We start from the raw sequence: 121,726 nt of genomic DNA, 5'->3' as shown, positions 1-121,726 counted from the left end.
GACAAACAGTATGTAGCCCAAGTCTCTTCTACACTTTGGTAAATAGGAATTTTAAATTTCATAGTTATAACACCCGTGTAGCTGAATGTACGTCACGATAACGACTGGTTCACACCTTGTTTTAATATATTTTGAAACTTTTGAGGTTGAAGCAAGTTTATAATTCTAACACTGTACTTTCCTCTAGTTTACTAAGTTTCCTGATATTTTTGCCCCCCCCAGTACAGCGATAAGTCTACGGATTTACAACACTAAAATTAAGGGTTCGATTCCCCTGGGGTCTCAGCAGATAGCCTGATGTGGCTTTGCTATAAGCAAAACACACACACACACCTGCTACGTTTTTGGCTGTTTCATTAAACGTCCATTTGTTTTGTTTTGTTTTTGAATTTCGCGCAAAGCTACACGAGAGCTATCTGCGCTAGCCGTCCCTAATTTAGCAGTGTAAGACTAGAGGAAAAACTGCTAGTCATCACCATCCACCGCCGATTCTTGGGCTACTCTTTTACCAACGAATAATGGGATTGACCGTCACATTATAGCGTTTCCACGGCTGAAAGGGCGAGCATGTTTGGTGGGACGGAGATTCGAACCCGCGACCTTCAGATTACGAGCTTTAAACGTCGATTCTAAATTTCTAATATGGAGCCGTATTTCTAGTTTATTAAATGGTCTATTAATAAGTCTAATATCGTATTCTTATTCTAGCTTATTAAACGTGCTGTTAAAAATACAAGTAACATACGGTTCTTGTGGTTTATTAGGTTTATGCAGTTATAACGCGAAGAACTTTAAGATTCCTCTAAGTGTCTAGTTGTAAAGTAATGAGCGACTCTTCTAAAAAATATCCAACAGTTTTTTTTTACTTGTGTAGTAATTGTTGTTTCGTTTAGTTAGTGTCAAGTCACTATACTGTTTGTCTAGCTGATTAAAAGTGTCTTGTTACCAAGTTTATTTTAGTTCGTTAATGTCTAATATTATTACTATAAATCTAGTTTACTAAGTGTCCAGCTTGAAGTCTATAACGATACTGTCCATCTTGTTTAGTTATGTACAATTACTAAATCTGTTCCTGTAGTCTTCTTCTGTTTCTTTACAAAACTCAGAGACTGTTTGTTCAGCAGGTATTTATCACATAGTTTCCTCTGCTAAATTCAGTACTTTTACTGGTATTCTTGACATGTACACAGTTACAAACTTTATTTATACACTATAATTTTAGTAAACATTGTTTCAGTTATCAAATCTGTACACTGTATTGTTTATTTAGCTTTCCATCTGTCTAATTTTCATTTCATGTTCAGTTTTGATTATTACGTTAGATGTTTGTGCATACTGTTTTTTGTTGTTATTTGAAAATTGAGATGAAGTTACCTTTGAATACAAAACAAGTTCAATAGGAAACTAATATCTTTTGATTAAAAAACGTAGCAAAAACTCTAAACGGACAAAATAATATTTTATCGTTTAATACTGATATCAAAGTTTCTGTGTTGTTGCATAAACATAAAATTATTCAACGTTGTTGTACTGTTCTAAAAAGATTGCAATGAAAAGTAAAAATTGTTATATAAAAGATATAATTTAGTAGTGTTACTGTGATGGTGTTGGTAAAATTCATTACAAATTATGATACAACTTTGGTAGGTCGATCGTAAAGGGTGGGTGGGTGATAAGACCATTTGGTTTGAGAGCTGTACTCGAAAATTTTGGGTCACAGGATCGGAACCTGTCACCAAACATCTTTGTCCTTTTTACTTTGTGGTCCATAAGACATGGTGTTCTGTTTCTCAGGAATTAGTGATAAGTCGTGTTGAGTAACTTCTTCTTGTAGATCATTTCAAAGTTATATAAGGCTGGTTAGCGCTCCTCGAATAGATTTGTGCGAGATTCAAAAAAATAAACAAATTGCGAAATTATACTAACATTTTGCAGTTTTACACTTGTTGCAATCTGAAGTCATTTTTCGAGGAGAAAAGGGTAATTTAGATTTAATTCGATATTTTTGGTGTTTATGAGATCGGTCAAACTAACCAACTTTTCATAGAGTTATTGGTAGAGAACATTTTTTGTTGTTTTAAGTTAAGCACAAAGCTGTACATTGAGCTACTTGCACTCTAACCGCCAGGGTATCGAAACCCTGTTCCTAGCATTGTAAATCCGTAGACATACCACGGTGCCAAGTTAAAGAAAATAACAAATAAAATATAAAGTTTTATTGTAAAAAGTTTGAAGTGTACTTAGGAGGTTTTAGAGATTATGCATATGAAACTTGAGATTTTAGAGATGAAGAAAAGTTCTTTACATCTCAACATGAAAATTGGACTAGTAAAAACAAAAAAAGACTATCATATCACTATCATATTTATAGATACTGTCCCAGTATCAGACTTATTTATATACACAATAATTTCTTTTAAAAAGACATAATTTAATATTTAATTATTTATCTGAAACCTAAAGATAATAAAGTCAGAAATGAATTATGCTTTAGAGCCATGGAAGAGAGAGAGGACAAATAAAAATGCATTTGGTGGTTAAAGATTTGATCCGTAAGTATCAATGCACACGTCTAGATATTAAGTTCTGCACGTTGTCTTGCATTAATGAGAAGTTTTTTCTGATTCGCCTTTTCAATACAAGTCATGAATTTCAGTATGTATTATTAATCCTTTTCCTCTGACAACGGATGGCCTATTGTTGTAAGTTCTCTAAATTGTTGGGATCTTATAATGTTTACTGTATTGTTGCTCATATTTTCCAATTGTATAGTTGTTCATGTATCTCTTAGACATGACATAATATATATACACACAAGTGACCTAGTAATATAAGACATTGTGTTGTTGTTCGTGTTTCTCTTAGGTATGACATAATATATATACATATATATATATCACGGATGACCTAGTGTTGTAAGACATTGTGTTATTGTTCGTGTGTTTCTTAGGTATGACATAATACATATACATATATATATCACGGATGATCTAGTATTGTAAGACATTGTTGTGTTATTGTTCGTGTGTCTCTTAGGTATGACATAATATATATACATATATATATCACGGATGACCTAGTGTTGTAAGACATTGTGTTATTGTTCGTGTTTCTCTTAGGTATGACATAATATATATACATATATATATATCACGGATGACCTAGTATTGTAAGATACTGTGTTATTGTTCGTGTTTCTCTTAGGTATGACATAATATATATACATATATATATAACGGATGACCTAGTATTGTAAGATACTGTGTTATTGTTCGTGTTTCTCTTAGGTATGACATAATATATATACATATATATATAACGGATGACCTAGTTTTATAAGTTTACAGATATTCAGTTGTTTGCATAACTAGGCAGGTTTATTTATATGGAAGAAAAAGAATAAGCAACAAACTTTATTTCTTCCTCAATAAGAGGTGACAGTAACTTTGTAAAAAAAAAAATTGCGCCACTTGTATAAAAATGCTCATCTATAAGACAGGCAAAATCTTGCCGTTGCTCACTGGTACTAAGTACCGAAAGGTGTTTCAGCTGCTTTGTCGTTTTTCTTTTTCCGAAACAGATCCACTTTACCGAACTGAGTACCATATTTATTTTTTGATAATTTCACCCCTGACCTGCAGTCACCATTATTCTAGGTGTAGATGTACAGGAGAACGCTTGATGTATTAATGACACCTGTATTTCATTGACGAATGTATTTGTTTTTTATCTATGACAAACTGAAGGTCGTAACTACGGTAACTGCACCATTGTTGTCACGTGATGATATTATCCTAAGTAGGTAATAATAATGGCTGACTGTTTATTTTGAAGCAATTGCTGCTTCATACGTCATAATAAATACAATATATGAAATGTAAAGGTATATCGGGTTCTGTTTGGTTTTTTTTTCTCTCTAATCGGAAACACTTTCAGGAACATTTTTCTTTCGGAGATAACATTCCTTGTGCGGAGACTTTTCTCAGAAATCGGGAGCATAGAGGCACCCTAACGTAGAAATGTCTCTGCGTGTCCAGTTAGAATTATACCGAAATCACATTGAAATAATTCCTTTTCATACGAAATTCTCTGACTTTTATTCATATGTTGATTATTTAATTTATAATTTAGAGTTTAAATACTGGGATACATATTGTCTTCGAAAAGACAAATTGACTTTTAGTTAACTCACTTATATAATTGCGCTGGGATGATAGGCTCTTCACAATGAAAGGCTATGTATAGGCTTGTGGTTTGCGTTTCGGGCTGCTTACGGTGGGTCCGGAGCTTGAGACTTGACGCTGTTGAAAACACTCCGCAGTTTCAGTTGTTAGTACGTTATAAAAATTACAGTCGATTTTGTTATTCATTCAAAGTCGTGGACAAGGACCTAGTGAGACCGAGTGTTGTTATGAAAATACTCTTGGGATTTTTAAGTTATCCAACAGTCCCTTAAAGTTGAATATTCCGTTCTACTTTTAAATGGATTTTTTTATTGAATGTTTAAAAGCCCTAGTTGAACATTAGAGTCTAAGCTGTAAACCTGAAGGTTTATAATGCTAATAACTGTGAAGGGCATAGTGAAGATAGTTCATTGGGTGGCTTTGTACTTAATAAACAAACAAATAAACAAAAAAGCCCCATTGGTAATGGTATAACGCCCCAAGATACACATATATACATATTGGCAAATATTTACAAAAAGCAGCCTTCATAATCAGTAATATATTCTAAAACTTCCAAATGTAAAAGTTCCCTGCTGGTACAGCTGTAAGTCTACGGATTTAAAACGCAAAAATCAGCGGTTCGATTCCCATCGATATAAGAAAAAGCACACACTCTCCAATTATTATTGATCCCTAATCACATTACTCATGTACTTTTGTAAGCTTAAGCAATAATTAAATATAAGTGTGTATGTGTGAACATTGTCCTTAGATATTTCTATATTTAAGTACACATATATATGCACATGCATTTTGTCATTGAAGGCTCCTACTTAGTCACAATAATCGATAATAAAAAAATATGTATTTAACACGTTATTTTGCAATTACAAAAATCTCTTTGAAATTCAAATTTGTGTGCAAGACAATGAATCAAGGTATAAATCTCCAAGAGTAGTGTAGAAGGATCAGATGTAAATAGGAATATTCTCCCATGTGTCACCCAAGTAATTACAGCAGTCAATTCCAAACCTGTAAGCCAAAGTTAAACAGGTCCGGTGTCAGTTTGGGATATGCTACAGTTAACTATTGTTCTACAGAGAGTATTAACCCATATGTTTAGACAATATGCCTACGATGTGGGAATCAGATATAGACGAAAAAAATGTGTAACCTGTACCAAAGCAACCATATAACATCTTTGACAGATTATTGTAATCGTTATCAGTAAACCTTATATAAAAATATAAATCACCTTGTCGTCTTAACAGCTTTATAAACACTGTTTTATAACATTCTTATCTTTACTTTACCTGAACCTAAAACTTAATGTTCGTGTAGGAAGCGTGAGTTACGTAAAAAGACAGATTTTAGTCAGTTACTCGTAATTCATGAGCATCTTAATGTCGGGCCTAACCGAGTGATTGATGTGCCCGGGCTGTGAATAGTATTAGGTAACAAGAAAAACTCATTGTCAGTGACGGTAATTACATTAATTAATTTTATTTATATTAATTACGACGAAACATTGTAAAATTAGTATTTTATTATTTCAAAATCTCCAGTAATTAATTTTCTGCTTTAAGAAAATGTAGTGTAATTAATAATAATCTACTATTAAAGAGAAAAAACAATGAAAATAATTTCTAATATGATTTATAAATTAAACCAAGAATAATTATATCAAGGTTTATATTATTCACTTAAATATAAACATTAGAGTATCAATATTATGATACTCCTTTAACATTAAGCTAAAATAATTATATTAATTTATATTAATACCTGAAGAACAGAGATACTGTATCAATATCATGATACTACTTTAACATGAAATCAAGAATAATTATATTAAGGTTTATATTAATCACTGAAGGACAAATATACTGTATCAGTATCATGATACTACTTTAACATTAAACCAAGAATAATTATATTAAGTTTATATTAATCACTGAAGGACAGGTATACTGTATCAGTATCATGATACTACTTTAACATTAAACCAAGAATAATTATATTAAGTTTATATTAATCACTGAAGGACAGGTATACTGTATCAGTATCATGATACTACTTTAACATTAAACCAAGAATAATTATATTAAGTTTATATTAATCACTGAAGGACAGGTATACTGTATCAGTATCATGATACTACTTTAACATTAAACCAAGAATAATTATATTAAGCTTATATTAATCACTGAAGAACAGAGATACTATATCAATATCATGATACAACTTTAACATTAAACCAAGAATAATTATATTAAGGTTTATATTAATCACTGAAGAACAGAGATACTATATCAATATCATGATACTACTTTAACATTAAACCAAGAATAATTATATTAAGGTTTATATTAATCACTGAAGAACAGATATACTGTATCAGTATCATGATACTACTTTAACATTAAACCAAGAGTAATTATATTAAGTTTATATTAATCACTGAAGGACAGAGATACTGTATCAGTATCATGATACTACTTTAACATTAAACCAAGAATAATTATATTAAGTTTATATTAATCACTAAAGGACAGGTATACTGTATCAGTATCATGATACTACTTTAACATTAAACCAAGAATAATTATATTAAGTTTATATTAATCACTGAAGAACAGAGATACTATATCAATATCATGATACAACTTTAACATTAAACCAAGAATAATTATATTAAGGTTTATATTAATCACTGAAGAACAGAGATACTATATCAATATCATCATACTACTTTAACATTAAACCAAGAATAATTATATTAAGTTTATATTAATCACTGAAGGACAGAGATACTGTATCAATATCATGATACTAATTTAAATTGGCGTCACTTTCACAATTTTCTTCGTACTTTAACATACTATACCTGAGTTCCTTTTTGTTGTTAAATACAAAGTTAAACAATGAGCTATTTGAGATGTGTCCACTACTGGTAATGAAACCCAATATTTAGCGTTATAAGTTTTCTGCCTTGATTACTATGCAATTGGAGGTATCTTAAACTTTCATCACGAGCCAAGTGGACAGATATTTGAATCTGTGTTGTAATAGTGCAACGAAACGTTTTAAGTGAAAAATAATAATTTTCATAAATGAATTGGTATTAGTACTTTATATCACACGAATTAATATAGAGTTTTTATATGCGTAGTGAGTTCTGAATTCTGTCTCGCACAAATAACAATTTAATAAACGTTTGGAAGTCAGTTTTCGCTTGCTGTCGCTTAAATATACCCGAAAAGTCTATGGATCATGAGAGAAGACAAAATAGTGTGGCAAATTTCAAAACAAACTACATCTTGGGTGACAGAAGATAACACAGTGAGTTACAAACTGAGGAAAAGATGAAATATTGAAACAAACTATATATAGGATAGCAGAGAAGATGTCACAGTGAGTTACAAACTAAGAAAAAATGAAATATTGAAACAAACTATACCTATGGTAGCAGAGAAGATGACACAATGAGTTACAAACATAAAAGAAGGTGAAATATTGTGTCAATATCCCAGTTAAATCTAGGATGGTAGAAAATGACACAGTAAGTTTCAAACCGAAAACAAGATGACTTGGCATGACACAAATTGGAAATAAATCATATATTGGAAAGAAGAAGGTAACACACTGAGTAACTAAACTGTGTTACACTTTCATCATTTTATAACCCACTAAACCAACTTCTGTTACTCAAGATTTATCTTCATACGGATTGTGCTACAATGTTTCACCTTTTCTTCGTTTTGTAACCCACTAAGCCAGCTTCTCTTACCATAGATTTAGTTTTATACGGATTGTGCCACACTGTCTCATTTTATTTTTGGTTTGTAATGCACGTGTCATCTTTCTCCCGAGATTTAACGTTTTCGAGCTTGTGCTAAGCTGAGTTATCGTCTCCTGAAATTCACGGGTGCTTACTGCTCCTTATAACAACGGAAAGCTAGGATACGAATCCATCAATGAAATTCCTCTCGTAATTCACTCTAGGGATTAATTTTTTCTTGTTTGGTTGTGCTATTATAGAAACTGTAAAATCAGAAAACATTCGAGTTTCAACAATAGTTGCACTTAATTTTTATATTATTTGACACGAGACCTAGCAAAGCTGACGGGATAAGTAATGTTATAAACAGGTAGTATGTGCCTTCGATAATTGGTGGTAGGTAATGTTCTGTTTATAAATTTGCATAATTGATAAAAAGAAAGATAAAAATCTAACCCACGAGGCCCCCGTATAGTAACAGCGGTAAGTCTACGGATTTACAACGCTAAAATCAGGAGTTCGATTTCCCTCGGTGGGCTCAGCAGATAGTCCGATGTGGCTTTGCTATAAGAAAAATACACACCAACCCACGAGATGCTCCACGTGTATAACGCACTGGTTTAAAATCTTGACTTAGACAGAGATATAAATTTGCCTGTTTTTTGGTTTGTAGTTGAGCACAAAGCTGCACAATGAGCTGTCTAAGCTGCGCCCGATAATGGTATCGAAACCCAGTTTTTAGCCTTATAAGTTCGCATACTTACTGTTTCACTACCGGAAGGCCAGTAGAAATTAAAACAACAGAAGTATGCATGCTTTGATAAGGTTTGTTTAAGACTAGGTTTCCCTTTTACAGTATAGATATCAACTGTTAAATTGAAAATTTGAGTAAAATATGGAAAATATGGAAACAATACAGTTTACTCGCAGGTCTCTGGCCAGCGTTTAAAATAAAGACAACATTGAAACACTTGTTTTCATGTACTGAAAGAGGATATAGAAGTCTTCAGATACGAAGAGAGGAAACAAATGTATGCTTCGTACGGTGTTTAACTACGTATCATGTACTTAAAGTAATAATATTTGAGTTAGATTTTGGGTTTCCGGGTATTTTTTGATCGCGATTACCCCGTTCAAATTTTCTAACCGTGGCGGCCTCTAGTTTTTACTATTTTAATTGCCGTTCCTGAAATAAAATATGTTTTTATTCAATATAAAATGTAATTTTTTTTTGGTAAGTATACAGGTTTGTCTAACACCAGTTAGTAACTGGTAGTACGACAGGACATTATTATTTGTTAATTATACAGTAGTTGTTTTCTACCAGCCCACTATACGTCAATAATGTAATTTCTTTATAGTAAACAAATTCTTCTTGTTGTTTTTTGTTTATTCTGCCAGCCGAACACACGTTAGTGATGTAATTACTTTATAGTAAACAATTTCTCCTTGTTGTTTATGTTTATTCTACCAGCCCACAACACGTCAATAATGTAATTATTTTATAGTAAAATTTTGTCCTTTATGTTTTTGTTTATTCCAACCCACTACACGTTAATGATGTAATTACTTTATAGCAAACAGTTTGTCCTTTATGTTTTTCTTTATTCTGCCAACCCACCACATGTTAGTGACGTAATTACTTTATAGTAAACAGTTTCTCATTGTTATTTTAGTTTATTCTACCAGCCTACACGTTAATAATGTAATTACTTTATAGTAAACAGTTTCTCATTGTCTATTTTGTTTATTCTACCAACCCACCACACGTTAGTGATGTAATTACATTATAGTAAACAGTTTCTTCTTGTTGTTTTTGTTTATTCTACCAGCCCACCACACGTTAATGATATAATTACTTTATAGTAAACAGTTTCTCCTTGTTGTTTTTGTTTATTTTACCAGCCCACCACACGTCAATAATGTAATTACTTTATAGTAAACAATTCCTCTTCTTGTTTTTTGTTTATTCTGTCAGCCCACCACACGTTAGTGATGTAATTACTTTATAGTAAATAATTCTTCTTCTTGTTTTTTGTTTATTCTGTCAGCCCACCACACGTTAGTAATGTAATTACTTTATTGTAAACAATTCTTCTTCTTGTTTTTTGTTTATTCTGTCAGCCCACCACACGTTAGTGATGTAATTACTTTATAGTAAGCAGTTTCTCACTGTTGTTTTTGTTTATTCTACCAGCCCACTGCACGTCAATAATGTAATTACTTTATAGTAAACAGTTTCTTCTTGTTGTTTTTTGTTTATTCTGCCAGCCCACCACACATTAATGATGTAATTACTTTATAGTAAACAGTTTCTTCTTGTTGATTTTGTTTATTCTACCAGCCCACCACACGTCAATAATTTAATTACTTTATAGTAAACAGTTTCTCATTGTTGATTTTGTTTATTATACTAGCCCACCACGCGTGAATAATGTAATTACTTTACAATAAACAGTTTCTCATTGTTGATTTTGTTTATTCTACTAGCCCACCACACGTGAATAATGTAATTACTTTAGAGTAAACAGTTTCTCATTGTTGATTTTGTTTATTCTACTAGCCCACCACACGTGAATAATGTAATTACTTTAGAGTAAACAGTTTCTCATTGTTGATTTTGTTTATTCTACTAGCCAACCACACGTGAATAATGTAATTACTTTAGAGTAAACAGTTTCTCATTGTTGATTTTGTTTATTCTACTAGCCCACCACACGTGAATAGTGTAATTACTTTACAGTAAACAGTTTCTCATTGTTGATTTTGTTTATTCTACTAGCCCACCACACGTGAATAATGTAATTACTTTAGAGTAAACAGTTTCTCATTGTTGATTTTGTTTATTCTACTAGCCCACCACACGTGAATAATGTAATTACTTTTCAGTAAACAGTTTCTCATTGTTGATTTTGTTTATTCTACTAGCCCACCACACGTGAATAATGTAATTACTTTACAGTAAACAGTTTCTCATTGTTGATTTTGTTTATTCTACTAGCCCACCACACGTGAATAATGTAATTACTTTACAGTAAACAGTTTCTCATTGTTGATTTTGTTTATTCTACTAGCCCACCACACGTGAATAATGTAATTACTTTATAGTAAACAGTTTTGTTGTTTTTCAAGGTTTCCTTGATTACATCAAAGCTACTGAGGCTATCTGCTGTTGTTTGCTGACTACAAGAATGGGGTTGCAGAACCCACCGCTAAATCTTCAGCTACTTCTTATTAACTAATAGTGGAATCAATCACAAAATTATAAACCGCTGAAGGGATCAGCATGTTGAGTGCCAGGTTTCGATCATACAACCCATAGATTACGAATCGAGCGTCTTATCCACAAGGTCACACCAGACCCTCTAAGATTGCAACAAGTTGATCTGTCACGGGACAATGAATTCGAAGTCATAAAACTGGAACTTAGCATTTCTGTTAAATTTTGCATATTGTTAACAACAAAACTTCATGGGAGGGAATTGACAGAAAACTTCGTTTAATGCTAGAAAACTTGTAACTAGAGGGGGTTTCGTTTCCTTTTGGATTCAATGTAAAACTGCAAAAAAAGTTTATATTTGTCACAGAAAGATGATGAAAAGAATGAAAAGTTCGGGAAGGAAAAGCTGCTAAACAAAGCGAGTTGTCCTGCTATAAAATATGACGTAACATTTTGGTGATACAAAATCGGGCGTCGTAGAACGTTTCGTAATTGTATTTCAACGATGGTCTACACCTTTCGAAACAGCTGCTCTTCATTTACAGATATCGCAAGCATTTCTCGTTCAAGTGTTTGCAGCGCACGTGATATAAAATTCATTAAATGATTGTAAGCAAATAACTTGAATGTTAGAATATATGATTCAAAATGGCGGCATATCTAACTCCATGCATTTCTTATAAATTGTATAATAGCAGCTCCAGAGATTATTGCATTGAATCTATTGTATTCACTATCGTTTCAGTATCACTTCAGGGTCCTGTCCTCGTATGAGTTTCAAACGTTTCCTCACTTAAGTTATCTAAGTCATTATGTAAACATCCACCCATTGTAGGTACGTGCTTTTGGAAACTTCTTTACACTATCTTAAACATCAACGCTCAGAGAAATTGTATGATGTTTCTTTTTTAGTTCAAATATTACGAAAAACATTTTATCCATGATAACACCAAATACGATAAACATTCAGGCTTATGCGTTTATAGTTAATTAATTTATTTTGTACATCGTTTATAATTTTTAATGAACTGAGTGTGATTTCTAGTAATCTTGCAAATGTAAACAACCATCTGTAGTTTGCTCATACTATGGCTGGCTGTCGCCGTCCGCAATTTTAAACTACTACTGAGATTGTTTAATAAAACAAGAGGAAATTTAACATAAACAAAAACAAAAAAGAGTTTAATATTTCAGAAGCCCGGCATGGCCAGGTGGTTAAGGGGGTACACGGATACCTGTTATGTGGTTTGTTTCAGAAGCCCGGCATGGCCAGGTGGTTAAGGGGGTACACGGATACCTGTTATGTGGTTTGTTAAGATAAAACATATTCTTTTCTACAATTGAGTTTTCTTTTTTATCACAAGTGTTCCACTGTTTTCTTTGTTTTATTAATGTTTTTGGTGTATTGTGATTTAGATACTTACCGTTAATTATTACTTTTATATTTTCTAACACATTTTATACCTTTTGTTGTAATTTTTAGCAAGATGGTATCTTGCAATGTTTTCTCTCCATATGCTAATTATTTAACTCGTGTCTCATTTGATGTACTTTTGTTTATACCCCCTCTTTAAGGTGGGATGAATATAAAGAAAAAAAAAACTCGACTTGTAATCCGAGGGTCAAGGGTTCGAATCCTCGTCACACTAAACTTGCCCACCCTTTCAGCCGTGGGGTGTTATAATGTGACGGGTTTGTTTGTTTTGAATTTTGCTCAAAGCTACACAAGAGCTATCTGCGTTAGCCGTCCCTAATTTAGCAGTGTAAGACTAAATGGAAGGCAGCTAGTCATCACCACCCACTGCCAACTCTTGAGCTACTATTTTACCAACGAATAATGGGATTTACCGTCACATTATAACGCTTTCACGGCTGAAAAGGCGAACATGTTTGGTACGACGGTGATTCGAACCCGCGACCCTCAGATTACGAGTCGAACACCTTAACCCACCTGCTAAATTAGGGACGGCTAGTGCAGATAGCGCTCGTGTAGCTTTGAGCGAACTTCAAGAAAAAACAACAATATTTCAGGAGTTTTTTAATAATAATTGTTAATCGGGTACATTCAGGTTTCTCATCATTTAAAGAAAACTAAATTTTGAAACATATTAAGTGATTTTAACTGTGTAACTACGTGCTTATTTTCATTAGAGGCCCCAGTGACACAGTGGTATGTCTGAGGGTTCACCACCCTGAAAATCGGGTTTCTGTATCTGTGGTGGGCAGAGCACAGATAGCCCATTGTGTATCTTTGTGCTTAATTATAAACAAACAAACAAGTTTTCATTGGATATATTATATTATATATAAACCAGCTAGTTTCAGAAGACTGCAATTTTTGAGAATTGTTGGTGTTCTTTGCAATTCCTCACAATTATATGTATTATATCAGTTTGGTAATCACAACTTTTGACAGTTGGTTGTATTTTATCAGTATTTCACAGTTTTTGCGAAATGGTTGTATTTTATCAGTTTGGTAATCACAACTTTTCATAGCTTCTGGCAGTTGGTTTATTTTGTCAATCTTTATATTGTTTCTGAAAAATAGTTGTGTTTGTGTTCCAGTTTTTGCGAAATGGTTGTATTTTGTTGGTTTCAGAATCACAACTTTTATGGTTTCTGAGAATTGGCTGTGTGTGTTTTGCTTATGAAAGTTTCTGATAATAGGTTACATTTTGTCAGTTTCGGAACACAACTTTTAAAAAACACGAACAATTAGTTATGTTTTTATTTTAACAGTTTGTGAACTTGGGTCGCAGTTGATGATTCTCTGCTTCTTTTTCTTTATTTTCAAAGAGAAATAGCTGACCATGTGACCTATGCCTTTACTGGTATTTCTCCACTATTTTAAACCCACAGGATTACACGTGTTTTTATGTTAAGTCTAGTTCAGAAACTATAACCTTATGAGGAAACTAGAATTATTTGAATGGAGATATTCTTTGGAAATGTTCGTTTCCTTCGCCAAGAATTACTCATCAGATGGGGTAGCGTGAAACATAACTCGTGACTCATAAACAATCCAACTCTCCCAGTATCACAGTCCACATGGTATCTCAAGTACTCGTCAGAGTTTATAATGTTTGGTTTGGGGCTATTGAATGTAAAGATAAGATTGGACTCAGGGAATACTTTATTTGCAGGATCTTTACGGATTAATAGTTTTAACGCTCTTATGAACGAACTTATTTATATCTAGGTGACGGATTGGTTTTCTCGAAATCATTTCGACGACTGGAGTTATCTGTTCTAATCCAAAGGTCTGAGAACCAGCTAAATCATGCTTGTCGTAATTTGGTCAAAGCTGAAAAAAATATTCCATATTCGAAAGACACTATTCGCCTTTCTCATACCACTTTTATTGATACCAGTTCCAGCCAAGATCGGAACTCCGGTAAGATTGATTTTTTCTTTAGTTGTTAAACTCAAAGTTACGCAATGAGCTATTTGGGCTCTGCCTACCGCAGGAATTGAGCTCCAAGTTTTAACATTATAATCTCTTATGCCTACTGCTGAGCTACGACTAGTGGTGCTCCAGTAAGCTTACTTCATTTTGCTCAAAGTTAAAATAAAGAAAAGAGGTTTATAGGTAAATAATCGATTTGTTTAAAATTTTTGAAAACATATATATAATTCCTACTTTTTTTTTATTTCAGGAAGAAATGTATATTTTACGACTAACAAGAACCAGATAATAAGAAATCTTTGTTTTACTATGAATTTTATTTTTTAGAATATTGGTTCTAGAAGGACTATGTGCTGTACATGACCTGTAAAAGCCACGTAATTGTTTTTATTACTGGGATTATTTTTCAGTTCTACAATAATGGTTTCACAATGACTATATATATATATTTACATGAAATCCTTTAAAAACTGCTTACACATGTTTTTATTGCTGTGAATTTCTTTTTTTTTCAAATGTTGCTATAATAGTTCTCTAATGACTTTAAAAACTTATGTTATGAGATATCTCAATGATTTTCGAATGAGTGTTGTTTGTGTATAACCTTCAGGAACGTAAGTATTATTTCAATGGTTTTTCGATGACTAATATTTGCGTATGGCCTTCAAGAAATTACATGATGGCCCTGCATGGCCAGGTGGATAAAGCACTCGATTCGTAATTCGAGAGTCGCGGGTACGAATCCCTGTCGCACCAAAAATCTTCGCCCTTTCAGCCGTGGGGGCGTTATAATGTGACGGTCAATCCCATTATTCGTTGGTAAAAGAGTAGCCCAAGAGTTGGCGGTGGGCGGTGATGACTAGCTACCTTCCCTCTAGTCTTAGACTGCTAAATTAGGGACGGCTAGCGCAGATAGCCCTCGAGTAGCTTTGCGCGAAATCCAAAACAAACCAACCAAACACATTATAAGCGCTCCCTTTTTGTCATAATATATTGCCTGATGAAGTAGTAAATTTGCTTCAAGCCATAATTTACTGTGATATTAACAGAAAGATTTATGTTTAAGATTTATAGGAAAGAATAAGAGTCAGTTGTTAAGGAATGGAATAGCTTTAATATTGATTCTTATGTTTCTATTGTGAAGCCTAGTAACATTACTGTCAATATGATTGTTTCTTACGTCTCTATAATGGAGTCTAATAACATTAACGTGAATATGGTTGGTTCCTACGTTTCTATTAATTTCATCGAAAAGGAGCCTCCTCAAGGGGTCACTGATTTAATCAGTCGCACCACTATCCAGCAGTGCATTGTCTGTCTGTCAGTTAGTAGACATTAAAATGGTATCACATAAGATACGCTTAACGTTAAAATTTGTACTGTCGTTACGCCAGTAAAATATGAGCATGCCATGATTCATGAGAAGAAATTACACATTCTGTAGGCTACAACACACCATGACATATGAACTTCAAAATCAAGAAATACAGACATTTGTTGCTCTTGATTTTGGTTTTATTTACTCTTGAAACATAAAACTGTCAGGGATCCTGTACATCTAGTTATTAATCAGTATATTATTTTTAAAAAATACACCATTACAATTCTGAATTTATCTTTAATGTTATAGAGAACGGAAATTTAAGTCGTTAATTTTTAAAAAAATTTCTTTCGGGTGTTTTTCATTCATATTAAAAACAAATGTTATGTAAAACACTTTCATCAACTATCGTATCTTATCGAAAACAAAAAGATATAGTTACGCCTGGTACAACAGACGTATTCATCAATGAAATCACTCACAATAATAAACCCTGAAGTTTGTGTTTCTTTGTTTATAGAGCTCTCTCTACCTTTACTTTATTTCCATTAAGAAAAAAATAAAGCTCTTGACACTGAGAGAAGAAAAAAAAGATTTAAAGATACTATAAGTCAAGTTTATCAGCTTTCTTTATATTGTTATAGATAATAAAAAGGTCTAAGACATTCAAGATTCAATTGTTGTACACTTAACCTTGGAACAATGGTTTCTTATCTCTAAGTGTCCGAATTATTTGAAATCATTTCTGTCGAAGTTTTGTTCTTTCCAAATCACCTAAAGATACGATTGTTTGTTTGTTTTGGAATTTCGCACAAAGCTACTCGAGGGCTATCTGTGCTACCCGTCCCTAATTTAGTAGTGTAAGACTAGAGGGAAGGCAGCTAGTCATCACCACCCACCGCCAACTCTTGGGCTACTCTTTTACCAAAGAATAATGGGATTGACCGTCACATTATAACGCCCCCACGGCTGAAAGGGCGAGCATGTTTGGCGCGACCGGGATGCGAACCCACGACCCTCAGATTACGAGTCGCACGCCTTAACACGCTTGGCCATGCCGGGCCCGTAAAGATACGAGTCTTTCTATGAACCTGCCATATTGTACCAGCAATTCAAGTATGTGAACCCAATCACTGTTTTTAACCCTCATACACACGGTGGGGGTCAAAAATGGGCCCACTTGTGTTTAAGTTGTTATAGAAATATCAAAGGTGTGACTTTCGGGCCTAAAAATGTACCTAATTTAATCTATACTAATAACATACTATACTAATACGTTTAACATGTATTTTATGCAAATGGGGTATTACACTCCTTGCCTAATGTCGAAATTCACGTTTTCTACTTGGGAGTCATTTTTGACCCCCCGTTTAAAAAACTCAATTACATTTCTGGTAAACAATCAAATAATATATTGATATGAAATTTTGTGTTCTAGAACATTCTAGAACACTCTATAAATGTTCTGGAGCATTCTAGAATATTCTTATCTACGTTGCATAGAGAGCCCTCAATCGATGATGAATCAGGAAAACCTGAAATAATATCATACTATAACTCCACCAAAGGAGGAGTCGATACACTAGACCAAATAGTTAGATTCTTTTCCACAAAAAGAAAGACCAGAAGGTGGCCAATGGCACTATTTTATAACATTCTTGATGCTGCCGCATACAATGCTTACCTTCTCTATCGCCAGCGCCATCCAGAATTCGCATCAAAGTACCAAAAAAGAGCAAGACGTGAATTTCTGAAGTTGCTTACTGATGAATTACTGCCTGAAGAAGATACAAATGAAGTGATCCCTCCAAAAAGACAAAGTTGCTGAAGAGAACGTTAGGAAATGGTGTCAAATATGCGCACGTGATTCAAGGAAAAAAACTTCTTCAAAGTGTATCAAATGTAGTAAAATGGCTTGCAATGACCATAAAGTTACCCAGAGTGTATGCATAAATTGTATAGAATAAATATTTTGTCCAAATTTATACTTTGCTTATATGAAAATAATTTTTTTTTAATATTTTTGGTGGGGGTCAAATATGACGCCCAGTGTGGGCAACGTAATTTTTTTGAGTGTGTGTACTAGGGTTAACCGAATGAATAATTTGAATAAAAGTCGTAAAAAATGCTTAAAATAATAAATATTTGCACTCTCGAAGCTATCCGTGACACATTGTAACATATAAATGCATCCATAATCTCTCTCGATGTCATTAACGAGACCAAATACCAATTGTACCCGTTTTAAAGAAGTGTATTAATTATTAATGTATTGTACAACCTCAAACATAACCAGGTTGGCTTGTATAAAATTTATTAACAGTAGTATTAATGGCGTCATTACTAACATTGTTTGTAGGAAGCAAAGTGTGCCTACGTTCTCTTATTAATGGTGTGTTTTTGGCTCATGGAAATTATGCCTCTTGCCGTCACTGCCTTGATACCTGTGGTTTTTCTTCCTTTGTTTGGCATCCTCAGCACAGACGAAACCTGCACAATTTATATGAAGGTAAGTGTAATTCTTACAGTGTACGATTAATTACTCTTTCAATAAGCTGTTATGAGAAAGGTCGTTTCAAATTAAATGGTGAATACTTCCTCTGTCTTCGTGACGACGAGAAACCCACTTGAAGTAAAAATATATTCTAAAGACGGCGGGTATGGGTGTTAAAATAAATTACAGAGCAACGTTTCGACTTTCTTAGTCTGAAGATGACCTAAGAAGATCAAAGCGTTGTTCTGTACTTTATTTTAATTGAAGCGCTAATACGCATACCAGTCGTATTTAGAATATATTTTTACTTCTTCTGTTGCAAATGCTTTTCAGGCGACATTTGATTACTACAGACTGATGCAGCCTGAAATTCTATTGAGATGACGAACCATATAAAATCACACTGCACTGAACTGACTTAATTGCTTGACCGATGTTCATTCATGAAACCCAAAATAAAAAGATGATTTGTTTGGTTAGAATACATGGTGGTTTTCTGAATTTATGTCACGTTTTATGATGAAACTGAGGCGGCAGTTTATTTTGCATATTAGGGTTATGTTCACATTCACATCTGGAATATTTTTGTTTTTTCTAATAAAGAGAAATGTCCAGTTATTGGAGCCAACATACATTATTTATATAAAAAATATTAAACCCAGGAATCCTATAAATAAAGTAACAATAAAAATTGATTGTGTTTTCTTGCGTAGAGAACGACGTTATTGTTACGATTTTCATAAATATTTTTAACCCTCGTAAAGTCTTTTTTGTTTTGTTCTAACTTGTAGATACGTTTGTTTGTTTAGTTTATCTGTTTAAGTTAAATCACGTTAGACACTGTTTGTGTTCACCACAGGGAATCGGGTCACGACTTTTGGCGTTGCAAGTCCGTAAACTTACCGCTGTCCATCAAAAGGACTTGTAGGTGGTCTGGCTCTACAGATTAAATATCAGTCTGGAAAATTAAACCTATTTTCCAACTTATAAAATGCAAGATAAGATCTTGTAAATAAAAACCATTAATCTGTTAAACCCTTTCAAAAAACATGACAATAAGCGGGTCCTTTGAATTCTATCCAAATGACGTTAAGAAAACCTAAACCAAATATCCTAAAATGTAATATTGAAGAAAGTGATTCCTTCCTCACGAATCCCCCAATGGCACAGCAGTATGTCTGTGGACTTGCACTGCTAGAAACCGGATTTTGATACTCGTGGTGAACGAAGCACAGATAGCCCAATGTGTGGCTTTGTGCTTAATAACAAACAACAACTCTTTACAAGAGCAAGAACACTAAGCCTTTTATAATGGAATGTACATCAATTACTACAAGTGACCCAAAGAACTATGTACACAAATAACTACAAGTGACCCAAAGAACTATGTACACAAATAACTACAAGTGACCCCGAGAACTACGAGTAAGTACATAAATAACTACAAGTTACCCCAAGGACTATGTAAATAAATAACTAAAAGTGATCCCAAAAACTAGGTACATAAATAACTACAAGTGACCCCAGCGACTAATTGAATGCTAATTTTTTTGTACAGGAGATAAATATGATATTTCTGGGCAGTCTGATAGCGGCCACAGCGGTGGAGTATTGTAACCTTCATAACCGACTCGCTCTGAGAATCTTGTTGTTTATTGGAACATCACCTCGCTGGTAAGTAGAAGAATCATTCTGATCTTTCCTGGTGAGGAAGCACATGAAGATTTTTTTCTGTTAGTGTTGTTCAAAGTGAATGAATATTAGATCTTAAAAGTAAAAAGTGGTGTGTTTACTTTAAGACAAAGACAGACAGTCCTTTTCAATCCAAATGACCAGGTAAAGCGTTTTGTGCAACCTGATGGGTTGTACAAATGACCTCCGTATTGAGTTTCATGCTCACTATCATATTGTTTGTTTTTTTCTCAAGCCAATATTAGGTTTCATGTAGATTATCCTAACTTGTTTTTATCTCAGATTAATGTTCGGTTTTGTGCTGTCTACTGTTGCTTTTGTTTTAGGTTAACGTTGGGTTTCATGCTGACATCCATGATTTTCTTCTTAAGCTAGTATTAGGTTTCATACAGATTGTCCCTAACTTTTTCTCAGATTAATGTCTAGTTTCTTGCCGTTTACTTTAGGTTAATGTTAGGTTTCATGCTGACAACCATGTTTTTATCCATGTGGATCAGTAACACCGCTGCCACGGCTCTCATGGTCCCTATACTAAATGCGGTTCTATATGAGATGCAGAAATCCACAGATCCTGTTGAAGAAAAGGATAAAGACGGTAATAGTTTCACTAATAGAGCCTTTTTTTTCTGCTTTGGTTTTTCGTTTTAACTGCTAGAGATACTGGGAAATGTGAGTAAATAAAGCGAACAATAACATACATTACAGTTGTTTTCACTCATATTTTCTTTTTGTATGTGTGACATTACGTATTATCAATGATTTATATATCCATGGAGTTTTTACTTTATTTTTAAAAACGTGGCCTTGGCAGATTTTGGTTTGTGTTTTCTGCGTGGAGGTAGATTGTTTTTCGGTTTGTGCTGTCGCGTCGATGGTTATCTTCGCTGGCAGGAACTGGCGTTGTTAATTCAACCCCATTTAAGTTTTGATAACTAAAAATCTAAAATCCGTTAAGGTGTAGTAAAGATATATCTTTATTATTTCGTCTCCAGGAAATTTCAGAAGAATGATAGATCACACGCACTATTTTCCCTTTTTTTCAACAGAGACAGTATCTTTGAAACACTCGAAGTTTATGTGATAAAAACACAAAGTTACATTGACTAGGAAATCTCCAACTGATATTGTAATAATGTTCGGAATACAGGCAAAATTAGTCTTACGTGTAAACGCTCCAATTCCAATCCGCCGTTAAAAAAAATAGGTTTAAGCAGCGCCATCAGCTTCGTTGTCCAATATTTCTTTTTTTCTTACTAATATTTATCTACTTACCCTTTTCGACATATCTTCCAGTAGTTCAGGTTCGATCCTTGCATTGAGCATAGCGCAGATAGCTCTTTGTGCAACTTTGTACTGTAAAGAAACAAACAAATTCCTGCATTCTTAGAAAATAAAGAAAATTTCACATTAGATTCACTGCCAGAAGATCACACCACAATCACTCGATGACAAACTTCACATTATATTCACTGCCAGAAGACCACACCACAATCACTCGATGACAAACTTCACATTAGATTCACTGCCAGAAGATCACACCACAATCACTCGATGACAAACTTCACATTATATTCACTGCCAGAAAACCACACCACAATCACTCGATGACAAACTTCACATTAGATTCACTGCCAGAAGATCACACCACAATCACTCGATGACAAACTTCACATTAGATTCACTGCCAGAAGATCACACCACAATCACTCGATGACAAACTTCACATTACATTCACTGCCAGAAGATCACACCACAATCACTCGATGACAAACTTCACATTAGATTCACTGCCAGAAGATCACACCACAATCACTCGATGACAAACTTCACACTAGATTCACTGCCAGAAGATCACACCACAATCACTCGACAAACTTCACATTAGATTCACTGCCAGAAGATCACACCATAATCACTCGATGACAAACTAGAAAAAAATTAAATATCAGAAGCTTGATGTAATGATTTTCAGAACAAAATTGTTTTATCTATGGTAGTTTAACTACTGGGTTGTTTGCCAAGGAAAATAATGGACAGTAAGAATCAAAAAGCTATGTTGGTTTAAATACTGGGTTGTTAACCATGGAAAATAATAGATAGTAAGGATCCAAACATGTTAATTTTTTTGTTTTTTGTTATTGTTTTTTATTTCGCGCAAAGCTACTCGAGAGCTATCTGCGCTAGCCGTCCCTAATTTAGAAGTGTAAGACTAGAGGGAAGGTAGCTTGTCATCATCACCCACCGCCAACTCTTGGGCTACTCTTTTATCAACGAATAGTGAGATTGACCGTCACATTATAACGCCTCCACGGCTGAAAAGGCGAGCATGTTTGGTGCGACGGGGATTCGAACCCGCGACCATAAGATTACGAGTCGAACGCCTTAATACACTTGTCTATGTCGGGCCTCAGCATGTTAAATGCTGGGTTGTTTAGTAAAGAAACGAAGGATAGTAACCAAGTCTGAACAATTACCAAATATATATGAATCCGTACGCTTGCTTTCCATCTTATGCGATACAGGTCAACAAAACATAACAAAACTGTATTAATATTTCATAAGCTAAAATTATCTATTATATTTTTTATATATAATGTATTATTTTAAGTTACTTCTACACGAAATAACCATTTTTATTGATATTTTATTCTGTTAGTAAGCGTGATTTCTGTGGAAAAGCTGAGAGTTCGTAAGTTTTCTATGGCATCAGTGATTACCGATCCTATTGAAGAGGATTCAAGGTAAAGTCCCAGGATTGAGAACCTTTGTTTTATTTATTATTAACAAGATTTGAGTGAAAATAAAAAAGAGTATATAACACAAAAACCTGTCTAAGGCGGAATCGCACGGGACCGAGTAAAATTTCCGGCTTATACAGTGAACATGTATTTCCTTAATTATATATAATTTTTTAGCGGAGCATTATATTTGTTTGACTCAAGGGAAGTAACACGTTTGTGAATAACGTTATTATACTGTTTATGTTACATCTATGAGAATAAGAACAAAAATAGACATTCAAAATATACACAAGTATACAAAACATTAAATTTTTTTGAAGAAAGTGTCCGATTTTAACTGTTTCATTTTTTTAATGGGCTTTCTCATGCGGTTAAAAGAGAACGCTAATTCTACGGCCTTTTCATGAAGTTCATTTTCCCCCTTCATTTTTACATACAAGTTGATAGAGTAAATATAACTTAACACTGGCGATGTATTTATATTTGAATTTATATTTCCTCACTATCTTTCCCATTTTGTTCATCTTCTGAATCTCATCTCTCACATTGTTATCATCTTGCGATTCTATTATATATTTTATTGGTTTTATTTGTTTGTTTTTGAATTTCGCACAAAGCTACTCGAGGGCTATCTGTGCTACCCGTCCCTACTTTAGCAGTGTAAGACTAGAGGGAAGGCAGCTAGTCATCACCACCCACCGCCAACTCTTGGGCTACTCTTTTACCAACGAATAGTGGGATTGACCGTCACATTATAACGCTCCCACGGCTAAAAGGGCGAGCATGTTTGACGCGACGGAGATGCGAACCCGCGACCCTCAGATTACGAGTCGCACGCCTTAACACGCTTGGCCATGCCGGGCTTTATATATTTAAATCAGTTTCATCAGTTTCTGTTAAAACATTCTTGTCAACGTTCACTTGTCTGCATCAATGTTTTCAATCAGAGTTTGGATTTCACTCGAATCGTCACAACAAACAACTTTAAAAAATGAGGGTATTAAGTAAATATTCCCTATATTTTAAAATTAGAGAATATGGGAATTCATTTAAAGAGTAGAATTTTACAATTAAAAGACAAATTTATTTCTACAAATCATGAATCTAATTTAACTACAAAAATAATGTCGACATAAAAATGAACACAATATATTTAACCAATACTTACTGTAACAAAATGTCCAAGAATTTATTAATATTTAAACAAATTATCAATTAAACAATAATTTATTAATATTTCATCAACAAATATTTTTCCCATCTTACTCAGGTTCTAATCCTACTTGTTGATAGATGAGGTAGGTGAAAGATAGTTTTCCGTCCTTGCAACGCAGGTTCCGCCATATAGAGGTCCTTTTATAAGAGAATCTTAAGATAATGCTACAAAATTTTGATATTTCCGGTTTGTACAGGTTTCGGTCCTCTGCAGTTTCTGGCTTAGACAGGTTTACTGTAATATGTTGACCACATAATTACTGTTGATGAGGCCTTCTGTCCACTACCAAGGCTCTTCAAATTGGTTGAGATACCACACACATAGGAATAGTTGAAACAAACATAATATGCCTGCGTTTGTCTGCCCAAAACTTTTGACGCAAATTTCTTGACGAAACGCTACAAATCTCATATTGCTAGAAAGTCTATTGTCTTAGGAGGCCGGATTGCATATTGACCTTAAATTCACTTTACCTGTTTTTACTTAGTCAACCATTTTAATGCAAAGACTATACTACTCGATGGCACAATGTCATTGTCATCACGTGACAACTGACTTCGATTTCAGGTCGTTTTTTTATTTGGAAAAAAATCTGACACAAACTACACTTAGCGCGTGTGTAATTTCCTTTAAACAAGAACATTACACTAAATACGGTTGTTATGGGCTTTCTCGACTCATATAAGTCTAAAATACGCATGCGTAATACATTCAAAACGTTATACCTATTACTTTGTAAACAAGCATTCAGACGTTTCTGTATAATCAACTAAGTTTACCTTCATTACAACTTTATTTTTACTTTACTTTGCGATACTTTAGCTTCGGTTCGTTTCATAGACTTTTGTAAACACCTTTTAGTTTGTTTTTGTGTTTTTTACTACACGTTCTATTTTTCGTTTTTATGAGTGTATTTATTTTAACTAGCAAAACCATATCGTGCGTTGAACGCTCAGAATTGTTTCATACTCAGTACACTATTGTAAAAGCAATTACTGTGCTTTATTGTTTACTTCACGTGTAGTTTTATTCATTAGAGTTTGTTTGTATGATCGTGTTTTGTTTTGTTTTTCAAACATACCAATATTTATCAATGTTAGTATTAATGCCTTAAACCAAACTTAGCTTAAATGATGTGTGTGTAAAAATAATAGAATAAGGGAAATTCAAACGAACGGCGTGAAAACTATCACATGTTTTGTGCTCGCGGCTGGTTTAAATTATCAAATGTTTCGAATAACGCCTATTTCCGGATGAATCAGATTGAGTTCGCTAAATGTAATTTTTATCAATTTCACAGCACATCAAGGCTAAGAATATATCAATATCATCATGATACTATTTATTTATTTCAACGACTTCTATTATTAATTATTACTTTCCTGCATTAACCTGCTTATTATATAAATATAATTATTGGACGAACTGGAGAACCAACAATCTAAGGTTCTCTAGTCTTCAGATGGAAACATTAGTCTGTTCTTTGACCTTTGTATTCCTGATGTTGGGATAGTGTGAGGCTCGGCATGGCCAGGTGGATAAGGCACTCGACTCGTAATCCGAGGTCGCGGGTTCGAATCCCTGTCACACCAAACATACTCGCCCTTTCAGCAGTGGGGGCGTTATAATGTGATTGTCAATCCAACTATCAGGGACAGCTAGTGCAAATAGCTCTTGTGTAGCTTTGCGCGAAATTCAAAACAAACAAACAATTGTTAGCGTGTTTAGAGCTATGATTAGTTAAGTTGTAAGTCGTGTAGATTTTAGTTTTAATAAATTATTTGCTTAAATTCACATGAATGTAGGAGCAAAGAAGAAAAAAACTTGCGAAAAGCTCTTTTTATGGGTATTTGTTACTCTGCTAACATTGGCGGGACTGGCACCTTGACAGGAACAACACCAAACCTCATTCTAAAAGGCCAAATGGATAAGTAAGTTATTCTATTTTCCATTTTGTATTTTGAAACATTAAATACGACACGAAATAAATATTACATTTCTTTTATTTTTTCCGTTTTCCTTTGTTTATTTGTTGCTTTCTTTGAAAAATTGGTAGCATTTTTATATCAATATATCTTGTTAGTTGCGACCTCGCTCCCCACTGGCACAGCGATATGTCTGTAGGTTCACACCACTATAAACCAGCTTTTGATACCCGTGGTGTGCAAAACGCCTACTGTGCAGCTTTGTGCTTGATTCTAAACAGACAAACCGTTCCGACCTGATATTTAAGGATCCTAAAAAGGAAACAAGAAATAACTGTTCAATCTAACCTTATAAACCATAAACGTTTGATTCGTTTCTTGTTAAGTACAAGGCTTCACCATGGGCTGGCCATCTGTGGTTTATCTATTCAGACTATCGACAACTTGTTTTTTCAGTATCATAGGCCTTCAGGCAGAATACTCTCAGAATCTCTGGAATCTATCATTAAAAAAGAGACATGATACATTTTAAGTTATTCCAGCCTTGAAATATAAAGCTGGGACTGTATCTCTGATTCATATATATATATATTTCAAACAGATCTAACCAATCATATTTTGCCTTTTCACAGTGACTTCAATGATTACTCCCGTCTAACATTTGCCTCATGGATGTTGTTCAACATACCAGGTACCATACTTTGTGTCATCTTAGCGTGGGCGTGGCTCCAGATTCTGTTCATGCGTCAGTGGTATGTTCCATAAGTACTTTTGTTTATACTAAAAACAACATATGCAAGTGTTAAAGCTGTATTTAAGGGTCGTTGACAAGCTTTGTCATTTCAATGAACGTATAAATTGTGTCCTGGTTGGGGACAAAGTAGAAGTTCCTATATGCTTTTAAAAAGATGACGGAAGGGCGTCATTTGCTATCAATAAACTGTTATACAATTTTCGGTAAATATTTCAGTATTCTGTTTAAAACGAATGACGTCTAATAAAATATCTTTAAAAAAACTCGTCATTCTGTGTATATGCTTTCAGAAAAGATTTATTTGTCTGTTTGCTGTTACTTTGTTTGTTTATGTGTTTTGAAGTTAAACACACAGCAATACAAAAAGCTATCTGTGCTCTGCACACTGTGGGTATCGAAACCTGGATTTTAACGTTGTAAATCCGCAGATATATTGCTGTACCACAGGGGGGGCGATTTCGATAGCCTCGGCAGCACAGAGCATAGATAGCTTTTTGTATTTCTGTGTGTTCAACTTCAAAACACATAAACAAACAAAATAAAAGGTATCGAAATCTAATTTTTAGCAATTTAATTCCTCGGACTTACCACCGATCCACCAAAGGATCTTTCGGAAAAAGGATTATACTCAAGAAAAAAGTTACATTTTGTAAGTTTATGAAAATTATGAGCGACCCTTGATAAGCAATTTAACATTGACGCGTACTCTATGAATACATTGACGTACATCTTTGTCTCGCGAAGTGAACATTTCAGAACTGAAAACTTTCATTGTTTCAAATTTTTATATTTTAATATACTCTTCAAAACAAGAAACGCAAAAGTGATATTTTTGTTATTTTAAAGAGAAATATATGTAATAACGTTACAAGCTCAGAGTATGTGATGTTACACGTGTTAAGGCACTGATTGTCAGACCAAAATGACAATAAAAGTTGTGCACTTTGAAAACGGAGGAAAAGATCGGATTTTTCGCCAAAACGCATCCGTGTCCAATAAATTTGTTTGAGAGATCTGCATATTCTGCAAGTGCAACATGTGCAAAATGTCTATAAAAGTGATGGGTTCTCGTTTCCATAACTCAGTGTTAAGCAACCGACACGCAATACAGTTACGCCAAGACTGACTGAATCACAACGTACAACGCCATCTCGATCAGATGTTGCCAGAGCTGTGAATGTCTACCCAAGCACCATCACAAGGCTACGGAATCGTCACCAACAACATGGATCAACTCGCGACCGTCCACGATCTGGCAGATCTCGTGTGACCACGCCCGTACAAGATTGCAACATCCGGTTAAGTCACCTTCGGGATAGGACCACCACTGAAATGTCTACTGCCTCAACCATACCAGGGCTGCGTAGGATTTCCGATCAGACCGTACGCAACCGTCAACGAGATTCTTAGGCCCCATGTGCAACCCATCATGGTGAACGTCAACGACGTTTTTCAACATGACAACGCCCGTCCTCACACAGCCCGACTCACCATTGTCTTCTTGAGACACCACAACGTCAACGTTCTTCCATGGCCCTCCAGATCACCAGATTTAAACCCCATCGAACATCTTTGGGACGAGTTGGACCGACGTCTGCGACGGCGACAACCTCAACCGCAGACTCTACCTCAGCTTGCAGCAGCTTTGCAGGCTGAGTGGACAGCCATTCCACAGGATGTGATTGGTCATCTCATCGCTTCCATGGGCAGGAGATGCCGAGCAATTATTGATGCTCACGGGGGGCATACTCGTTATTGACGTTGAGTGACGTTAAACTTCACCTAGTGAGCGTGGAATTCGCCTTTGCAGACTTTGGATGTTCAGCAGTAAATGTGCAAAGTTTCACAAATGTCATACAGAACTACCCGGAATAAACTTGTTAACAATTTGTCTCATATTTTGCCTTTTGCGTTTCTTTTTTTGAAGAGTATATTTCTGTTTCTTGGATAAAATTATAAGCTGCTGACGTGTCACAAAATCATGCTTTATTATAATTATAAATATAAATTAAGTTAGGTAGATATATCAAAAAGTATTTTCTGGTAAGCGACCAGTAATTTGTTTAATATAATCCACGTCGTCACCAACAGAGGAAGAAGCCAGTCCAGCCATCTTGAAACGAAAATGAAATAAATCATAAAGATATACTAACGTAGTGAAGACAGCATCTAGAAAGGAATGTAGTTTTAAAATCTGTTATGTGTTTTTCATTCGAATTACTCCGAACTGAAGGTGTAGGCTTATTTGAGTTATTAAATTAATGTTATCTTTCATTTGCATGGAGATGTTATCGGAAAGATATACATGAATAACTTGATAGATTTTAAAACATAACAATTTTCTTCCATCAAGCAAAAATATCCTGACATTTATTTGTGAAACTAAACCATATTGACTAGCGGCATTTTACATATCGCATCATTCCATAAATTCTCCACAAAACTGCCGAAGTGAGCTCCGAGATGGCGCACACCACACGTGACTAACAAATCCAAATTCAAAGTATAGGATTCATACACCATTTTGTATAAAACTGACATTACGATGACGTTTTTATTTTGCTTTGGTGTTTGATAAACATGGTGTTTACATGAGAGCAAAACAAACTAAAAAGAAACCTCTTAACGCTTTGTTTATTAGTGGAAAAGATGAGAAAAGTAGCAGTGATTCGGTAAAGAAACTCATAGAAGGCAACTACAGAGATCTCGGATCGATCACGTAAGTTGGCGTATTTCTAACAGACATTTGGTTGCATTTTGTATTAGTTTTAAAATAAGACAGATAGACATAATTGTTCTCTTAACTATGATGCAGGTTTTGTGAGCTTATATTTATGCTGCATCAAACTTTACGATTTATTATTTGATGTTTGTTCCCTACAGTTTCCACGAGGCTGCTGTTCTAGTTCTTTTTATTGTACTAATCATACTATGGTTCTGTCGTGACCCAGGTTTCATGCCAGGTTGGGGCGTAGCACTCAGCGGTGAAGAGAACAAGTAAGTTATACAGAAGCGTTTTTTTTTTTATCTCTCAATTAGAATTTTATAGCAAGTTCATGCAAACAATAATAATCTTGACGTATGTTTTAATAAGTAATATTGTGAGTCATAAAACACATGAATACTATGACTCACTTAACATGTGATATAATTCTACCTTCGAGTATTGAAGTACTCTGAACTTTTAAATTAGGTAATTATCATATGAGCCACTTAACATGTGATATAATTATGCCTACATGTACAGACCTACAAGTATTGAAATACTCTGAACTTTTAAACTAGGTAATTCTGCCTACATGTACAAACCTACAAGTACTGAAATGCTTTAAACTTTTAAACTTAATAATTATTGCATTCTCAGTTAAATACATTTATTCGTTTTCCGGGACCGTCGCTCCACCATACGAGTGACAGTCAAATCCCAATATTCGGACAGGCAATAGTCGACAGTGAGTGTTACTTACCTCCTTTCTAATACATCAAGTAAAATTTAAGAACGGTTATGTGCATATAACCCTGCAAAGATTTGGGCAAATTATAAAATTGGCAACAATGAATTACGTATCATTAGACGATAAATATATAGTTTAGAGAAATACCCATTCTTAGTTCACCTTCAGTACACCAGGAGGTGTGTTGAATGTTTGGTTAATTTTATGTTTGAAATTCATGTTTTGTTTTGTTTTGTTTTTAATATTTTGTGAAAGTATTCACTATTGAAATTATTACACTTTTTCCGTCTACTTCAACTGGTGGAGGAGAAATAGTTTAGCTGTAGTTGGTCGTCGTTATTAGGTTCATTTCACTACAATACCTATTTATTATTCGTCTTATTTTCTTTCTATCTTTCTCACTCTCTTTCTGAAAATCCCTCCCAGTGTTCTAGAAGTATATCTACGGATTAACAACGGATTTATTGCAGCTTTGGGTTTAAACAAAACTAAACAGATGTCAAAGCCCCACCTTATTATCACACAGAATAACATTTTCGTTGTTAACAGCGCGTTGATAACATTGTTAAATATTCATCATAAAACAATAATTGCAATCCCGTATTATGGTTGGTGTTCGCAAACATTCCAATGATTTATATGACTTATACGGTGACTTCAGCTAATTACTGCCCAGAAAGTTTTCATTTATCAAATAATTTTTAAGACAGTGATTTTAAAGTCCGCAAATCATATGCGTCAAACTTTTTATGAGACTATTCAATTTATTTGAAGTTATCATTTGGAATAATGTGGAGCAGTGCTGTCACCTAGTGAACACTACCTTAGTGTATCCATCTGTTTTCACTGTCTTAACTGAATTAAAGCGCAGAAAAAGTACTCGAAACACAACAGCTTAAAACACAATAATTTCCGTTTATACTTCATCGATTTCGGTCACACGCGAATTTCTGGAGGTAAATGTATAATTTTAATCTGGACTTTTTACTTATTTTTTAATGGATTAAAATTTATTGTGTTATATATGTGTGTAAGTCCAGTACGACTTTAGTTGAAGAACGAAACAGTTGAAGAATTAATTCAAGAAAACAAGTTTTAAAAAAAGATTAAATTGATCTTTTTTGAATAAAAAACGTGTAGCACATGTTTATTGCTTGTTTTGAGTCGCGAACAATGGACCCTCAGAATGACAGCTCGATTACCCTTATCATTAGCCCACCCTCGATTTTCAGAGAGTGGATGCTTTTGCTCAACACAAAGTGAGGAATATGCCGTGTGTACCTTGAAGGGATCGAACCGTAATATTCTGGACAGCAGAGAGCAAGGGGACTTAGCGATGTCATCACTGTGATTCAGAGTTTATATTTTCGTACAAGTACTACTAAAATATATATATATATATAAAAAGATTATACATCTTGTATGTCTTAAGAACTACGAATAAAGATTTTTCTCACAGTCCTATTCCGAAGATCTGACTTAAAACTTTTACACTTCTAGATATATTAATATTGTTGTTATAGTGTTTAAATGTTTAAATCTCAGTCAAACGTGGACTACGATATTCATCTTGGATAAATTAATGTGTTTGGATAACTTAAAGCCGGGCGTAACGGCCTTGTACTTCCCACTTAGACACCTAAAACAAAGTACAGATAATCGTGTTGTTCGTTTCAAAAAGAAACCTATAAAACTATTGTTGTGTTATATTCTGGATTATTCTGTTTTTGTCTAAAATGGTCATAAATGCCTCAGATTACTAATTTTACGCCACCCAGTGGCATATCAAAATGTTTGAGGACTTACAAAGCTAGAAATCGGGTTTCGGTACCCGTGGTGGGCAGAGAATAGATAGCCTATTACAGCGGAGCGCCATTAAGCCGCGAACCAGTAAACCGCGATCTCGCTTAAGCCGCTGTAGCAAGTCTTGTGAGCGATGTGAGCGAGGATTATCGCGGGTCACCGCTAATTTAAGAACGTGTAAAAAACACGGCTTACGAATTTAATCCTGGCTTTATAACTTCAAGGGGATATTTAAAAAGGATTTGCTTTAATTTGGGAAATAAATAAAATATATTACAATAGAAATCAACCGTTAATCTACCTTATCCGCTCTCTATGTCAGCTTTATGGAGGCCGCCATTGTTACCGAACCACACCTCTCCATACATTAAAGTTAATCCGCGGTAAATCCGTGAAAAAAGTGATCAATAATTAAAGTATTATTTTTAATTCGATAATCCAATATAATGATCACGCAATGGCCTGGATGAGGCTCCTCGGCGGAGCTGTTGGCGACTTCGGCTTTTCAGTCACAAAGGTTTAAGCCGCGGACCACTTAAGCCGCGGTTAAGCAGGTTGAACCCCCAAATACCGCGGCTTAACGGCGCTCCACTGTATGTAGCTTTGTGATTAATTCAAACTATACTAATTTGACGTGTTTGAAATTGAATAAAACGTATATTTATGTGGTGCTCCCTTTTAGGGCATATCTCAAAGATGCCATCCCTGCTATTGCTATTGTACTCCTACTTTTCGTAATACCAGCTAGGCCTAGAGAACTTGAGACGAGTCCTCCTCTGCTGGAATGGAAAATAGCTCAACAGAACGTGCCTTGGGGGGTAATCCTTCTTCTTGGAGGAGGGTTCGCATTAGCCGAAGGAACAACGGTGAGTAACCTTTTCTAATCAAAAAGAGAAATCTATGTTGAAAGTAGCACGTGCCATCCCGTACAAAATTAAGCTTATAAAGAAATGAATATATATATATATATCGACAAACTTGCAATAGTTCATTGTCACACAAACTGTGTCAAGTTGGAATAATAACACGCGGTACTTCTACTTACTGATTTTTTTTTTTTTTCAGAGATCTGGACTATCGTTTTGGCTTGGTGAGCAACTCACCGTGCTAAAAGCCTTGTCAGCAGAAGTCGTTATTCTGATTGTTTGTTTGTTTGCCTTAACTTTAACAGAGGTCGCTAGCAACACGGCCACTGCCACAATCATGATGCCCGTTTTGAGCAACCTGGTAAGGTCGATATGCTATTATCAATTATTAATCAGAATGTTCTGTCCTTGTTTGTTTTATTGTTCTTTTTTTTATAATTCGTAGTACATATCGGAGGAATTTAGGAATTTTGACAATAACATTTAGAAAAACGACCTTTACCTTACAGATAATAATAATAAGAAGAAACGGAATATTTAAATGGTGTGTTAGAAAAACTTGGTCTAGACTAGATTTCTTACTAGTTTTTTATCATTGGGAGAATAAGTAACACCAGTATCACCATGATTTATCTCAGTTTGTTACAATACCAAACACGACTCAAACTCCTTCAAACAAGTATTACCATGACATAACAAAGCGGCTAAATGTGACGTCACGGGCCCGGCATAGCCAGGTGGTTAGGGAGCTCGACTCGTACTCCGAGGGTCGCGGGTTAGATTCCCCGTCGCATGAAACATGCTCGCCCTTTCAGCCGTGGGCGTGTAATAATGTGGTGGTCAATCCCACTATTCGTTGGTAAAAAGGAAGCCCAAGAGTTGGCGGTAAGCGGTGATGACTAGCTGCCTTCCCTTTAGTCTTACATGGCTAAAGTAGGGATGGCTTTGCGCGAAATTCAAAAACAAACAAACAATGTGACGTCATATACAACAAATGCCACATGTTATAATTCTGCAATTTAGTTGAATACAACAAATGCCACACGATATAATTCTGTAATTTAGTTGAATAATATTGTTTTATGGTGTTTATGCTTTCCAGACATTGAACACAAAAACTGCACAACAGATTCCGCATAAAATTTCTGGTTATTTACCCACCCAGCTGGATATTTCTGGTTATTTGCGTACCCAACTGAGTTTCTGACTTACTTATAGTATAGTTAGTGTCAAGTTACAAAGTGTTATAAATTATATAATATGAGCGCTTTCAATTGGTCCACCTTCCGAAACCAATATGATTAAAGGTTTTGTTTATATTTTGTATCAAGACTTCTTGAACTTGTGTGTTTTTTCTAAGATCGCGAATGCCAAATTGTCACCACTAATTTGTCTTATAGAACATTAAGTAATATTTCAACAACTGAAAAATAGTACAATATAGCTTGTTCGTACATACAACTTGTAGTGTTCGTATAATGTAAAGTAAGAGTGGCTCTGTACGAAACTTACTGTTATTTGTTTTAAAAGTTCAATAGTTAATGTTGCACTCTAAGACAAGCATGTTAGTATTTTAACGTTAAATAACAAATAATTAATATTCATACAATCTTCTTAAACCTCAAGGCAGACGCTGTGGGGATTCATCCAATCAAAATCATGATGCCAGTCGCTATGTGTTGTTCATATGCATTTATACTGCCTGTTGCTACCGCCCCGAATGCCATTGTCTTCGAAGCTGCACCACTGACACAGAGAGAAATGGTACGAAATCCGTTGATCCTCCCTGAAAAATTTACAATTTCTTTATTTCACCTTCAGAGTCTCCGTGGTAGAGAGTATATTTTCAAACTTAAGTTATGGCAAACTTTTTAAAATATTCTGTTTAAATATTATTTCATTCTTACAAATAAAACCGTCAAACTTTCATATGCGAGCTTTTCTATCTGATGACACTTATTCTTATTTAAGATATTTATTTTAAAATATATCATTCAGAAAAGAAAACGTGTATTTCCATACCCAAAATAACCCAATGTTCCTCGTTGATGAATATCCCACTTCAAAAATACATTTTACGAGCCCCAAGTGGCCGCTTTTAGTTTTAAATATTTATGTGTATTTCGTGGTTCTATTTAGCTTAATAATTATTTCTAAGTATATACTAATGTCATTTTGGAACTCAGAATTACATTAATTTATTTTATCATATTTTCTATAGAACTAAGAAGGATTTAAATGAGATTTCACACTCAAAATTTAGTCGTCAAGTAATCGCGAAAATTGCTATTTAAACAAAGAGTATTCTTCAAAAACACATTTTCCACGACGATGTTTGTTATTATATTTGAAAATCAACTTGGTATTAAATGTTACTAAAAAAAACTTTACTTTTACTTTTTTCAGGCTCTTCCGGGTTTTGTTATGAAACTTTTATGTTTATCTATCAGCATGTTAATGATTCACACTATTGGGAACCCTATATTCGAGATGGACGTCCCTATTAACACAAATTCAACACTGGACTACGAAATAGTTCTGCGTTAGTCAGTGTGTTGAGCGTAAACCTGTTATTGTAAAGTAGTAGATGATAATTATTTGTTGTTATTTTCTAAATAATTAATAATAACACATAAAAAACATCATGGCGATAAATGTGCATAATAAATTACAACTCACAGAAACCAAAGTTCATAATTTACAGAAATTATTCCAAAAAGTGTTCATTTTTTTGCTAAAACTTAGGTTTCGTTAAATCCAATCAAGGTTATTTTTCTGTTCTTTTCAACAGGTTATATTTGTTTCTAAAAAGAAAATAATTTTATTTCATTGTATATAAACCTTCGTAAAATTATACTTATATATCATTTTTCAATGTCATGTGTGAATATTTTTGCTCATATTGTATTTGATTTTTTTAATAATAAAGACCTATGATTAACGTTTCAAAAAACCTACCGTTCATTAAGATTCGTTATTTCTTATATGAATACCCACATGTAGATGTTTTCTAAAATTTAGAACGTGTATGAATTTAGCTTTCTGAAAAACGAATTTGTTCAAGTTATAAATTTATCTTTAAATATATATACACATATATAACATTAATTAATTACTAAAGGCCTGGCATGGCCAAGCGCGTAAGGCGTGCGACTCGTAATCCGAGGGTCGCGGGTTCGTGCCCGCGTCGCGCTAAACACGCTCGCCTTCCCAGCCGTGGGGGCGTATAATGTGACGGTCAATCCCATTATTCGTTGGTAAAAGAGTAGCCCAAGAATTGGCGGTGGGTGGTGATGACTGCTAAATTAGGGACGGCTAGCACAGATAGCCCTCGAGTAGCTTTGTGCGAAATTCCAAAACAAACAATTAATAAAACATCTTTACTTTCAAATAACATTCGATTAATTTAAAATGTTTTTGTTTTGTTTTTTATCTCTGAATTAAACAAAGAGATTTAAAATAAGGCTTATGTTTTTTCTTGGAGCAAAGCCACATCATGCTATCTGCTAAGTCCACCGAGGGAAATCGAACCCTTGATTTTAGCTTTGTAAAAACGTAGACTTACCGCTGAATCAGCGAGGGACAAGAAGGCTTATGTGAAATCCATCCAAGAAAAAATAATGAGAACATTTCAATAAAAAAAAAACAACAACTCTTACTTCAACTTGTTCCCCACTCATACAGTTCAAGAGCTCTATTCCCCACGGTGGATTCAGTAGATAGTCCGTTGTGGCTTTGCTATATAAAAAAAAACACACACATAGTTTGACTTTTATTTTCTTTAGCAAAGTAGCATTAAAAATATAACGGTGATTAAAATAAAGAATTATCCATATTGTAATGTCGTCCTTATTGTCAGAAATGACTAGATAACAGCCAATGTAGGCTAAAGAAATGCGTTGTTATCAAATTGATTTATCTTACTTTCCCAAACTCTTCACTTTGTCACGAGCATCGTGTATTTATATTTCTTGCTTTAAGTTACATCTTAGCGAAGAAGAAACGTTGATTAAATGCTTAAACTTACAGATTATCATTACTCAATATGGTGTAAAAATGTTTGTGGAAAGAAAACAGTTTTTAGTTTTTCGGTTGTTTTAATAACAATGTAAGATATTAGGCTATATACAAAAAGTGCTAAAACTACCAAATTCGTAGTTTAGTTACGACAGTATAGAAAAAACTGTTTAATTGTTTGTCATACTTTCCTGATTTAGATATCACATAACAAAAATGACGAAAGTAATTCTTGTTTAAGTAAGTTGGTTATATTAAAAGGGCAAGTCCCGTGGCAATCATAACCTGCATATAGCGTTTCATAAGTAGAGCGACGCCAACGAAAACAGTTTTTCCGATACAAGATATCCATATACTCTGATTATAAAGGCAGTTTCAGAACTGAGGTAGAGGATTTACAATATAGAGATATCTCTTGTTCTTAATTGCACTGGAAAACAAAGGAATACTGATCAAATTTGGGCTCCAAGACTATCCTGAAAGAGACCTACAATAAAGTATATCTTAGTCTTAAAAAAGATAGATTGAAGTTTTGTGAAAATACAAAAACACGAAGGTCAGTGCAAAAGTCATGCAGGGAACATAACATAACAAAATTAAGGAGTATCTCTGTCTGTAAAAGCAGTACAAGTTGTTTCCAGAACATTGTTTTAAACAGTCGCATATTTCAAGTGGCTGGAGAATGAAATGAGTATCCTTGCTATTCCATATGATGAAATACAGGTTAAAACACTAGATTAGTTCTTATAGTTTTCTGGGATGTGGTTGTACTATTGGAACGATCGCAGGGAAATCGTTCTTCTTGTTCAATAGATAATACATAGAAAGCATGAAAGGAGGAAGAGTGTGGTTTAAATGTGACAATCTTACCATTAAAAACTCCGGCAATTGTAGTAACTCATTGCAAAAAGGAACAAGAAGCACCTAAATGTTGTAACTGTGAACAAACCCACACAACAAATTACAAAAGATACGAAAAATACAAACAAATAAAACAACGTATATATCAAATAAGAACAACAACGATAGAACAGGAACAACCTAACACAAGTACGCAACAAACAACAGAAGTTAGCAAAACATCTAAAACAACGTATGCACAAATGTTAAAAGGAAACAAAACACAACAACTGCAAGAACAAAGTAATATTACACAAGAAAATAACACTTCAATACAAACACAAAAATCACAAGAAAACAACACCACACTCCTAGAAACAAACGTAACACAAATGATAAAACAAGCCTATTGATTAACATAATCACAAAATTTATAATAGAATACACAAAACCAAATCAAACAACCAACTGTATTGATTTGATAATCAACACCCTGAAAAACACATTATACCTCACATACCATACATAATAACAACACTCACGGGACACCTGCTGACAACATAAAGTTCACAGTGGCATATATCAACATCCAAGAAATACGAAATCAAAGACCTTATACAAGCAACTAACCCCCACATTGTAATAGTAAACGAAACTTTAATATACAACAACAATAAATTAAAGATACCAAATTACGTAACAATAAGGAAAGTGAGAATAAACAAAAACGATGAAAATAGAGGTATAATGATGCTATATAAAACAGATTTATCAGTCACAGAAATCAGTTTGAGCAGTAACAACGAACATCTTACTGCGGATATTCTGCAAACAAACAAAACAAAAGTGACAATAGCAGGAATATACTGTTCACCACATAAGCAAATAGACATAGCATTACTCAACAACATCTTTTCCCACAACCATAACATTATTGCCATTGGGGATCTCAACAGTAAAAATATTAACTTTGGATGCACCTATACAAACAATAAAATATCTTACAATTTATAGATGACAATAATATAGCCCTACTAAATGATAACACATACACAGCGTATGCCACTAACACCAGTGACATACAAGACCTGTGTCTTAACACATACAATATGAGCCAAAAGCTAATAAAATTTCTGGTAGGAAAAGATATTGATAGCGACTACTTACCAATATCTTGTGTCTTCGATCTCGCCCCCCATAAAAATACAACCTACAGAAAATAAAAATTCGATTATAATAAAACAAACTGGCAATACTATCAAAATGGATTAGTCAATCAATTACCTAATAACGTTATAGAAGAAGTAAAAACCATATTGAATTGGATAACTACTGTCAAACAATAACGGAGTGCCTTCAGAAAGTGACCAATAAAACAATACCGAAACAAAACCATAAAACAACAAATAACACATGGAAACCAAACACTCAAATAACAAACCTAATCAAAAAACGAAAACAATTAAGAAGACAATTCATGATAACAAGAGATAGAGAAACCAAAACACAAATAAATAACATAAAATCACATTAAATCACAAATAAAACAATAAAAACAAGATAAATGGGATAATTTCTGCTCAAAATTAAATGATAAAGCTGACCCGAGAAAATTCTGGACACGCCTTAGACGACTCACCAACAATAATTCAGCCGTAAAGAAATATCCTACACTTGAACACAATAATACAATAGTATACACAAATAAAGAAAAAGCCGAAGCTTTCAAAGACCAACTACAGAATACATTTAAAACACATGCTAATCCAGATATGAATACTTATTTTTATAACACAGTCACAAATTATAGAACAATTTAAATCAATTTCCCAACAAGTATATCTGAGACAAACACAAGACACACAACAAACTACGAAGACACGAACCTAACGAAAGAAATATCCATACATGAACTTCTTGAAGCAATAAAAAACACAAAAAACAAATATCCGGGTGAAGATTAGATACAAGCCATCCTCTTAAAAAAGGGCACTCCGAAATTGTTTGACCATTTTGACCATAGCACTTTTTAACTTATCACTATCCTCAGAACACATACCAGTCTCTTCGAAGCTTGCTAATATATTAATGTTCCATTAGGAAGGAAAGCCAGCAAATAAACCCAATAACTACTGACCAATCAACCTGACCAGTTGTGTAGGTAAAATTCTTGAGAGAATAATCAGTAACAGACTCTCCACATAACATCAAGATTACCAGAAGAACAGAATGGATTCAGAAAATTTAGACAAACAACCGACCAGCTAGTCAGACTAACTGAAGAGATAACAGATAACTTTAACAGGAAAACAATGCACTGTCGCCTGCTTTCTTGACATTGAGAAATGAGACTACCGCGTGGAATTATTAGCTGGTTATCTAACTTTTTGGAAAATAGAAAATGTAGAGGGAACCTTTTCTGAGTACTTTACTCCAGAAGCTGGTGTCCCTTTGGGAGGGTGGTCAGCTCTATACTCTTCATCATGTATGTAAACAATTTGCTATTGAAGGATCTTAATCATGGATTCTCCTCACAGCTCGTTAATAATGTGGCAGTTTGGAAAAGTGCCACAACACCAACAATAGCAGCTATAAACATACAATCTTAACTAAATAGAATAAGCAAGTACTGTCAAAAATATAGAATAAAAATAAATACATCAAAAACACAACTTGTCGTTTTTATAAAATTGACAAAATACAAAAAACTACAACCTGAAATATATATGAATGGAACACTACTTCAAACTGCCACATCGGCAAAATTTTTAGGTCTAGCTTATGGCTTAAAATTAACATGGATTAACCATGTAAATTAAATTAAAAATAAAGTCTGGCGAAGAACCAACTATACAAGGAGTCTAACTGGCAAGAATTTTGGAGCATCAATACACAACATACTAAAAATTTACAAAACATACATTAGACCAGTAATCGACTATGCAGCTCCAGCTTGGATTACTGTAAGTGACAAAACAATTAAAACCAAGCTACAAACAATCCAAAACACACTCCTCACAACAGTATGCAGAGTTCCCAGAGCAACATCATCTCAATTCATACACAAATACTCACACATACCAACTATACCAGATAGACTTCTACATAGTACAATAACGTATTTTGATAAAAATTGGATGAAAATTGAATTATTATGCGAACTAGACAGGTACCTCATACGTGGTGAAGATAGTCCTAAACACCTCTCCACGACCAACATATATTTTAAACATAAAAATAAATAAATGAAAATAATAATAAAATAAAATAAAATAATAGTAAATATATATATATATATAGAGAGAGAGAGAGAGGGGGGGGAAGGCCATCATCAAACTAGATAGGGCAAAAGAATATCTGTAAATGTATACCAGTACATAGACATTGCCCTGGAAAGGGTCTGAGCAATTCAGCCCACTCTGACACAAAAGCGGTAACTAACACCAAGTAACACTGCATGACTATACAAGTAAAGGAAGGACAAAGAGGTCAAAAAGCACCTGATTCTCCTGGGTATACATATGATACCCAAAATCCAAGAGAGAAAGAGAGAGACCTCCAGTGGCACAGCGGTATGTCTACGGACATACAACGTTTAATTCCGGGTTTCAATACCCGTGGTAACCATAGCACAGATAACCCGTTGTGTAGCTTTGTGCTTAATTACAAACAAACAAATTAGTGCGAAACATTTATACTGATGAAACATAAAATATTTTTTTGTTTCGTTTTTAGAGTTAGTTACAGAAAATAACTAAAACATGTAAATATCCCCTATGTTAGTCATGTAAATAATTTTCCCACTTTCGATTATTTTTATAACGAAAATAAAACAGCAATGGATTATTAGACAGATTTTATTTAATGTCTTTTCTGAACAATATTAAGAGTAAGTAACGCATGAATCTATTTAAATATTGGAAAATAAAATGCTCTGTCCGTATACTAACTCACATTTCTACTTCCAGGCTCGCCTTTACTCAATCCATCCCAAAACCTGCTAATTAATATTAAATAGAAAAATAAAATAAAAAGATTAAAGGCTGTGATAGTTTTTTAAAACAGCTAAAAAGAGTTTAAAACTAAATGAAATATAATAGTAATTTTAGTGCACGGTTGTAAACTGGTTTCTTATGAAAGCCTTGGCGTATTACATTATCAATGATACTGGGAACGAGAATAAGTATCTTAGTGACGTCAAGAAATAGATGTGGGTTTCATTGTAACATGGCGGAAGGGTGGAGGAAGTTTTTGTTCTAGTGTTACTGTTTATTTTCAACAATTAATTCGATTTTTTGTATATTGGTGAGAGTTTCTATTGCAAATTTTTACAGTAAAGTTTTTAGGTTTTACGAAGTTGCATTTTTTAAATTTAAAACCATATAAAGAGAATATAAAAGTTACGATTTTGTCGTATTAATACTAGTAGTACCATTAAATGTATTACTAATACTAGAATCACTATCAATAATAGTCTGATGTTTTAACGTATTATACTAGTAGAAGAATATAGAAATTAAATTTATTGTTCAATGAACAGTATGTACCACTATCAGCCAAATATATTTAAATAGCATGGTAATTATACTTTTAGTTATTTAGTATAAGTTATTGACTTAATTAATAATAATGATATTTAGGTAACGCATACGTATGAATTTCCTACTGTTAATTTACAAAACAACAATTGGTAAAAAAAACTAACACAACAAAGGCACCAAACTTATGATTCCTTAAAAAAAAGAATGATACAGCTACAACTTAAACTGTTAACTAATTAATTAATAGTATTATCGATAATAATTAATTAGTTAAATAAAACATAAGTTAGACCAAAACAAGACAAATTTTTTGCAGAAAAACACAAAGTATCAGTTTTTTTAAGGATTACATCTTCTACATTGTGGTATGTTTCATGGCAAAATGTTTATTTTATTTGCTAAGTTTACAAGTTACTAAAGCTATAACAGGGTGGTAGCTTCTATTTTATTTAGTCTAACTATATTATGAGGTCTTATATGTATCTGTTGACATGTATTTATAAAGTTTATAGTTTTAAAACTACTATCTGGTATGGTTAAGCTACAAGTTTGGGGAAGAAACCCTTTTTCAAATGGATAAAATGCTAGCATGAAGTTTGAAATTGAGAAAATCATATAGATATCTACAGAATTAATAACCTATCTACAGGGTGGTCCATAAGTCCCGACCCATCCATATATCTTATGTATCCAGTGTATTTGTGTGCTGTCCCTCATTCTCGCTGCAGAATATTATGTGATGCCATGTTCTGTGAGACATTTTCAAGTGTAAATGGGCTTACATTGGCCATATTTCTCTGAAAAAAAACAACAAATTTATAATGCATGTGTAATTGAATACAACATAACATGTAGATGGGTAGGGACTTACGGGCCACTCAATACTATGCAGATATTGATCTAAATGACAGCTCTCTTAATCTTAAAATATATTTAAAACTTATTTCAGGTTTTCAGTGCTTAATGCCATATAGCCCAAAAGTAATCACTTTCATATGTTTTAATATACTGCTTGCTGAAAGCTTGTTTGTACTTATTCCATGGCTTGTGTTCACACTTTTAACTGATATTTTCACTGGTTCATTAAGTATAGAAATTCTAAAGAAGTTTGAATTATAGTTACAGTGACTTTGTTTCTATTCATACTGGAGGGCAAAGAAATCTAAAGATGTTTTCTCTCTCTTTCTCTTTTTTTTTTTTTTTGTTGGCATTAGATACTGACACAAACACATATGGTAGATTAATTGTTGATCTGAAAATTTTATTAACTTGCTGTAAGATTAAAGTATAGAAGTATTACATACTGAATTGTTTTTCTAAAGAATTATAGTTTCATCAGCAAGTTTGGAAATATTGTCATAATAGTTATCCAAACTACAAAAAAATGGTCCTGTGAAATATTAGTATATATATATAATACATTGTGCTGTGGCATGATTAAGGGAGATGTCAGAAGTATAAACCTTTTGGGAAATGTACAGTGCTTAACCAAGTATGAGAGAAAATAATTTCATCTTTAAACAAAAGTAAATGAAATAAGGTGCTATAGAAATAAGTTGTTGAAAACAATATGTAAATATTTTTTTTAAATATATGCAATAAACAACTCTAAACTGTGTAACAATAGCAACTTTTTTGTATCTATAGCATTTACAACTTTGTTATAAGAATTTACTGGTGTGCCTAACAAGGTTTGATTAACGAGTATAAGATGTTTTGAAAAGTAACCTGTATTCCTAAAATTAAGCTCATGAGATAAGAATTTTGTGGTCAAAAAACATTTTAACATTATGCTTAACCACCTAATAAAAAATGTGCTCTGATCTTTATATTTAAGTGAAAATAAGTATATTTAATTAGCAATATTTTTTACAAAATTGATTTATTTTAGTTTTTATATGAGTGGATAACTTTCTGTTATCAGAAGTTTGTATTACATGTATTAAACTTGGCTAATAAAGTAACTTTGTAATGTATGGTTGAAAGTACATGCTTGATAAAACAAATGTGGGAAAGACTTGAAACTGCTGAAGAAGGATTAAAATGTTGATTTTATAAGAAAATCTTGCAAATTAATTGTAAGATCTAACAAATGTTAATATTAGGCTTCAATACAAATCACCAAGTAGGCTATTCTTACACTGTAGTTGTATCTGTAGAATATCACTTCTTCAGTGTTCAATGAAATAAGTAAGTTGCCAATGTCATAGCATGCATTATCCTAGAGATTTCATTCCATTATTGTTACTATGTGTCACTTTCTTTTTGCTGGGATGTTTTTAAATAAACTATTGTTACCTGACTAGGAAAAAAAAAGTTAATACACATTTACTGATAAAATTAATATAAAAGTATAAAATTAATTTACAAAGAATTTATTAGTAAGGAAGTTAACATTTAAAATAGAATATTGTGCCAAGTATTTTTATATAATGTTTGTCCAGTTTATATTTAGATTTATGTTCAAATGAATAAGTTTTTTGTCAATAAGAAAACTATTGATCTTGATTTTAGCTTTCCGAACGTGATGGATTATTCTCATTCCGCATCTCTGTTCTCTCCCATGGAAGCTAACAATGAATTGGTTCCATTAAATGATCTGGCACACCAAACACAAGGTTCTGTCTTAATGACCAGTAGGAGCTCGGCAAACTCTCTCTTGGCACCGTGGGGATCTGATGAGTCAACATCAAGTAGCTCAGGACATGACTATTCTCATTCCATTTTTCCCTTTCAAGGTCCGAAAACAAGGGACTGTAGTGGTGCTACACACTTGTTGCCTTCTGAAGGAGTAAAACAGGAGATAGCTGAAGAGCCGTTAGTTAGTGTTGACTCTAATGTGGATGGTGAATGGTGCGATACTGCAGCATTATTGGCAGAATCGGAAAATTTTGAAAATTTTGACAGCCGACAGCGAAAGAGAGTACTTAGTGAAGGGGATAATGAAGATAATAAGGGACGTCCACGAAAAGCTCAACAACCACCGGTAACTTCACTCGAAAGTAGGAATAATTCTGCTGCTCATAAAATTAATAATTGTAATTATGATGGAGCTAGTGGTACCTCTGGCCATTCAGAAGGTGGAATCCAGGGTTCAAGCATGTGCTCAGTGCAAGATATAGAAGACTTTGAAAGAAACACATCTAATTCTAATGTTGAAAACCACCCAGTATCTGAAACACCCGAAGTAATAATGGATACTTCCTCTGAGAGTGATAGTGATATTGATATTGTAAGTCTTCGTACCTCTGTTTTAAGGAATACTAGATCTTCAAACTGTAATGTTAAAACATCAGGGGCTCAGTACCATGACCACAGTTACACTGGTGCAAGAGACAGACTTCACTCATTAAATGCATCTTTGTGGAATGGTAACTCGGGTAAGTTAATTTCTGTGCACAACATTACATGTTACAGTTGTTTGTATGTACTTGTTTCTAATTTAACAGATCCCTAAGTGAAGATTTTTTCCAAGCAGTGATGTTTCAGGTCAAAAACTAGTTTTATAAATTTGATGTGAGCTCTGTATGCAAGTGTTTAGTTGAACAATGTATATCTCTAAACAGTAAATTATTTTAAAATTCTTCACTAGGTTTAAAAATTAACTAAGTAAAAAAGTTCTGCTTTCAAAAAGATGTACTACCCAATTAGTTTATTTAAATAGAACTGATAATAATCACAATTTACGTATTTAAACTAGTTCATATCATAACACTTGTTGCTCACAAAACTATCTAGACAACTTGTATGTCATATCCCAGCTGGTCTTCATTGGCACTAACATGGCAGACATGATGTGATTGTCATATTATTATTGTTTGTATTCATAACATTTTGGAATTACTAATAGGAATACATAAAACAAATATATAATAAAAAAAATTGTTTCTTTTAAAAAATACAGCATTGTGACTTAGTAAACAATGCGAGATAAAGAACTTTTTTTTTGAAGTAAAATGAAAAATATATATATATTTGAAATAACCAAAAATAACTCATTAATTACTATACTAATACAACAGACTTCCACTAATTTATCAAACTTAGTAACTAAGCTACATTTGGGTCTAAAAAATATGAAATTTCGAGCAGACTGAAGACTCACCTTATCAACTTGAAGATCTGTTTTGAAAGAACAAGATTACATATAACTATTTGAAAATGGCTGAGAAAGCTACTGGAAGGACATTCCTAGCTTTTGATTGATTATTTACATGTCACAGACAGAAGTGTATATAAGGGAGCATTTCCAAATATAGAAAGATGTAAGAGGGTCACTTGTTTGATTCAGTACAAGAGCAGTATTTCAGCAAATGGAAAAGACAGGAGGTTATAAATTTACATTATAGCTTATTGGTACCAGTAATTTGATTTATTAATTCTTACCAAACTACTATACTATACTATACTATGTTTAGGTGTGATTTTTGGTGTTTAAATTATGAAATTAAATGATCTATAATATTCAAATTTGAATTATATTCCACAGTTTGATACCAAATGTACTGACATAAATTCATAAAATAGTAATTCAATAACATTTTGAATGCTATTCAACAAATGTGATGACACAGCCTTTGACTAGTGACCTATGTAGACTGTTAGACCTACTAGCTTATAAATGCTTCACCTGATTTTAAGGAACCTGAACTAGGTTTGCCAACCTTACAATTTTGTTTTTCTGATACACATAACTTCATAATAGTGTAATTTAATCAACAATTTTTGTATTTATATTCTGTTGCCAATCAACATGAGTAATAACACTAAGTTGGGTATTAATTTGTAGCAGACAAGAAATACATTTGAAATGCTATTTCCAGAAACCTCTGATTTGAAATCCATAATGATGGATCAATACAGATAAAAAAGAGAGACATGTAGCAAAGTTAGATTTTCTGTCACACTACTATAAATCTTAAAACAAAGTACAGTTCAAGACAAGAAAATGCTAAAATACAGTATTATTTAATCATACAAGTATATCAATACACACACACCTTATCACTTATATGCCTAGATGCCTAGACTTTTTTTTTAACATGTGATGTACAACTTGACTTATATGTCATGTTAAACAAACCATTACAAATAAACTTTTTTCCTACTTCAATTATTTATCACATATTGGCCCAAATGCAACAAAGTTTAAGTTATGAAGTATAACTTGCATCTCAGCTATAGCAGGTAAATCAATTCAGAAAATATTGATTTTACAGTACTTCTACAGACCAAGCTTTCCAAGTTCACAATTTTGATTTTACAAATATACAGACACAAGAAGCAGCCTATTTTTACCCACACTGTTAAAATATGTTTTGTTACTTAAGGTTTATGGGCAGTATTAAAATGCAACCTTTTATTACTACCTGTAAATTTACAAATAGTTGGTAATCCTGACTTGAACACAAGTTGTTTTTAAACAGGAAATCAAACAATCAATTATAATTACCAAATTATTTTCTAATTTTTCCATATATTAGTATTTTTTACCTTGAACAATTCATGTTTTAGTTAGCTTTAAGATGACTATTTGTTAATGTTTGTATTGCATATTTCATCAAAATAGAAATCTCATACTTTTCTAAATGAAGACAAATAATAAAACTTAATTTAATATTTTGAAGTAACTAGCCAATTTTATTTCACCTTATGAAAAAAATGCCTTTAAATCACAGATTTTCTTTTCAATTTTACATCTGGTGAAAAAAGAAATATTTAAATTATCATATTTGCTGGTGTATAAGGTGATCCCATGTACAGGATGGCCTTTATTGTCAAGCAAGTCTGGGATGGTACTTTTGTAGAGAAAATTCTTGGAAGTTAATTTTAAACTGTGCTCACCTACACTCTGTGGTAACCAATACATCCACAAGTAATTTTCATACTCTTCAAATGCTACAGACGGTTCAGTGTGGCCTAACATTAATCATAGGCACATGGTAAACAACTTTACAGTGTTTTCATTACACCTGATCTCCTGTTCCACTACAAAAAGATACAAAACATTGAGATATAGTGGTGTACTATAAAAACACTGTTTACAGATATAGTGTACATTACAGAAAGTAACTTTGATATAATATTAGCAATATTTTATTATGACAGATGAGATCAACACATTTCAAATATCTTGATTAACTGTAACTAGGATGTGGGATACATAACTGCAGTTATGAAGAATCAAGACAACCGATACAATTACAGATTCCTTATTGTAATGCAGTAGATGGCAAAATGTAAATGCTCTTACTCAAAAAAGTAAACAAAAGTAAAAGGAACAACATGGTTTTGGTTAAATAGGCTATTGACCAGAGTTATTAATGGAACTATCTCTGAAGCCATGTATGAGTAAAATAAGGCATTGTTTTCAAAACAAAAAAAAAGATAATTTTGTACACTGACAAACATGTTATCTGTATATATATATATATTATTCATTATTTAGTTCTTTATTTTTGGTTCTTGCACTTTATTTATCAAAAATCTTTAATACTGTTAATCCTAAATATTTCATTAAATAGTATTATCACACTTTTGTGTATACATATATTTAACACACCAATCAACATTAAACATAACATTATATTGAACTAGACAAGTGATTGTTGGACCACATGTATTTATTTATATTTATTATTCTTAGTTTCTTCATGCATGCAACTGAGGTATAATGAAAAGTTCTATTATTTACTGTCATATTTCTTTTAATCTGTCATGTGTTCCAAGTTTTTTTATCCAAATTATTTGTCAATAGATTCCAGTCTCCTAAAATTTATTGTTTCATGTGATTGATATATTGGAAGAAATGCAATAGGTTCTGGGGAAAAAAAAATTTGTTCACTGCATACAGCATCAAAAACATTATGTAGCACAGTGAATACCAAATTTGAATTGGCTTTGTTAATTAATATTATGAAAATGGACAAAGAAACATGAAAGCATGTATTCACAGTTTGTATTTGGTAAAATTTTCAGTTTTGCATTCAAGAATTGATGACTAAACTTTTTTTAACATGTAGAAAATATAACATTAAAAAATTTAAAATAATCAAATTCAAAACTACTCTTTGAATATTGTTAAAAGGCATTCTTTCTAGTTCTATGTGACTGTATCCTAAGCTGTAACAGTGGAATACAAATTGACAATACAAATTGGAATATATATATATATATATATATATATACACGTGTGTGTGTGTGTGTGTGAAACCTATAAAAATTTCTTCTCCCATCCACCATGTATGAAATTTTGTAAGGCTTGGCAACATATGACAAGCAGCAAACAAGTACAAGGCATCATAACTAGAAGATATAGTTGTTTATTTTACTTCTTTAGTTACTTTTTTTATGTTTTAAGAAAAATAAATTTAATAATTTATTTGTATATAGAAATAATGTGTATAAATATTCAATGTATAATAACTGAAATGTGACAATATTTTATGAAATGTGAGTTCACCAAAATGTAGCAAAAACAAGGTCAGTTATATTTTGGATGTGGTAACATTAGTATGTGTGATACATCATTTAAACTGTATTTTTTGCAAGGTATGACAGAAAGGTCACTGTAATAAAAATAAATATATATATATATAAGGTATAATGCTATGAGAGTTAACCTATTTAATCTAAACATTTGTTTTCTCATGTTATAATTTGTAGGCATTCTAAAATGAAAAAGACATAATAAAAATTAGGAAATAAATATAAATTATGATTACAAAATCAATTAAGTCAATTGATGCCACATGGAGATTCATTAGTGAAAATAATGTTTTATAACTAACTTGGCATTATAAAGATTTCTCACAAAATTTGAAATTTTTCTGATGTATTGAAAAGTATATTTGATCTTAAAATGAAAATTAATTTGCAGGTTGGATAGGCAACATGCAAAAAAGAAAAATGGCATGAGAAAAACATTGCTCAACAAACCTTAAGACTTAATTTTAAAAATCTAATGTTTTGCTTATGAAAGCATTGTAAAGTATACTGATAATCTTCCAAATTTTGTAAATGTGTTTACTGATTTTAAAGTTAAAACATAAACTATAACAAGCTCAAAATGATTGAGATCAGTTCCATTCTGAAAGAATTAAGAGGAATGTGGAGAAAAAAATGATTTAGTTTACATGATTTCTATTCCATTATTATCTCCAGTGGATATCTACTTTGGCACAGTGTTTATATATAACCACATTGCCAAAATTCCTGCTCTGCCAGGACTTGATGACGTGTGTCTAGTTGAATGACCAACGTGCTAGTTGTCTTAGCAATCAGTCAAGTTTAAGCCAATTTCTTACTACCTCAGTTGCTTGGTATTTAGCTTGAGTACATTATATGACTCAAATGAGGATATCAAAATAGCATGGAACCAGCAAGTGAAATAATCATACAAGTTGTAATTACAGTAACCTTTTGTACTCAGAACCTTACAACATGAATGACTGAACTGCATGTATCATGAGTGTATTAATACTCAAAAGTAATTGTTTTCTGGTACCTTAACTTTTATTACAAAAACTGCAGTGTAGCACCATCCAGTAATTGACTGCTTTGCCAGCATTAATTTCTAACAGTTTTCATTAGTTACAAAATAATGGAACAGATACTGATATCATATTTCTGTTATCATTTTCGAGTAATTTTAGCATTATAGAGCAATTATAATTGTCTACACTTTAGGCTTTTCCTTTCAGAAAGTAGACTATTTATCTTCTCTTGAACAACAGCACATTTTAATACAAGTTGTTCTCCCCCTCCCTCCCAACTACTTTTGTATTTAACATGTTTACCACTAAATGTGTGTGGAGTAAAATGTAACATGAAATGAGCATTCAGTGATATCAATTTGTTATCAATACTTAAAGGTCTTAATAAATGGAAATTTCAAAGAAAACTTTATTAAGATTGTATATTTCTTCCCACAATAAAAACTAATCCCAAATGCTTTAGACTTCTGCATTTATCTCAATAAGAAAACTGTGTTTGATTAGCTACATTGAGTGCCAGATTTAGTTGTAGTTTAGCTATAAGTACAGTTGCAACAAAGTGTTCATGCCCCTGCGTCGTGAGTAGTGTTTTCCTCATAACTTAAAAAGTATCATGACTAGGATAATGAAAGTGTAATGTATTATAAATATTATACTAACATACATCTGCATAAATTTTTACTTAAATTGAATGATAAATAAACTGTTTATAAACAAATAACCAAACATAGAAGGGGCAGAAAGTGTTCATGCATCTATTTTAATGATCAGTTGTGTAGCCTTTCAGGTGAATTACTTGGTGCAATCTCTCCTCATAGCCCTCCATGATTGTTTGACAGTACTCGATTGGTATTTTCTTCCATTCTTCTTCACAGAAGGCCTCCAACTCTTGCACATTTTTTGGATGACACAGTTGAACCCTGGTCTTCAACTCATGCCAAACGTTTTCAATTGGGTTGAGATTGGGTGGCTGCGATGGCCACTCAAGAACACTTATATGGTTCCTCTGCAACCAGGATTGCACATATTTTAATGTGTGCTTAGGGTCATTGTCGTGCTGGAAGATCTAACAACACCCAAGCCGCAAGTTCCAAGCATCATTCTTGATATAAGTGCTTAATATATCAATGTACTCCTCTTTTTTCATGATTCCATTGATGCGGTGAAGGTTGCTTACACCAGAAGAGCTGAAGGAACCCCATAGCATGATCGAGCCACCTCCGTGTTTAACTGTAGGGATGGTGTTCTTTGGAAGATTTCATTTCCCCTTCTTATGGAAAATATTGTGAACATCATTGTGGCCGAAAAGCTCAATTTTAGTCTCGTCTGACCAAAGAATACTCTTCCAGTAGGTAAAGGGTTTATCTGCATGCTTTCTTGCATACCTCAATCGTGTTTCTAAATGAACAGGCTTTAAATATGGAGTTCTACAAGGATGGCATGCTTTGAACCCAAAATAGCGTAACATGTTCATAACTGTAGAGGTGCTTACTTCAACCCTAGTTCCCTTACCAAGTTCTGTATGTCATTACGTGTTAAACGAGGGTTCCTACTAACTTCTCTCTAGAATTTTGGTGGGCCGTTCGGAACGAGGGAGGTTAGCAGTTGATCCTGTAAGCTTAAACTTAACAATTATTCTTTGAATAGTAGATTTCGGCACATTAAATTGTGTAGGAATACCGGAAAGAGATACACAAGACTTGTATTTTACAACAATTTGGTTTATTCAATCACTGGACAGTTGTTTCTTGTTCGTCATGATGACCAAGCAGATAATGACGGAGACGGTGCTAAATTACTGGAAGTAAATTTTTTGCTGGCTAAATTCCAACAATTATGAACCCAGTTTTGGAATGATATAATGTAGTTTATTCGCCAAACTAAACAAAAGTATTATGGGAATATCAGTTTTTTCCCACGTTCTGAAATGTACGAACACTTTCTGCTTCTCCTATTTTTGGTTATTTGTTTATAAGCAGCTTATTTGTCATTTAATTTACATAAAAATTTATGTAGATGTGTGTTAGTATAGTATTTATAATATATTATACATCTATTAGCCTAATCATGATACTTTTTAAGTTATGAGCAAAAAACTACTAGGGATGCAGGGGTATGAACACTTTCTGTTGTAACTGTATATAGTTTACTTTGATAGTAAGCATTGTGTAGATTAACAGTGGAAATATTAGGGAGACAAATCTGACAAACATAAAAATTGGTTTTATCAATATTGGTTGCTGAAGTTGGACAAAGTAAGTTTCAAAGTACCATTATTTTTTATGGATTAAGTTTGAGGTAAAAGTCAACATGTGAACTTTTGCTTAGAAAAATCATAGCAGTTTAGAAGTTTCTTTTAGTAGAAAGCTGTTTGAATGTGTATATTAAGGGTTTCAACTTAACCTAACCCAATGTTCTTTTTTTTTCCTCTCTTGCTGATATTTTGTTCTGTTATTAAAAAATAAAGAGCAAAGTTGGTTGTGAGATTGCATTGAATCATTTTTGTAAATAAACAACTTCCTTTGGCAACAAAGAAGTGAATTGTGATTTTTGAGTGTTTTGATTAACAGACCTGATGTAATTATCTTCTTTCAAGAAATACTTATTTTTGTCTTCAGCAAGAAGTACAGAAGTTGATGATGAGGCTTTATTGTTGAATTCTTGCAGGTGAATCTACAGGACTGAGAGACAGATCTGTAAGAAGAGAGAATATCCAAAAGTCAGGACACATAGATAATGATTGGCCAATGGCACCTGATTTACAGCTTGACTGTTTGTCATCAGATGAAGATGATGACAGTGTGGAAGTAGTTACTATCGAATCTCCAAGGTATGCACTTGTAGTGTCACACTGCAGTTCCCAATATGTACTTGTAGTAGTGTCATGCTGCAGTTCCCAGTTACCCACTTTTGCTTTAAAAGGCAATTTGGAATGAATAAAAGACAACAACTTGAAAATAGTACACATAGTAAAAAAAAAAAATTAAAGCAAAAAAAATTCAGTTTTATTCCACATAAATAGAACCTTGTAACTTTATTACATAAACACCCTTCATAGAACTAGAAACTCAATAGCCCAAACTCTCTTTGAAGGTGTTTGTTTTACCTTCTGAAGTTGCTTCCATTATAAAGTTCTTTGTTTCATGATTTATGTTTTGATACAGCAAAGATTCTTTACCTTGGTTGATGATTCATTTGTAACACCAAAATAATGTGTACTTAAAATAAATCAATTATGATTTGTTAAAAATGATAGTGGAGTGCTGTTAATCATGCTTTGTAAGTAATACACAGTTTCTTAACATGTGATGTAATCATGGCATTCATGATGTCAAATAAAAGTAAAATTTCACAGATCCAATACAGTTTTATATTTTCAATATAATGTTTAAAGTTTTATGTTTAGTTTCTAGATTTAATTAATAACTTGCTAAGATATTTTGTTTTTTACATTTTTGGTTTGTAGATTCTTAGTGGTTGACACCTTACCTCAACTTTTTAGGAATGAAAAAAGTTTAATGGTAAAAGTTATGATGTAAATAAGTACATATATAACACAAATGTTGTTTGAAGAAGCTAAGAATGCATATAGTTTTTTGTGTGAAATATAAAATGAAGTGACAGTGAACAAGTGACTGAAAATTTCCATACATTCTTTACAGATTTCAGAGCACGTGTCACTTACCCATAATTCTTCACTCCATGTGGTTTGTTATACACAGCACAGTTTTGTGTAAACTCCAATTTTCCAACATAATTTGGATTTTCTTTTTGACAGTCATTCTGTTAACTTTGCTAAAATGAATGTATAGTTCAAAATAAATTCTGGTGCAACTATTTCCACCGTTATCAAAAGTTCTGTAGCTTATTTGTATAACTTGAACTGTTGTGGGTAGCATGGAGAGTGACCATAAAATTACTTTGTGTGCCCTGATTGTTCAGTATTTTTGAGTCATTGATTGCTGATATGTTCTTGCTAAGTTTCAACACATGGGTTTTGAACCTGCATAACACTTTTTTCTCTTGTTTAAGAGTAAGTTTGATCTTTTCCTTCAGCCACCTCACCACAGTGAGACACGTATCAAATCTGAGATTCAATTTCCCACAATGGACACAACAGATTGCTTAGTGTGACTTTGTTCTAAAACAAGCAAGCAAACAAATATTTTCTCAGGCTTTCTAGCTGTCAGTGATTTCAGAGAGCATGTTTGTCTGTTAGTCATAATTCTGAAAACCTGCTGTTTCTTTTTTTTTTTTTCCAGGTATGTTCTACTTTAAATATTGAACCAATTTCTGTTGCACTCACAGGTTCTTATGTCAATACTGGAATCCGTTATTCTTCCATCTGCCCCTTGGTGTGGATTCCTGTATGTGGTGAGGGGACCTCCCAGAGAAGGTTCTGTTCTTACAGTTTACCTCCTCTGGGATCTAAACATCCACCTGCGTGTTTGCCGTTCATGGTAACCCGTGAAGGGGAGGAGAGAATTCTGGTGGTTGAGGGGTCCAACTCAAGCACAACACTTTGGCCTTGAATTCCTGTAAATGGGCAGTCTTTGGGTAGCCCCCCTAGGATCAGTCGGCTAGTCCATTTGGGCCAGGGTCAACATGAGTACCAACGGGTGTTGTGGACATTGTGTCTGACACTGGTGTTTGGGTATAGTGCTCATGAAATCCTGGCATCACTGCAGTGCCCTTAAAGCACTGTAGTGTGTCCCCTTGTAGGGCTCCATGGTAGGTGGGGTCAGTGGGCACCGAAAAATTTTCTATTTGTTATGGATACTCTTAAAATAAAAAAAAATAACACAACTTGAAACCATAAAGAAAAACCTGACTACAGGAAAATGACCACACATTGATGAATTTGTACAGCCTAACTCACCACTTGAATCTGTCCTGCGATTCCTAATTTTGCATTCCTTAAGTGACAAACTTCTAGAGAAGATGTCCCCATTTTTTATTCAGAAGGGCTTGTTGGCTCCCTTAAATCAGTAAAAAAGCTAGATTCAGGAGACATCTTAGTGGAAACATCTTCATCACAGCATTCCAACCTCCTGACATCAAAGGCCTCGGGGTACATACCCATTGAAGTTACTCCTCATTCCACTTTGAATACTTCCAGAAGAGTCATAGTTGAAAGAGATTTAAGGACTGTCCCCGAATTGGAGATCCTCACAGGTCTCACCAACCAAGGTGTCACAGCAGTATGCCGAATCTTCACTGAAAAAGATGGAATTCTGGAACCAACAAATGTTCTGATACTAACATTTGCTGTACCCCCCTCCTCCCACCACAATAAAAGCAGGATGTCTGAATTGTAAGGTGCAACCTTATATTCCAAATCCTGTATGATGTTTTCATTGTCAATAATTTAGTCATTCAAAACAATCTTGCTGTAGTTCCTTGACTTGTGTCCATTATAGTGGTAAAGACCATAATGCCACCGAATGCCAACTCAAACCACATTGTATAAACTGTAATGGTACGCATCCTTCTTATTTTACCTCTTTTCCTAAATGGGTAGAACAAAAAGAAGTACAACATCTCAAGACAGTTAACAACCTCAATTACACAGAGGCTCGAAAGTTATTATTACCTTTTCCGACCAGAACTTGTGCTGCTGTAGCCCGTTCTACTACTACAGTAAGAGTCCAAACAGACCTTACCCTATCCTCTACACAATTTTCACCAGCAAGTATTAATGAAACACTCCCCAAAATCAACACAGTTCACGAATCAGTGTCTCCTTCCATCTCTGTCCTGACCACACCTTCCAGTCATTGCTGAACTTCACCTTCTTCAAGTCGAGATGTTTCCATGGAATCTCCCTCTCCTGATACCCCAAAAATTAAACATACAACTCGTCTGCACCCTCAGTCATTAGTACGTCTACCGATAAATTCAGTCCCGACTATTCGAGCCAGAGCAGGATCCATAGAGGGTGATAGACACACATCCAATAAAGAAAAAAAATGCAATCATAAGCAGAAGGACTCTCTACCATCTTTTCTGAAATAATTACACATAGCCACACTAATCCAATGGAACTGTCGGAGTTTCCAATCAAATGTGATTGACATCGAAGATCTGTTTGACATTTATCATCCTATATGTCTTTCTTTGCAGGAAACATTTCTACAACCTACAAATACAGTTCCTATCTGCCACTATTCATTATACCAGAAGGACAGACTATGTGTAGGACGGGGACATGGGGGAGTTGTGTTGCTGATTGATCAGTATGTGCCCACCTGGTCCCTGTTATTAACCAAACCCTTGGAGGCTGTAGCCGTCTGTCTTTCTTTGGGTTGTACCATCACTATTTGCTCTCTACACCTTACACCTGAAATGCATTACAATCAATCAGACCTTGATACCCTCATTGAGCAACTGCCTACCCCCTTTTAATCTTGGGAGATTTCAATGGGCATAATCCCCTCTGGAGTGGCTCCCATATTGATATGAGAGGGCGTGCCATAGAGCATATGCTCCTGAACCACAACCTAGCTCTTTTAACTACTGGCTCTTACACATTTTCATGCACCTTGTCAGTCATTTACAGCTATAGATCTTTCTGTCTGTTCCCCTTCTCTACTCACTCGCATTTCCTGGGAGGTTGACATTAATCCATGAGGTAGTGATAATTTTCCCATCATCTTATGAGAGATTGGCCATGACCAGTACAACCTGACCCATGTACCTCAGTGGAAGTTGGTCCAAGCCAACTGGCATTCTTTCACTACTCCCTCGGAACTTGATCCTGCCATCTTTTATAAATCATCCATAGATGATTGTATTGTGGCAGTAACCAACAGTTATACAAGCTGCTACTCGATGCATCCCTAAAACCTCCACATGTTCCCTACAACATCCCCATCCTTGGTGGAATTCTATGACACGGAAAACTCAGAAGTGTGCTTGGGATAAATATTGAAGATACCCCATGCTCTGAAACCACATTGCATTTCAGTAAGCTCATGGACATGCTCGACAAGTTAGACGTCAAAGCCAGAAGAAATCTTAGATTGAATACACCTCCAGCATTTCTTCAACCACCAGCACAAAAGTTATATGTGATAAGGTCCAGAGGGTGAGTGGAAGTTATACTTCTGCCCCTCTCTATCTTAATGTCTGATGGCCATGAAGTTGCAGATGCACAGAGCATTGCCATTATTCTTGGGGACTTTGTCTCTCATGTATCTAGCTCTTCAAACTTATCCCCTTCCTTTTTAGCCATTAAAACACAGGCAGAGCATCTGCCTCTTTCCTTTTCAACTGACCATTCCCATGACTACAATCGTCCTCTTACACCGATGGAACTCAAACTTGCTATTCATCGGTCTGGCAATACATCAGTTGGACCTGATAATATACATTATGAGATGTTATGCCACCTCTCCCAGTACTCTCTTACTATTCTCGTAGTTGTCTTTAATCAGATATGGCAGGAAAATGTCTATCCATATGGTTGGCAACAAGCTATCGTTCTCCCTGTTCTGAATACCTGGGAAGGATCCAACAATTCCTTTGAATTACTATCCGATTGCTTTGACAAGTTGTTTCAGTAAGATCTTAGAGAGGATAATCAATGCCTGCCTCATTTGGTTTCTTGAATCAAACAACCTCCTCTCACCTATGCAGTGTGGGTTCTGAAGACAACACTCTATGATACACAACTTAATTCGCCTTGAAACATCAATCAGAGAAGCCTTTTTAAGGTGACAACATCTTGTTACTGTTTTTTTATTTAGAAAACGCTTATGATACAACATGGAGATATGGCATCTTACGAGACCTTCACTTGTATGGATTGCGTGGAAACTTACCCCTTTTCATCCAGCAATTCTTAATGAAGTGCCGATTCCAAGTCCGTGTGGACTCAACACTTTCTCATTTTTTTCCTACAGGAACTTGGAGTCTCTCAGAGCTATATTCTGAGTGTCACACTTTTCATTATAAAGTTTTATGCCATCAGTGAACAGCTACCTCCTACAGTTGCAAACGGTCTTTTTGTTGATGACTTTCATATCTCATGTCAGTCATCAAACATGAGGTTTATTAAAAGGCAGCTACAAACTGCAATCAGTCATATACTGAAGTAGACCATGGCAAATGGTTTTAAACTTTCACTCTCTAAAACTGTTTGTATACACTTCTGCCACAAACACGGAATCCACCCAGATCCAGAACTCCGTCTTGATGATGTTGTACCTGTCGTCCCTGAGGCAAAGTTCTTAGGTGTTATATTTGATTGTAAATTAAATTTTATATCACACATCAAGTAACTTTGTATCAAATGTCTAAAAGCATTGAACATTCACCATGTCCTCTCTTCTACTTCTTGGGGAGCAGATCAATACTCCATGCTCAAACTTTATTGTGCCCTCGTCCAATCCAAACTTGACTATGGGTCTGTGGTTTATGGTTCTTCCAGAACCTCAGCACAAACAATGTTGGATACTGTCCATCACCAGGGGCTTTGGCTTTGCATTGGAGCTTTTCGTACTTCTCCCGTGCAAAGTCTGTATGTGGATATATATTTGCCGTTTGCAACTGTCTCTAATATATGCTTCCAAACTTCGATTTTTACCACAGCATCCTATCTGGAGTTGTGTTTTCCAACCTCAATGGACCACACTTTTTAATAACAGAAAATCTGCCATTGTTCCTTTTAGTCTCCGTATTCAGGCACAATTAGAAGATTTTGATTTATCCTTGAATAACATTGCTGTTTCTTCAAATCAGCCTATTCCACCATGGCAAATACTGTCCCCAACTGTAACCAATCTTTGAGTCATCTGAGGAAAGCAGATACACCCAATTGGAAATATTTCTCTTTCTTTGCTGAACATCTTTCATATGATTCATCCATTCCTATATATACAGATGATTCCAAATTGGGTGGCTCAGCCATTGTTTGTAACAGTTTGATTGTGGCCGACAGACTCCTCCTACAGTTTGTTTTCACTGCCGAATTGTATGCGATCTCTCTTGCCCTAAATCATATTGAAATAATGCAATATACAAATTGTACAATATATACAGACTCACTCAGCTGTCTATTGGCCCTGGAATCATCCCATGATAGTCACCACCCTCTTCTCATCAGTATCAAAAACAAACTAGCTCATCTGTCTCTGTCCAATTGTTTTGGATACCAGGTCATGTTGGTATTTGTGGGAATGAGCTGGCCGACAGATCAGCAAAGTCTGTCTGTTCTGGATCTATCACCCCAGTACCCAATCCATACATGGACTATGGTCCAGTTATCAAATCCAGACTGTACAGTTCCAGATGGAACTGCTGCACCAATGTGTGGTCTATGTGGCACTCAGATCACAATCATCCACATTTTATTATCATGCCATTGTTACAACCTAGAATGACAACATCATTTTAAAGATATTTGTAAGGCAGGTTTTCCCTTGACTTTGGCCCATGTTATAGGTAATACTGGCCATTTCACTCATTTTTTTTGCCATTGGTCTTTTACACATTTCAATTTTTATTTTGACTCGAACCCAGGACTGGAAAGGACAACTTCAGGTGACTGTCAGCAAGGGTGTACTTCTTGCTTCAGTCTTCCTGGCAGTTCCTAATTTTACATATTTTACTTTTTTATCTTAATTGCCTTATACCTATACTGTACCACATCTTGTCTGGCGAAGATAGCCTTGTAGCTTTGTGCCAATAAACATTGAATTCCTACCTACGTATCTTCCATCTGTATTCAGATTGATACAGATCCTTTAGGAAACTAACTCTACAATAATAGACTTCATATTCTTTTTGAACTTCCTGAACTTTAATTTAGTTATTGGGAAATGGGTCTTCCCACTGTAAGTTTTCTTCCTTGCAAAGAGTTTTTGTTTTGTATTTTGCACCATTGTTAGCTACTCTCATTTTCCTGATTATTTTAGTAAAGATACTAGTTTGCAGTCTTCTTTACCTGGAGGTCATCTCTTTTTATGACTCTTTTTATTGCTGTGACACTTTAGTCCATCAGACTAGGTTATAAGGTTACATGCTTTATTTTCCTCTTTACAGATCCATCCATACTAAAAGTGGGCAAGTGTGGCTGATCCATGTTATTTATCATGATATTTACAAACACATTCAACACAAATTGTGACTTTTATACCTCGTCAAATTTAACATTTGACTGTGTCCTTCATATTTCTTGTTTGTACTACATTGTGAATATCAGTCCACAGATCTAGTTGTATACACATTAAGAATGGCCTTATTTGCTTGATCTGTCTTGTTTTTTACCATATTCCTGAACAGCTTCAGTGTGAGTTTCAGATTATATCTTATCAAATAAGCCATTTGGCTGTGTTTTTTTTTTCTTTCTTCCTGACCTCAGCATTGTTTAGAGGATGCCTTAGACTGGTATGTGAACAAATCTGTAAAGTTTTCTTCAGTTTTACCTTCATCATATTGCTGTTTCAACTTCTGGATTCTGTTTACTGCTTGTGATTATTCTCTAGACTCTATGGAATTTATAACAGGTGAGTTATTGTTTACTTTATACAACAACCATTGCTAACCATTCCCAAGGAGTTATGCCTGATTTTTATTCAAAAAAATAAAAAAATAAAATGTGAAAAAACAACATGCAGTTTTTTCTTTTATATGGATTCATCCAATCTAAACTCTTGTATTTTCTTACCCACCCCCTCCCAGTTTGTCCGAGACATAACTGCACCCTCTGCACTGAGAGCTTTAAGAAAGGATGTTGCCCTCTGGAAGTGGACAGAATGTTTTATTTAGTGGCTGCTGATACCTTTGTGAGTTGAGTACCTTTCCTACCTTCATGTGCATCTTCCTAGGTGGCATTAAAGATACCTGAAGTAAGACACCAATTGATCCACAGATGTCTTGGCTTTAACCAGGATAGAAGATCATGTGTGTTCCTTTTTTATTACCATTGTCTTTTTTAATGTTCCCATTATATTGTTGAGCTAATGTTTCTAATGATCATCAATTATATTAGCCTGTTTCGTGACTCATTGGAAATTTTAGATGTCAATCAAGAGTGGTTACAGTCCAGAGAGTATGTCCACTCATATCATGTTAGTGTGCTGCTCCCCCAAGAACCTTCTACTACAGGATTAGGACATAATATATCTCCCATTTCTTCACACCACCCCCTCTACCCTTTTGTTGGTTCCACAAGTTGAGTATCCCATTAATGGTCTCATTGACCTGTTTACTTGGGGTAAAGAGGTTCCCTAGTAAGAAAAATGCCATGCTTATAATTGGCTTTTAGGTCCATTCTTTTTCTAAGGCTGATTGCTCCACCCATTCTCCCTCAAATCTAGTTCTTTGAATATTTTTCTGATTGTGGAATCCACTAGAACTGTGCTTCACTATCTTTATTGTAGTCTTAGTATCTACCTGCCCTGTAACTTTAGTGTTGTTGGTTTCTCTGTGCAACTCTCCATGATTCCCATCTCCTGTTCTGAGTGGATATTCTGGTTTTCAGTATTTCATGTCCCACTGATGGGACTGTAGTAAGTTTGAGAACTTGCAGTTCTAAAATCCAGTAATTAATTTTCCAGGGCAGACACAACATGTAGCCCAGTGCTACTTTACTATAAAACAAATAGTATCTTGTAGGTCAGGTGACCTGATTTGAATTTGAATTTTGTAACATTAAAATGATACACATTCTCATTGACCTCCTCACAACCAGGTTTTCATCATAACAGCAACTTTCATTGAAATTTAAATTATGGCAGAACTCTAAAGCCAAAGTAATATTCCCCTAATGCTTGTGCAATAAGTCATGTTGTAGGAGGAAGAGTGAAGAATTATTGGTAAGAAAATCATGTTTTTGCAGAGTGTAAAGGAAATTTTGGATCCCATACTTTTTTTTGGCAACATGAGTGAAAAGTTACCGGGCTAAGAAATTCAATATTTCCAGAGCTAGGCAACTTTAAAATTCATTCTATTTCTAAAGCATTTGTAATTACATTAAAAATTAACCCTCGTGAAATTGATCTGTTACTTTAAACTTAGTATTTGTCAGTCCATGGAAATTGATTTCTCACATTCTACTGAACTTGCTAGTGGCTCAGGAAAGGGGAGCAGTAGATCAGTTATAGAAAGAGGAAATACACTGTCAGCAAATGGGGCCAGTTGCAGCAAAGATCATAGTCGAATTGACTCGGATAGGACTGCCATTGTTGTCGACCTCACTCATTCAGACGATGAAGCTGTTTCTCCTGTTGCTTCCACCCCTGCTGTATCTATGACAGCTCCTGTAACTACTGTTCTTTCCAGGTGAGTATTTTTCCTCAATTTTTCAGTTTTAGATTATTCACTGATTTAAAAGAAATTCTGTTAGTGTGTTTGATAACATTATCTAAAGGGGGATTCAAGAAGGATATGAAAGCTTGTGAAACAGAAGTAAATGCTTTACAGTGTCTAATCCAAGGTCTTGGGCTAAGTGCCTGTAGTTGTCACCCTTTTGATATGGTTGAAAATGGTTGTTCATTTTAACTGTTTCAAGATACTTAAAGTTTTTGTTGTCACTTTTGTGTTTTGGTAACATTTGTGTAATTTAATTATTTTAACTCACTTTGTAATACATTATTCTGTCTTAATATTAATAGAGGTTACAGAGATTCATTGTAATTTAAATATAGGAAATAACAGCATGAATACCCTACTGTGAGCATTTACCCTGCTAGTGATAGGCCTATAGCCCCAGAAAATCCTGTAGCGTACTCTTGCATAGGAATTGTAAAGCACAGCATCTGACAAAGACAGCTATTTGTAATTGAGAAGCTATAAGGAAAAAGATCTTTCAAACCAACAGAAAAAGTTTATTAAATGCACTGTTATTAGCATAATTGTTCAATACATTTTTGTTCAAATATTCCTGATTAGAAACACCATTCTTAATGTGCTGATAAAAGGAAAACCTACTAGTTTTAAGACCATTGAAAATTTATCACTTTCTGAGCCATTACCAACTTTAAAATGTGTTGCTAAAGTCAACAGCATCTTTGGTTTTAAATCCATCATCCAAACTTTTAATGGCAATTTATGTTTGTGGGTCAGGAGATCACTACTGTCCGCAGTTTCTGAAATGGATGGGAAATATCATGGAGTGGGTCAGCTTTAGCTAGTTTTGACTTGTTCTACGTATAATTGTTAAGAGATACTTGATTTCTTGTCATGTTACGATGACATGATAGACAGTGCTACACTACTTGCATTAATAGAGCTGTGTAGAGAAACATGATAAGGTACCATTTTATACCTTGTGCTGTGTCTAGCTCTGATTTAAGCCAAATAATCTTATAAATATGACTGGACCAGTCTGAGCTCTGATCTAAATCTAGTTGAGTCTAGTTTTCAAGAGGAAATAGCAGACTATTTCCCCAGTGTTATTGTTAAGTTTTAGCAATACAGTCAGGGCTATTATTAACACCAAATTTGTCTACTAAAGTGAAAGCCATTAGTGAAATATGAGACTTCTTCTTTTAAGAGGTTCTTTATCAATACTTGACAATATACTTGGTTATAATTGCTTTTCCTTTATTTTTGCTAAATTTAAATCTTTGTTAAGCTATGCATCAACATTGATAAAATAGTATATATATTATTTAGCTTCTAGTTTGTTTTTATTAGTTGCTGATTCCTCAAAATCTCTTACTTTGATTAGAGTATTGTTGAGTGGATAGCTTTAATTAACTTATCTCCTTTTGTAAGCCATGATATCTGAATGTTTTTAAGACTGTTTAGTAATTTACAAATGTTTACAATGATTACTGTGGAAACTAAATATTTGTAGTTTTATCAGAACTTTGAAATTTCATGAATCCTTTTTTTAGGTCTGTCTAAAATTTCAAATTTTCAAATAAGATATTCAAATACACCAAGTTTTAACTGTTTTTGTAACTACATCTTATTTTAAATTAATACTTTGGCACAAAGTTGTGGATCATTACATTACCTGATCTAATGGCTGTTAAGAAAATTCATACAGGTTAGGAACTTAGCATGTGCCTGTTTTCTTTATTTGTTCTTTTAAGAAGTATAGTATACACAGATTTTCTCAATGTTACATTTCCTCAGTGAACCAACACATTCCTATTGTCAAGTGTTCAGTCGCCAGGGGCAGAATCAGCGTTCTGTTCATCCCCACAGCAACTACCACACTCCTCATTACCCACCTCATCCTGTACCTATTGTACAGTTCCCAACTTGTAGATTTCACACAAGTCAGCAACCTATAGGTTGTCATGAAACCACAGACTCTTGCATAGGAAATCAGGTGAGTTTCTGAGTTAGAGGTTTTGTAATTTGAAAGCTGTAATAGTCTTAGACTTTTTTTTTACTGTGCTGGTGCATTATCATTTAAATTTACTCTTATTCAGTTTGCATAGTTTGTATTATAGCTTATATTATTTACTTAATCTAAAATAGTTGTTTTTTGGTTTTATTGTTATTTTATTATACAGTGTTATCATATGGTGTTAAATCATTCAAGAGTAGTTCACTACTTTTATTTCTGTATCTTATTTCATTGAAAAGATTTTCAATGTGTGTGTATATATAAAATATATATCCTCTGTGTTTACATAGGTATTCATTGCAAAGGATATATATACATGTGTATATTTTAAATGGAACTCTCTATAATTGATGTATCTTTAAATAGACGTCTGGTGGGGCTGGAGATTCTTGTCGATCGTTCAGTAACTGTTTTGGACAGTCGCATCCTGTTAATGCTGCTTCTTGTCCTCACAATCATGTCTATCCAAGTAAGATAGAATTAATTTACAATTTGTAAGTTAAAAGAGTGTGTGTTATACGAATGAGGACTGTACTCCAGAAACAAAATTGTTCTGTTGCACCCTATCTTGAATTGGGTTTAAATTTGATACTGTTTTAAATAAAACATATTAACTAGGCATTTTAAACATAGCATTTACTGTCTTGAAAATGTGTGGTAATTAGCTTCTTGTACATTAATCTTTCTTGTATTAGAAAACTTAGCTCATAGTATCTGTCTGAAATCACGTAAATTATATTTTTATCATTATTCAAGAACTTAGTCAAAAACGTACCTCAATTTCATGTTAACTGTTTGAAATTCATCTGTGGCCTTACAGCTTAGTACTGAAACAATCTGTGCATCTTATAAGTTGTTTCTTCAAGATATTATTTGTTAGAAACATGTAAATATGAATTGAACATATAAAACAGAATGTGAAATAATGAACTAGTGAAAACTGTGTCTACATCTTTAGAGGTACTAACGTCTGATATGGTAATGGAAAAATATGTATTAGGTGCACGCTGTCACAGCTGATACGCTTAGAAAATGTTTCACCTGCAAAATAATGAAGTAGTGATATTGTTATATTGTGACAATTAATATTAGATATTTATTATAAACTAAAATAATCTTACTGATCTCTGAATAGCACACACAGACAATTTAACATTTCATGTTGGCTGGTTGTGTGTAAAATGCAATGTCTGTAAGAAACCCAAGTATATTTTTGTTGTTGTTGTTTATGTGTACATTTATATTTGTTTAGATGTCACCTAAATTCATTATTACTCAAACTTAGACTGACATTTTTTTAGCTTTTTGATACTACATTTTTTGGCTAAGTGGGAAAGGTACTTATCTAGACAGAACCTTCAATCAGCTGTAGCACCCATAAAATACACATTACTATTATGGTACTAATATCTGTAGATCCATTAGGCAGAGGGACCTAAGTAAGATGAGAAATGTTTTTTGGTAGGGTCTTGTACTAAAAAAGTATGGACTAATGTCATAAGTATGACATTATGAGAATTCTTCTGAGATCAGAAGTGTATAAAGCACTGTATTTTTCAGATCAGTGCTTTGTTTGCAGTTCTTGTAAATGTTCTTCTTAAATGTATTTGCTATTATTTTGTGGCACTACTGTTTTGTGCATGTTATTTATGAAATGTACAGTGATACATTGTGCAAAGTCAAATTTGCTTTTTTTCCCTTTGTTATAAAATGTAGTTGAATGAGAAGCATTCTTTAAGGACACATGTAGTATAATGTGATAAAATTTATTTGTTTTTTCAGGTGCTCCAAGTCCACATTTAGCATACATGCCACCAGGAGTCCACACTCCACACCCCCCTGTCAATCCAAATCAACATCCTCCTTTTCCCCATTTTTATAATCCCCCTCCAACCACTGGGCTTCAAGACCTTCCACCCCGCCATCACCACCCTGGATTAGCGCACATGAATCCAACTCACCAACGTCTTTGGCAGGTAATGATGTGTAGTTTCATTTAGGAATTGTGATAATTAAAAAGAGATGGGAAAAAAAATTAAACTGTAGCTTTTCAGAAATCTGAGAAATTATTTTGTTAGGTGAAATAGATTCGGTATTTGAATGGTTGTAAATTGATCATAGAAAATGTGTTGTGTTTGGGTTGGGAAATGATCAAGTTTTGATAAACACTGACTTGAAATCAAGTTAGTGTTATTAATTATCAGTGGTTCTAATTCTTAAGAATACATTTTGTTTTTTAACAACAGGCTCAACAACGTATGCAAGAGATGCAAAGACGACGACTCTATCAGCACACCTTAGGCTTGTACATGCACAGGTCTGAACAATACATATGTATGGTATTTGTAAGATATTATATGAAATCTTTAGTCCTAGAAACTTGAATTTCAACAAATTTAGCATAAAATGGTACTTACAAGAATGTGATTGGTTTTCTCTAATAAATTTAAACTTGGCCTGTATGCATTATGAACTGGTATATTTTATTTAAAATATTTTTTCTCATCTTCTCACGAACCTTTGTTAACATTTCACTGCAAATATTAAATATGCTCTGAGCACCAACATTAGTTCTTTTTTATTTTTGTTCTTTCAAACCCATTGAAAAGGGTTTGTTGTGATGCTAATAGTCAAATGCTGTGCATATGGAATTACATAATCACTTACTCTGCATTATAAAATATTTTAATAAATTTTTCCCATGTGTTCTGTAAAACAGAACTTACTATTAAGCACATCAACAGCAGATGATACAACTACCTAAAGACACATAAAATATTTGTTTTAAAAATAAAATACATAACATTTTTCCAAACAAGCAATAGGTTATTTCAGCTGTGGCCTTAATATTTAAAAAAAAAGAGGGGTGGGGGGGGAGACATTCAATTTTTGTTGTTGAAAACTATTTATGGTAAGTGCTTCCTAGTCCCTTAAAATAAGGGATGGCTATACCTAAACCTTTGGTGTGTCTGCCATTGACATGCAGTCAAATGCTTCAGACGATATATAGGTTGAAAGTTTCTAATTAATGATATCCACAAAGTATACTTACTTGAGTTAACTCTTAACTTTAACTACCCAGGAATAAAGACAATTTGGATATTTTTCATAGCACACATCTACACTTAGGTTCTTCATGTCTTAAAATTAAAAATAGGACAGAATATGTCCCTACATCATTTTTGTGGGAAGAAAGACTGGTAGAATTATGACCAAATTTTGAGAATTCAGCTTGAGTTCCTAGTGCTTTGTTTCTGAAATTGTAATAAATCATAAGATGTAATACTAATTGGTTAATGTAACAGTTTAGAAGTTAACATCTCAAGCTGGTTAACAAAAAGAGTAAAAAGCTCATCAAGCCATTTTGTTGAGTGTATAAATTATGCACAGTTTATGAACAACTAGAGCACTTGCACATTGACCTTAGAATTACTGATGATATGTATACAAGTTTTGTAAATTATTTATGTGCTTTTGGGTTCTCCTCAATGGCACAGCAGTATGTCTGTGGGTTTAGTAATGCTAGAAACTGGATTTTGATAGCCATGGTGGGCAGAGCACACATAGTCCATTGTGTAGCTTTGTGCGTAATGATAAAAAATCTCTTGGGTCCATAATTTGTAGGTTACAAGGTCCCTGACTTGAGTCCCCCCACAAAACATTTTTAAGTAAATATAATACTGCAATTAATTGTGATAATTACTGCTGGGGGGGTCTTTATTTTATATTAAAAATGTGTGATTTTACCATTTATTTAGACCAACTGTTATAACAAACAAAAATATAAAATTAGTCAATACGATACAATATGCGAATCCGACAATATAAAAACGAATTGGTAATTTGGGCGTTTACACACAAAAGACTGACTATATATAGTGCCATTTTAATCCAACATATTTGTAGCCTTTTTAACTCAAAATTATTTTGCGTGTGTAAATGGGTTAATAATATTTATGTTGATCCTGTACATGAAACTCTTCAACAATTCCAGCAGGAATGTTTTCTAAAAAATTGACTATATAACTTAGGAGGAAACTAGCCTTTTGACTATCTGGACTGAGCATTGGTCTGCTGTAGATGCAGCATGGAAGTGTGCTTTGCTTAGTGTAACTCGTGCTCATCACATTAGCTGCTGAAAGTATGTACATAACACAATTTAGCTGCTTGTGTTGAAATACAAGATTTGTTCTGTAAATCAGTGGCTGAAAGAACCATGTCTTAAAAATTATGTAAGTACATTTTTCTACTTCGATGCCACTCTGCTACTGAAGTAACAAAGCAATGCTTTATTTGCTGCTGTTTTACTTTTGGAAGTGTTAACTGTAAAATATATTTTTCTAGTATTTTTATGTTTCATGGTTGTTGTTTTTATAATGTGCATGACGTAAGTATTTGTACTTTTTTATATACGTTAATTTTGGTTATTTATATCACAGACATGAACTTCTTGCTTATTCATTTTGTCAGTTCTTGTAATTACTTCCTGTCTTTATGCCATTCTATTATTTAGTTGCTCATTACATCTAGTAACATTTATATCTTAGTGAGATGGGATTTCATTTGCAAACAAATTACCAACTGTTGAAAAAAACAGGTTCATATCTTGTTTATTTCACAGAAGATTGATGGAAACGCAAAACACAGCAGCTCCCGGATTCTATATTTGTCCAGAAGCTGTTCCAGGTGTCCCAAGTTCAGCTGTTCCTCTGACAACAGCAGTTAATGGAACACCAACAATGCCTCCAGGTGGACAACCTCCCACCCACCTTGCTCAAGCAGGAGGAATGGGTTCTACTCATAATCCAATGTTTGGAGCTTGTCATTCTATCCCTGTGACAGCTGCCACACCTGGTCCTTCAGGACTTCCTCAGACCTCTATTCCTGGTCCCTCTTGTAACCCGTCCATTCCTGTATCTGTACAAACACCAACCCCTCTCCCTCCTCAACACCCAGTTCCTCCTCCATCAGGAGATATCATGATGGACCCTACCATTAATGTCCAGGCTGAAGTGGTGATACCCAGCTCTGGGAGGTAAGATTTTTAAGTTGTGAGTATCTTAAGAGTATGGTTGTTGTATCAAATATGAAGGTTTTAGAAGAAAAATCTTAATACTACTTCATATCTATAATTTAGTAATGAGAAGATGTTACCAATTTGTAATCTTGCAGTAAAACATATAAAAAATCAACATAACTTGTCATTTATTTCACCAAAAACCATTTTTGTAAAGCAAGATATTAAATACAGGTATTAATAATATTCACTGTAACCTCCATATTCTGTACATTTATAGAAAGTAATGTATTTTTTTAATCTTTCTGTTTTGCAGTAGTGTCAATTGTGATTCTTCTGAACAGGCATCATTTATTCTAAAGGTGTATTACTCTTTTTTTCAATTGAATCTTTTTGTACAAATGCAATATATATTATGTAAATAACTGGCCAACAGTTATCATGTCCTGCCAGACATAATTTTAACAGACTTGATTTGTTGAGAAAAACTGGTAATTTGTAAATAAATACAAGCTAATTTATTCTCTGTTTTACTTCATTTAAATAATAGTGCCTGTTATGAAATTATTTGTTTTTTTTAAACAAAACTAAAATAGTAAGATAATTTTTACTCACAAATGTGTCAAGAATAAGTTAGTGTGTAAGCATTACTGTATTTCAACTAGGCAATTTGAAAGTTATATTCTATAAATATTGTGAAGGTATTACTAGTTAGTAATTGTTATTTTCAACCTCAATGACTCCATATGCAATATATGGACTAAGTAGCCAGACCACGGAGAAAGTCCTTTATGCTTTAAAACTAACCACTTGCAAAAGAGGTAGAGAACAAGCACATGGTAACACACGTAGTTTATGCAGGTATTTTTAAACTGATCAAAACAGTTGTAATGTCTACCACAGTTGAACATACAGATCCAATTCAGAAGAATGTCATGGGTCAAACTTTGAATCTTCTCAACTGATACTAACCAGTAGGATATGATCAGCATCTGTTATTGATTGAAACATGTCTAATTCATAGCATATGTTTAGGTATAAAATTATAAAGAAAGAGTTATCTTTGGCTAAAGTGATTTATAGTCTTTTCTAGCTAAAAGTGTTTCATGCATATTTTATGGCTAACATTCTAAGTAGGGCTAAAATAATGTAAGTTCTGCTCCCTATTAGTTGTAACACTGGTTTCCAGGTACAAAGACTCATTTAGCATAATGTTATTTGCAGCATCTGTTTTATTGTTTCTGTTAATAAGATTGGGATATTTTTGTAAAATATTATGCAAAAATGTAGTAAAATGTGTGTGTCTATATAAATATATATATATAATGATAGTGACTATTGATTTATAGATTTTGTGCTGATAGCAGTTGCATTAACGTCCAGAGTAATAAGTTGTGGTCATATAATTACAGTGATACTGGTCACTCACATGTACATCACCATATTCATCAACATCACTACCACCACCCGCCTCCTCGCTTACATCACTTTGGTGTGCCTCCTGGTTTACATATTGGGATTACAGCTGGAGTGGTATGTAATAGATATGTTCTTGTTACATTTAATCTAAGTGACACAGCTTGTTATTAGAGTTTTTGCACAGGATTTCTTTAAAGACTAAATTCTAAAATACATTTTGTATTTCTTGATGTTGGAAAAATGCACATTCAAAAAGTTCTGGTATAAAGTTGTAAAACTTCCAAAACCTGATCACTTTCAAAAGTGGACCTTTTGTCTTCAGGGGAAAACTGAAAAATTTTATATATCTAATATTTTTATTAATCAAAATTTTGTTGTTAGGTTTCAGTGGTTATATATTCATGTGTATTTGTAATTACATTGACTTCAAATGTTTGATCTTGCTAGTGTCCATCTGTTGAGCTGCTTTTTAGAACTTGTTTAATAACTGTATATGGTGTAAAGTAATAATAAATATACATTAACTACCTTGTGTACAAGTGAAATCCTGTAAAACATCACAGTAACACAATGTACAAGAATTTCTGGGGACTGCTTTGCAACATTTTTATTAAAAATATACTTTTTGTAGTAACTTAAGCAAAAACTGTAATTTTTTTACTTATAATTCACTACAGTTTTAGTCCCACCATTCTTTGCTTGTCATCATCCATGTTTGGATCTGAAACCTTTGTTTTACTAACATTGTAGATGTAATACAGTTTGTACATTAAATTAATAATTAACTTTGTTACTTTACCTTTATAACTTTGTTTTTCCTAGATATTTTATTGGCTGCATAAAAAATCTTAAGATAACCACTTTCAAATGTTAAGGTACAGAAACTGTTTTATGTTGTGCTAGAATGTAAAAATATTTAGCTTTAGAAACATGAAAATGTTTTGCTAGATCTTAATATTAAACTTTAACCTCATGTATATCTTGTTTAACTCTCAAGAATGTATTAGTCTAAAACCTATATATGTTATATTGAGCTACATTTCAAGGATATCAAGGTTTATAAACCATGTGTATATTGTGGTAAGATTCAAAGATATTAGACTCTGTAAACAGTGTATACGTAATTGTTATGCTAAAGTTTAATGACAAAACATCGTTCTTATTGAGAAAGCATGAGGTATTAACTGGACCATGTACTGACTGACCAGTTCACTGTCTATATCCATAAAATGTTTGATAAGTGTTTATTTTTGTTTACTCTTGTGTAAAAGTTGTTTAAAATGGTAATATAAGGCTACATTTTTGAATAAACTAAAAATGTCATTTATTTGTCATAAAATTAAACTTTAAGCCTTCTGTAAGAAAAACAAAGTAACAAAATGTATGAATTTTGTATACAAAATTCAGTTTACAGATATTCAAAAATGTTGGTTTTCTCCCAGTTATCTTTTGCTCTTATTTACTGCTTGTTATTAGGTATGAATATTTATATTTCTTGTTAGACAGCTGTGACTGTTAGGTTGATTTGAATAAAGCACAAAGCTACTCAATGGGGTATCTGTGTTGACAGTTAGGTTTACCAATGAAACAAATGGCCTTTCTGTGATATTTTTTTCTTCATAGTTTGGTAAAATAATAGTGATAGTTTAAATGTGTAATAATTTTTTGTTCTCTTAAATTTTTAGCCAGTAAGTCAGAGGGCACCAGACATGTTTGCCATCCCAACTTTACCAGACATCCCCCCAACAATGCCTTTATACCCACACTATATGCCCTTCTTCCCACGTCACGTTCAGGCAAGACTGGAGGTTAGTAGGCAGTATTCATATTTTTAAACACAACTAAATCTGTTGGATTTTTATGGATTTTTTTTATCATGTTTGTCCTTCTGTTACACATACTAGAAATGCACGTTTTGCCATAGTGTATTTGGAGCAAGATAGATGAACAGTTTTATTTGTAATTTTGTCAGCTGTAATTCATGTTACGAATGAAGAAATGAAAGTAAACTTTCCACAAAACATTGCTCTGAGTGAAAAAGTGATAGGTGGAAAAAACTTTGGTAATGGGGCTTGTACCCAGGACCTTTGTCTAATGGGGCTAACACCCTATTCAACTGAGTTTGTCAAGACTACAAGCTAGAATCTATCAGAAATTGTTATAAAAGTCTCTTGTTAAACTTGCACAGAAAAAGATCAGAAGTTTGAATGTTTCTATTATATTTCCTTTTTTGTAGTTTCTCAACAAACACACAAAATTTACTGCTACTTCTGTTTGTCCAAGTCCTTAGTGTGACAGTACTTTATTGGCCAATAATTAATACAGTACCAAAATAATTTCAAATTTTTAGTATTTCTTGATAGGATTCTTAATTAGTGAATGTCTTCAATACACTCTTCAGTATGGTCTTCACACTATAATGGCAGTTTCATAAGTATACATGTTACATTTTCTGTGACAAAATAGTACATACATTAGTCCTTCATCCACCAAAATTCATAAGTTCATACTGTAACTGTCTTTTGTTCATGAGATGTCTCGTAATTTTTGGACACCTTGTACATAGCAACTTAGATTATGTTGAAACTTTCACAAACCCTTGCATAATTACACATTGTTCTTTTTGTTATTTTATGTGGAGAGTAACAAGTATTGTGTGATATTGAGAGTTGAAAAAGTTTCTGGTGTAACAGTTTGACACAAAACAAAACACTTTAAAAAGAAATTGAAAATGTTATAATTATGAAGTATATGGAAACTAAGAATTATGAATCTTCAGTTTATTATCAAACTATTAAGCAGAATTAATTAGACATTAAAAATTACTCGTGATTTAATAGATGTAATTTTGTATGTTTAGCAGTTTGCAGCAATTATTTTAGTGTACCTAACTGTTAAAGTAAGGATTATTTTCACAGGATTACATGAGAATTGTTGACCAGCGTAGAATGGCAGTAAACAGGGGAGCTTCACAAGCAACAATTGAACAAAATACTTTTCCACATAAGTATAAAAAGGTAAGTTTGAAAATACCAACAAAGAAAGTAACATTACCTCACACAATATAGATCTATTTCTCGTAAGTCATGGTCTTTATTTTATCAGTCAACTCATCTTTCGTAAACATTCATTATTCATTATATTAAAGAAAATAAACCATACCAAGTGTATAGATCAATCTAAATTTTCTTATCATTCACAAGAATAATTCTATCGAAGGATCTCTTAGTAATTTATTATCAAAACTGATGTAGGGTAAATTAGGCCTAGTACAAGATTATCAAGAAATTGGTGCAGTTTTGTAATTTTAGGCCATTAAGCTTCAGTATGAAGTACGGTTTATATATTGTGAATGTTAATTGGTCCAAAACCTTTAGTGTCTTCAAAAGCTGCTGTATAAAAGTTATTTTAGGAGAATACACATTAGGTATGTGTAACATAAATGAAATGATGAGTGGTATTTAATTTGGATATAAAACTATGGCTCCTATCTCAACGGTATTTAACTTTATTAGTAGCCGAATTCATCAAAGAGAAATTGGGTTAAATCACTTATTTTCTATATAAAATACAGTGATTAGTAAGAATCATCGTAATATTAATATGGTTTTTTTTCTAGTACTCTTACGTGCTTGAGATTGCATAACCAGTAAAGTCATGGATGTACAAGCATTTCATTGATAAACATTTTTAAAAAATAATTGGGTTCAAGTGGACTGCCACCAGTATTTAAAGGTTAACTTAGCTGGTGCTTTATAGTTTAAAATATGTGGGATATACTAATGGTTAGGGGTGCTAATTGAAACGACTGAAAACAAATATATTGTTAAAAAACAACCTGAAATTTTTGTTCTCATTTTTTTTCTTTCAGTCATAAGTATGAAATTTAGTAAATATTACTTTGTTCAAAATATTTTGAAACAAAGTTATTCTTACTGTATTATTGTCTGAAAATCATCAGATTTTCATCTGATGTTGTTTGGTTGGATAATAGTTATACAATATCTCACTAACTGTTTTCATTATTTACTAAAACTTGACAAAATATGACAGTGCAAGTTAAAGCATTTCTAAGGGAAAATGTGAGAACTTGTGTTCTAAGCATTTTACTTGTTAAGTAGGAATACTGTTTCATTATTTCTGTATTGTAGATACAAAGAAGTGAAGGAGAAGATAATATAGAAAAATGCACTATTTGCTTGAGTGAATTTGAAGACAATGAAGATGTCAGGTAAAGTAGATTGTTTAACTTCTACTTGTACAAATATAAAAATAAAACAACTTCGCACCAAGTAAAGAGCTAAAATTAAAGTTACTTTAAGGTGCTCGTGTTTAAGAACAACAGTCCCCTCCTCTCCCCTAGTATAGCAGTAAGTCTAAGGATTTACAACAGTAGAATCAAGGGTTCGATTTTCCTGGGTGGGCTCAGCAGACAGCTCGATGTGGCTTTGCTACAAGAACAACAGTATGAGATATATTTCACATAGTGGAATGTAAAGATAAGTACCCATATCCTTTGAATTGTTCCCCATGTCAGTCATTTATAAAATTTGTAAATGTGCTGCACAGAAGCAATGAAAGAGTAACACACTTGTAATGTTCTGGCTATGATAAAGAAAAAAAAGTGTTATAATGTCAGTCAACCTCCTATATAAATTGGGGGTCTAATTATCTTGAACAATACCAGTCCACAGTGAGGTTTCAGCTTGACAACAAGACAGTTGAAAAAAATGTGCATTTTAAATCAGTATATATTCCAGTGTGTCTTATTTCACAGTGTGATATAAAAATACTTTGAATGGTTAATATTGTACAAAGTAGCCTGTGAATATTGTGAGTAGAATTAGCTGGTATGGAGTTGGGAAAGTGTTTAGAACTACAGTCAATTGGTCATTCAACCTGTACAGTACATGTTGGTCTCACCCAACCACATCGTAATGAAGTAAATCATGGAGTTGAAAGTGACTTCGTGAACTGTGGCTAGACCTCATCAGACCTGTGAATATTTTACTCGAATGGAGTTATCAGTCAAAAATGAAGCTGTTACATATTACTACATGTGTCCAAAAGTGTCATAAATGGGTAACCCTCCAATGCTTGCTGCAGTTACAACCAGAGCTGAACTCAGGTTATTCTATAATCACATCAGAAACATAACGTTCTAGAGTATGTATGTTGATTGTTCAATAAAAGGTTAGATCATTTACTCTCCCAATGATGCTAAGAGCATGTCTGGTGACTCTGCGACTTGGAATAGTATTCACTCTGCAGAAAAATTTTCATCATGCAGCCAGATAACTGGTGGAGTTTGACATACATGGAACCAATTTCAACACTGTTCCATGTAGGAACATGAGAGGGCAATGGTGTAGGCAAGAGTAAAGATTGGTGAATGTACCAACCCATATATTTGTGCAGAATAATACCATTATTGTTACTCAGTACAGAAACCTTATTTAATGACACCTAATATTGCACATACTTGTGCATTTGATCCTGACACTTATAAGAAGAGATACGTAACTGTATGAAATGGTGTACATGCTAACTGGACTTCAGTCTCGCTGAATATGTGTGGGATGTTCTAGGATGACTCATCACCTCAGTATACTAAGATGCCTATAAATGAGACTGCCTTTTTATTGCTGATTTTAAGCATACAGCACCAGTACAGGAATGCCCACAGTTCACTTAATGTTCTAAAACAACTTAGAATATCTTATTATCACTGATTTTAAGCATGCAGCATCATCATGACTGCCACTGATGTGAGGTATTGTGCTATTAAAATATTAACACTTCTATTCATATACAAATGTATGTCGAATATCATATCATTAACATTTCAAATCACGACTTACAATCAGAAGCCTGATTTTCACAGATAAGAACTATTAGAGGTGATAATCATTATTTTAAAACAGAAACCTTGGCTTGTATTAGCTCTTAAAGTTTTACACAAAACTAAAATAAAAATCATTCTCACCAGCTTGCAAAGTTTGTTTCTAAACACTCCACTAAAAACAAAGAGCTTTGAAGACTTGCTAAACCTCAAGAGAAGCAGTTTTTATTTTAACTATGGAAAGGTTATACCAAAATCATATAATGTACAGCATTGTGTTGGTTAACTCGGACATGATTTTAGGCTGTTTTATTATTTTGATTTTGTTGGTTTTACATAGATGTCATAGTAATAAGCTTCAAAACGTTATGGGTGAAGAAGATTTTATCTTAATATTACTGTTTTCACACTTTGTTTACTTTTTGTTTTTTTCTCTGTAACTGCATATCTGTACTTCAAGCTCCTTTGGTGAAAAGTTTCAATAAAATGTTTACCACGTTTATTTGGTGTGTGAAAATGCTTTGTCTGTGTTGCAGGCGTCTCCCTTGTATGCATCTCTTCCATATAGTGTGTGTTGACCAGTGGCTGACCACCAACAAACGTTGTCCAATCTGTCGAGTAGATATCGAAGAACACCTGAAGGAATTTTCGTTTTCTTAACTTTATCCCTCTAACCATCTAGCCAAGAAGAAATGGTCTTTGTAGTGTGTTCAGGACACGCTTTAATAATTTACTCAGCACAAGTTATTGTTAGTTTCTTTTAGATTTCTACTTTTAAGCTGTTAATTATATTTTACAAACTGTACGATAATTAACTATTTTGAAATAGTTAAGTTTTCCAAAGTGGTTAAATATTCCAGAAAAAAGGAAGAAAAAAATGCATTAATATAAAGTGTTTAAGTTTCAAATCGTGAGATCATGAAATATACTAAACTATGAAAATAAACTAAAACACTAAAATATTTTCTTTGGAAGTTTTACTTTGTTTTACTGACTTGCCATATTTGTTAAATGTAAATAAGTGATTCTTATTAATTTTTTTTAAGTGGTGATAGAACATTATTGAAATATTCTTTGTTCTGTCATCTAAGTAATCTATAAATATATAGCTAATATTCCCATAACTGGGAAGAAATTAAATTCTATTTACATAATTCTAATGCTGGCAGTAGAAAAACTGAATGAATTGTTTATGGTGAATGTTTCTTATATTTAACAAAACTTTTTATTGAAGTTTTTTATCATTCTTCAGTGTATTATATCTGCTAAAAAATATTGTCAAAATATAATTTTGGAGTCTTCAGAAATTAATGGCATTGATACAGAATATTAAATTCTACAGACTGCAGAAATGAATTTTGTCTAGTCTGATAAATAATGGTTTTAGCTTTCAATAAATAAAGCTATTTTAAATGATAGTTAAGGCTCATAATAAAATCTTGCAAACAAATTGTCATTCAGTGCTCTTAAAAGATATATTTCTGTAGCAGACTTAATTTTGTTTTAAGACTGGCAGGTAATTCTGATTATTATCAGTAGAGTATAATGAGTCAACTCACATCAAAACTTTTTTTATATGTACAGTGTATTCTTACTGGAAACTATTTTGAAATGGAACAACCTTAAACAGATTTAGTCAAAGTGGTAGTGTGAAAACTTGCAGCAAAATGTTTTGGTAATACTTGAATGCAAACCCAACTTCAGAATATGTGAAGATAAATCATCAAAAGTGTCATTAACATCTGGTTGAAATTTGGCTTTTTACAGTGACGTGCACAGTTGCAATTAAACACACACACACACACACACACCATGGGATTCTTGTGGTTCATTTCACAGAACACTTTTCTGAAGCTGTTATACTCTGTTACTGCTAAAATTGAGGACTATTCAAGTAGGATCAAACAGTTTTGACCACTTTGTGTGTACTATTTCTAACCTGTTGTAGTGAGCTTGCATGGTGTTTTTTGGAGTTTCGTATTCTTCCTCATAGGTATGTTGGTTCTATTGAAAAACATTTTTCAAAATTTAAAGGGACAGTTTTAAAAGTTATTCTGCATCACAGTTTTATGAATTTAAAACTAAAAACTTCATAAAAAAAAAACAGAGAAAAACAAGTGAAAGTTGACTCCATTAAAGATTAAAGTTTTTATAGAAAGTTGTATATTTTCTCATTATACATGGGATGATTACATATGATTATCTTTAGTTATTTAACCCATATCTGACTTTGTGACATTATGAAGCCCACTTCTGCTTTTGCATCCATTAAACCTAATTTCTAATAAACAAAACTTTTTTTGAAATACAGACACTCCAGACATAAAACATGGTAACCACTGAGTATTGTCTAATCTAAGTCAGATTTGCTTGGTAAATTTACAGTTTATAATCATTTAAAAACTACACGCCTCTATGCAATATTCCTTGTTATCACTGGCCTTGAAAGCCAAGTTCCATGCGTGCTTATTATGCAAATGTAATGATGCCATAAGGTAAAGGTGGGTTAGCAGTTTGGATATTTCTTTTGTTATTTTATCCAAAACAAATGTTAACACAATTCTGAATCTAAAATATCATTTACAGTTTTCATTAGTAAGTGGTTGTAGGGAGAAAAAATTAAACAGAATTTGTTGTTTATCCTCATGAGAAATCGTAAATATTCAGTATCAATGTTCAAAAGAAATATTTTTGTGGATTAGAACCTTATCATATATCTTCAAGAACTGTCAGTGGTGTGAATACAAAACTTGACATTTTTTTCAAAACAAATTATTTAAAAGGATGTGCGATTCAAGAGATTTGATCAAATCACTGTATGCTTAGTTAGTTTGATCAAATCACCGTATGCTTAGTTACCTTTACTATAACAGATAAATAATTTTTCAGCAAAATACCATTTGTCTATCTCTATGATAATTCCTCATGTAAAGAAAATATTTTTTGTCCTACCTTGTATGAAGTAGTTACTGTATCCTCTACTTTTTATTTGATGACTTTTCAGCACTCTCTAAAATCACCTTGTAATCATACATAGCTGGAAGAACTTATTATCCTTGAACATATAAGAAGCTTTTTGGGGGAAATTCTATAAATAATGAACTAGCACGTAGGTCATTTTTGAACTAATGGTAGTTTTTTTTTTTACATGCATATGAGCAGTAATCTAAGAGTAATAAGAGATTTGTTGTTTTTTCACATCATGATTGTTTATTTGAATGGCAACTACAGATATGATGTATTAAGTGTTATTAATATTGATAACTGTGTTGACTGATTTTTCTGTCACAAAAGTAACCCTAAAGGTATCATGTATTTCATTAATTTCTTTACAATATTAAATTATTCAGTTAAGCAGATTTTGTTGCAAGAAAACCAACTAGGTGACAAATGTATAATTATGTAATATGCTTCCTACATCACGTTTTTTTTTCATTGTACAGATATAAATGTATCGAGTTTTCTCTCAACAGCTTATGAAAATTTTCAATCGAGATTAAAAAAGTGTAATAATTAATAGTTTTGAGGATATATAGTTCTGTGTTTTAACAGATTTACTCAAAACTATGTGAAGAATTTACTTTTTATAAGACCCACCAGCACTCATCTTGTGTTTACCAAAACTACTACTTTTTCTACAGTAATTGTTTGGTACAGACTCCCATCATGCTGTGATATGTATACTTGCCTTGTCTGTTTTGAACTACTTCCAACATGATATGGCACAAACTTTTATAGATCTGATCTTTGTTCCAAAACTAATATAAACAATTGTTTAGTTGACAGGAGATGTCCCAACTTTCTTCAAAATTATCTGTTCTCAGGCCGATATCAACTGTTGCTTAGTTAACCTTACATGTTTTGACCTTTCCACAAAACTAAGATGTCTTTTCTCAGACTGATAACTTACTGTTTAGTTAACCCATCTCAGCTTTTTCTAAAAAAATACATTTCATATGCTTACATCTCCAACTTATCTATGAAACTACATTGTCTCTTTTCACACTGATATAAATTATTATTTAGTTAACTTGATATTTCCCAGCTTTCTGAAAAACAAAGTATTCTCAGACCAACATCAACTATTTTTAACCAGTATCTGATGTGCCCTAGTGTTCTACAGGTTTAATCTTTCTAGTCCATCTAATTTCGTTAGTTATTTTGCTGAATTATTTCCTGCTGTTTTTATTCCTATTCCTTCCTTGATGTACACTACTTTCTGTAAATCCTGTTTCTTGCACATTCAACAAATTTTAATCAGTAACTCTCCACAAACTTACACTAGAATAAAGCAAGACAATTTAAAACTAACCACTGTGAAGCTTTCTTCCACTGTTCATCCTTACCTACTTATCTTCAAAACCACCTTCTGAAATATTCTATTGAATTTTATTCTACAGTTATTACTGCTAGCCCTACATAGTTGTGTTACTACTACTTCATTGATTGTAATCCTTCTATTCCCTTAAATATTCTATTAAATTCTGTCTTTAGCCTACTTTTCAAATACATCTCCTGAAACTTTGTTTTAAACTGTCGTCCACTTTAAATTAGTTTTTGATGTGTACCAGCTCTAGAAAAATGTTTGTTTGTTTGTTTTTTTCCAGTGATACCATATCCACAATAATGACGTACTTGTATATACTTTGTATTTTCACTTTCATAACTATTTTGTTCAGATGTAATATTTCTCTCCATTTCACTGATGTCAAATTAGTTAAGGTATTAGCTTGGTTAGAGTTCAGAGGCTGACACATTGTAGTATTACTACTTGTCATTGAAAATTTGGTTTAGAAGAAATTGTGAAGTTAACAATATTAAGAATAACAGTCTGTACTTATATCTGTGATCCCAGCATGATGCTTATGATCGTGATAGGTTTGGACAAAAGACAAGACGTGTATTAATTACTTTTGAAATGTTTCAGTAATGGAGTTTATAACTGGCTTTTTATTTGGCTATGTGAAGCTTGAGATGTTCATAGTTTTAGCAAGGGTCACTGCGGGTTAAAACTATATGTAAAAAAAATCAGGCAGCAAAGAGTACTTTTGTATAGAAATAAATATTTGCAGTGTCTTGTGAACTTTGAAGTGTTATACAAGTTTATTATTTTGGTTATGTTATCTAATCAACTTCACATTTTAATTAACAATAATTAAAAAAACATTGTGTATTCTACAGAAGTGCCAATTATGTTCTGACATATAAATGTAAACATTTTAGCCTGTATACTATATACAGTTTCTTTTAATCCACTTTGGTTCTCAGCTTCCTGTTCTTTTTGAATGCAGGTTTGGAATGTTTTCACACCTCCATAATTATGTTAGGTTTTCTGAATTCTTGGCTTTTTAATAAAGACTCCTTATTTTGAGGATTTAAAGACAGTTTGACATTTTTGATAGTTGCAGTTTTCATTTTATGCCCTTGGAATTAATATATTTGTGTACGTCTATTATAATGTATGAAAGAAGGATTATTAATATGAGAAATACACCAGTGTAATGCAGTTTACGTTTTTATTTTATAAACTACATATTTACAAAGAAAAACGTCTTTACAATCTACTAATGACAAGTAAGAGTCTAAAACCTACAAAATACATCTTTGAATACCTGGAACTGCTTGAACTTGATGCAAAAAAAAAGTAAATGAAAACGTGTTTTAACTTAAGTACCACCCATCAGTATGCTATGGCTCTTTCAGTTGAAATGCGAAAATTGCCTTTTTATATTACAATTTAGTAACATAAATACCTCAGTATAGCAACAAACCAACTGATTTACAGAAATAAACACTAATATACCTGAAGAATTAAAGAGCAAATGTGGCTGTTGCAATAAAATTGAGAAAACTACTGTACCTCAAATAACCACTTGGACCACAACAATCACAGCAACTTTAATGAGTCAAACATTACCTGCAGTACCTCAAATAACCACTTGGACTTGTTACTTCTTTCACAATGTCTACTTGATAATTCTGTCTTTTCATAAGTGTAACTGAATTCATTGCAGCCACCGTATGTGTGTGTGATAGGTAATAGGGATTTAGCTCTATATAAGTTTTGAATTGTAAAGGGTGATTTAAATACCACTTGTTTAACCTGTCTTTAAAAAAAAAGTTTTAACTGTTTTTATAAATTGTGAAGTCAGAATAAAACCTCATGTAAAACAACCGTTCAGTTTTAACGGGTGTCTACAGTTCCCGTGAAGGTTCAGTTTTGTAAGAATTTGAACAAGATGAAAAAATGCTCATTATTTATTATAATGTTACATAAAATGGTTATTTCGGTTTGAGAAGAAAGGCGTTAATAAACCCCGCAACGAATATGTAAAACTTGTTATTTTACGATAAACGTTTAAACTTGTCATCTGATCAGTTGAATAGATATTAAGAAAATTGTCGGTTTCACAAACAATAGTGGGACGCTTGGAATTCTTTCAAATGTGAACGGAGTTTCGAAATAGGTAAAATGCGTCATTAACATACATAATGCACAACTATTAGGAATAAAATTTATCGCTAAATAAAAAAAAAAACTAGGATTAGCAACTGAACTTGAAAAAGAATACTTCATTGCCCAACTTTTTCTATCGAAATATTGATGTTTGAATAGAATTTCGTCTTTCATGATTTTCCGTTCAGTTAAATTTAGAATATTACTTTAATTACTATTTTAAAATTGGAAGTTCTGGTTCTATTTGTTTTGCGGAAGTGACTGTGACGTAAGGATTGTATTCTCCTTAAATGGTCGAATGTCGAAATTATAAAACATTTATAAGAAAGATTTTTTTAAGTGTAAACCTAGTAGAAAGTAAGTTAATTTAGAACAGGAACAACGAATTTTGCCACTGTATGGAGGAATTGATGCTGGATACGTTTCGCCGTAAGGCGATATTCTGTGTTTTTTAACTTTATGTCACTCGTAAACGAGACTTGGATGAGAGCTTGAGGGGTAGATAGAAAACGTTTTGAGAAATACAGTCACGTTGTTCGAACTTCATCATGCTTTGTTATAAGGTTTGGTTATGAATTCAGCGCAAAGCTGCACGAGGGCTATCTGTCCTTAATATAACCGCGAAAGCCAAGAGGGAAGGCCACTACTCATCACCACCCACCGCTATCTCTTAGGCTACTCTTTTAATAAAGATTAGAGGTATTGGCTATCACATGATAACGCCCTAATGGCTGAAAGGGGCGAGCATGTTTAGTGGGACAAAAATTCGAGCACTCAACCTTCCGATTCGAGTCAAGCTCTCTAACCCCCTGCCCATGGTGAGTTATAACCAGTCGACATTAAAAATTTCAATTTTGTTTTTTCGCTGAAAGAAATTGCATTTTGTTGATGTAATTACGTTTCGTGAGGAAAATAGATGACAACAATATTTTCATTATTTGTTAATTCCACTTGTTTTATTCTAAAATAATTGTGATGGTACTAATTTTGTTGTAGCTGATGGTTAAGCTAAAAAATCTAAGCTTCTGTTGAAAATAGGTTAAGGTTTCTAGGGTTTATAAATGGACTGAAATTATCTAATTGCATGTTCCCCTTTACCTTAAGGGAAGTTAAAATTTCAGCTAGAGTACTTTTACCTGGCTGGCAAAGTGCAATGTCACTAAAGGTAAGAAATATCACTTTGTTAACTTGAAATTCTTGTATCTAGTTTATTTTAAAGTTTTGCTCGAGTTCAAGATGGATCCAGGCTGATGATGTTAATAAACACATTGCTGGTTTTGTTGTCAAGTAAAAAACCACACAATGGGCTATCTCGGCTGTACCCACCACGAGTATCGAAACTCGGCTTTAAGCGTTGAGAGCCTCGGAATCGCAATTAAGCCACTGGTGACCAATGAAATCGTTACAATTGACCAACGATACGTTATTTTTTGTTTCAATCTTCGCTGATTCATGTTGAATTGTTGGTTGTTTTATTCTCCTTGAATTTTCTTTTCAGTGCTTGTTACAAAGCACGCTGTCGATGTTGGAAATGGGCAGAAGTGTTCTGTAACTTTGAACAAGAAAAATTTGAGTGTGACCTCATTTTGTTTGCGGGTAAAGAAATGAATATCCAATGATACCTTATGGAGTTTGTTGTTACGATCGAAAATGGCCGTAAAATATCACTCACGTATCTTTACTTTATAAACTATCAGTAGATTCATTGCAAGAAAATCAGAGTGTGATGACGAATGTTCATATTACACATTTAACAAATTATGTTTAAATCGGGTAAAATATGAGACGCAGGGGGTTATGTTTGTAATAAAATTCCAATACGTTCTAACGTCGAATCAGTTTCATTTATTTTAAGCGGTTGCCTCGCTTTTTTGCGGTATCCACGAAGAGGATATATCAAGCTTTAAATGGGGTCATGGGTCACTGCATGTCGTCCAGAGATAGTGTAATTATGTTTGTGATAAGTACACAAAACAAGTTATTACTCACTGGTATTTGGAGTTGGGAAATCGTTTATAACAATATGTAACAAAATTTATTCTTTTTTTTTTTGTTCTTAGGCAGAAAGTGTTATTTCCCAATTGCTTATGCCTAAAGTAAATGGAAAAGACCTATTTTTCTCTTCAAACTTTGCTTTTGTGACCTGGGAGCGTATAACGAAAACATTATGAGAGACTATTTGGGGGCTGATACGTGAAAGTGATTTACATTACAGTCGCCAATCTCGAAAAACTACTCGCATCTAAACATTTTTGTACAACTTTAGTATAAATACATGTAAATCTTGATTTATATGTTGCTTTATTCAGACCTTATGTAAATAAAAATGTGCAAATTTGCCCGTTTTTTACATAGAAAATAGGTTAATTTCTAAATTTCATTATCCAGGTCACAAAAGCAAAGTTTGAAGGGAATAATGGCCATTTTCTCTACTTTTACAACATAAGCAATTAATAAATAACACATACTATCCAGGAACAAAATATGTGTTACATAGTGTGATAAAAGAATTCATTATTTGACGATCCAGAAAAAAAGAACTTAAGTTTTTGTAGGCGGCGCATCGCTGAAGTAACAAAATACGCTAAAACACGCATGCGTTGCAAGGGGTCGATTCATCCACTTTCGCTCCTAATCGTAAAATATTTTCTTAACCCAAACGAGCCTTTTTTACATATATAGAAGTATACTCTCATTACGTAAATATCGGTCTGCCCGTAAGTGGTAATAAGTACCACAAACAAAAACATAGCTATAATGTCAAAACCAAATATGATATTATGCTAGAGCAACAGGAATCTAATTCTCACCAGCAAAAGAAATAAACTTACTAAGTAATATCCTCTCACACATCTACAACTACAAGTGTGACAAGTTTTTATAGATGACTAAAATATTAAATAGAGATCATTCAGATGTATAACGACCAATACCAACTGACAAAGGTTGCTACACTTTACAGATAACACAATAACCAATTAATTACAGGATGAACATATAGTACCACTGATATCGAGGGCTATTTCCGCTAGCTGTCCCTCAACTTAGCAGTGTAAGAAAAAGGAGAGACAGCTAGTCACTGCCACCCACCACCAATTCTTGGGCTACACTTTTACCAACGAATAATGAGATTGACCATCACATGATGAGGCCCCCACACTTGAAAGGACGAGTATGTTTGATATTACGGGGATTCAAACCTGCGTCCTTCAAATTGCAAGTCGAGCTATTTTAACCACATGGCCTCAGTGGGCGTATAACTTGTCGACATTAAAATTATTAGTTTTGTTGTTAAGTTTAAAACGTCACAATGGGCTATCTTTACTGTGCCCACCACGAGTATGGGAACCCGGCTTTAAGCGTTACGAGCACTCAGACTCGCAACAAAGCCTTTGGATGTGAAAGAAGTGGTTACGTATAACCAAGGACAGGTTATTTCTCAGTTCAATCGTCGCTTATTCATGTACAATTAATGGTTGTTTTCAATCTTCGCTTATTCATGTACAATTAATGGTTGTTTTATTCTATTTAAATTTTCTATTTACTGCTTATTACAAAACACGTTTCTTGACGTTATAAATGGGCAGGAGGATTCTGTAATTTTGAAAAACATGAATTTGAGTACTATCTCGTTCTGTTTCCTGATTAAAAAATGTTTGTTTTGTTTCTTGTGAATTTCGCGCAGAGTTACACGAGCGTTACCTGTGCTATCCGTCCCTAATTTAGTAGTGGAAGACAAGAGGGATGGCAGCTAGTCATCACCACCCACTGCCAACTCTTGGGCTACTATTTTACTAATGAATGGTGGGATTGACCGTCACACTATAACGCGCCCGCTGCTGAAAGGGCATCCTTGGTGCGACGGGGATTCGAACCCGCGACCCTCGGATTACAAGTCGAATGGCTAAGAAACGAATGTCCAAGTATATTTTATGGAGTTTTTCGTAAATATCGAAAATGACCGTGAAATATCACTCATATATCCTAACATTTTAATACTATCTGTAGATTCATTACAAAGGGGTCAGAGTGTGATGATGAATGTTTATATTACATCTTCAACAAACTATGTTTAAATAGGGTAACACGACGAATCAATTTTCCTTGTTACGAATTTTCGCGCAAAGCTACACGAAGACTATCTGCACTAGCCATTCCTAATTTAGCAGTGTAAGACCAGAAGGAAAGCATATTGTCATCACCACCATCCGCTACCTCTTGGGGCTACTCCTTTACCTACAAATAGTGTGATGGACTGTGACTTAATAACGACCCACGGCTGACAGTGCAAGCATGTTTGGTATTAAGGGGGATTCGAATCCGCGACCCTGATTAAGAGTCGAGCACCACAACCACCGAGCCAAGATGAACCAGAATAAGAAGTAAAAATAATATGATAGGTATAGAGCATATAGTTAAACGAATACTATCTGCGCTAGATCATTTAGGAGTGCAAGACTAGAGGGTTTGTTTTGAATTTCGTGCAACACTACTCGAGGGTTATCTGCGATCGCCGTCCCTAATTTAGCAGTGTAAGTCTAGAGCAGTGGTTCTTAACCTTTTTCAGTGTTTGCAACCCTTTCAAATCAGTAATCATTTCTCGCACCCCCTGGAAACTTAAATATAAAAAAAGCTAAAAATATAAAGCATACTCTTATGTAAAAATATAGATTTGCTTTAATTATTCATGGGCATCCTCGCACCCCTTGGGAATCATCTTCGCACCCCTGGTTAAGAACCCCTGGTCTAGAAGGAAGGCAGCTAGTCATCACCACCCACGCTCAGCTGTTGAGCTACTCTTTTACCAACAAATAGTGGGATTGAACGTCACATTATACCGTCCCCACGACTGATAGGGCGAACATATTTGTTGCCACAGGATTTGAATCCGCGACCCTCAAATTACGGGTGAAGCGCCGAAACCACCTGGCCAGGCCGGGCCGGTTAATAGTTTTTAGTGACATTATTATAACCAAATGGAGTCACAGGTTACCTCTGGGAAATTGCTATTTGACGAACCAGAAGACAAAACCTTGAAGTTTGTATAAGCGGCGCATCGCTGAAGTAACAAAATTCGCTAAAACACATATGCGTTGCAAAGGGCCGATTTACCCACTTTCCGGCTGTTCTCCCTGCAGCTACTTTGATCTCATTTTTTGCGACTGAATTCGGACATATGCATTCTTTCACTTGACCTTACATGATGTTGTTGTGGTTATACTTAACAATGGCAGATATGTTCTGGGAGTGAGCTGAACCAAAGTAGAAACAGTACTCGCGTGCTGAAGACGATTTTGAGTGATCAGGTGTTAAATAGCGACCGCTAACATGCTGCCAATCATCGACGAGTTTGATTCTTGTCATCAATCGCAGACATATAATTATCTTAGAGTTGCGTCAACTAGTCCTACCTTGTGAATTTTTAACGGTTTTTTGTTCTATAACTTGTGTGTTTACTGTAAACAAGTAGTGATCCGTATTGGTGTATACTTCAATATTATTTCCTTTTTACGATTTGACTAACACGTGGTTCTTCATGATTGTAGAAATGATATTCTGTGGGCTTTAAACCAAAACCGTAGGAATCACTACTCTGATTACTTTGTTTCTTGGTAATAGATGATGTCACTTCTGCCTGCAGGAATATTGCAATAATATGTATAACATCTGGTTTATTGCATGCAAATCCATACACTGTACAATAAACTTCAAACCCATACTAACGGAATATTGCTTGTTTGTTTGTTTGTTTTTGAATTTCGCACAAAGCTACTCGAGGGCTATCAATGCTAGCCGTCCCTAATTTAGCAGTGGAAGACGAGAGGGAAGGCATCTAGTCATCACCACCCACCGCCAACTCATGGGCTACACTTTTACCAACAAATAGTGGGATTGACTGTAACTTTATAACTCCCCCACGGGTGAAAGGGCGAGCATGTTTGACGCGACGGGGATGTGAACCCGCGACCCTCAGATTACGAGTCGCACGCCTTAACATGCTTGGCCATGCCGGGCCCATTCTGATAGAATCTATTGTTATTGGGGGTTACCTGTCCCAGATTTGTTGGGAAATGTTTCCTTGATAACACAACAACACGTGTCAGATATTTGGTGTCTTTTGCTCTTTACCTGTTTGTCTGGCATAGAGATCAAAGTAATCATAGCGACCAAAGATCCGCAATTGTTAATAATTTTTGAAAGAAATTCTTCAGACTAACTTAACTCAGTATAGCTCTTCAAAAAAAACAACAAACAAAACTCTAGATTACTCTCTGTAACAAATAAATTCTTTGTCTTTGTAATGTAAAGTACACTATTTTGTATTTTCTGTCGGAAAATATTTGTTCTTTTTTTAAATGGTTATATATTATCGGCTCCTATACGTCACCAGTCTCTCAATATGAAACGTTCCCTTCGTGTAAATGAACGATTACTTTCACATCTTTTGTAACATTGAAGGTTAAAGATATCATAAGAATAACAACTGTCAACATGGTAACCTTTAAGCGATTGCAAAAGAAAAGAAATACACCCACAAGAAGTTTAAAATTTAAAGAGGAAAATTGTTTTTCTGATGTCATACGACAGCTTTTCGCAATATTACGGCTTGAGAGAACTTACTGTAGAGAGCTTAAGTAGCTTTTATCTTGTGCCCCATATTGGTCACTCTATAACAAAAGATAGCTTATCAATTGTCAATTGTAATCCACCAGTATACACTTCCATCAATTAGTGAAGTTACAGATAAACAAATATTCGATTTTAAAAGACCTAAGAAATGTCATATTGTAAAGTTACTCCATCTCTGAAGACTCAGAACCATGATTGTCACTCGTATTCACTAACACTTACAAGGCAATTTCTTAAATTTTGTAGTCGTATTTAATTGACTAACTATACAGATTGAACAGAAGGTACGCGATTTGGTACAGGAAAAAGCTTTTAAATGTATGATTATTTCTTTGCTGTCACTTATTCAAGAGGTGTAGTAAATCATATCTCCTCTGCCTCCGAGGATATTGCAGTAATACGTATAGCATCCTACTTAAAAGCATTGGCATTGTAATATACTTTGCTGAACACGTTAGCTGAAAGCAACAGCAAACTAATGCTGTGACGCAACAAAACTTTTACAAGGTAGCGCTGTCGACTGTACAATATGAGTTTATCTGTTCAGTTCTGGCACACTTTCTACTGGAGATTGTACAGTGAAAACTTACTCTACTGTCACAGTGAGTATCGAATCCCGATTTTCAGTGTTATAAACTGTTGACCTTAACCGCTGACCTATCGAAAGACAGGTATTCAAATCACATCATGAATCAGTTTCTCCACCTCTGCTTCACATGTCACTTTCCGATCTCGACGAGTTATATACGTACATATATTGTGCCAATATTCCTTGGCAAGTGAAAAAGCTTTCTCAGTACACGGTGTTGTAGCTGTTACTGCTATGATAATGAGAATAGCTCCAGTAATGCTCAACAAACTTGGTGTTTCACGTTGTGCAAAGTCTTGCAAGATCAAGGCAAAAATAATTTCCGTTGTAAACGCTATGGATACGTTTCCGGAGTCCGTACGTTTCAACGCCAAAACTGTTGAGATCACTCCGATTAAGTCCAGAATAGACAAACTTATGAGTGAAACGCCATCCCATCCGCACCGCCACATGATTGACGAGTCCGTTGCTATGGTTATGACCAAACAAAAGAGAGCACCGATGACAGCCCACCAGAGATTAACGGACAAATAAGACAGGTCTGATAGTCGACGAGTCCACACAATTAAAATGGCGTCGGCCAAAGCTCCCACAATAGTCATAACTACGCCTAGCGTCAGTTCAAAATGAGAAAAGTTTTTCCATTCTTTCACGCCCATAATCTCTGGAAGAAGAACTAAAAGTACACCTACCAATGTTAGTATCAGACTGAGGAGTTTCAGCAAGCTGCACTTTTCCCTCAATACCAGACAGCCAAGTAGAGTTGTGTAGATTGGCATACTGTAGTAGATGACAGCCGCCTCCGCTACCGGTAAGTAGTAACAGCCATAGTAAAATCCCAAGGTTCCTATTCCTCCAACAAGAGATGATGCTGCAAGCTCCAAGTTTGTCTTACAGTTAAACCATATTGGATTTTCCTTCATTGCCAATAAGGGTAGGAGAAAAATCATTTGTCCTATACTACGTAACGCGGCAATTCCCGTTGGAGTCAACGAATCCAATAAACTTACCACATATTCTTTTATGGCACTTGCTAGAGCGGCAACAACAGCCAGTACCACACCTTGAGATTCTTTATTTATGAATACCTTGTGTAGCATCATCTACAAGAGTAAGAGAAATTTTGTGAACACACTAACACACTGTGCAAACTTCATTCTCCTAAAAAGTAATTCTACACGTAATGTTGAACTGGCGTTAATTCACTGTATTAGAATACAAAATTACAGTTGTAACTTTTAAAATATGGAAAACTATTACACCGTTATTCAGGTTTACCTTCCCGCATTTCAAATTTAGTACAGGTTGCCTCGTATTGTTGCAATAGCCACGAAACATCTGGTTTTAAAAGTGCTCTCAGGTTACCACATGTCGTCCAGAGATTGTGCAATTGTGCCTGCGATAAGTACACAATACATATTATTACTCACTGGTATTCTGGACACATACGTGGATTAAGTAATGTAAAAGTACACGTTTTTAATAATGAAATGCGTGGATAGTTGTGTTAATAGCAGAGTTTCTGTTTATATAGAATTATTTACGTTGTGATATTGTGTAGATGCCTTGCCCACCCATGGTGTAATACATACAATGAAACAAGACATCAATAATGTAGAGAACACATTTTGCTGACTCTTGATATTTTTAATTAAACTGAAAGAACTTATTTTCTCTCTGCTTTACACCGTAAGAAACGTCTGCAGTTGTGGTTCTCAATTAATTCATTTGTTGATTACGTTGATCTTGGAATTATGTTATACATAATTAATCCATCTATTGATAATGCGTTTCTTGGAATATTTGATGGGATTGGGTTACGCTTTTACCAACGTATAGTAGGATTGACCGTTACATTATAATGCCCTCCACGTCTGAAAGAGGGAGCATGTTTGGTGCCACGGGATTCAAACCCACGACCCTCAGATTTCGAGTCGAGAGTCCTAACCACCTGGCTATGCCGGGCGTCTCGTCTTTGGTTATCACAAGATAAACTCTAAATATCTCTCAAAGAAAACAAAACACGCACAATCAAAAAAAGGCCCACCCTCCAACTTTGAATGTGAAGTGAAAAGAAAGGTGTCAAAGTAACGAGTATCCTATAACTTATCGTAAGAAGAAGAGTAATTAAAGCTATAGGAAATGAGGACCGTGTGGCATAACATAGGAAGAAAATTAATAAAGACTAGAAGTGAATGCTGTTTAATTTAGAATAGGAACAAAATTAATTAAAACTGTAGATATATGTAAAATTTATCAGGTACGGGAAAACAAACTAACCTTTATCTAGTTGTCGGTCTTTTTCGTGCCCTGTCTCTTGTGCATTAAATATTCAAATGAGTAATTGAAAATCAAAGTTGTGTATAAAACAGGTTTATACCTGTTTTTAAGACGCGATAATAAGTCCAAACATATATAGGCATTAATCACACAACAATTACATAAATCCTATTTCAATGTTTATTTGTTAATACCTAAACTACTGTGGAGTCTAGTTTACAGGTGGCCTTTTTATTTTATTTTGAAAATATATATATACTTTTGTTGTTGTTTTTGGAATTTCGCACAAAGCTACTCGAGGGCTATCTGTGCTAGCCGTCCCTAATTTAGCAGTGTAAGACTAGAGGGAAGGCAGCTAGTAATCACCACCCACCGCCAATTCTTGGGCTACTCTTTTACCAACGAATAGTGGGATTGACCGTACATTATAACGCCCCCACGGCTGGGAGGGCGAGCATGTTTGGCACGACTCGGGCGCGAACCCGCGACCCTCAGATTACGAAGCACACGCCTTAACGCGCTAGGCCATGCCAGGCCCTCATATATATATATATATATATATATATACTGGGGAATGGTGTTTAGGACTATCCTCATCGTTTTGCAACGTTTGATCTCTGGTTGGGGTTGGCTGTACGTCCTTATGTTTCTTCGTTTATCACTGAGTTTTGTGGTGGTGGTGTTTTTTTTTACCTGTACCATTATTTTAGATCTTCTCTATTTATGTTGAAATTTGTCTTTTCCGTTTTGAAGTGACCAGTGTAAATCCAACATGATTTTGATGGTTTTGTTCTGTAATTTACGTTTTGGTTATACCTACTTTATTATTTGTTGTTTTATTAACATCCAAGGTTTTGACTGCTTTGGTGGGTTCTTTGTCATTTTCTTAAATGCAACTGCAAACAACAACGTCCAGTGCTCTTCCATAAAAAAATTATAGCAGCCTGTACTCTTAAGTAATGTTCATCTTTCTATAACCCCAGTTGAAATACAACTTTCTCTAGTAATAGCCACGTCCTCGAAACTCCATGCAGCACACAGAATCCGATTCAGGACTACAGATCTACCAACTCATTTCATAAAAGTAGCGAGTCAACATAAACAAGATGCAGACTACGTACGCAACCATGGCTGCATCTTACACCATCTTCATTACAAACCCGAACATACCCGCCGACGATAATTTCCACTCCAATGCAATGAGCTTGACAACCATAATACCCCACGTCCAGCAAACCTTACAACTTCATCGATGCCGCTAACCTCTACTGCCAACAATATCTCAATACTCACCACCAGGACGAAAGACGATGTCACTCAGACCGTCGATGACATTCACCTCCCAACAACGATCTAATCAGAAGAAAAGTAACAGATCCTGTCAGACCACAACTATAACTCCATGTAATACAATCACAAGACCCAACCACGCAAGTTAGAACTACAGACGCGTAAGCCGCAACAGACAACAAGCTCACAAACACTCAGAAGACACAAACTAAAACTGCAAGGAGACAAAAATCGTCCCAAACCGAAGTAGAGCAATACACCGAGGAAGATCAACCGGAATACTCAACTTCATTCCCATGATTGCCTTCATCACCTCCTTCCAGCTCAATGTCATACCACTATTTCCCGGATCTCTGTGTAACCTAAGATTGGAATGAGTTCTCATTTACCAACCAACCCCCCCTAATTTTACATTTCTGCCTTAATTGGTATGTATTTTACTCCTGAATATCTTACTGACCCCGATTTCCTTTTCAGCAACTTCGGATAAGGACAGTGTAGATTATTCGGCGCCCTGGCCTTGAAAGTGGGTTTTCTCTGGGTAGTCCCGTTTCCTCCTACAGCGAACTCTGAGGAGTGCGGATTTACAGATCTCAGCCCCCCGTGGCCCTGAACACGGGACGTTTGAGTGATAATTCGTCGACTTGCTTCTTTTTATTTCGAACTTCAGTCAAGTCGGCGTCTAAACCACGTCGTCGAACAACGCAAGAACGACGTTACGACACCGGCATTGATTGCTTTCTCTCCGTCACCTTCATTCGTCCAGACTTCTATGTTCGCTCTTCTCCGAAACTACTTCAACCTTCAGGATCAACCGAGTAAAATAAAAACAAGTTAGACTGAAAAATTAATCAAAACTCTCAATGTTTACATCAAAATTCTATCGCGAGCAGGGGCAAAGGGGAATATCGACATCCCTGAACACCTCAGTTGGGAGGTTCATCTTCCTGTACAACTAAACACTTGCCACGGAACTTTTTTTTTCTTAAGAGCGCTTGTTGGTTTCGAATCTTGAAATTTCTCTTTCGACATCATGTCGTCGGACCCTTTTTAGTTTATCCAGCGGCGCTTTCAAACCACGACCCGCACACTCAAGAACAAGGTATAGTTTGAAATTCTTTGATGTTCTAAGTATGTTTTTTTTCCTGTCTCATGATCAGAGCTGTTTGTTGGTTCACGCCTAGATATGCAATACATATCATTCAACTTCAGGAGAGCCCGCGATAACTTCATACTTGTCAGGAGCCTTAAATAAATCTGCTTGTCTTGTTCTCTCACCACTAAACAACCTATCTTCCAGAGAACTCGTCTTTGGTTTGTTTTTTTTATTTTCGCGCAAAGCAACACGAAGGCTATCTGTGCTAGCCGTCCCTTATTTATCAATGCAAGACTAGAGAGAAAGCAGCTAGTCATCACCACCCACCGCCAACTCTTGGATTACGCTTTTACCAACGACTAGTAGGATTGACCGTTACATTATAACACCCTCCACGGCTGAAAGAGAGCATGTTTGGTGCCACGGGAGTCGAACCCGCAACCCTCGGAATACAAGTCGAATGGTTAAGAAACGAATGTCCAAGTATACTTTATGGAGCTTTTCGTAAATATCGAAAATGACCGTGAAATATCATTCATATATCCTTACTTTTTAATACTATCTGTAGATTCATTACAAAGGGATCAGAGTGTGATGATGAATGTTTATATTACATCTTCAACAAACTATGTTTAAATAGGGTAACACGACGAATCAATTTTCCTTGTTACGAATTTTCGCGCAAAGTTACACGAAGACTATCTGCACTAGCCATTCCTAATTTAGCAGTGTAAGACTAGAAGGAAAGCATATTGTCATCACCACCATCCGCTACCTCTTGGGGCTACTCCTTTACCTACAAATAGTGTGATGGACTGCGACTTAATAACGACCCACGGCTGACAGTGCAAGCATGTTTGGTATTAAGGGGGATTCGAATCCGCGACCCTGATTAAGAGTCGAGCACCACAAACACCGAGCCAAGATGAACCAGAATAAGAAGTAAAAATAATATGATAGGTATAGAGCGTATAGTTAAACGAATACTATCTGCGCTAGATCATTTAGGAGTGCAAGACTACAGGGTTTGTTTTGAATTTCGCGCAAAGCTACTCGAGGGCTATCTGCGATAGCCGTCCCTAATTTAGCAGTATAAGTCTAGAGGGAAGGCAGCTAGTCATCACCACCCACGCCCAACTCTTGAGCTGCTCTTTTACCAACGAATAGTGGGATTGAACGTCACATTATACCGTCCCCACGACTGATAGGGCGAACATGTTTGTTGCCACAGGATTCGAATGCGCGACCCTCAAATTACGAGTGAAGCGCCGAAACCACCTGGCCAGGCCGGTCCGGTTAATGGTTTTTAGTGACATTATTATAGCCACATGACAATATTATAACCAAATGGAGTCACAGGTTACCTTTGGGAAATTGCTATTTGACGAACCAGAAGACAAAACCTTGAAGTTTGTATAAGCGGCGCATCGCTGAAGTCACAAAATTCGCTAAAACACACATGCGTTGCAAAGGGCCGATTTACCCACTTTCCAGCTGTTCTCCCTGCAGCTACTTTGATCTCATTTTTTTGCGACTGAATTCGGACATATGCGTTCTTTCACTTGACCTTACATGATGTTGTTGTGGTTATACTTGCCAATGGCTGTGGTTATACTTACCAATGGCAGATATGTTCTGGGAGTGAGCTGAACCAAAGTAGAAACAGTACTCTCGTGCTGAAGACGATTTTGAGTGATCAGGTTTTAAATAGCGACCGCTAACATGCTGCCAATCATCGACGAGTTTGATTCTTGTCATCAATCGCAGACATATAATTATCTTAGAGTTGCGTCAACTGGTCCTACCTTGTGAATTTTTAACTGTTTTTTGTTCTATAACTTGTGTGTTTACTGTAAACAAGTAGTGATCCGTATTGGTGTATTCTTCAATATTATTTCCTTTTTTACGATTTGATTAACACGTGGTTCTTCATCATTGTAGAATCACTATTCTGGTTACTTTGTTTCTTGGTAGTAGATGATGTCTCTTCTGCTTGCAGGAATATTGTAATAATATGTATAACATCCGGTTTGTTGCATGCAAATCCATACACTGTGCAATGAACCTCAAACCCATACTAACACTATAATTCCCAATCTAAATGGAAACTACATTTGGCATTCCACATATACTCTTCAGTTCAGTGTTGGACTGAAGAGAGCATGTGAGGTGTTGAAACTAGTTTTTATTTACGTTTCGTATTATTCCGTTCGTGGGCGTTTGAACTTTATTCTGAACCACTTCATACAATATTGTGTATTTCTATTTTCTTTCCATACACAGTGTTTTTTGTTGTGTGTATCATGTAATAGAATGTTTACAAACTTTGTTGAGTACAATTATAACGCTGTTTATATCTTTAGCAGCCTTGTTTAGTGTAATTATAATATAATGGTGACATTTTTAACATCTTTATTCAGTCTAATCATAATAATGTTTATATTTTTACTATCTTGGTGCAGTTTATAATAATAAATTATTTATACTTTTACCAGTTTTGTTCAGCCTTATTATAATAAGGATATTTATATTTTAACAGCTTTGTTCAGTCTAATTATTTCCATACAGAGAGCTCTGTTATCTACTACAGAACACTCCCATTACATTCTGATAGAATCTATTGTTATTGGGGGTTACCTGTCCCAGATTTGTTGGAAACTCTGTTTCCTTGATAACACAACAACACGTGTCAGATATTTGGTGTCTTCTGTTACTTACCTGTTTGTCTGGCATAGAGATCAAAGTAATCATAGCGACCAAAGATCCGCAATTGTTAATAATTTTTGAAAGAAATTCTTCAGACTAACTTAACTCAGTGTAGCTCTTCAAAAAAAACAACAAACAAAACTCTAGATTACTCTCTGTAACAAATAAATTCTTTGTCTTTGTAATGTAAAGTATACTATTTCGCATTTTCTGTCGGAAAATATTTGTTCTTTTTTTAAATGGTTATATATTATCGGCTCCTATACGTCACCAGTCTCTCAATATGACACGTTCCCTTCGTGTAAATGAACGATTACTTTCACATCTTTTGTGGCATTGAAGGTTAAAGATATAAGAATAACAACTGTCAACATGGTAACCTTTACGCGATTCCAAAAGAAAAGAAATACACCCACAAGAAGTTTAAAATTTAAAGAGGAAAATTGTTTTTCTGATGTCATACGACAGCTTTTCGCAATATTACGGCTTGAGAGAACTTACTGTAGAGGGCCTTAGTAGCTTTTATCTTATGCCCCATCTTGGTCACTCTATAACAAAAGATAGCTTATCAATTGTCAATTGTAATCCACCAGTATACACTTCCATCAATTAGTGAAGTTACAGATAAACAAATATTCGATTTTAAAAGACCTAAGAAATGTCATATTGTAAAGTTACTCCATCTCTGAAGACTCAGAACCATGATTGTCATTCGTATTCACTAACACTTACAAGGCAATTTCTTAAATTTTGTAGTCGTATTTAATTGACGAACTATACAGATTGAACAGAAGGTACGCGATTTGGTACAGGAAAAAGCTTTTAAATGTATGATTATTTCTTTGCTGTCACTTATTCAAGAGGTGTAGTAAATCATATCTCCTCTGCCTCCGAGGATATTGCAGTAATACGTATAGCATCCTACTTAAAAGCATTGGCATTGTAATATACTTTGCTGAACACGTTAGCTGAAAGCAACAGCAAACTAATGCTGTGACGCAACAAAACTTTTACAAGGTAGCGCTGTCGACTGTACAATATGAGTTTATCTGTTCAGTTCTGGCACACTTTCTACTGGAGCTTGTACAGTGAAAACTTACTTTACTGTCACAGTGAGTATCGAATCCCGATTTTCAGTGTTATAAACTGTTGACCTTAACCGCTGATCTATCGAAAGACGGGTATTCAAATCACATCATGAATCAGTTTCTCCACCTCTGCTTCACATGTCACTTTCCGATCTCGACGAGATATATACGTACATATGTTGTGCCAGTATTCCTTGGCAAGTGAAAAAGCTTTCTCAGTACACGGTGTTGTAGCTGTTACTGCTATGATAATGAGAATAGCTCCAGTAATGCTCAACAAACTTGGTGTTTCACGTTGTGCAAAGTCTTGCAAGATCAAGGAAAAAATAATTTCCGTTGTAAACGCTATGGATACGTTTCCGGAGTCCATACGTTTCAACGCCAAAACTGTTGAGATCACTCCGATTAAGTCTAGAATAGACAAACTTATGAGTGAAACGCCATCCCATCCGCACCGCCACATGATTGACGAGTCCGTTGCTATGGTTATGACCAAACAAAAGAGAGCACCGATGACAGCCCACCAGAGATTAACGGACAAATAAGACAGGTCTGATAGTCGACGAGTCCACACAATTAAAATGGCGTCGGCCAAAGCTCCCACAATAGTCATAACTACGCCTAGCGTCAGTTCAAAATGAGAAAAGTTTTTCCATTCTTTCACGCCCATAATCTCTGGAAGAAGAACTAAAAGTACACCTACCAATGTTAGTATCAGACTGAGGAGTTTCAGCAAGCTGCACTTTTCCCTCAATACCAGACAGCCAAGTAGAGTTGTGTAGATTGGCATACTGTAGTAGATGACAGCCGCCTCCGCTACCGGTAAGTAGTAACAGCCATAGTAAAATCCCAAGGTTCCTATTCCTCCAACAAAAGATGATGCTGCAAGCTCCAAGTTTGTCTTACAGTTAAACCATATTGGATTTTCCTTCATTGCCAATAAGGGTAGTAGAAAAATCATTTGTCCTATACTACGTAACGCGGCAATTCCCGTTGGAGTCAACGAATCCAATAAACTTACCACATATTCTTTTATGGCACTTGCTAGAGCGGCAACAACAGCCAGTACCACACCTTGAGATTCTTTATTTATGAATACCTTGTGTAGCATCATCTACAAGAGTAAGAGAAATTTTGTGAACACACTAACACACTGTGCAAACTTCATTCTCCTAAAAAGTAATTCTACACGTAATGTTGAACTATCGTTAATTCACTGTATTAGAATACAAAATTACAGTTGTAACTTTTAAAATATGGAAAACTATTACACCGTTATTCAGGTTTACCTTCCCTCATTTCAAATTTAGTACAGGTTGCCTCGTTTTGTTGCAATAGCCACGAAACATCTGGTTTTAAAAGGGCTCTCAGGTTACCACATGTCGTCCAGAGATTGTGCAATTGTGCCTGCGATAAGTACACAATACATATTATTACTCACTGGTATTCTGGACACATACGTGGATTAAGTAATGTAAAAGTACACGTTTTTAATAATGAAATAGTAGTCTCGTGAAACGCGTGGATAGTTGTGTTAATAGCAGAGTTCCTGTTTATATAGAATTATTTACGTTGTGATATTGTGTAGATGCCTTGCCCACTCATGGTGTAATACATACAATGAAACAAGACATCAATAATGGAGAGAACACATTTTGCTGACTCTCGATATTTTTAATTAAACTGAAAGAACTTATTTTCTCTCTGCTTTACACCGTAAGAAACGTCTGCAGTTGTGGTTCTCAATTAATCCATCTATTGACAATGCGTTTCTTGGAATATTTGATGGGATTGGGTTACGCTTTTACCAACGTATAGTAGGATTGACCGTTACATTATAATGCCCTCCACGGCTGAAAGAGGGAGCATGTTTGGTGCCACGGGATTCAAACCCACGACCTTCAGATTTCGAGTCGAGAGTCCTAACCACCTGGCTATGCCGGGCGTCTCGTCTTTGGTAATCACAAGATAAACTCTAAATATCTCTCAAAGAAAACAAAAATGCACAATCAAAAAAAGGCCCACCCTCCAACTTTGAATGTGAAGTGAAAAGAAAGGTGTCAAAGTAACGAGTATCCTATAACTTATCGTAAGAAGAAAAGTAATTAAAGCTATAAGAAATGAGTGCCGTGTGGCATAACATAGGAAGAAAATTAATAAAGACTAGAAGTGAATGCTGTTTAACTTAGAATAGGAACAAAATTAATTAAAACTGTAGATATATGTAAAATTTTTCAGCTACGGGAAAACAAACTAACCTTTATCTAGTTGTCGGTCTTTTTCGTGCTCTGTCTCTTGTGCATTAAATATTCAAATGAGTAATTGAAAATCAAAGTTGTGTATAAAACAGGTTTATACCTGTTTTTAAGACGCGATAATAAGTCCAAACATATATAGGCATTAACCACACAACAATTACATAAATCCTATTTCAATGTTTATTTGTTAATAACTAAACTACTGTGGAGTCTAGTTTACAGGTGGCCTTTTTATTTTATTTTGAAAATATATATATACTTTTGTTGTTGTTGTTGTTTTTGGAATTTCGCACAAAGCTACTCGAGGGCTATCTGTGCTAGCCGTCCCTAATTTAGCAGTGTAAGACTAGAGGGAAGGCAGCTAGTAATCACCACCCACCGCCAATTCTTGGGCTACTCTTTTACCAACGAATAGTGGGATTGACCGTACATTATAACGCCCCCACGGCTGGGAGGGCGAGCATGTTTGGCACGACTCGGGCGCGAACCCGCGATCCTCAGAATACGAAGCACACGCCTTAACGCGCTAGGCCATGCCAGGCCCTCATATATATATATATATATATATATATATATATATATACTGGGGAATGGTGTTTAGGACTATCCTCATCGTTTTGCAACGTTTGATCTCTGGTTGGGGTTGGCTGTACGTCCTTATGTTTCTTCGTTTATGACTGAGTTTTGTGGTGGTGGTTTATTTTACCTGTACCATTATTTTAGATTTTCTCTATTTATGTTGAAATTTGTCTTTTCCGTTTTGAAGTGACCAGTGTAAATCCAACATGATTTTGATGGTTTTGTTCTGTAATTTACGTTTTGGTTATACCTACTTTATTATTTGTTGTTTTATTAACATCCAAGGTTTTGACTGCTTTGGTGGGTTCTTTGTCATTTTCTTAAATGCAACCGCAAACAACAACGTCCAGTGCTCTTCCATAAAAAATTATAGCAGCCTGTACTCTTAAGTAATGTTCATCTTTCTATAACCCCAGTTGAAATACAACTTTCTCTAGTAATAGCCACGTCCTCGAAACTCCATGCAGCACACAGAATCCGATTCAGGACTACAGATCTACCAACTCATTTCATAAAAGTAGCGAGTCAACATAAACAAGATGCAGACTACGTACGCAACCATGGCTGCATCTTACACCATCTTCATTACAAACCCGAACATACCCGCCGACGATAATTTCCACTCCAATGCAATGAGCTTGACAACCATAATACCTCACGTCCAGCAAACCTTACAACTTCATCGATGCCGCTAACCTCTACTGCCAACAATATCTCAATACTCACCACCAGGACTAAAGACGATGTCACTCAGACCGTCGATGACATTCACCTCCAACAACGATCTAATCAGAAGAAAAGTAACAGATCCTGTCAGACCACAACTATAACTCCATGTAATACAATCACAAGACCCAACCACGCAAGTTAGAACTACAGACGCGTAAGTCGCAACAGACAACAAGCTCACAAACACTCAGAAGACACAAACTAAAACTGCAAGGAGACAAAAATCGTCCCAAACCGAAGTAGAGCAATACACCGAGGAAGATCAACCGGAATACTCAACTTCATTCCCATGATTGCCTTCATCACCTCCTTCCAGCTCAATGTCATACCACTATTTCCCGGATCTCTGTGTAACCTAAGATTGGAATGAGTTCTTATTTACCAACCAACCCCCTAATTTTACATTTCTGCCTTAATTGGTATGTATTTTACTCCTGAATATCTTACTGACCCCGATTTCCTTTTCAGCAACTTCGGATAAGGACAGTGTAGATTATTCGGCGCCCTGGCCTTGAAAGTGGGTTTTCTCTGGGTAGTCCCGTTTCCTCCTACAGCGAACTCTGAGGAGTGCGGATTTACAGATCTCAGCCCCCCGTGGCCCTGAACACGGGACGTTTGAGTGATAATTCGTCGACTTGCTTCTTTTTATTTCGAACTTCAGTCAAGTCGGCGTCTAAACCACGTCGTCGAACAACGCAAGAACGACGTTACGACACCGGCATTGATTGCTTTCTCTCCGTCACCTTCATTCGTCCAGACTTCTATGTTCGCTCTTCTCCGAAACTACTTCAACCTTCAGGATCAACCGAGTAAAATAAAAACAAGTTAGACTGAAAAATTAATCAAAACTCTCAATGTTTACATCAAAATTCTATCGCGAGCAGGGGCAAAGGGGAATATCGACATCCCTGAACACCTCAGTTGGGAGGTTCATCTTCCTGTACAACTAAACACTTGCCACGGAACTTTTTTTTTTTTAAGAGCGCTTGTTGGTTTCGAATCTTGAAATTTCTCTTTCGACATCATGTCGTCGGACCCTTTTTAGTTTATCCAGCGGCGCTTTCAAACCACGACCCGCACACTCAAGAACAAGGTATAGTTTGAAATTCTTTGATGTTCTAAGTATGTTTTTTTTTCCTGTCTCATGATCAGAGCTGTTTGTTGGTTCACGCCTAGATATGCAATACATATCATTCAACTTCAGGAGAGCCCGCGATAACTTCATACTTGTCAGGAGCCTTAAATAAATCTGCTTGTCTTGTTCTCTCACCACTAAACAACCTATCTTCCAGAGAACTCGTCTTTGGTTTGTTTTTTTTATTTTCGCGCAAAGCAACACGAAGGCTATCTGTGCTAGCCGTCCCTTATTTATCAATGCAAGACTAGAGAGAAAGCAGCTAGTCATCACCACCCACCGCCAACTCTTGGATTACGCTTTTACCAACGACTAGTAGGATTGACCGTTACATTATAACACCCTCCACGGCTGAAAGAGAGCATGTTTGGTGCCACGGGAGTCGAACCCGCAACCCTCGGAATACAAGTCGAATGGTTAAGAAACGAATGTCCAAGTATACTTTATGGAGCTTTTCGTAAATATCGAAAATGACCGTGAAATATCATTCATATATCCTTACTTTTTTAATACTATCTGTAGATTCATTACAAAGGGATCAGAGTGTGATGATGAATGTTTATATTACATCTTCAACAAACTATGTTTAAATAGGGTAACACGACTAATCAATTTTCCTTGTTACGAATTTTCGCGCAAAGTTACACGAAGACTGTCTGCACTAGCCATTCCTAATTTAGCAGTGTAAGACTAGAAGGAAAGCATATTGTCATCACCACCATCCGCTACCTCTTGGGGCTACTCCTTTACCTACAAATAGTGTGATGGACTGTGACTTAATAACGACCCACGGCTGACAGTGCAAGCATGTTTGGTATTAAGGGGATTCGAATCCGCGACCCTGATTAAGAGTCGAGCACCACAACCACCGAGCCAAGATGAACCAGAATAAGAAGTAAAAATAATATGATAGGTATAGAGCGTATAGTTAAACAAATACTATCTGCGCTAGATCATTTAGGAGTGCAAGACTACAGGGTTTGTTTTGAATTTCGCGCAAAGCTACTCGAGGGCTATCTGCGATAGCCGTCCCTAATTTAGCAGTATAAGTCTAGAGGGAAGACAGCTAGTCATCACCACCCACGCCCAACTCTTGAGCTGCTCTTTTACCAACGAATAGTGGGATTGAACGTCACATTATACCGTCCCCACGACTGATAGGGCGAACATGTTTGTTGCCACAGGATTCGAATCCGCGACCCTCAAATTACGAGTGAAGCGCCGAAACCACCTGGCCAGGCCGGGCCGGTTAATGTTTTTTAGTGACATTATTATAGCCACATGACAATATTATAACCAAATGGAGTCACAGGTTACCTTTGGGAAATTGCTATTTGACGAACCAGAAGACAAAACCTTGAAGTTTGTATAAGCGGCGCATCGCTGAAGTAACAAAATTCGCTAAAACACACATGCGTTGCAAAGGGCCGATTTACCCACTTTCCAGCTGTTCTCCCTGCAGCTACTTTGATCTCATTTTTGCGACTGAATTCGGACATATGCGTTCTTTCACTTGACCTTACATGATGTTGTTGTGGTTATACTTGCCAATGGCTGTGGTTATACTTACCAATGGCAGATATGTTCTGGGAGTGAGCTGAACCAAAGTAGAAACAGTACTCTCGTGCTGAAGACGATTTTGAGTGATCAGGTTTTAAATAGCGACCGCTAACATGCTGCCAATCATCGACGAGTTTGATTCTTGTCATCAATCGCAGACATATAATTATCTTAGAGTTGCGTCAACTGGTCCTACCTTGTGAATTTTTAACTGTTTTTTGTTCTATAACTTGTGTGTTTACTGTAAACAAGTAGTGATCCGTATTGGTGTATTCTTCAATATTATTTCCTTTTTACGATTTGACTAACACGTGGTTCTTCATGATTGTAGAATCACTATTCTGGTTACTTTGTTTCTTGGTAGTAGATGATGTCTCTTCTGCTTGCAGGAATATTGTAATAATATGTATAACATCCGGTTTGTTGCATGCAAATCCATACACTGTGCAATGAACCTCAAACCCATACTAACACTATAATTCCCAATCTAAATGGAAACTACATTTGGCATTCCACATATACTCTTCAGTTCAGTGTTGGACTGAAGAGAGCATGTGAGGTGTTGAAACTAGTTTTTATTTACGTTTCGTATTATTCCGTTCGTGGGCGTTTGAACTTTATTCTGAACCACTTCATACAATATTGTGTATTTCTATTTTCTTTCCATACACAGTGTTTTTTGTTGTGTGTATCATGTAATTGAATGTTTACAAACTTTGTTGAGTACAATTATAACGCTGTTTATATCTTTACCAGCCTTGTTTAGTGTAATTATAATATATTGGTTACATTTTTAACATCTTTATTCAGTCTAATCATAATAATGTTTATATTTTTACTATCTTGGTGCAGTTTATAATAATAGATTATTTATACTTTTACCAGTTTTGTTCAGCCTTATTATAATAAGGATATTTATATTTTAACAGCTTTGTTCAGTCTAATTATTTCCATACAGAGAGCTCTGTTATCTACTACAGAACACTCCCATTACATTCTGATAGAATCTATTGTTGTTGGGGGTTACCTGTCCCAGATTTGTTGGAAACTCTGTTTCCTTGATAACACAACAACACGTGTCAGATATTTGGCGTCTTCTGTTATTTACCTGTTTGTCTAGCATAGAGATCAAAGTAATCATAGCGACCAAAGATCCGCAATTGTTAATAATTTTTGAAAGAAATTCTTCGGACTAACTTAACTCAGTGTAGCTCTTCAAAAAAAACAACAAACAAAACTCTAGATTACTCTCTGTAACAAATAAATTCTTTGTCTTTGTAATGTAAAGTATACTATTTCGCATTTTCTGTCGGAAAATATTTGTTCTTTTTTTAAATGGTTATATATTATCGGCTCCTATACGTCACCAGTCTCTCAATATGAAACGTTCCCTTCGTGTAAATGAACGATTACTTTTACATCTTTTGTGACATTGAAGGTTAAAGATATAAGAATAACAATAACAACTGTCAACATGGTAACCTTAACGCGATTGCAAAAGAAAAGAAATACACCCACAAGAAGTTTAAAATTTAAAGAGGAAACTTGTTTTTCTGATGTCATACGACAGCTTTTCGCAGTTTTACGGCTTGAGAGAACTTACTGTAGAGGGCCTTAGTAGCTTTTATCTTATGCCCCATATTGGTCACTCTATAACAAAAGATAGGCATGTCAGTTGTCAATTGTAACCCACCAATACACACTTCTATCAATTAGTGAAGTTACAGATAAACAAATATTCGATTTTAAAAGACCTAAGAAATGTCATATTGTAAAGTTACTCCATCTCTGAAGACTCAGAACCATGATTGTCATTCGTATTCACTAACACTTACAAGGTAATTTCTTAAATTTTGTAGTCGTATTTAATTGACGAACTATACAGATTGAACAGAAGGTACGCGATTTGGTACAGGAAAAAGCTTTTAAATGTATGATTATTCCTTTGCTGTCACTTATTCAAGAGGTGTAGTAAATCATATCTCCTCTGCCTCCGAGGATATTGCAGTAATACGTATAGCATCCTACTTAAAAGCATTGGCATTGTAATATACTTTGCTGAACACGTTAGCTGAAAGCAACAGCAAACTAATGCTGTGACGCAACAAAACTTTTACAAGGTAGCGCTGTCGACTGTACAATATGAGTTTATCTGTTCAGTTCTGGCACACTTTCTACTGGAGATTGTACAGTGAAAACTTACTCTACTGTCACAGTGAGTATCGAATCCCGATTTTCAGTGTTATAAACTGTTGACCTTAACCGCTGATCTATACATATATTGTGCCAGTATTCCTTGGCAAGTGAAAAAGCTTTCTCAGTACACGATGTTGTAGCTGTTACTGCTATGATAATGAGAATAGCTCCAGTAATGCTCAATAAACTTGGTGTTTCACGTTGTGCAAAGTCTTGCAAGATCAAGGCAAAAATAATTTCCGTTGTACACGCTATGGATACGTTTCCGGAGTCCATACGTTTCAACGCCAAAATTGTTGAGATCACTGCGTTTAAATCTAGAATAGACAAACTTATGAGTGAAACGCCATCCCATCCGCACCGCCACATGATTGACGAGTCCGTTGCTATGGTTATGACCAAACAAAAGAGAGCACCGTTGACAGCCCACCAGAGATTAACGGACAAATAAGACAGGTCTGATAGTCGACGAGTCCACACAATTAAAATGGCGTCGGCCAAAGCTCCCACAATAGTCATAACTACGCCTAGCGTTAGCTCAAAATCAGAAATGTTTTTCCATTCTTTCACGCCCATAATCTCTGGAAGAAGAACTAAAAGTACACCTACCAATGTTAGTATCAGACTGAGGAGTTTCAGCAAGCTGCACTTTTCCCTCAATACCAGACAGCCAAGTAGAGTTGTGTAGATTGGCATACTGTAGTAGATGACAGCCGCCTCCGCTACCGGTAAGTAGTAACAGCCATAGTAAAATCCCAAGGTTCCTATTCCTCCAACAAGAGATGATGCTGCAAGCTCCAAGTTTGTCTTACAGTTAAACCATATTGGATTTTCCTTCATTGCCAATAAGGGTAGGAGAAAAATCATTTGTCCTGTACTACGTAACGCGGCAATTCCCGTTGAAGTCAACGAATCCAATAAACTTACCACATATTCTTTTATGGCACTTGCTAGAGCGGCAACAACAGCCAGTACCACACCTTGAGATTCTTTATTTATGAATTCCTTGTGTAGCATCATCTATAAGAGTAAGAGAAATTTTGTGAACACACTAACACACTGTGCAAACTTTTTCTCCTAAAAAGTAATTCTACACGTAATGTTGAACTGGAGTTAATTCACTGTATTAGAATACAAAATTACAGTTGTAACTTTTAAAATATGGAAAACTATTACACCGTTATTCAGGTTTACCTTCCCTCGTTTCAAGTTTAGTACAGGTTGCCTCGTTTTGTTGCAATAGCCACGAAACATCTGGTTTTAAAAGGGCTCTCAGGTTACCACATGTCGTCCAGAGATTGTGCAATTATGCCTGCGATAAGTACACAATATATGTTATTATTCACTGGTATTCTGGACACATACGTGAATTAAGTGATGTAAAAGTACACGTTTTTAATAATGAAATGCGTGGATAGTTGTGTTAATAGCAGAGTTTCTGTTTATATCGAATTATTTACGTTGTGATATTGTGTAGATGCCTTGCCCACCCATGGTGTAATACATACAATGAAACAAGACATCAATAATGGAGAGAACATATTTTGCTGACTCTCGATATTTTTAATTAAACTGAAAGAACTTATTTTCTCTCTGCTTTACACCGTAAGAAACGTCTGCAGTTGTGGTTCTCAATTAATTCATTTGTTGGTTACGTTGATCTTGGAATATCACTTTGTTATACATAATTAATCCATATATTTATCACGCGTTTCTTGGAATATTAGATACATCTTATAATGGAATTGAAAAACGCGCAAAGACAAACTATTTATTCATAAGTGGCGTCTACCTGAATCCGAACATTTAAATAGCGTGGAACAGAGTCTCTCTTCTATTATGCATCCACACTGGTATTAATCTGCTGTGTAACAACAGATGGACATATCTTGAAATTATGATGACGCCGGGTTCAGATGATTCAATCCATAATCTCCTGAACCAAATTACGCAATCACTAGTAGTAGAGGAATACTAAATGTAAAATAAAAAAAAAAAAAGGAATAAGTAAAAATAAGTTACCTGTCAGAAAGTTTCTTTTTTTATTCTGTACCATAAAAGATGGAAATATATGGAGTACTAACAAAACTAACTACCAGACAATAATGTCCATTGATTTTCGTTTCATTCAGAGGGCAATGGAAGAGAACTCGCCTTTGGTTTCGCGCTCTCTCATCATAGTTATTTATGTATTAGTATTTATATACCCAGGAGGATCAGGTTTTGTCGACCTCTTCCTCCTTCCTCTGTATTTGTTTCAACAACTGTCAAGTGTATTTATACATTGTACACGAGGGTCAGAGTAACCCACACTTACTCAGGCCTCTATCAGGGTTCGTTTGTTTGTTTTTGAATTTCGCGCAAAGCTACACGAGTGCTATCTGCGTTAGTCGTCTCTAATTTAGCAGCGTGAGACTAGAGGGAAAGCAGCTAGTCATCACCACACACCGCCAACTGTGGGGCTATTCTTTTATCCAACGAATAGTGGGATTGACCGTCACATCATAACGTTCCCACGGCTGAAGAGACGAGCATGTTTAGTATGACGGGGATTCTAACTCGCGACCCTCAGATTACAAGTCAATTGCCTTAACCACCTCACTATGCAGGGCCACATCAGTTCTATCAGGCTTGTAACATGAATCAGTTCAGTAGAAAACATTTCGAGGGACCAAAAAAAGAATGATTCGCTGACCCTGTAAAACCAAAAACAGCAACTGTCCAACGAAGCGCGCATACCGTGACTTGTCTCTTTAATTGAGACTACTCTTTGTATCAGGTGTCCATTTTGTTTATTTCTTAGCTCAAAATCTTTTAGTTAAACTCAGAACACCTTACCAATTTTCCTGATCGATCCTTCCATTATAAAATGACCACATCTGATACTCGTATGAAAACCAATTTCACATTAAAAAAACCATTCCCATAGCCAAATTCACCTTAATGCCCTCATTGTTTCCTTCGTTTATCGATGTGTTCAGCAAACACTCTAATAAATCGATATTTTTCAGTAAATTATCCAAACGGATTTAGTTTTAGCCGGTTTCTTTGCGACAATTAATCCTACAAGGAAATATATAACGCTTTCCAGCAGTACGAGTTTTGCGGGAAAGTCTACATGAAGACTCCAAAGACATATTCAGACAATAATGTGCTCTTTTTATTGACTATGAACATGGTCATTAACCATGTAAAGTAGGTCAGCAATGTCGAAAGTCAAAGAAATGAGATGGGATTTCTGTGGTTGAACAGAGAAATTTGTAGGTAGGTAGATATTCATGTTTATTGGCACAAAGCTATTAGGCTATTTGTACCAAACAAGATGTAGTACACTATAATAGTATATGGAAATGAAGGTAAAAATACGTAAAATATGTAAAATTAAAGACCTGCCAGGAAGATTGAAGCATGAAGTTCAAACTTGATGTCAGTCACCTGAAGTTGACCTTTCCAGTCCTGGGTTCAAATCAAAATAAAATTAAAATGTGTAAAAGAAATCATACTAAAACTTTGTATAGTCCAATAAAAACCTTAAATTAAGTTGAAAAGAACAATGGTTCTTAAAAATGTAAAATATTTGTGAGGCAGCTAGTATCACCTACGACATTGGCTAATGTCAAGGGCAAACCTACCTTAAAAATACGTTTAAAATGACGTAGTCGTTCTTGGCTGTAACGACGGCATGATAATAAAATATGTACGATTGTGACCTGAGTGTCACACGGACCACACACTAGTGCATCAGTCCAGATAAAAGGAAGTGGCGAGTTAAAAACTGACCAATGCGTAGCCTAGCCAAAACAACTTCCTCCCTTCGATCTTCATAGAAGCAAGATGGCTCTGGAGCTAAAAGAGGCTTGATTTGAAAAAGCTTATTATTTCGTTGCTCACTTCAGGTCGACTGTCAACTGGTTTGTAGTGGGGTTTTGATTACTGGACCACAGTCTATGTATGGAACAGGGGCGGTGGTAGAGCCAGAGCATATGGACTTTGCCGCTCTGTCAACTAGCTCATTCCCACGAATACCAACATGACCTGGTATCCAAAAAACTGGATAGGAATAGATGGTAAAGAAAGATGGGCCAGTTTGTTTTGGATATTGATAAGAATAAGATGGAAACTAACACAGAATGATGTCAGGGCCAATTGACAGCTGAGTAAATCAGTATCAATCGTGCAAATCGTATATTACATAGTGTCAATATGATTTAGGGCAAGAGAAATGACACAATTCGGCAGTGAACATAGAAACTATAGAGGGGATTCTGTGTGCTACAACCGAATTGTAACAAACCATGGCAGAACCTACAGTCATCTGATTTTGAACCATCCGTATATATGGGAATGGATGGATTGTTTGAGAGATGTTTAGCAAATAAAGAGCGATATTTCCAATCGGGAGTACCGGCCTTCCTCAGATGACTCAATGATAGGTCACAGTTGGGGATAGTAATTAGTCATGGTGGAAGAGGCCGATTTGTTGATACTGCTACGCTATTCAAAGATATATAAAATTTTTCTGATTGTGCCCGAATACGAAGGCTAAAAGGAACAACGGCAGATTTTCTATTATAGAAAAGTGTGGCACACTAAGGATGGAAAACACAACCTCAAGTAGGATGCTGTGGTAAAGAGCGATGTTTGGAAGCATACATAAGAGAGAGTTGCAAACGGCGAATATATAGAGGGGGTTCGTGGGACTCCACATACAAACTTTGGACTGGAGAAGTACGAAAGACCCCAGAGCAAATTAATCGAAACCCATGATGGTGGATAGGATCCAGTATTTTCAGTGATGAGGTTCTGGCAGAACCATAAACCACAGACCCATAGTCAAGTTTGGATCTGATAAAAGGCACAATAAATTTTAAGCATGGAGTATCGATCCGCTCCTCAAAAGGTGGAAGAGAGGACAAAGAGGATGTTCAGTGCTTTTATATATTTGACACGAAGCTTCTTGATATGGCATATAAAGATTAATTTATAGTCAAATATAAGACCAAAGAACTTTGCCTTAGGGACGACAGGAAGTACAGCTTCATCAATACGAAGTTCTAGATCTAGAAGAATACCCCCATTGGCGGTAGAAATGTACGCAAACAGTTTTAGGAGAGAGAAAGTTAAAAACCATCTGCTGTGGTCCATTTGAGTATATGACTGATTGCAGTTTGTAGTTGCTGCTCAATAAACCTCATGTTTGATGACTGACATAAAATGTGAAAGTCATCAACGAAAAAGACCATTTGCAACTGTAAGGGGTAGCTGTTCACTGATGGCATTAATCTTTATAATGAAAGTTTGACACTCAGAACACAGCCCTGAGGGACTCCAAATTCCTGTGGGAAAAAAGGGAAAGTGTTGAGCCGACATGGTCCTGGAATCAACAGTTCATTAACAATGTTTTAATAAAAAGTGGCAAACTGCCACGCAATCTGTACGACTGAAGGTCTCGTAAGATGCCATATCTTCATGTTGTATCATAAGCTTTTTCTAAATAAAAAAAACAAACAAGATGTTGTTTCAAAAAGGCTTCTCTGACTGATGCTTCAAGGCAAATTAAGTGGTCTATCTTAGAGCATTGTCTTCAGAATCCACACCGAGTGGGTGAGAGAAGGTTGTTTGATTCAAGGAATCAAACAAGATGAACATTAATCATCCTCTCCAATGTCTTATTGAGACAACTCGTTCAAGCAATGTGACGGTAATTCGAAGGAATCTTTGGATCCTTCCCAGGTTCAAGAATAGGGAGTACAATAGCTTTGCGCCAAGCATCAGGAAAGGCATTTTCCTGCCATATCCGGTTAAAGACAGACAAGAGAATAGTAAGAGAAGCAGGAAAAAGGTGGCGTAACATCTCATAATGTATACCATCAGGTCCAACTGATGTATTGCCAGATTGATGAAGCGCATGTTTGAGTTCCACCAGTGTAAGAGGGTGATTGTAGTCATAGGGATGATCAGTCAAAAAGGAAAGAGGCAGATGTTCAACTTGTGTTTTATTAGCTAAGAAGGAAGGTAATGAGTTTGAAGAGCTAGATACACGAGAGAAACATTCACCAAAGCATTGGCAATGCTCTTACCATCAGCAACTTCATGGCCATTGAATATTAAGATAGAGAGGGGGGCAGAAGTATACAGTCCACTCACCTTCTGTATCTTGTCCCATATGACTTTTGAATTGGTGGTTGAAGAAATGGTGGAGGTAAATTTAATCCAAGATTCCTTCTGCTTTGACGTCTAACTCGCCAAGCCTGTGCACTTGCTTTCTGAAATGCAATACGGTCTGTAAGCATGGGATATCTACAAAATTTATCCCAAGCACGTTTCCGAGCTTTTCGTGTTATATAACAAGCAGAATTTCACCAAGAGCGGGGATGCCGTGGGAAAGATGTCGAGAATTTAGGGATACACTAAGCAGCTGCTTGAACAATACAGTTAGTTACTTCTGCTACACATTCATCTATCGATGATTTACATAAAGATAGCAGGATCAAGTTCCGAGGGACCAGTGAAAAAGGGCCAGTTGGTCTGGTCTAACTTCCACTGAGGCACAGGGGTCAGGTGGCACTGACCACGGCCAATCTCCCTTAACATGATAGGAAAATGTTCACTACCCCGTGGATTGATGACAACTTTCCAAGTAAAACAAGTGAAAAGCAAAGTGAAGCAGATAGTAAGATCTATAGCTGTAAATGACTGACTGGGTGAATGAAAATATGTGTAAGAGCCAGTATTGAAGAGAGACAGGTTCTGATTCAGAAGCATATGCTCTATAGCATGACCCCTCACATCAGTACTAGAACCACCCCAGAGGAGGTTATGCCCATTAAGATCCCCCAAAATTAGAAAGGGGGTTGGCAGTTGCTCAATGAGGACATCAAGGTCTGAGGAATGATAATTTTTTTTCCAGGGATAAGGTACAGAGAGCAAACAATGATAGTACAACCAAAGGTGAAACGGATAGCTACAGCCTCCAAGGGCGTATTCAATGACTGGGTGGGCACATGTTGATCAATCAGCGGTGCTACTCCCCCATGTCCTTGTCCTATATATGATCTGTAATTTTGGTATAAGAAGTATTGTTGAATTGTGACTGTATTGGTAGGTTTTAAAAACGTTTCCTGTAAAGAAATACATCTGGGATGATAAACGTCAATCAAATTCTATATGCCATTCACATTTGATTGAAAACCACGACAGTTCCATTGGATTAGCGCGGCCATTTTTCTTTATTTTGGAGGACGATTTGGCACGGGGACCTTCTTCTTGCGACCTCGCTTTTTTTCTTTACTAGACTTGAGTCGATCACTCTCTAGTGATCCTACTCTGGGTCGAGAAGGCAGGTCGGAGTTTATAGACATACGTTCCAGCGATTGAGGACGTGAACGAATGGGTTGTTTATTTTTTTGGGGTGTCAAGAGAGGAAGACCCCATAGAAACACCTGGGCTTGAACAACGTGAAGTTGGACAATAGCTGGAAGATGTGGGAGGGACAGAGATAGAAGCAGATACTAATTAGTTAACTTTATTGATTTTGGAGGGTACTAGATTAAGATGTGTTGTTAAGTATTCTGTAGGAGTCACGGAAATGACTATCTGGACTCTTACTGTACTAGTGGAATGGGTTACAGCAGCATACGCCCGAGATGGAGTTGGGAATAGTAATTTCCGAACCTCTGGATAAGTAATATTATAAACTGAGACGTTGTACTTCTTTCTCTTCCACCCATTTAGGGCAAGAAGTAAAATAGGAAGGATGTGAACCGTTACAGTTAATACACTGAGGTTCTAGTTGGCATTCAAAAGTATCATGGTCTTTACCAGCACAATGGACACATGTTAAGGAACCACGGCAAGACGTTTCAGAGTGACCAAATCGTTGACAGTGAAAACATCTAACAGGATTCCACATCGAGGGGAGAGATTTGTAGATTTGTTTATAAATTTATTAGCAAGTCAAGTAAAATAATGATGTAGTTTTATATTCTTCCTCGTCATATACAAGCACACGAAAAATTTGTGTATCTGTCTTATGTAACTATCCCTAGATCACTGGGATAACATCAACCAAACTTTGTGGTCCTATATGCTACTGGAGGATTTACGACACACATACCCCACCCCCATTTTTGCTGTTAATGAGCGTTTATTATCTTTGACGTAACTTAATGTTAACTAAATTCAAAGACAGTGCCACGTTCTTACACCGAGAAACATATCTTCTCTTCCCTGATACGAAAGTGCTAAGTATTCATAGTTACAAAACTCAAATCAGGAGTTAGATTCCTCTCGGTATACACAGCAGATAGCCCAGTGTGGCTTTACTATGAGAAAGCACACATAAACACATTAAATTTTCTACAACGCAACATACACACAATGTGGGGGAACATCTTGTACATCTCTGAGTGCCCCCTACCACCATATGGAAGAATGCAATGAAACAATGGCTGCCACTATTGCAATAATACAAACTCAGACGAAATGTTAATACTACAACCGCTACCACAATGTTGAAACGAACAGCCGTTTCAGAGTTAAACCCACTTCCTACTTTGACCTGCAAGACACTTCCGAGATAAATGACCATTGAATACTCAATAACGTAAAACAGTGTGAAAAAGACATTAAAAGGTGGCGTTAAAAGTGGGTAGCAAAAAAAACACCCCTATCGCCACTACTTTCACCGCTACTTCTTCGTACAAATTAGTCCTGACCATTGCACAGTGTACACCATGTTTTCTTAAAACTTGTACAAAACCTTAGGTAAGGTAAAAATGAATACTGTAATAATACATTATATTATAAATAAATTGTGTAGAAGTTAGAGTTTTTACGTTATTTACCATAGTGCCTAACTCCTCCACCCCAAACAGAAATATTAAAGTCAAAAAATGTTGCTGTTCAAAATTAGGAACTTGATGTGTCACGTAATATACAAATTAGAATTGCGATTTTTTTTTAAGTTTCTTTTTAAATCTGAGAAATTGAAATTTGGACAATACAACATTTGGGATCACACGCCACATTTTAATGTCGAGTACAGTGACAGACTTCGATGACAAAGCTGCTTAATTAAATTTGATTATGGCATTGTAAAAGGTCGTGTCATTCAAAAAAGAACTTACATGCCGACGTTACGCAAATCCTAGGTTGAGAACTTGCACAGCATTTCCACACTAGTAGTATCGTAAGCCTAGTACAAGTATATTCAATGACATATCAGTAAAGTGCAGACGTTGGATAGCAGATGGTACATGTACTAGATTTAAATTACGATAACAGTATGCTGTATGCTCAGACTTGCAAACTTATTATAGCGCCCCCACTGCTGAAAGGGGCGAGCAACGAGGATTCAAGTCTGCGAGCCTAAGATTACGAGTCGAGCCCGAACGCCCTGAACACCTGGTTGTGTTAGATCCAAACAGCTTAGGACCACGTGAGTATGTGTCAACTTTTACACTATAATTTATACTCTGTATGATTAGTTTCTCTTTACATATTGCAGTTTAGTTAGAACTAGTTCAAAACATGGAGAAGGAATGAAAATGAACTGAAACTCGTTCAGAATGAATGATAAAAAATATATACAATTTGTACAACTACAAAAATTAGTGAGTCGCATTTTCGGTTCAATATAGTCTTCTTCTAAAGTTCATGAATTATTTCTGTGTTTTTGTGAAATACGTACATACATTTGTCCTGCACATTGTGGGACCCTAGTGGCCTGTCAAGTTCTTAATCTCCAAACACTCAAGACGCAGATAAAACGCCAAACAAACCAACCAAGCACTCAAAATATATTTTTTCACTTTTTTAATATCATCATTGAAATTTAAATGATTTCTACAAAACTAAGCAAACCTCCCTATGTTATTGGAAACTTCTTCGATGTTCAGTAAATTATTTCACGGAAACATTCAGAAATACGTGTGTAAAACGATAACAGTAGGGTTAAGCAAAACCAAAAGCCATCAATTCCCAAAGGATACTGGACTTCGGATGAGGCGATGAATAGCTGGAATCAAGTTACTTGTGGTGTTGAATGCAAAGAATCACTATAAAGAATTAATAAGAAGTCGCTCTTATTTGCTATAATGTTGTAATTTTCTAAGTATTAAAATTTGCAAAAGGTTACATGTGTAGATAGCATCTATTTCCACCGTGATCTTGTGCGTAATTTGTTTCTATTGTACGAGTAAGTCTAGCAAACAATCATACTCATGGGCCATATTTAACTTTTTCACATAGAATTAGGTCCGGCATAGCTAGGTGGTTAAGGCACGCCATTTGTAATAAACAGATATCGTTTGAACAGAAATTACGAAGGTTAACGTACGACTTACTCACTTACAAACTTACTTTAGGAATTTTCTCGATAATCAATCGATAACAAACACGTTAACTCATCGATCAACCGAATCACATAAATAGAAGCAAGTAACTTTCACTCACTGATACTGAAATAAATAAAGTTAATTAAACTTCATAACTCGTTGATTGGATACCTCACTGAATAAATCATTAAGTGGACCTAGAATTTCAACTTACTAAAAAAAAACAACCTTCTAGATATTATGTTATCATCGCGATGAACTCCCTCTAGTAAACAACTACCTAAATAAAAATATTAAAAATATAGATCACAATAACATGAAATTGTACACTAAACGAATTCTTACTCTACGTTGACTTCAACTAGTTTGCTTGGAGTAAAGAGAGATCCTTTCGACACAAAAGAATATAAACAGCAAAACAGAGAGACAAAATATAGAGAGAAATAAACTCTGAGAACACGATACTTTTATAGCCAAACAAAGCATTAGCGCGGTATCCCATAAGTCATTAGGTGACATACTTCAACCAATCATACAATTCTAAGCCCATCAAGTTAGATTTTGTATTATCTTTTTGCATAGCCTACCTTCCTAGAAGTCGATACACAAACTCATAAATGCTAGCTAGAGGTGTAAGAAAGAAAGCCCTTCTTTTCGCTCGGCATTCTCATTCGACGAGTTCATACTGCCTCACCTCACTTCATCACATCAAACAAACGAAATTTAAATATAGAAACACTTCCATGCACAGATAGATAAATAATCTTCCTCGGACGGGGATGAAGAGGAACTACAAGGTTCCTGAACACCCCTGTTGGGGAGAGAATTCGTCAGACTTATCTCTCTCTAAACTAAATCCCTGACCAAATTTAGAAACAGGCTAAATATTGAAGTTGATTTACGCTTTCAGGTAACAACCATAATTTCAAATACTGAACTACTTTATGAACTAAAGCAAGTCCATCCGAGCCATTAATAAATAAGTACACTGTACTTTTACTGATATAAATTTTGCAAACAGAAATTTTTGAACAAATAGAAGTAAATATTTTTCTTTAAATATTGATATTTTCAATAAATTTATATTCTAAACGGTTGAAGTAAAGTTTATCTGGTGCTTGTGACCAATTGTTTCTATTTTAGTGTATTTTTCATTAAGGCTCCGGAATGTTTTTTTTCTTTCTGATGTGAAAATCCGCAGGTCTGAAAGAGTTGCAAACCGGCGAGAAATTGCAAACAAATATAAACATTTTATATTCGTTGTTGTCTCTAAATATTTGTAGTGCATACTGGACGGATTTGCACATTTTGATAAAAGGTAAAAGAAAAAACACCTTTACACTTCAGATAAAAATATATTTTTATTTAAACTAACATTTCGCCTTACAACAAACTATGTAAGACGATCTAACGACACGCTCTAGCTTAAAACGCCATCCTCTGAAAACAAAAACATTAAACACTTAGCAATTGTTTAACCTATTTTTCTCAGCAGTAATGTTACGTCGCATATAGAACCACGTTTGACACTTCTTTCTGTTGTTGCCGTCGTAAAATGCAAGCGAGCAAGCTAACACTTGGAGACGAAAAGATTTAGGCCTAAAACGCTATTTATTTACCTAGTTGTTGTTTTTATTAACATCGTATCTAGTGTTTTTACTTCTTCAAACATGCCAAGAGGTTTGTCTAATGATGTTCACCTAACCTCTGATACTAAACAAAATATATATTTTTAAATCATTTAATAGATGTCACGTTAACTTTAGTAGATCCCCACCATCAAACATTCACGAATTTCTATACAGATCGTACAAAACTACTGTGAGAACAGGTTAACTCAGATTATTCTCACGTTATTTCTATTCTGAGCATAATCTTACATGTTATATTTTTTATATAATTTAAACGTCAGCTAAAGAGAGTTGTGGAAATGAACGCTTGTTATGAGTAAAACCTCTCGGGTTACCTGCTGTTCCACTACGGCGAATCTAACCCCAATTTTTAGCCTTTTAAGTCTGAAAACTTAACTTTATCCCATAAGGGCACTGTACACTAAGTAACAAAGTTATGTTTACTTTTAAGCGTTTTTGTTGGTTTATTTTTATTTTGGTAAATATTAGTGTTCACTTATGGTAAAAACTATTTTCTGTGAAGTGTTTACTTTAATACGTTTCTCCTAGATCCCACAATAAAAACAATTTGTTTTTATTTACTATTTTACTTACCATTCTTTCAGTGATAAAAACTGCTACATTATATCACCAGTATATAGCCACATTACCAAACCATCCGGTAAACAACATAGAATAGCTGTTAAAGAAGAAATAAATGCTCAGACGAGATAAAACGGCCACTCCGTTTGAAAAATGGTCAAACTACATCAGGACGAGTTAACTCGTCTCCCCGACAAAAAATACAACATGTGGGAAGTCGATTAACTATATTACATTTGACGTTATTTGACGATATGAAATAACTCCCCATTGAGTGAGTTTAACTATTAGGAATACCCCCGGTTAAGGGTCTAAGAGAGAATATTATAAGGAGGCCATGACTCTAAAAACAGGCATGTTTATGATTCCGCGATCTGGATATAGAGAATCAAGCACCTCCTTCATGCCCAGGGCACAGGGAGGAGGGTGAGATTTTGCTTCGTAGGTTGAAGATTTTGTGAAAAAGTCATTCTCATAAAAAAGTATATAAATAACAATTATATAATTCTAAAAAAACTATAACGCTTTAAAAATCGCAACCAATAAGAATACTGTAAACCGAATTCACAGATCAGTCCAATTTTATAATTTGAGTTCACGATTCTTTCTTTTAAAGACAACCTTGTTTTCAGTTAATTCAAAACTAAAATGAAGTGTAGTATAAATAAACGTATAATGACATCGCTTTTTATATACTCATTCTATGCATTATGTAAAATAACATTTATATAATAATCTAGAACAAGGTACTATAAGCCTTTTAGTTATATAGCGTCCTGTAATTCTCAAATTATAATTCAGTAAACTTTCTACTGAAGAAAATTTATGGTTTTAACAAATGCAGTTGCAATTTTCAATAATAAAACTAATTTATAGTATATTTAAATTCTGCATGTTTTCAAACCAAAATTGTAAACATATCTCTATAAATCTGAATAGTGGTTTTATATTTTTGAGTCACAATTTCATGTTTAACTATTACAAGAAAATTAATGCTATTTGCTTCACTATTTAATACCACTTTTTTCTATATTTCATGATCACAGTTAAATTTATTTTCGCGCTAATTCGTGAGATTATTTTATATATATATTTATTATCCAATTCTCGAAGGATTAGGCTAAAAACTTAATTTTGTAACAACCGCGAATGAAAACGGAACTAGTCTCACCATTTGCTATACGGGAGGTAAACAAGTACGACTTTCCCATTGTATAGAGAATTTTTATTTTTTTTTCGTTTAGAGCTTTGAACTGAGGATTTG

The 121,726-nt window shown here is 34.7% G+C and overlaps 4 protein-coding genes across 8 annotated transcripts; 2 read left to right on the top strand and 2 right to left on the bottom strand.

Annotated features, from left to right (window-relative positions):
• Positions 1–5,521: 5,521 nt before the first annotated feature.
• LOC143254994 (Na(+)/citrate cotransporter-like) lies at positions 5,522–35,762 on the top strand. 2 transcript variants are annotated; one of them, XM_076509951.1, is made up of 14 exons: positions 5,522–5,649; positions 14,367–14,561; positions 18,254–18,403; positions 19,947–20,062; positions 20,527–20,675; positions 22,737–22,821; positions 25,843–25,968; positions 26,595–26,714; positions 29,358–29,435; positions 29,600–29,713; positions 32,657–32,840; positions 33,040–33,201; positions 34,467–34,604; positions 35,247–35,760. In XM_076509951.1, exons 2-14 carry the CDS (start codon positions 14,448–14,450, stop codon positions 35,385–35,387), a joined length of 1,677 nt encoding a protein of 558 aa, XP_076366066.1. In that variant the 5' UTR covers positions 5,522–5,649; positions 14,367–14,447; the 3' UTR covers positions 35,388–35,760. The 2 variants fall into 2 exon arrangements, with proteins under 2 accessions (XP_076366066.1, XP_076366067.1); XM_076509952.1 differs by lacking the exons at positions 5,522–5,649; positions 14,367–14,561 and adding an exon at positions 16,852–17,010 and having other exon boundaries at positions 35,247–35,762.
• A 6,102-nt stretch (positions 35,763–41,864) lies between these two features.
• LOC143254993 (uncharacterized) lies at positions 41,865–82,703 on the top strand. Its single transcript, XM_076509950.1, has 14 exons — positions 41,865–42,002; positions 44,753–45,618; positions 53,401–53,563; positions 62,806–63,018; positions 64,822–65,020; positions 65,408–65,510; positions 66,824–67,017; positions 67,288–67,358; positions 69,663–70,076; positions 71,471–71,591; positions 73,163–73,285; positions 74,396–74,494; positions 75,629–75,708; positions 77,856–82,703. Exons 2-14 carry the CDS (start codon positions 44,766–44,768, stop codon positions 77,977–77,979), a joined length of 2,757 nt encoding a protein of 918 aa, XP_076366065.1. The 5' UTR covers positions 41,865–42,002; positions 44,753–44,765; the 3' UTR covers positions 77,980–82,703.
• Positions 82,704–91,081: 8,378 nt separating this feature from the next.
• On the bottom strand, positions 91,082–92,095 carry LOC143254918 (solute carrier family 35 member G1-like). The gene has a single exon (XM_076509828.1). The coding sequence runs from the start codon at positions 92,093–92,095 to the stop codon at positions 91,082–91,084; it is 1,014 nt and encodes a 337-aa protein (XP_076365943.1).
• Positions 92,096–98,825: 6,730 nt separating this feature from the next.
• LOC143254991 (solute carrier family 35 member G1-like) lies at positions 98,826–118,696 on the bottom strand. Of its 4 annotated transcripts, XM_076509947.1 has the most exons (5): positions 118,595–118,696; positions 109,705–109,886; positions 109,107–109,224; positions 108,522–108,932; positions 98,834–100,569 (listed from the first exon to the last, which is right to left on the bottom strand). In XM_076509947.1, the coding sequence occupies exons 3-5, from the start codon at positions 109,164–109,166 to the stop codon at positions 99,553–99,555; spliced, it is 1,488 nt and encodes a 495-aa protein (XP_076366062.1). In that variant the 5' UTR covers positions 109,167–109,224; positions 109,705–109,886; positions 118,595–118,696; the 3' UTR covers positions 98,834–99,552. The 4 variants fall into 4 exon arrangements, 3 of the variants coding, with proteins under 3 accessions (XP_076366064.1, XP_076366063.1, XP_076366062.1); XM_076509948.1 differs by lacking the exon at positions 109,705–109,886 and having other exon boundaries at positions 98,832–100,569; positions 118,595–118,671; XM_076509949.1 differs by lacking the exons at positions 109,107–109,224; positions 109,705–109,886 and having other exon boundaries at positions 98,826–100,569; positions 118,595–118,674.
• Positions 118,697–121,726: the final 3,030 nt, after the last annotated feature.

This window comes from Tachypleus tridentatus, chromosome 7 (assembly GCF_004210375.1).
Source record: "Tachypleus tridentatus isolate NWPU-2018 chromosome 7, ASM421037v1, whole genome shotgun sequence".
NCBI lineage: Eukaryota > Metazoa > Arthropoda > Merostomata > Xiphosura > Limulidae > Tachypleus > Tachypleus tridentatus.
The sequence above is the reverse complement of the archived record's forward strand: the minus strand, read 5'-3'. Positions and strand labels throughout refer to the sequence as shown.

Bases quoted from the DNA above. Each gene is read 5' to 3' on its own strand.
- LOC143254993 (XM_076509950.1), top strand. From the start codon at position 44,766: ATGGATTATTCTCATTCCGCATCTCTGTTCTCTCCCATGGAAGCTAAC. The intron at 67,018-67,287 runs GTAATGATGTGT...TTTTAACAACAG, and splicing joins CTCACCAACGTCTTTGGCAG to GCTCAACAACGTATGCAAGA. The intron at 74,495-75,628 runs GTAAGTTTGAAA...TCTGTATTGTAG, and splicing joins TTCCACATAAGTATAAAAAG to ATACAAAGAAGTGAAGGAGA.
- LOC143254918 (XM_076509828.1), bottom strand. From the start codon at position 92,095: ATGCTACACAAGGTATTCATAAATAAAGAATCTCAAGGTGTGGTACTG.
- LOC143254994 (XM_076509951.1), top strand. From the start codon at position 14,448: ATGCTTGTCGTAATTTGGTCAAAGCTGAAAAAAATATTCCATATTCGA. The intron at 20,676-22,736 runs GTAATAGTTTCA...TTATTCTGTTAG, and splicing joins TGAAGAAAAGGATAAAGACG to TAAGCGTGATTTCTGTGGAA. The intron at 32,841-33,039 runs GTGAGTAACCTT...TTTTTTTTTCAG, and splicing joins CATTAGCCGAAGGAACAACG to AGATCTGGACTATCGTTTTG.
- LOC143254991 (XM_076509947.1), bottom strand. From the start codon at position 109,166: ATGTTTCGTGGCTATTGCAACAAAACGAGGCAACCTGTACTAAACTTG. The intron at 108,933-109,106 runs GTAAACCTGAAT...TTACTCTTATAG, and splicing joins TAAACTTGAAACGAGGGAAG to ATGATGCTACACAAGGAATT. The intron at 100,570-108,521 runs GTAGGTGTACTT...TTACTCTTGTAG, and splicing joins TCAGTCTGATACTAACATTG to ATGATGCTACACAAGGTATT.